This window comes from Delphinus delphis, chromosome 3 (assembly GCF_949987515.2).
Source record: "Delphinus delphis chromosome 3, mDelDel1.2, whole genome shotgun sequence".
Classification (NCBI taxonomy): domain Eukaryota; kingdom Metazoa; phylum Chordata; class Mammalia; order Artiodactyla; family Delphinidae; genus Delphinus; species Delphinus delphis.
This window is the reverse complement of record NC_082685.1, coordinates 161753226-161897404: the sequence shown is the minus strand read 5'-3', so window position 1 is coordinate 161897404 and position 144179 is coordinate 161753226.

Below are 144179 nucleotides of genomic sequence, written 5' to 3'. Positions count from 1 at the left end.
AGATTTTTGTTAAATAGAATTTTTGTTTCAATACACAACTTCTGTTGCACAATATCTAATTTTGTGCTGCTTAGATCATAAGTGACCAGTAAGACCATCAGGAAACATAGGTACAATAGAGTCGTTTATGTCCATATAATAGTTACAAGTGTGTATATGTGTGTGTAAAATATATTATTGAAATATTTTTTTAAAACTTCACAACTTATGTTCCTTTATGGGTAAGCTAAGTCTTTGACACCAGGCCTGTCTTTTGCCAAAGGCAGACTTCAGCCCCAGAATCTAAAAGAGTACAGGAATCCCATCAATTCTCCTTTAAATACCAGCAAAAATCTAGAAAACTCTCTGAGGACTCAAAGACCTAACTCCCTCTAAATGCCACAAGGTTCCTTAGGTTACCTCCTTTCTCCAAAATCCTGGATACCATTTTAGGAACAAAAAAAGCAAAGAAAATAATCTTAAAGAGTGAGGCACTAAATCTATAAAAACTAATGATTTACTTAACTGGTCTGATTAAAATACTCTTTGAAGCATCTAAATTTATTGGAATGGACTATGTTTACTTATTTTCCCTCTATTACTTATCAGGTAGGTGACTGACAAAACAGATAGACACAGTTTCTTTACACATTCAAGTTGTAGTGCTATCAATTGTGTGATCATAATGCATTTATAAGATAAATAAAACAAGAAGCCAGAGATGAAAAGAAGGAAAAGGACAAAGAATAATGAATTGCGTGGGTTTGGAGGTCTCTCACAATTCCCTTAGCTGACTCCCATCTCATCTCCTACAAATGTCTCTCTGCTTCTGTCCCACAGTTTGTGTTCTAGTGCTTATGTTCATCTTCTTGTTACCTTGAAAGCCATCCTCTACTGACCTCAGATTTCTCATTACTTTGTCACCATTGGGTCTCAACACATTCTAGAAGTTCTCCCCATTATGGTGTTCTTTTTGGCTTCCTTTCAGCAGCTCGGCTCTTCCCAAGTTCTGTCTCCAGTGTTGGTGGTCATTGATCAGGAAGCCTGTGTGGTGACTTCAAGTTGATTATGTTCCCGAGAAAACAAGTAGCAAGCTTTCTTGAAAGTAATTATGGCAACTTATGAGTCTGAGATCAAAATATGCATATAAAATATGAATTAATATAAATTAATTTTGAGTTACTTTTGATAATGCTTTTTCTCCAAGTGCATTTGACTAGGGAATAGACACTATAGGAAAAGGAACAAAATGCCTTAATTGTCCATGTCCAATGTGCAGTTAGGTAATTCCAAAATCCAGAAGTTGAGAGACCACCATGAGTTTCTTTATTTCTTTTTGAAAGTTCTTTTCAATAATTGGCTAGCAACTTATATAAGAAAACTTTGCACTCTTCAGTGGCCTTTGACACTACCCTTCACCCAAGACAGAAAATGGCAGATGATCGGCAAAGAGGAGCGTGGAGTAAACCTGGAGAGATGAAAACGGCCAGGCTATTATTTTAGTTGTGGGACTTTATTATAGACAAAAAGGGGATAGTGAAAGTATTTTAAGGGAGAGAAAGATATGATGATTTCACTTAAAAAAGAACACTTGAGAACCAATGAGGAGGAGAAATTGGAGGAATTACCTTTTATAGGTGGGAGACTAGGAGATTATTTTTAAATTACCTAAAATCATTTAATTTAACAGAAGGTTAAGATCTGAGCCAAGGCAGAAAAAGTGAGGATGAAGAGAAGGCTATCACCATGAAAGATGTCAATGTCTTCTATTTGCATTTAAAGGATTGGACTCAATTTTGTTAGTACTATCCTACATTTCTGCCTGTGCTTCTTTCTGATCATACTGATCATCATAGAAAATACAGGAGGAGAAACGTACTTATCAAAATAATCATGTGGGGTCAGTTCTATAAAATTTGAAATGGACATGGACATATTCTGTATGCAATTAGTCATGTTTGTATAAAACTTGGCTACAAAATTCAATTTATAAAATGTCATGTTTGAAAAGTCATGGGGATGTAATGTACAGCGACTAGAGGTAATAATACTGTATTGTGTACTTGAAAGTTGCTAAAAGAGTGGATCTTACAAATTCTCATCACAAGAAAAAAATTTCTATGTATGGTTATGGATGTCAATTAGACTTGTGTTCATTATTTTGCAATATATACAGATACTGAATCATTATGTTGTACATCCAAACCATTATAATGTTACATAGCAATTATAATTCAATACAAATTTTATTTTAAAGACAAACAAACAAACTTGACAGAATGATTTGTGAGCCACCAGAATGGAGTTCACAGTTGAAGTGGTTGGAGTTGAGAATATATGAGCAAAGGGTCCAGAAAAAAAGAACCATTTAAAAATCTGAATAACACTGAATTACACTAGTGCTAAGTAGTGATTTGCAAATTACAGTGCATTTTTGATGTGCTAGACACTGGGAGTAACATTAGCCAACACTTAGGGACAAATATCTATGTTTCAGACACTCTTCTAAATACTTTACATATAGTTTTTCATTTAATCATCATGACATCATGCTTAATTCATAAGTATTATCATTTTCCCTTTTTTACTTATAAGGAAATTTTAAAATGTTTTAATTATTTTTTTCTTCCAGTTTTATTGAGTTATAATTTACATATCACACTGCATATGGTTAAGGTGTACAACATAATGACTTGACACACATATATGTTGCAATACAATTACCACAATAAGTTTAGATAATGTCCATCACCTCAAATAGTTACAAATTTTTTCCTTGTGTTGAGAATTTTCAGTATCTATTCTTTTAGCAACTTTAAAATATATCATACAGAATTGTTAACTATTGTTAACATTGTTGACTAGTCATCATGTTTGTATATTATAACCCCAGTCCTTATTTATCTTACAATTAGAAGTTTGACCATCTTTACCTAGTTCCTCCTTCCGCCACATCCTGTCTCTAGCAACCATAAATCTGGTCTTTGTTTCTGAGTTTTTTGTTTTGTTTTTTAAAATTCCACATATAAGTGAGACCATACAGTATTTTTCTTTCTCTGTCTGATTTATTTCATTCAGCATAATACCCTCAAGGTCAATCATGCCATTGTTGGAAATGCCATTGTTGGAAACTTCCTTCAATTTTATGGCTGAATAGTATTCCATTGTGTGTGTGTGTGTTTGTGAGTGTATCACACTTTATTTACCCATTTATCTGTGAATGGACATTTAGAAAATCGAGGGAGAGAGAATTTAGTAAATTATATGAAATGTGATGATGCTAAGAAGTGGTAAAGCAAGCTTTAGACCCAGGCAGTCTAGCATAAGAATCCATGCTTTCTGCTTGTATGATTCTTGGCCAAGGATTAGTCTCTCAGTGCTGATAAGATAAGCAGAAGATCCAGAAATAGAGCAATAAAGACATTTTGAGGAGGATGTAGCCAACTGTGTCATGTACACAGTAAAATGGTAAAAAAAAAAAAAAAAATTGGTAGGATTTGGCAATTAGAACGCTTTTGGTGACCCAGGAGCAGAAAATAGCCATTGGGAGAACTTCTGCTGATAAATGTATCGGGGAGGACTGTGCATAAACCACTGCTCTACTTAGGATGCAAGCCTACAGAAAGTCATGCACTTACATCACTACACGCGTCAAAGGCTGAGGGAGATATGTTATGCTTAGGTGTAAATTGTAGTTTTCCTAGGATTTTCAGTAATATTCTGTGCTGGTTGCTTTGGAATTTGAGCTTTATCTGGTTTCCTAATGCAACATGATGCTGACTTTCATAATAGTAAGATTTCAGTTTTGAAATATAAATCAGCATGATTGCATAATGTGTATGCATGTGGGCACACATGTTGTGCATGTGTGCACATTTGTGGAGTGTTTGTATATATGTTCATGTGTGTGTAGTGTGTATTTGTGTATGTATATATGGTGTGTGTGTGTGTGTGTGTGTGTGTGTGTGTGTGTGTGGGAAGGGAATGGTAGACCATCTATCTGGAAATCTACCTATGAAATCTTCAATGAAGAGATTTCACTAGGTTTCTAGGTAGGGAATCAAACTAGTAAATATGTGACTTGACTCAAAGATAGCCAAGCTTTCTGTGTTGAGCATGTTTCTTGTTAAAATTTGACACATGCTTTGTGCTTTCTACAGTACACTAACCATTACCTTCAGCCTGCGTGGAGAAGACAAGGGAAGGTTACCTTATTCTGTCCATGCAATTCTGCACTTTAGTCTGGCCAAATTGGTTCTCAGCAGAAACCATTCAACAACACAGCCAAACAGAGGCTCTCTCAAAACTCAAGGCTTGACTTCAAGTACATTAGTGAGCATGTGATTTCTTTGGTACAATTTCTCTTTATACTATGTTTGATAGTTAATGCTGTGATCCACATTCATGAGCTCTTAACCTTATGCTCCAACAGCAATAGCCTTCTCTTGTTACAGGCATGTGTACAAACTTTCCTAGAAAATAGTTGAACCCACAAGAAGAAGAAGAAAGAATGTTATGGATCTTTCTGCTGAGAGATGGTACAGAGAAGTCTCTTCTACAGTTCCTTTTGGGAAGAGACTATTAATGCTTCCAGGTGAAAAAAAAAAGAAAAAGTAGTTGATAAAGAATTCTTCAACCCAAATAATGTGTTCTAAAATATTACACATTACAATGACAATAAGAAATGTCTAGTTCTGAAGTTTGGACTTGGGGAAATATAAATGCTCCCAGAATGACAATTTTAAAACATGATCCAAAAATGAATGTAATTCACAACTTAGAGACAGTGGTGAGTATTGAGTGGTAAGGGAAGGGAGAGTGAAGTGCAGGTAGAATATCCTTTCACACCCACATTAAAATTACTTTTCACTTTTCTTCTAATCAACACAAAAGAAAGAATAAAAATAAAACATTTTCTTCAAGTAGTTTTTGGCATAAATGAAGCCTGTTCTTATGGAAACATCACCTCTGTTCTGAATGTTCATATTAGTATCAGAAACTCTGCTTTCAACTTGAGATTTATGCTTAATTTTCTGCATTGAGAACTCGACATGTTTCTGAACAAAGTTTGATAAAGACCAAGTAAGTTCTTGTGAACTTTGTTTGCAATGCATCATCACATATAAGTTGCTTGCAAATAAGAATTCTGGATTCCTATGTCCCCATTTTCTTCTTTATTTGAACCCTTGATTTCTCAGTGCATTTGCTCCCAAGGTCTCCAAATACTACTGACCATACTAGGTCTTACCCAAATACTGCCTAGTGCCCATATACTTCATTCAACTATTCCAATGGGAAAAAATAATGTTTACTTCTTCCTTTATAAGTGGTAACTCAACATTGACCTGTGACAATATTCACCATCATCTGCCTTTTGTAAACCACTTGCATCCATCAGTAAATCTCTTTGGGATGAATCCTTACTGAACTAGAATATCACAAATACCTAAAATTCTATGTCTACTATGTTTGTCACACATTTCTCATCCCAGGCTTTACAGTTTACATTTATTCATGATTACTGTATTTCTATTAGTACTAATAGAAAAAATATACCATTTCTTAGTGGTTCACTAGAGAAAACCATAAAATGTAGAATGTGAAATGTTGTCATATTCAAATTCTGTCCAAATACAAATCCCCAATGGTTCGCAGGTCCTGTGATGATTTTACTTGGTGACCCTAACTTAGAGACATTTTGTCTTTTCTCCAAGTGCAGTTTGCATTTATGGCTCCCAGAATAAACTTAATTACATATATTTAAATTCCATAGCTGCTCTCTGTGTAAATTATTTCCCCAGCAGTGCTTAATCTCCTTGTCAGTAGGACCTATATTATTTTTCCTCTGTATCCCATGAAGTGTCTAGAATACTACTCAGTAGTTCCTTGAAAATGTGAATAGATTTGATTTAGTAATGTCAAAAAAGGGAAATTATAAAGAATATTTAATCTCCTCAACTGTTAGTTTTCTAGACTTGAGTTCTAACTTGTAAATGTAAATTCCTGGAAATCAGAGAATCCATCCTGTTGCCACATCCCCCCTCAGCATCCATCTTAGTGCCCTCGAAGTTAGAATGTAAGCTGCATAAATCCAGGGATGCTGACTCTTTCAGTCACCTCTACAGCCTGAGGCACAGAATGGACCCTAGATAAATGCTTGTTGAATGAAGAAAGTGAGTTGTATAAGATAATTTCTGGAATGTCTTTCTAGTCCAAATTCCTTTTTTCTGTGAATCCTTCCTCCCTAACCAAAGGTGAGTCCCATAGGCAGTAATGCCCCTTCCATTTTTTGCCATAACCGATTGGACCTATACACACTTTGTACACAACTTGCCATCCAGATTCCCCTGTATTCTTGCTGAAATGTTCGTTGGACATTACAACGGCAAAGCTTGTGGGTGTAGTGAATTGCAGGGCTGAGACAGCCACATGCTGCCATGGTTACAGATGGAATAACTCAAGCATAATGGCTCTGGGGAGCAAAGAAATCAGTCTGTGGAGAGAGACAAATGCCAAGAGGAGGAGAGTTAAGAGGCAAGGATGGAGAAGATTTGCCCCAGGGCCCTTTTCTGGCTCTGCTTCTGATCCCTTGAGAAGTTGGCTCATTTCCTACCCTGTTTCCATGAGTCTTTCCTAGGAATTAATAAGTTAGCCCACAGGGTTTCCTATTATTATGTCACCAAAAATAATTTACCAATTTAAAATATTCAACAAAAACTGTGCAATAGAGGTTGAATTGAGAAGACATTGAGGGTATTTTAACGGATAGTTAGGGACCTTGGACCCCAGTTGCAGTTCTACCATAGGCTAAGGGTGTCATCTTTGTTTCTCCATTGGTGAGTTAAGGATGCTGGACCAGATGATATCCATCAATGCTCCTATCCCCTAACTTTTGTGATCCTGCCATGACACCTTTCACTTTGATAAAAACTATAATGCTCAATTAACCTAGAATTTTCAAATACCCAGACATTTTATCACATGCAAGGGACCTATCTAGATATTTACAGCATTCTTTAGCTTTCACTTAGATAATTTAAGTTATATTGGTGCAGTCCCCTTTCAAATTCACTTTTTAGCTCTTCACATTCATACAGCACCAGACTTTATTTCTTTCATTCTGAGATCTTTCCAAATAACATTCATGAAATCAAAATTAAGCTTGAATAGGCTTTTCTAATTCCTGTGCATGGAACACCTGTCTTTTTTTATATTTACAGAAGGCTCTCTCTCATTAAAAATTTAGTATCACAATTTTATGTTCTTTTGTTATGAATATATTAAAGTAGCTCTCCCCAACAAATTTACAAAATTTCCTGGGCATATGTAAATATAGAAGACTCGGTACAGGCCTTGTACCAATCAATATAGACCCAAGGGACAGAAAGAGAAAAGATAGCACATTGCAAAGAATCCAGTAAACATTTATCATTACATCTTAAAAACCCTTTCACACTGGCTTCTATGTAGTTGCAAAATCGTTTTTAGATTAAAGTTGTTATAGTTTGAAAAAAAACACGTTTTGAACTCTTAACTCATTCTGTTCTTTTCCTTCTCCCATTGAGCAACTGCAGAATACACCTCCTGACTCAAATCAAATAGTATGCATAAAATCATATTTATGTGACACAGCAACATTAGCTGCCCAAAAATGCTTCAAACAACCTCTCATAGCTTATTCCAAAATACTAATTTTGTGCATGCAGTTATCTATCATATGTTTTTCCAGGAAAACTCATGTTAAAAAGTTGGAAGAATTATCTTCCTGACCCTGAGCTCATCACTAGAACCACAGCATTAGCTCAGTGATCTAATCCATAGCATGCTACCATCCAGCTCTGTGCCTAGACATATACAGTCAGTTAACAAGCCTAGGCAAATCATAAGCCAATTTCTACCTATTGAGAGAACTGGTCTGAGCACCCATACTGATTTTAGTGCAGCAGAATAAGTTGCATGGGTAGCTGACAGGAAGGGTGTGAGAAGAGCCAGCTGACTACCATGTATGAGGAGGAAAACCAAGAGATAATGTTAAAATGAGGATTCAAAGAAATCATAGCAAACATGTACAAAGAACACCAAAATAGTTTAGTTTGACTGAGTTGATACTGCATGAAGTAGGAAATAAATCTGGAAATTCAGATTGGAACCAGATTATAAATGGCATTGATTACCAGGCTAAGGAAACCAAAACTCAAACTATTCATAAGATACCACTAATGATTCTCAAGCAGAGAACTGACTTAGAGCAATAGAAACAGAGTGACAATACTAACTTCAATTAATATGTCATAATCACATGGTACTGCATGGAAAATAAAGACTGAGGCATAGTACCTGCCTTTAAGAGAAAAAAATACACACACATACAAAGTAAAATAATCAATAAAATATACCTATACTCTAAAGCAGAAAAGGTTAACTCCTATAAGTAAGGATCAAAATGCTTTGGTAATCTTATCAGCCCCATACATTCTTTGCCTCTGTATCTTTTTTCTTCTAGTCACTGATTCCATTTGGTTCACTACCAATTCAGAAACAAATATGATTTTAGGTAAAAAATTATCAAATTAACCCAATATTTAACCCAATATTCTGAGACTTAGCAAAAATTAACTTTACTACTCATGTTTAATAATAGCTAACATCTATTGAACATACTGTAGATACCAGGCATATTCCTAATCATTTTACAAGACTTATATCATCTAATCTTTCCAAAAACACTGCATGTTAAATTTTATTTTCAATTTCTGAGGCTGAGAGATATTAAAAAATTTGGCTAAGGCTACATAATTTATGCTTTTAGCTCTTAGCCAAGACATATACTGCATACTATGTAATTTAAAATTTAACCTCAGACCTAAAATCAAGAGCCCTAATATTGTCCATAGTTCCTACCTTTTCACTGAGTTCCCATCTCTCCCTTGGGCTCAGGTTCCTTACACAGGCTCTGTCTTCTCTTTCCTGCTTTAGTCCCTGTAGGATGCTGAATCACTGCTCACCAATCTCCAATACCCCACTTCAAGGCACCACTCCCCAAGGGACCACCACGGTGTAGAACTCAGGCATGGTCACGTGACAAGTTTTGGACAATGATATTTGAATGCAAGTAACAGATACTTATTTGGGGAAGGATCTTGAAGAGCAAGTAACAGTTCTCCATCACCTCTTTTTTTGCAAGATGGCCAATACCTGATAAAGATAGTTCCCACAGCCTGGGTCTCAGAATAAGAATTGATAGAGCAAAAATAATACTGACCTGAAATAGAAACTTCTCCAAGAAGAGCCAGATTCAGATGCCTTCTTCTCCTGTTCTAGATGCACTTCTTGCCCTTTATCAGCCCCTGAGGTTTACACTCCCCTCACAGCACTGATTTCCACTATTAATGTTGCTGTAGGTCATGTTCCACAGGAAAAGGAGCCCAAGACACTGAGATTTGTGTGCTGGAGGTTTGTTGAGAAGTAATCTATGGAAAAGCACCTGTGACAGGTAAAGGAAGCAGGACTGAGCAGTTTGAAGAATTGAATTGTGATGCATTTGCAGTGAAGTCTTCAGGTGATGTATGTGGAGATCTGGATCTGTAAAATCCTTCAGAATTTTCCCAGTTGAAGCAAGATGGCTGCAGTTTCACATGTTCCTCCCACCCCTGTATTGACCAGCCTTAGAATACAGGCTGCACCCTTGAAAAAGGCAGCTTCTTTGGCCTATTTCTGGACAGGGACTTAACCATGAACAGTCAGAATTGACACTCCCCACCTGGGACAATGTTTGCACCATTCTACAGAGGTCTCTTCAGCATACCACAGTACCCACTCTAGCCAGCCACAGTGAGTTCCACCCATCTGAAAATAGCTTCCCCGAGATTCTGATTGGTTTCTTTTTCCTAGGAAAACTTACACAAGGAAGGTCGGTGAGTCAACTACAGCCACTACCACTGCAGCTGGTCTTAAGGCCACAATAGGTACTCATCATCTCTCCCCAACTCCCTATGTCCTACCTCCCACATCCTTCTATAGGGCCTCGAATGGCCTTGGGGACTTATCAAGTGTGGTGAACCAGAGCCTCATCTCCAAGGGCTCTGTGTACCTGTCCACATGTCCTTCTCAGGGTGTAAGCCAGTAACATAGCCCAGGATAAGACCATAAATGTAAACCCTTACCAACCCCATGTAAAGGTAAACTGCTTCTGACTCTCCTTTAGGGAGGTGAAAAGCAAGCATTCACCATATCAATGGTTACATAGCGGGTAACTGCAGCTCTACTAATAGGCTTTATAGTATTGCCATATTTGCCACTGTTAGCACTATGACTTGATTGAATTACATTGGTACATGTTTTCCTCCAGGATCCATCTGGCTTTTTAGTGCCAGCTTGGTAAATTAAATGGAGATATCATGGGAGCCATCATCCCTGCATCTTTTGTGTCTTTAAGACTGACAATACTCTCTGATAGTCCCCCCAAATGCAATATCACTTGTATTTTATCAACTTACCCAAGAGACTGGCAGTTCAGAGACTCTCCTGATATTTTCTAATTGGATAGCTCTTATCAATAGTCCCAGTGATTCTTCATTCCATTCAGACACACAGGAAAGGAGAAATGACCACTGGGTAAGTCTGTGAGCCCAGTGGATCCTCTATAAAACAGAACTAGGTCGGGGTTCTATTTATTATCTCTGTTATGTTCCCTCCCTAAACGGGAATCCATGATGAATCTCAGGGTTCCCAAATAAAAAGTTCAAGATGGACTTTTGCTTAATAGTTCTCAAAATATCTGGGTATTCTCCCTTTCCCTAGTGTAAGGTTATATAAGTAAAATCTGTAGGTCACTTTGAGGAAAGACTGGGAGATTCATTACTACATTTTCCTCATTTTGATCCAGATTTTCTTTCGGCCTAAAAGTTCAATATCTGAGAACTATCTTAGGTCCAGAAATTTTGCAAGGAATCATGGCTTTTCATTGACGTGCCTGCCCTCTGCTTCCTGATCATCTAGCCATTATTTACTTTGGTTATAGACTGAATATTATCTTTGTGATTTGCCCATACATTATACTTTTGTTCCTGAGAATGTTGTTTTCTATTAAGCACATCCAGAGCTCTTTTGGGTCAAGTCTCCCAGATGCCATTCTTACCTAGCTATTCATTATGAATATCATGTCCTTCTTAAAACTGGTGAATAAGCACTGTGATATGGCCTCTATCATTTCAGTATCCTATCACCTCCATCTCTATCAGGGAGCCCAGCATTTGCTATTATCAGAATGTTTAATCTTATTTGACTGCTATTCCTTATGCAACTTTATTGTCTATCCTTCTTGATCCAGCACTTTCACTATCTGAGTCCAAATCCATTCTCTCTTCTCCTGCTGGAGCATATTGCTTAGGCCTTGCAACAATTTGGTATATAGTCCCTTTCTGTCCTTTATAGGTCCAGCTCTTTCCCAGTTGGGTCAGGAAAGAACGTGGAATTAGATCTTGCTGTGATCTTGCAAGGTAGAGGCCTCTGCAATGTCTTGAAGATAGGGAAGAGTGTTAACCTCTCACAGGGAGGAGAGATATTTCTGCAGAAGTTTCAGGGAAATCTAGGGACTCAAACCTATGAAGACATCAATCCAGATGTTCTCATTCCAAATATAATGGTCTCATTCCTCCACAATCAAGGTCCTGACTTTGGCGTACCAGATCTACAAATGTTGAAGATTCAACCAACTCTGGAGTTCCGCCACTCTCATCAATAAGACCTGAGCCATATCCCCATCTTTTTATGCCTTCTGACTGCAGGAGTTAAGAGTAAATGGCTCTCTGTTCTCCATGTTTTGTCTTATGTAGGAGTTATTCACCTTCAGCCTTTGTCTTTCTTTAATGCATTGATGATCTTCAGCAATAGCCACCCTATTTCATACAATTACTACTTCCTCCAAGCCCATCACACACCTGCAACCAGCACATTCTCTTCCACTACTATTCCATCCCAATGAGAGTTGAATGTTCGTACCACAATCACATGCCATGACACGTCAGTGTTCCATCTTCCCCAAGGAATGAGATTTCCACTGCCAGCCAATCATTGGGTAATCCAGCTTGAAAACCCTATTATAAAATTCATCTTCCTATGCCAATAACTGGCACCAACTGCCTTAATAAGGCCCAGGAAACAGATGCTGAGTCTCTAAAGTTTACATGCAAGTGGTTTATAAAGGAGAAAGCAGTTAGGGCGGTAGGACTGGGCAGATAGGTTGAACTGTGAAAAACTTTCAGCAGAGGACTCAACTGGATATTATGGGAAACTGTAGCTGGGAAGGCCCATGCCTTGTTTCAGCTGAGGCAAAGATGCCATGAATTTCTGCTGCTATATCAAGTCGTTGGATACAGGCTGCCTTCAGGAAGTGAGCATAACTTGGGCAATGCAGCCTCCTTCAGCTAAGGGAAGCTCCTGGAGAAGAACTGAGCTCTGAGCAGTCAGTAGACAAGACTACCAGCAGCTATGAGAATGCATTCCTAGTTCCTAAAGAAAACCATGTACTGGGATAACGTCCTCAGCTAACTTCCAGGAAACTTCCTCTAAATTTGGTATTGATTAGTCATTTTGCTAATGGTTAAGCTCATTCAGCCCCTTTAAAACCTCTTATGTATAACTCATATCACTCTTTTGCCCCAAAGCTGTATTGACAGAATTAAATACAAGTTTTTGATCCCCTCCTGCCCTCTCTTAGCAAAACTGGACAAATAGAATGTCAAGAAAATACCAAATTTAGTCCCTATGATAGCTCCAATAAAGGACATTAACTGGTTACAGATTTAAGGGACTTCTATTACTTGAAGTTTTGTGTTTTAAGGACAATCTCATAGTGTTATAAGCCTTGAATTTCAAGTTTATTATTCATATCTGACAAGGAAAACATATTTTGGAGGAAAGAACTTACTTCTCAAAAGCAGAAATTAATGACCGCTCATTTAGAAAGCCAGATCACTGTAAAGTTTCCCAGTTTGAGTCATTAGATATTTACCTATTGGCCACAATGCACAGGATACTACGGGGATACAGATACCACATAACAGGACACTAGGTCTTTGCTTTAACAAACTTCATTACACAGAAACAAACCTCATTATATAGAAGAAAAACAGTAATTTATCCATTCAACCTTTGTTGATAAATGCCTAAATGCCAGTCACTGTCTAGGCAATTTAAGGATACAGAAATAAACAACGTTTGACCCCTGAGTCTAAGTTTGCAACTTAATTGGGATAGCCAGAAAAATATAAAACTAACTACACGAAATGAGAGAAGGAAGTAGGTAGTATAGAAAATGTGCAAGCAAAGTATTGGGCAGAGGTGAGAGAACCAAATTCATTTGAACTTTGAAATCTCTGGGGCATATTTCACAGCTCTTATCAGCACCCTTCAGAGAAATTCCTAGATAATAGTTATTCATATAGAAGCGTACAGAGAACTAGGAATGCAACAGCTAATGAAGCTGATCATACAGACATATGGGTAAGCTGCTCATAAAGGCTGTAATCAATAACAGAAATTGAAGTAAATATGCTTAGAAAAGAATCCATCGAGGAGTAATGGGAAAATAATGCTTCTTCCAAAGAGAAAGGAAGCTATTATCTTTAATATTTGTGCATGTATCTGCTTGTTTTGTTTTTACTGATAAATGTGTGGCAGTTTTCAAATGGGTAAAGATACCAACCATCTGAAATATTGGCCACTGACAGTGGGTGAACCAGAAAATCAATACCCTACATCCAAGGAAGTATTGATTTGTTTAACAAAAAGGGGAAAATACAATGCACCCAAAAGTTTAATAGAAAATAAACCTTAGACTGCACCCCAAAGATGGCAAAATATGAACTCTGAAACCACAAAGAAAACCTAACACCAGAGAAATTTTAGGCATGTCAAAGTCTCAGAAATTCATATCCAGAGACTGATAATGAGTGAATTATGTTGGAATTCATTTGCTTATTGGCTAATTGTTACATTCCATCTTCACAAATATTTATTAGTGCGAGAGAGCATAGATTACTCTGCTGACTATAGTATTGTTACAAATAATGAAGTGTGAATTTTAAAGGATAAAATAGATATATCTGTGAAAAATATGCATATTCTTAACATCTTTAAAATGGTGCTTTCATGGCTAGACGTCCTTCAAATGACAAATATAGATGTGTGTTCTTATCTGTTGACGTAATAGTATTAATTTTGCCTAGAAAGTCAGTCAACATTTCTTTTTTTTTGTTTGTTTTCTGAGCCTTTATTTAGTTTCCTTTTACTTAAAAGCTTCAGTCTTGTCTGGCCTGAATAATCAAGACCTCCTTCAAACACTGGGAATATTTTAGTTCTTGGTATAGATGGAGGGCTCATGAGTATCCAACATGTTGCTAATCTAAAACCAGGATTTCATATATGTATTTCCCTTCTGAATCAAAAATATTGGAAAATACAATAAAAAAGGAATAATTTTAAAAGAAACAGTCATGAAACAAATTGAGTCTGCTTCTGTTTCTTTTGGTCTTCTAACCAAATTTACCCATATCCAAATGTTCCTGGTCACATGTTTCTCTCCTAACTTATTAAAACATCCAGAGATTCCATTTTGGTGCAAAACTTGAAAGACAATACCTGAGCGGGCAGCCCAGCTGGAAAATACAACAGAGTACAAACTGTACGTCTCACTGAGAGTACCTCAATTACTCAGAAAACTTTTAAACATATGTATAAGAGTGTTTATTCAAGGTTAAATGCCAAGGAAGAAGAGAAGTTAGCATGGAAATCACTCATCTCACATTTGACATTTCTCTAGTAAAGGAGGATTATCCTTGACTTTATTTATTTATTTATTTATTTTTTAACATCTTTACTGGAGTATAATTGCTTTACAATGGTGTGTTACTTTCTGCTTTATAACAAAGTGAATCAGCTATACATATATCCCCAGATATCTTTGACTTTAGATTTTGTATCTTGATTATAACTTTCATAATGTGACTGTTTAAAAAGTTCTCCAAATTAGCAAGTCTTCTCAAACTAATCCAAAACTTGAGTACTGTACTGACTTCATTTGAATGTTCTGATTATAGTCAGTGAATCTCAAATTGGGACCTCACTTCCAATTTGAAGGTAACATAAGTTTTACAATAATTGTAACTGTAATACAAGAGCTGAGTTAAAAAGACAAACAAAATGTAGATCTCATTAAGTTTTAATTGAATTTTTTGTTTATCCTTCCCTATACCCACTCACACTTGCTGAGTTCTGAGGAATGCATTCACTCCAATATAGTCTAATGGGGAACCGAATTTCACGTACACAGTTTTGCTTTAAATATGTATTTTAGAAATCTAAATGTTATGGTAGTTGATTTTCACTGTTCTTTTTCATCAAAAAGAAATAACTCCATTCCAAAGCTGATCTAGACTCTCTGGGAGAAGGGTCTGCTCTACAAAGCCACCTTTTTATGAACAATGCATAAATGTGGTTGTTATTATTAAAGAGTGATAAAAAAATAAAAGGAATCTAAAATAGTCAAACAAATAGAGAGTAGAATGGTAGTTGCCAGGGGCTGGGAAGAGGGGGAAACTGAGAGCTGTTCAACATGTATAAAGTTTCAGTTATGCAAAACTGAACAAGTTCTAGAGGTCTGCCATAAACCTAATGCCTATAATTAACAACCCAGTATTTTGCACTTAAGAATTTGTTAAGAGGGTAGATCTCATGTTAAGCATTCTTACCACAAGAAGAAAGGACAGCAATATATATATATATATATATATATATATATATATATATATATATATATATATATGTAATTAATCTTATCATCATATTAAATAATATAATGTATGTATTTTTAAAAAGAGAATGAAAATTATAAAATCCACCAGAGAAAAAAAGACTTATTTCCTGCTGATTATTGGCAGACTTTTTGTTAGCAACAAAGAAAAATATGTAATATTGTCTTCAAAATTCTGAGGGAAATAGTCTCTTAACCTAGAATTTTGTATGAAAACAAACTGTGATTTAATAGTGAGGGCATAGGGCTTCCCTGGTGATGCAGTAGTTGAGAATCTGCCTGCTAATTCAGGGGACACAGATTCGAGCCCTGGTCGGGGAAGATCCCACATGCCGTGGAGCAACTAAGTCCGTGAGCCACAGCTACTGAGCCTGCGCATCTGGAGCCTATGCTCCGCAACAAGAGAGGCCGCGACAGTGAGAGGTCCGCGCATCGCAATGAAGAGTGGCCCCCACTCGCTGCAACTAGAGAAAGCCCTCTCACAGAAACGAGGACACAACGCAGCCAAAAATAAAATAAATAAATAAATTTATTTAAAAAAAATATGTTAAGTACATAGACTCTGCATTTCTTTAAAAAGTCCAGGCCAAGAGTTTTACCTATTTTAACAGAAAAAAATGTTTCCCAAAATCTTCTCTATACATCATTGTTGTTTGATAGAGAGAAGAAAAATTTAAAACATATGTAAAGAAAGAAACAGATATAAAAGACTACACAGAACAAGATATCAACAGAAAGAAATCCTGGTCACTGATGGTTTTCAGGTTCTCCGAACCAGCCTGTCATGTGGTCTGGCTTCACTCTCTGCCCCTGTGCTCTAGGGAGATACTCATGTAGCCAGTTTCATGGGTAAATAGAGATAATTCATTGGAGAAAAATTGCTCTGGGTATAGTCAAGCAATGGCACAGTAACTGAAGGAATAAATGAAGATCAAGAGACTTTTGTCAAAGTTAGAAACAAGGTGTTTATGATATGAAAGATCCTGTAGAAAAGGAGAGGCTGACCGTGCAAAAAAAATGCTAATAGCCAAAGGAGCAAAGTCCTTGAAAAAGCCAGAAGGCAAGAGACTTGGTCTTTCAGGGAAGGACTTGCTTCCATAAGAGAAGACACCCAGGCTGAAAAGAGAAGATGGGTGAGAAGGTAGGACATACAGATATATTTTGATCTGACCAAGGGAAGAGGAGAGACCTATTTCCTGGTAGCATCTATATTCAACAAAACATCATATAAGTAATTGGCTGCAATATGGCAGCAGTAGGTGAGATGAATGGGATGTTAGGGGAGACAGAAATAGATATAACCATCATGTTACAAGGTGAATTAGTAAGTTTACTATAAAAACATAGACGGCTTCTGTCCTATCTAAGGTAAGGTATTATAAAGACATAGTAATAAAAATCAATACACTTACTATCATTTTCTCTGGAAATTCTTAACTACAGTTTTAAGTATGAAGCAGACAATCAACTGTATTGATCTAGTTTTGTGCAGTGGTAAGGGAAAAACGGGCGAGAAATTGAGGAACATATTCAAAAGCATAACTCTGATGAGGGACTATGGAATCTGAGCTGAATAAGAAGAGGCAGGAAGATTAAAACTCAGACACCTATGGATCAATAGAGTGATGAGCCCAATGAGATGAAGCGGTTTGCATGGGGTTGTTAGAAAAAGGAAGGAGAAACAATATTATTGGTGTGGACAGAAAGCAGAGCTACAAGTACATATCTAGGGGCTTCATCTGTCCCTCCTGACTATAAGCTCACTTTGAACTTGCTCTCAGTGCTTTGGACTGTGGTCCAGAATTTGATTCCCAACTTTTCTTTTCAACTTTCCAAATATTTTATTTTTTTTACTGAAGTATAGTTGATTTATAATGTGTTAATTACTGTGTACAGCAAAGTGATTCAGTTATACATATATATACATTCTTTTTTCGTATTCTTTTCCATTACAATTTATCATAGGCTAATTTTTTAACATCTTTATTGTAGTGTAGCTGCTTTACAATATTGTGTTAGTTTCTGCTGTATAACAAAGTGAATCAGCTATATGCATATCTATATCTCCTTATCCCCTCCCTCTTGCGTCTCCCTCCCACCGTCCCTATCCCACTCCTCTAGGTGATCACAAGGGTGATCTCCCAGAGCAGTGCTATGCAGCTGCTTCCCTATCATAAGATATTGAATATAGTTCTCTGTGCTATACAGTAAGACCTTGTGGTTTATCTATTCTATATATAAAATCTTACATCTGCTAAACCCGATCTCCCACTCCATCCCTTTCCAAACCCCTCCCCCTTGGCAACCACCAGTCTGTTCTCTATGTCTGTGATTCTGTTTCTGTTTCATGGATAGATGCATTTGTGTCATATTTTAGATTCTGTATATAAGCGATATCATACAAGATTTGTCTTTCTCTGTCTGACTTACTTCACTTAGTATGATAATCTCTAGTTGCATCCATGTTGCTGCAAATGGCATTATTTCATTCTTTTTTACTGGCTGAGTAATATTCCCTTGTATATATGTACCACATCTTCTTTATCCAATCCTCTGTTGATGGATGTTTAGGTTGTTTCCACGTTTTGGCTATTGTGAATAGTGTTGCTATGAACATAAGGGTGCATGTATCTTTTCGAATTATAGTTTTGTCTGAATATATGCCCAGGAGTGGGATTGCTGGATCATATGGTAATTCTATTTTTAGTTCTCTGAGGACCTTTCACACTGCTTTGATTCCCAACTTTTAATTAGTTTTTTATTTGGGAGTGCTAAGCCTTCCCTATACACATGCATACAGAACTCACTCAAATTAGTTCTGAAAGGAATAGATTTAATAAGAGATACTGAGAACGCACAGAGCTGATGGATGGCTGAGAAAAATGTTCTGGGCAGACAAACATATTGCCATGCTACAAAACCCAAAATAATGCCACCGCCAGTCAGCTGCCACCACCACCCCGAACACCTGGTCCAGCACATTGGATGTATCCCACACTACTTCCTGTTTCCTCAGGTAATCACACTTGATTTGTGGAAAATAAGTTGCCTGTTTGCCCTCTACAGACCTGGAAAGCTAAAAAGTGTACTACTTTGTGATTCCATGTTGGGATTGACAATGCATGGGGAAACTACCAAAATGCGAGAAGGATGTGCTAGTCTTTGGATGGACTCAAGAGGGACCAATGGGAACGACCTGGGTTACCTCCCCTAATACTAAAATTTCTTATTTTCTATGTTGTTTAAAGAATTTGATCTATAAATAATTGTATAATTATATATACAGTACAGAAGAGTGTTTAATAGAAGTTTTTGGTGGTGAAGTTACAAGAGAGAAAGGAGAGACTAATATATGTTATTTTGAACTTCCATCCACTCTGACTAGGTATACAGATTATTATTATTATTTTTTTTTTGTCTGTGTTGGGTCTTCGTTTCTGTGCAAGGGCTTACTCTAGTTGGGGCAAGCGGGGGCCACTCTTCATCACAGTGCGCGGGCCTCTCACTATGGAGGCCTCTCTTGTTGCGGAGCACAGGCTCCAGACGTGCAGGCTCAGTAGTTATGGCTCACGGGCCTAGTTGCTCCACGGCATGTGGGATCTTCCCGGACCGGGGCACGAACCCGTGTCCCCTGCATTAGCAGGCAGATTCTCAACCACTGCACCACCAGGGAAGCCCTATACAGATTATTTTTTAAAACTCATTACTTTGCCAGAAAACTTCTAGAAACTAGTTTCCTACTGTCGATTGCCTAGTTATTTCATAATTTCAGTAGTTTAAAATATTTCAGTTTGAAATTTGTGGAAGTGTCATGGCATGCTCACTATGACGGTCACTAGACTTCAGAAAGAATGATATCAATTCCTCATACTAACCTGGAAAAAACAATTTCATATTCTAAAGCCAGGCCACCAAGTGAAAAAGGGATCTGAAGTCTTTAAATTTTACACATTTCTTTTTCCATACTTAACCAAATACCTGAGGGGAATGTGTATTTTTAGCCTAAATTTACACCATCATTATTTCAATTCTGTATCACAGCATCACTGTATAACTGTTAATATACTACCAAAGAGAAGTTGGAAAAACATTTCTTTACAGAAGATGGAGAAACCCTATAATTTTCAGTGAGATGATTACATAAAGTCCTACCTATAATTTTAGTTAATTGCAATTTTTTACTTCATTTTCTCAGCCAGAATTCCCTTTCATTTATTTCACCCTTGTCTTAAAAGGAAGACATTGAAACTATCTTCAGCAAAATGTTCATGGATATTTACATAGTAACTATTCTCTATTTGTGTCAGATTACAGTATTTTCAAACTATTAGCAAAGAAGTTAAAACTCATTCTAGCAACTATTTTCCATAGTTACAGGTATAGACAGGACCTCTTTTTTAAACATAGACCATAAAAGTATGTCATGGGCTACATATAAGTAAAATTAATAAGGAGAATATATAATAATAAAAATAATATGCTATATGGCAACAAATATAACCTTACATTATCACATACAGTTGGCAATAATAATGGACTTATGCATTAAAATTCCACTAGGAAACTTTTTATTGCTGTTGCTACATAGATGGTGTGTGAGAGTTAAGAACGTGGATTCTGGAGCAATATTTCCTGAGTTCAGATCCAGCTCTGCCAATACTATGTGAATATCCCCAAGGTCTATACTTTCTCGAACCTCTGCCTCCTCTTGTGTAAAGGATAACACTAGTACTACCTGATAGGACCGGTCAGGTGCTTAAATTAAAAAGTACAGATTAAGGGTATAAATCAGTGGTTGGCTATTGTAGTGAGCTGTGAGTTCCCTCTAAGGTTAGCTTTTTAAATTAAAAGCCTATATTATAGAAATATTATTGATTGTCTAGATGAAATGAATCAGTGATTCACAGACTTTTCCAATTATGTCTTCTAGTCCAAATAAAGATGAAACGATATCTTCAATCTATATTCAGTTAAAAACCTGAATATTCTATTCATACTACTCAAAAAGTCTGAGATTTTGCTGAAGTTTAATTAATCATCTGGTTCAGGAGTGGTGCACTTTTTCTGCAGCCAGCCAACTAGGTAATACTTCAGTCTTTGTAGGCGGTATACTTTCTATCCCAACTCCTGAACTCTGTTATTGTAGCATGAAAGCACCCAAGGACAACACAAACAAATAGGCATAGCTGTAATCACATGAAATTTTATTAACAAAAACACACAGAGAGCCAGATTTGTCCCAAGGGTGTAGTTTGCTGACCCCTGCTCTAGATATTTGATAAAATGAACACAGAGTTCTCAAATAGTTTAACACTACTTAAACTTTCCTGAGGGAAATAAACTTGATTGAGCTACTTGAGTATCATGGTTCCACCATCTGTGAGTATATGTATCCAAACCCTGAATTCTCTTTCAAATAAAAAGAACATAAACAGCAGAGTCAGAAAGTCCAATGTTTCTTGTTAGCAAGTACAAAGAGGAGATATGACAGTTGACAAGACTTAAGAACTATGCTGCACTCACCAGTCGAATAAGGTTCAAGTAATTAGAGGAGTAATGTGCATGTATTAATTCTTCTGCTTACCACGTGTAGATGAAACACCATATATGTGATAAAAGTACTATTCATGTACAGTTGATCCTTGAACAACAAGGATTTGAACTGCCCAGGTCCACTTGTTCGAGGATTTTTTTTTTTTTTTTTTTTTGTGGTACGCGGGCCTCTCACTGCTGTGGCCTCTCCCGTTGCGGAGCACAGGCTCCGGACGTGCAGGCTCAGCAGCCATGGCTCACAGGCCCAGCCGCTCCGCGACATGTGGGATCTTCCCGGACCGGAGCACGAACCCGTGTCCCCTGCATCGGCAGGCGGACTCTCAACCACTGCGCCACCAGGGAAGCCCTATTCGGGGATTTTTGAATCTGTGGATGTGGAGCCTTGTAATAGGAAGAGCCAATGTAAGAAGAACGGACTATAAATTATACTGGGATCTTCCACTGCTGGGAGGGTGGGTGACCAGAACCCCCGTGTTGTGCAAGGCTCACCTGCATTATTAACTTGAGAAGATTCTAAATTCTAAGATAAAGGTATGATAAAAACTCTTAATAATCAAGTATAATATTTTCTAAAATAAAAAGTAGGTGAATCTATCCAATCAGAGTCTGAGTGAGAACCCATGATCAGTGGAATTGTGAGCTCACCCAAGAGTGCACTGCCTTAATCGTGTCCCTCAAGCAGTATGATTACAACTTAGTACCATCTTTAAAACTAAAAACTAAAAAGGAAATTGATGACATTCTAGAGAAATCAGAATATTGGCAACAGAAGCTGAAATAGGGTCTTTATCAAATGTTCTAAGTTTGTATGTTTTGTTTTAGGTTACCTAGATCGGGGCAATCTAGGTAATTGCCCCAATTTTCCCTGCTTCATTTCACAGAGTGGGTCACGGTCTAAGCGTGTGAGGAAAATAAATAACTGGAAGGCTGGCTGTGGGTTTGTCTTGGTTTTCACTTTTTGAGGCACAGCACCTTTCCTGATTTTCCACGTGTAGAAGACGCCAACTTTGTGTGATGGTGGCATGGGGTGTAGAATAGACAGTACATCCTCAAGCAGCTTCACTCTGCTACCCTCCATAGGCTGGTTCTGCACAGTGGAGCCCAAAGCCCTGAAAACAGCGGTGATGTAGCCTCAAAGGACTCAGTCCTCTGGTGTGTCCATCAGCAAATACCCAGGCCTGTCAATATTTGAGGAAGAGAGCAGATTCCTAAGCCTCTTCTGTCCACACCAGAAAGGCTGATTATTATGCCACGTGAGGACAGATAGCCACGGGTCTGGATGGACAGGTCCACTAGCTTCACCCACAGAGGACTGACATTAGTATCCATCAGGGATTCTCTTCTCCCAAGGTAAACACATTCTCTCGCATATTTCTTTCTGTTTATCCAGTATTCCAAGCCCCAACACGTCTATGCATTCAGGACTAGTGCTTACCTCCCCCTGCTCTCTACATTCCAGTGACGGTTCCAGAGGATAATACCTTCTGATTGTTGAAGGCCAGCTATTGGACCCCTGCCTAAGTCTTCCACTTTGATAGGATAGAACCAATAGCCGGTTACAGCTCCTTGCTCCCAGCAACTCTGTGTCTTTCACCTCATCCGTGACCTTTAGTGGCTTCTCTGCACTCTTCTAGTTTTCCCTCAATCTGAGCCGGGTCTAGAGCTAGAAGCACCTGGTATTTCTGCCTCCTGTCCAAGTGACAGAACACTAAGTCCCAGATATAATATATGTGTGTGTATATACAGAGGGAAAGACAGAGGAGAGAGACACAGGCATTTATGAAACACAGTACAAGACTGAAAACAAAAAGAGGAAGATAATTAATTACTCAATTTCAGACACTATTAGTGAAAATCCAAGGAAATTTGTCTACAATTCCACATCAAGTTGAATGAACGGTGGTTTTCCCCTCACTCATTCTCTAGTCATTATCCAGGAACATATTTAATGAGGACATATTATACTGACACCTAGAGATATTCGAGCCTACATTGTTGTATATTTTCCAGTTGACTATTGCTTCTTTTTGTCTTAAAGCAAGTAGTGTCTAACCCTTTTCTCTCACCTCCACTGCTCAGAATTAACTGCTGGTTCTGGATCCCTCACTCTGCTTTCTGTTTATCTACAATATTTGCAGCAAAGACACATGTAAAAGAATGCTTTGTCATTTGCATTTAAAAATTGGGGCCTTGTGGTTTACATTTCTCTGGTTCTTGGATTTCTCACCTGTAAATGCAACAAGACACTACTTTGTGGTCATTTACAATATTTTAATGCCAAATGCCAATTGACCTATGTGAAACGAAATCTAAAAAAAAAAAGAAAAAAAGAAAACCTTTCCACTTAAGAAATCAAAATATAACTCAAGTCCCTACCACCATTACACACACATAAAATTATTACATTTTAAGGAATGTCTTCCTTATTATTACATATTCATAGTTGAGCAAAATAGACATATAAAGCTAATTAAATTACGACTCACTTTATGGATAAAATGTGGCCCATGGACCATGGCTGGTCCACAAATTGTTACGGATTTCCAATGAGTTAAGTATAAAAATTGAAAATTTGGAAACATTTATAGTAATTTGGAGATTAATTTTATCTCTGTTGAGTCTATTGAGAAAAATATGGGCTTGTATATATATGCTATTTTAAATTTTATTTCTCATGTGCAATAGATTGGGAAAAAAAAAAAACTTATCTTGCACCAGAGAAAGTATGAGGAGCACCATTGCACAGCAATAGTCATTGTATCCTCACATATATACTACCTTTCACTCTTTTAAAACCTCTGTTGTACTCATAAAACAGTTGATTATGAGATATTTATTAAGTGTGTACTATATGTTGGGCACCATGGAAAAGCACAAAATGTGATAAGGCAAGCCTAAAATCTGGTTGGAAAAGTCGAACAAAGATCAAGGATGTAGTTAGAAAAATCAGATAGTTTGTAATGAAGCCCGAATCGTGGGCTGTGGCTGAACCAGAATCACCAGAAGCTGTTAAAAGTTTTCCCAACATCTTGCTTTAACTACCTCTAGCCAACAAAGGGCCCAGAAAATTCATTGCTTTGATGTTCATTTGCCATGCCCTTTACTTAATCTAAGAAACTGTTCAAGCAGACATCAAGACTGGACATTTTATGAAAATCCTTAATACTTGTGAATCCTGCTTTTTCTTCCCTCTTTACCAACAGATCTCTTACTGCAGCAGTCACAGAAAAGCTGAGCTGAGGAGAACCAAATCATTTGCAATGTTCAGATCAAAAAAATGCACTTTTGGAACCTTTTATGACACCTCATAATAGACTTCACTTCACCTCATCAAATAATGAAAACAGAAAATGAAACCCTCTCCTTGACAACAACTTGGACTCAGTGAGAATGTATTAAATCAACTGCCCTAGGACAAAAAGATATTTGTCATCCCTCAATAGATGGGAACTGACAGATCTTAGAGGATTAAGTAGAGCCCTTTTATTGTTTATGCTTCATACCTCACATCTTTGTCCTGAGGCCAAAGCCACCTGGAGTCCTTTGCTGTACACACACAAGACTGACATTTGTTTTAATCTATGGAAAAGCATAGACACCATAGTGGCAATGAAGTCCCAATGGTCCTTTAGCTACTTTGAGGCTTTTCTGACATTACCAGATAGTAGCAGATATATAGAGATGTTCAAAGTCAATTTCACATTTTGAAACATTCCCATCTGTCAGCATTCTTCATGTTACAGTGATAATCACAGAACCACATGTAAGCAACATAAGATTTGAGAGTCTTTTTTAAATATGTGTGAAATTATTTTAATCATTTTACCGGCACTCTTTCACTAAAGTATCTTCCCAGTAAATTTTGAAGGGTGCTTTTCAGCAACAGAGGAAAAGGTATAATTGTACATCATTTGTGCCATTTATCATGGATTTGGGTCTATACAACTGATTTTCCAGTACCCGTTGTTCTTCACTGAGTTATTTATTTTCAACAGTAGAGTTGGGAATTTAAAATTGAAATGACCTAAGTATTAACTCATAAGTTCTGTATAGACTTTGGCATTCATCCAAATGCTATAACCCTAAATGTGGTGAAATAAATTGGAATGTCACAGAAGAGGGGCGGGAGATCAAGGATGAAGAAATAATAATGTGATGAGTGTTTTTGACATGGATCATGGTGAAGACAGTATAACTGGAAGCATGGATTTATGTAAAATTTGCAAGAAATGCCAATGTTATTCCTGAAAATTTTTAAAGCTAAGTTATTCCTATCACACTAATTCCAGAATTTCATTATCACAGCACCTTAATCATTAATTGGAGAATAGTATACTCTAGCATAAGATCCATAACTGATTTAACTTGACATCATATGTTTACAAAGTAGTATGCCAGGATCTTCCTTTGACACTTAGGTATCTTTCAGAACAAGAAGAATCAAATACATAAAAGGAATTGACTAACAAAGTAATTTGACCATTTATATAAATAGTATCCTAGTCAGAGAAAATCTTCCTAAGCCATCCTTGATCCCCCGCCCCTATTCTGTGACATTCCAATCATGAGCCTAGCTGTCATCATCAGTAGGCTGTAAAAGTCCCTATTTATTTCTCTGTGTGTTCCTAATACTGTGTACAAAGCCTCACTGGTATACAGTAGACATTTCATAAGTGTTTGAATGAGTGAATAAACTCAAGTTTTCTGTTTTAAATTGAATAGAAAAAAATAAAACTTTCTAACTGGCAAAGAAATAAGAAAACACAACCCACTGTACTTTGGGGATTTAGCTGAGATCAGTAAAATAATTTTTTTTTTTTTTTTTTTTTTTGCAGTACGCGGGCGTCTTACTGTTGTGGCATCTCCCGTTGCGGAGCACAGGCTCCGGACGTGCAGGCTCAGCGGCCATGGCTCACAGGCCCAGCCGCTCCACGGCATGGGGGATCTTCCCGGACGAGGGCACGAGCCCTCATCCCTTGCATCGGCAGGCAGACTCTCAACCACTGCGCCACCAGGGAAGCCCAATTTGGTTTTTTTTAACTGATTTTTATTGGAGTATAGTAGCTTTACAATGTTGTGTTAGTTTCTACTGTACAGCAAAGTGAATCAGCTATACGTATAGATATATCCGTTTGTTTTTGGATTTCCTTCCCGTTTAGGTCATCACAGAGCACTGAGTAGAGTTCCCTGAGCTATACAGTAGGTTCTCATTAGTTATCTATTTTATACATAGTATCAATAATGTATATATGTCAATCTCAATCTCCCAATTCATCCCACCTCCCCTTCCCCGCTTGATGTCCATACATTTGTTCTCTGCGTCTGTGTCTCTATTTCTGCTTTGCAAATAAGCTCATCTATACCATTTTTCTAGATTCCACATTGAGTTAATATATGATATTCGTTTTTCTCTTTCCAACTTACTTCACTCTGTATGACAGTCTCTATGTCCATCCACATTTCAATCCACATACAAATGACCCAATTTTCTTCCTTTTTATGGCTGAGTAATATTCCATTGTCTATATGTACCACATCTTCTTTATCCATTCCTCTGTTGATGGACATTTAGTTTGCATCCATGTCCTGGCTATTGTAAATAGTGCTGCAATGAACATTATGGTACATGACTCTTTTTGAATTATGGTATTCTCTGGGTAGATGCTCTGTAGTGGGATTGCTGGGTCATATGGTGGTTCTATTTTTAGTTTTTTAAGGAACCTCCATACTGTTCTATGTCAATTTACATTCCCACCAAGAGTGCAAGAGGGTTCCCTTTTCTCCACACTCTCTCCACATCTATTGCTTGTAGATTTTTTAATGATGGCCATTCTGACAGGTGTGAGGTGATACCTCATTGTAGTTTTGATTTGCATTTCTCTAATAATTAGTGATGTTGAACAAAATTTGGGACTAAAGACTTAGAGACAAAACTAAGGATGCAAGTACTGGCAAGAATAGATAGAGACAAAACTAGAGAAATTTTATTAGAAAGACAACCAGTCTAGAAATATAACTGTTTCCAAATATCTCAGTTACAAATCAATGCGAGCTATTTTCTAGTAAATCTATTAACACTTACAGAGGCAAAGCGTTAGAGGCACTCTATAATGACCTACTTTAAGGAAGAGTTTGTGAACTGTCATTTAAAGGGCAGGAATTTGCCAGGATTTTATCCCTAATGAGCGCAACCTGCCGCCTGGTGGTGACTTCCCTGAATTGCAGATGTTTGACCTGGGCTGTCTTTAAGGAACTGTGCCGCAAATCCCACCAATATATAGCAGTGGAGGTGATAGTGGTCCATAGGAACACACCACTACCACCACCATCATCACAAAACCACACAAAAAAAGAAAAGATTAAAAACCAAGCAAACAAACAAACAAACCAAACCTGTTTTCATTATCCATCCCCAAAAAGAAGTCTAGGCTAAAATGAACTTTTGGAACAAATGTAGATTGAGTTCGGCACGTGGCCCATTCTCGTCCTGTGCCACTTTTCTACATCTACCAGTAAAATCATTGCCCTTGTCCAGCCCAATAGCCCTTCTGACACCAGCTAACCTGAGCACATCCCCTGTGTGCTTGAAATCTTTCCTTCTACTCTAGCATAGCTACCACTAGTTGGAAAACTCACATGTCCAGAATTCCAGAAAAGTGATACAAGGTGCGTCGTTTGTCAAAGTGCCAAGGCCTAGATAAGGCCTATCTCAATGAAAGTGTACACAATAAGTGAATTAGTTACTGTAAACTATTTTGCCTCTTTGTGTACGATGCTAAGCATTTTAGTAAAGGAGTCTCATTTTTCACAAATGTGTTTCAAAATACTAATTGATGATGTGATGATTATGATGAGTTATGTTTAGTAAATATTATATGGAATATAAGCAGAAATACATTCATTACTATAAGCAGAAATACTTTCCTTACTATTTGTGATTTATGCCCTAGAAATATTTAAAAGAAAAAGACATTTATAAACTACCAGAATATAAGCACTATTCTCCATATTCAAGGGTCCATAACCCAGGAAATTAAGCAATTGTTCAGTAGATGTGAAAAACGTGGTTCAAGAGAAAAAGAATGACACTTTTTATTAAAGAAAAGGAGTCTTTCAGAAATAAGTCTATATCCATCTACTGTCTCTGAGTTATAGTTTAGTCTCTGAATGTCTTTTAGTGGGAGATGTTAGGTTCTGGGCACTTGATCACTTTGAGGCATCCCAGACCTTCCATGGAAATAGTATGTGCTCTCCTAAGATCATTGCCATTAGAAGAGATACCACTTTGCATTCTCTAATTTTAGTCTAGCTATTACTCTCAAGAATTATAATGACGTGAATTATAGCCATAATTTATTTACACTACTTAAACAATTATGATTTGTGACAAATCCAGGTTCTGCAGCATTTGATGGAATCATCAAGTGTCTTTATCTATATGGAATTAGAATTGGGCAACCCTTAGAATAGATTCAAGGTAATTTGACAGTTAAAAATTCTGGAAAAGAACAGAGAGAGATGATCATTATGCCCAATTAATAAAATCACTCAGCTGGAAGAGATCTAAAATAATAATAATAAGTCTAATTTACCAAGAAGTCAATCAAGTATCTATGGCATTTAGTTCTTATAAACAGTCCCTACACATCTTGCCTCAACTGGGCAAGAACAACTTAATTGCTTTGCCATTTCTCAGTGCAAAGCCAAAGTCAGCATTTTAAGGTCAAACTCTAGGACTTTTATTCAGTTACCAAGATTGAGAGTTCCTTGAGGAGTCCAGAGGTATGTCTCAAAATGAGATTGAGATTTTGAACAAGTCTTTGCCCTCACTTTCTATAGCATATTCAATCAAAAGTTTAGTGTCATCGTATTTGTTATAAAATTAAATAAGGTATATCATGCCTGGATACCTAAAGATAAGAAAAAACATTGCATGTATCAGAGAATGGAAAAAATGGAGAAATAGAAAGAGAGAGATCAAGGGAGAGAGAGATACAATTTTATAGATTAAATCACTACAATGTTTAGGATTTTAAGCTGTATAAAATTAATGTGGGTAGACTTTTTAAATTCCTTTACAGTAAAAAGAAGCAAAAGCACTTATCTTAAATTCAACATCAAATTCCTCTTTTTAGCTTTCAATACCATACTGACACATCAGAAGAAATGAAGCTCTGTGTCAAAACTCCAAAGGAACAAAGAGGAAGTAGCCTCTTTCAAACCAAAACATGTCTTTCTCTGAAGAAAAATGGGAAAATTGAGTTAATATGCCATGACAGTCATCAGGGCTGATCACATAATATTCTTACTCTCCTTCCAGGTATATGGAAAGATTATAGTTTCAAAATAACATGAAGTTCAGTGAGATCATAGACTTATGTGGGCCAATGAAATGTGACAAGTAACACAGCTACGACATTTGCACTTTCTGGATGGAAATTTAAGAGCCAGTGTGTGAGCTTTAACTCTGTGTGTGTTTTTTCCTTCTATATCAGTAACAAGTGATAGCACATAGAAAATAAGAGAGAACAGCTGGGTCCTGGAGTGAGGAAACAGTGGAGAAGATCTCCCTAGCCAACCCAGACTGATATGTAGCATGAATAATAAATAAATATTACTATTTTAAGCCATTAAAGTTCTGGGCTTATTTGTTACAAAGCCTAGTCTATCTATCCTGCCCAATACATACAAATAGAATGTCAGGTTCAAGGCTGACAAAGGCACAGAATGCAATGGCCATAGAAAAGAGTTAGTTCCAGGTAATTGAAGATTTATTAGAAGACAGTATGTTGTAAATGATACAGACTTTGCTCTTCTACTTCCTGCCTTTAAGATCTTGGATAGTTTATTCTCCCTAACATAGTTTTTCTGATGATCTGATGATCTCTTTAGTAAACATCAGGCATAAAATAGACAGTCAACATATTTTAATATTTTTTCTTTCCTTTCATATAATCATACAAGTCACCAAGGACTTAGACCTAAAATGAATAATTATTAATTATAATATTAAAACCCCATGCTATCTGCAGTGTGGATGAAGTATAACCTATCTTTGGGAGAGCAATAAGACTGAGATTTCTGAACTACTATATTCCAAGTATAGATTTCCTAATATGGCTGCTACACAAACCAACAAGAGCAATAAAACAGATAATTATTCACAGTGAAATTGAGGGCCCAATAGTTTAAATACTAGCCAAGTTGCCAGAAATAACTTCCTGAAAATAGAAACTCTTTAAGTTTGTGGATAGTTCAGGTTTGTTTTGTTTTTTTTTTTTTGCTTTTGTTTTAATTCATTCCTGCTGGTTATACGTGCTATTAGACTAGTGTGGAAAACTCACACTAGTGACTTGGACACTTAATAGGTTCTCCTCCATGTGCTGTAGCCACTCTATGTGTATATTAGTCACAATAGATTAGGCTATGCCTTGGTCAAAAAAACAACCTCTAAATCTTAGTGGCATAAAACAAAGATTCTTTGTGACAAATGTGCTACCACAGGCAACATACAGTGGGTCTATATATTAGTGATATGGCAATATTAAAGATGCTAATATTATATAACATTTAACATCATATTTAGGATATTTGATATTATATGGACAGTAAAGCTTCATAACAACATAGCATGAAAGACTATAGAAATTTGAGTCTTTTCAATCACACTGTTGTTATATAGATTATCTTCAATTTCTGCCAGTTCTGCTAACATGCGTAAACTAATGTATATAAACACATCCTAAACTAGAGTTCTAATTGGAATGATCTCATGATTCTTACATTAGTTTCTTCACATTAAATCTGCAACAAACATGTTCTAGGCTATAACACACTGAGTATTGGAATAAAATCAAAGACTAGGCTCACTAGAGTCATCAGATGAGCTCTTCGGACTAAATTTGTCAGTCATTTGGTCAAATATTTGGCTTGGTGGATAATTAGGTTGATAAACCTTTTCATTGAGTAGTGGTTAAATGAACTAAATTTACCAGCTACTTTGACAACATGATGTGGAAAATATTCCAAACTCATTATTCATTTGAACTCTTTCCAGACCAAATGTAAAGTGTAGCACATTATTATGGCTTCCTTGAACTGATAATGTCTTTTGAGACGTTTATTTTCTAGGAAGACTTTGAGAAATACATTATTAAGTTTGGCCCTATCTATTAAAAATAAGCACTGTTCTTAGATCAAAGTGAGCAAGGTGGATTTAAAGTATGATTTAAGTGCAGTGCATAGTTTATTCTCTCAGCTGTTGCCAGGTACCTGAACAGATATCCGCGCAGAATGCTGAGGAATGTATTTTCGTATAAATGATACCACAGTCTTAAAAGGAACCCAAGCAGATCCGTACACATCATCACATCTTCCTTACCCTTTCCTCACTCAAGCAGGACCACATGCAGCCTGGATCCAACAATATGGTGAACATTAAGGTTGCCATATTTAGGACACGTGTATCAATATGTTAAAAAAGCACTTGTTTGTTATTTATCTGAAATTTAAATTTAACAAGCTGGTTTGTATTTTATCTGGAAATCCTGGTGACAGCACAGTTCCTTGAGATACAGTAGTGGTCAGGTTAAATAATTGTTAATATTTCTTCTGTTTTCTCTGCATTGGGATGAATTATTCATCTGTGTTGAGTAGTGTGCAAATGATAATAAAGCCAAATCCACATTTTTGTAACACTCCTGACAAACTGCTGCAATATTAAAGAATTAAATTACAAGTCCTGTATTGCTTACCTGCATGGCCCTCATCCCTATTTTTAAGGCATTTCAATCAACGTTGCAATATTCACCAAGTTGCAAGATATTAAACATATATTTTATCTGTCCTGAAGTAGCATTGATTTTGAAACTGTAAGATCTTCTGGTTTTTGTTTTTGTTTTTGTTTTTGTTTCCAGATTATTGGTGGTCAAACTGACCATTTGGGTTTTAAATTAGGTTTTCCATGGCTAACATACTTCACTTCGGCACTTACTATACAAGCAACAATTATGTCATCACAAGGCTCTGGTACAACATGAAGAGAGTGTAAATGTCAGGATTGATGACTATGGCTCAGAGCCAACTCATTAAAAGCAATGGTGTGAATAGTACAACTGTATTGCCTTTGAAAGAACCGAGTATGTATTATCCACCTATCAGTGCACCAAAGCAGCATCATAAACATAGCTCTCTAACTGCAGCCCATTTAAATGAGGAAAGGGTGGATATTAATCTATGAAATTGATTTTACCCAGGGGGAAAAATTGTTCTCTGTATTTATGAAAGTTAAAGCATTCAGTGCACAGAGAAGCACTTATCAAATGAGCATCCATGGTATGTAGATGCATTTTACTAATGATTCCTGCTAAGATAAATAGGCAATGCTCATAAAAGATGCTACTATAATTTGCTAGAAATAAAAGAACTAAAATAGAGCAACATGTATACAGCTTTTTGGAAAGCATAGAGAGGAAATTTTCTAAATTACTGAGCCTCTATATTTGATATATTTAATTTGAAATTCATTAATAAAACATGACAGTAATTTTATACACACACACACACACACACACACACACACACACACACACACAAATAACTCAGTATTTTTTATATTTAATATTCCCTACAGGTAAGTTAATAAATTGTTTGGTGATAATTGTATGCTTCAGATCCTCCTTTATTTTCAGAATTATAGGATCCCAATAAAAATTTTTAGATTGGAAAAATTATTTAAATGTTGAATATTCCCTATTCTCTACATTTGCAAAAAGATCAGGAAATTTCAACTTACACGCATAACTTCAAAACTAAGCAAGATAGCTCAGCAGGACTTTTTTCCACGATGCTTACCGTTCGGATATCTTTGAAGCCATATCATCTCGTCTTTAAACAGCATTAGCTAAGCCCGAAGGTACAATATTTTTTTCCCAGTAGCCTCTTAGCAGATGTATCTGGACACATCTTCTACATGCTAATACCCAATTTACAGATTCCAGGGAAAACTGAAATTTCACATAGTATGAGGAAGTGAAGTAAGAAATACCTACTTAAATTTCTGGGGAATGGGGAGCAGATGGTTTTAAGTATTCTCATGCACACATTGAGTCTCTGAATCCACACATGACCTTGCAAGATTAACGTACTTATCCTCATTTTTCAGACTGAGACACTGAAAAATGCAAAAGATAAAGGTCCCAACACTAACAAATGGAAAATATTTGAACCTCGGACTTCCCATTTTTAGGTCAGTACTTTTCCACAGGACCCCTGCTGCCCCTTGGAGTGGGAGGAGGGCAATGTGGAGGAGGCTGCTTGACTTGTGGCTAAGCCTGACCTTTTGTCACATTATCTTCTTCCTAAAAATATATATATATATATATATGTATATATACATATATATACATATATATATATACACATATATATATATACAATATCTCCTTGTTCCCCAACTTTGTTGGTTGAAATCATCCATGTAACACTTGGTATGAAATCCAGATGTCAGCTTTAATTCCAACCCCTCTCCACCAGGTAATCAGCAAATTCTGTCAATTCACCTTCAGATGCAGTTCTTTGTCTCTGCCTTCAAGTGCCACTGCTTCTGTTCAGGTCTTCATTGTTAGCCCACCTGGACTGCTACTCTACCACCTTCAGTAGTCTTCCTAGTAACAATTTTTTCTTCTGTCACTTCCGATCCAGTCTCCACCTTTAACTCTTGCTAAAATTCAAATAGAATCATGCACGCCATTCCCCTGCTTTACTTATTTCCATGTCACCCAAACTGTCCACGAATTAGATTCAGACAACTTTGCATGGCATAACTAAGTCTGTTGAAGATCCAGCCATCCTCTTCTCTTTTAGCTTTATTTCCCACTCCTGACCCAAATGAACTGTTTTGAAGTATCACCAGTTTTGTGATCACCTATCTATCCTTTTAATTTTTTAACTCTTGTCCTCTATAACGCTGTCCCCTTTCCCTAGAACAAGCTTGATCTCTAGTTCTAGCAAATAAAATTTTGTTCACTGCTACAGTCTGAATGTTTGTGCCCCCATCCTCAATTCGTTGGTTGAAACTTAATGCCTAACGGGATGGTATTAGAAGGTGGGGTCTTTGAGAGGTGCTTAGATCATGAAGGTGAAGCCCTCGTGAATGGCGTTAGTGCTGTTATAAAAGAGTCCTCACGGAGCTCCCTTGTTCCTACTATCATAAGGACACAGTGAGAAATTGGCAGTCTATGAGTCAGGAAGTGGACTCTCACCAGAACTCAACCAGGCTGGACTCCAGCGTCCAGAACTGTGAGAAGTAAGTGTCTGTTGTTTATAAGCTAACAAGTCTAGGGCATTTTGTTACAGCAGCTGAAATGAACTAAGACACTCATTTTCAAATGGGTTCATATAACATTTCCTCAAAGAACTGCAGCCTTCAGTGAGAACCATTCTCCCTTCCTCTCTCTATCTGTCTCTCTCTCTCTTTCTCTCTCTGTGTGTGTGTGTGTGTGTGTGTGTGTGTGTGTGTGTGTATTTTCCCAAAGCATTTTGAGTAGTGGCACCGTAGAAGATTTCCAAAAATAAAAAAAAAATTGTGCCTTTGTTTAAAACTCTTTACTAGTTACTTATTTGCTTGAGGTTAAACATGCTAACTTTTTAGAATAGCATGCAAGGCCTGACTATTGTTTTTCTAGTCAGGGTAATTCCTCATTAATTATTTCCTTTCATTTAGATTTCACCAAAACCCATCTTTTTCTCCAAATATATCACCATTATCAGTACCTCCTTGGATTTTCTCAAGCTGTTTTTTTTTCATTTATAATTATATTAAAGAATTTTTAATAATACAGGTATTTGCAATAATGTGCTATGCAATTAAAAATCAGGCCACAAAACAGTTTGCATGACATGGATTCTGTTTTAAACAGATACTCAATTTAGTTTGGTGGATAAAATCATATTCCAAAATGAGCATCAGCAGTAGGAAAAATTACTATAGTTGTGATGGAAAATTTAGTAAGATGTGAAGCTGACAGTCTGAAAGGAAGAGAAGTTGAACAAGAAAGTTGAAGATGGGATTAATGACAAAGTCAGGCAGTTTTCATGCAAACTGCCAATGTCTATACCAATTATAGATATAATAAAAATTAATTTATTTGTCACCATTGAGGGGGAGGGTTTTTTTAACATCTTTATTAGAGTATAATTGCTTTACAATGGTGTGTTAGTTTCTGCTTTATAACAAAGTGAATCAGTTATACATATACATATATCTCCATATCTCTTCCCTCTTGCGTCTCCCTCCCTCCCACCCTCCCTATCCCACCCCTCTAGGTGGTCACAAAGCACTGAGCTGATCTCCCTGTGCTATGCAGCTGCTTCCCACTAGCTATCTACTTTACATATGGTAGTGTATATATGTCCATGCCTCTCTCTCGCTTTGTCACAGCTTACCCTTCCCCCTCCTCGTATCCTCAAGTCCATTCTCTAGTAGGTCTGCGTCTTTATGGGGAGGGAGGTTCTGAAGAAGGTCTCAGAATACCCAAGATTTACCTTCTTTTAGTATCATCATAAAAAATAATCATTTTTGGAGGAATATTTTCAAAACATATTCAGCAATTCCATATTTTCTTTAAGAAGGATACAAAAATGCATTTGTCCTGATGAATCAACATTACTATGATTAGTTTCCATTTATATACCAAATACTGACTTGCTTATTTTTTTTAAATCTGTTCATTATAATATTTTGTTGTTTATTTTCCTCTTATGAAATACACTCTCCATAAATGTTTTAATTGCTACTTGTTATCAGCTGTAACTGATAAAAAATAAAATTTTGATTGTAAAATTTCTATACATATTGAGTCAACAGGCAGGGAATAAAAGTCATACATACGAAGTGAAATTCAAGCACTATAGCATACAGCCTTTGTAATTGTTTTCTGCTGATCAGTGTTTTCCTTCATTTTCCTCACATTTTTTCCTTTTGTCAGTTAAGCTTGCCAAAAAAATTAGGACAAGTTGTATGCTGAAGTAGATGTACAGGTAAATGAAACAAAATATACTTTTCAGAAAATCTAGAACATTGTTTATTGTAAGATATACCATTATTTTATCACCTTCTAAAAAAGAAAAATACTTTTTTAAGAAAAATACTTTTAATTAAACTTTTCTTATCATATAAAATTGTTTCATTATAAATTCAATAGATGATCACTTAAAGACTTATTTACAAATTTTTTTTTTTACCTTCACAGTAAAAAAAAAGGAAGAAAATATACATGGAACAAGTTGATTATGATACTACTCAAACTTCTTGAGCAACTTCATTTTTGTGTGAATCTATTTCCTATCATTCTGGCCTTCACCATGGGATATAATTTTCCTCAACTTGATTATGTAGTTACAACATTTTCCCTCCCATAATTTTCATCAGTCATTTTATCAGTTTTCACTATTAACCAACTGAAACTCACCTATAAAATCTGAAAAGGTGTAGTACCATGCTTATTTTTCTGGTTTAATTGGGAGAAAATAAGACTTCTGTGTGACCAGACTTTCACTGTGATTTCTCTCTAAAAACTTACAAATTTTCTTCTGATATATACCTCCTGTTTCCTTTATAGCATCATAAAACACAACACACACACACACTTCTAAACAGAAGCTCTTTTTCCCTGGAATCTGAAGTTAAATGTTATAATATATCAATGTAGTTTAAAACTCATAGTAGAGGGTATTTTTAAAATTTTATTATTAATGCTGTTGAGTACATTCCCATATGCCTGGGCCTCTGTGATCTGCCAGAGCCATTTTGCCTCAGTTGATTTACTAGATTTGCTATTTGCTTTCATGAACAAAAATACTTCCTTCTAGTACAAAAGAATATCCAGTTACTACATTTCCTGGGAAACTCATCTTATACCAAGATGGTAGACAGGACATCAGTCTTCTGGGTTCTCAAAAATCCCTTCCAGCTTACTTTCATCTTCACTCTAGTATGACCTCAGGTGTCCTCCACAATAACCATTGTGTGTTCAGCTAACACCTGTCTGTTTCAATTATAAAAATGCTTAGAGCAATTAACCTTGAAAGAAACAGTTTCAAGGATCCATCCCTCAGATTGACCCATCTTGAACACAGTTTATTCCTGTCATTCCTTTGTTAATGTCACTTAATGTGTCTCTAAAACACAATTTTATCTATTTTCATTAGGTGAAAGAGGTTCAATTAATCTCAGAATATGGTGCCTTGCAAACATTGTGGTCGGAAATTCACCTGCCTCATTAACAAGGATAAACTCAGCAACCAAAAGGAAAAACAAAACGCAAATTCAAGTGCTCCAGTCCATGAGCATTCCCAAGACCCACCATAGCTCGTGTTTTGAGTAAGACTCCAGCTGTGCATCTAACAGCCCTTGGAATTGACAGCACTGGTGGTTTTACGCCAAGCCAGGGCAGATGGGACACTCTTTTTTTAGCTACAGTGGGCATAATGTTGGCAAAGAACTTCAGTAACAATCCTGCCTGTCAATAGGTCTGCCCTCTCTCAGAAAAGAACTAAGGCACAGGCATGAACTAAAGATGGTGGATAATGTGATAGTGTCTGTGGGGAAAAGAAACTCTCTGTTTAATAGACAGTATTATAAATATTATAATAGAGTTATTAGTGAGAGCAGACTGAAAACCAGCTGCATCGTAGCAGTCAAAAATGCTATAGCCTCAGGTTTGAATATGAGAGAGCACAGCTGAAGAAATTTTGCATCAAATGTTCCATTCTGTAGAATCGATGAAGCTGGAGAAAAAGAACAGTGTATTCTGCTAATGACTCCAGGAAGAAGGGCATATCATTATTCAGAAGGCCTTATCCACTATTTGCTTCTGATGAACAGTAGTGATGAAGTCTGAGTGACTCTTTTGACAAGTGCATCTCTAGTTGAAATATTAGGAACTGCAGGGCACGTCTCTCAAGGGGAAAAGGGAACCTGAGAAATCTTAACAGTGCTTTCTGGGATAGAAAAATTCCCCAGGTCTCTCAGGACATAGTCGTGAGAGGATGAGTGAGAGACAATGTGGCATGATTTTGCATGTATGTTAGACTCACCAGCTTATATACACACACATGTCATCATTGAGGAGTACTATCATGGAGAGGTCAACTGGTCTTGTTCACCTGAAGAAAGTTCTGCAGGAAAACTGTAGAAACTAAGTGCTATTCAAAACCATACTTACACTACAGGTTACTCAGCAACTTCAGACAAATTTTCTACCTTAATCCCTCTTAAGTTTTTTAGGGGTAATGGACATCCACATTAACTCCAGACCTTGAAAACGAGTGGGACAGATAAGTCAACTGGGGCCTTCAGGGTTGAGAAGAAGCCATTATAATGAATAGACAGAGCCATGGAAAATATTTTCTGCTAATGAATAGCCCTTAATCTGTGACCTACATATAATAGTACACTGTCACTCTGGTTGCTATAACACATACATAGTAGGGAAGGATATAAAGGCTGATGAATTATGATACAAAATCTTTTCTTCTGTAATAGCAGTGTTTGAATTAAAGTGAAAGTATTGGTCTATTAAATATAACCATTTAGGCCATAGTGCTAAGGCTGAGGAAAAAAAATATAATTTTGAAAGCAAAATTTTAGGAAAGGCCACAGGAAAAGAAGCCTGTTGTTCCTTGGGAAGCAGTCTTAGAAACAACTGATACTGAAGCCATTCTTTTCCACTCAAAATGATATCCCCAATCACAGTGACCTTCTCAGGAAGCTAAACTGATGACATCTGAGTTACAGCAGATTTAAGAATTGAATAATGAGGGCTTCCCTGGTGGCGCAGTGGTTGAGAGTCTGCCTGCCGATGCAGGGGACACGGGTTCGTGCCCCTGTCCGGGAAGATCCCACGTGCCGCGGAGTGGCTGGGCCCGTGAGTCACGGCCGCTAAGCCTGCGCGTCTGGAGCCCGTTGCAGAAAGAATTGAATAATGAGAGGGAGGAAACTGATCAGTGAGGTTCCTGGTCAGTGGACTAAAGTGGCTAAAAAGATCAGAAATATTTGAGCAGCAGTCATGTGTTTAAGTAGGAGTTCCTGGGACTTCCCTGGTGGTCCAGTGGTTAAGACTTCATGCTCCCACTGCCGGGGTGCAGGTTCGATGTGGCAACATGCCGCATAAAGGAGCTCCCTGACACAGCCTTCTGCAACAGATGAATTTCATAGCTTTGCCCAGCCAGTGGCAGCCTGGGCAAGGAGAAAGTACAACCATGAAATACAGATTTAAAGAGCAGCTCAGGAAGACACCACAAGTTAGTTTTGCAAACTGGTTAATATTGAATGAAACACTAAAAACAGATTTCTTTTTTAATTCTAGAAGGATAGTCCACTGACCCATGAACTCTCTTCTCACCAGTCTGGATCTAGAGGCAGAGTTAAGAGTAATGTGCTAGATAACTGTAGCTGATGCTGACAGTCACCAGGTCTCACCTCCGGGGCCCCCTCAGTACCCGTTCCCACTGAGCTCTCCACAGTGGCAGAGGCCATCTCAACTTCGCTGCAGGACAAGCCAGAGCACTTCAGAGCGAAGAGATCTGAGGCCGCTCACAACCAATAACAAACAGGAAGTGGTGGGCAAGCAAAATTATCTCTCACTCCTCTAGAGGGACAATTCTGAGGCTTGTGCTACCCAGAGCCCCGATTTCCAACAACAATAACAGACTCATAAATGCAACACATGCTGGGCTATATGGGAACAAACAGAAGTTGTACTGGATAAAAATACATGGTGAAACAAACGAACTGGAAAACAGAAATGCAGAGATAAGAGGGGAGCTATGTCTTAGGTCCAGGATGGGTAGCGGTGTTTGCTATGTTCAGGGAGAGGCTGAGTGCCCACCCTCGCCTTTCTGCCCCTCCCGTCCCCTCAGAAACCCTTTGTGGCTGAGCCATAACTCTGTGATGTGCATCTACGTCCAGAGGTCACTTTCTCACGGGCCACCTACCTGAGGCAGCAAGGCTCTTCAAATGATGGAGAAGTATCTCTCCTTTTGAACTTCCATTTTTATGTTTTGTGTGGTGTGTGGTTCCTCATTGTACTTTTCTACCTTCTAAGGAATAATCCATCTTCACCAATACTTTGGAAAATTAGAGACAGTGATCAGGTGAAGAAATGCGTGGCCCAGACCACAGAGCAGCTGTACTCTGGTTTCTCCTGTTCTTCTCCTCACCACACTACATCAGCTACATTGGCAAAGAGAGAAGTATGAGATCTCAGGACCAATTAGAATACCATCCTTTCAGGAAACAAGACAAATCTTTGTGCGTGTTGGATGGCTCCATGGTATAACTTCAAACACAGTGATTCAGTGACCCTGGGTTTGGTTATAAGGAGAGTTCCAGATACCTGCAGGAGAACCTTGAACATTGTACCCCAATCCTTGAACATCAGTCCCCTCCCCTTACCAGGTGAGGCAGACAAGTCTTTGTGATCAGTGTTCGGGAGAGCAGAAGGGAGTCCCTGAGAGCCTCTGATCAGGGGCAAGAGCCTTAGCTCTACCCTGTAGGATTGCAATGCTGTGTCCTTCTTAATCGGAGGAATACTGACTAAAACATCAATCGAGGATCATGTAGAGAAGGAAACTCTGCGAGTTTTCCAAGGAAGAAATATAAGAAAATATTGTGCTCTTATAAAAGAACAGGTAAGTAACACAGAGCTCCATTTATCCAATGTAGAAAGTCATGAGTATTGAGTGCCTGCACCTTTACAAGGGAGGAGAGAGTTGGGTCTTAACTTTTTCTTTTTAGTGTCTTATTCTTGTCTTTCAGAATCAAGGCAGAGACAGGACAGGTGGGGGGAAAGGGGGCAGCATTACAAGGTTGGTTTTGACTCATTTATTCCTGAGCTCTCCACAGGTTACTTACAATCTCCTCTTCCATGGGTTCCTATGTCCACAATCTCAGAGGACTTTGGTTGGTAATATTGAATACAAGTCTTTCAATAAACAAAATGAAGCCCACAGCAAGGAGGATTCATAGGAAGAGAATCAGAGCCTGAGATACATCTCAGATTCTCTGCTCTGCCTGCCCATGGGAATGAATGATGAACTCGGGAAATGGGTGTTGCCCAAAAGGTGAATGTGTAAGATGTAATGGAAGGACTGTCAGCTGGTTTTGGAGGCAGACTTCTGGGTAATGTCTTTGGACAAGTTGCATCATCCTCCCAGGTCTCACATTCCTCTGTGCGACAACACCTGGGGGGTGTAACCAGCTCAGTAATTGTGAGACTCACAGGGGATAGACTTTGGAATCCAATGAGTCAATTACAAATTACTACACACACTTGAGCTCTACTGTTATTCTCATTGATCATTTTGCCTCGTACTGTAATTTCTGGGGCTATCTCAGAGTCTAAAGTAGGCAGGGATCTGCAGAAGACACTACAGTTCCTGCCAAGAGGGTACAGCTTATCTCAAAAGCCAATTTACAACTAGGGTCCAGAGTTGGTTTCACTGACTTTTGCCCTAGAAGAAAGGCAAAGGTCCAGAAGGTCTCCTTCCACATGTCACTTCAGGGTCAATCTCTAAGCACGGTCCAGGTTCAGGTGAAAGCAGGGATGTCTCTATGGGCAGAAGAGATGCCAAATTTGAGAGAACAAGAAACCCACTGGGCTGATGATAGACAGAGAAGAAAGTGGAACTTATCCACTAACATCAAGCTTAGTCTGCCAATCAGCAGAGCCCAAGTGAAGGCAGATCGTTTAGATTGCTGCAGCTTCAAAAGGTGTGAATTTTCAAGACAGGAATTTCAGACACGAAGACAGACAACCCAGAAACCTTCTGAAATCCCAGGACCAATAACTATGGCCAGGGCATCCTCCTTCTATGTCCCCCAGGAAGCCTGTGTCCACAGCCAACACCACCAGTTTGCACCAAGGGTCCCAGGAATCTCAGTCCACTGTCACTATCTCTAGGGATATGTGCTTCATTGACAAACACAAAATGCTCCTCCAACCCTTCTTTTCTTTTAAATTTTTAAAAATTTTTGTTCATTTGTTTTTTTAATTTTTATTGGCGTATAGTTGATTTACAATGTTGTGTTAGTTTCAGGTGTACAGCAAAGTGGATCAGTTATACATATACATATATCCAGTCTTTTTTAGATTCTTTTCCCATATAGGCCATTACAGAGTACTGAGTAGTGTTCCCTGTGCTATACTGTAGGTCCTTATTAGTTATCTATTTTATATATAATAGTGTGTATATGTCAATTCCAATCTCCCAATTTATCCCTCCCTCCCTTACCCCCTGGTAACCATAAGTTTATTTTCTACACCCGTAACTCTATTTAAGTTTTGTAGATAAGTTCATTTGTATATCTTTTTTATATTCCACACATAAGCGATAGCATATGATATTTGTCTTTCTCTGGCTGATGTACTTCACTCAGTATGACAATCTCTAGGTCCATCAATGTTGCTGTAAATGGCATTCTTTTATTCTTTTGTATGGCTGAATAATATTCCATTGTATATATGTACCACATTTTCTTTATCCATTCCTCTGTTGATGGACATTTAGGTTGCTTCCATGTCCTAGCTATTGTAAATAGTGCTGCAATGAACATTAGGGTGCATGTATCTTTTCAAATTATGGTTTTCTCCAGACATATGCCCAAGAGTGCAATTGCTGAATCATGGTAGCTCTATTTTTAGTTTTTTGAGGGACCTCCATACTGTTCTCCATAGTGGCTGTACCAATTTACATTCCCACCAACAGTGTAGGAGGGTTCCCTTTTCTCCACACCCTCTCCAGCATTTATTCTTTGTAGATTTTTTGATGATGGCCATTCTGACTGGTGTGAGGTGACACCTCAACCCTCTTGAGAAGAAAATTTTACTAAAAATGACTGTCTCTGTCCAGTCAGTAACTTCATTAATTCTCATGGGGACATATGCTCTGATAGGAGAGTGGTGCCCTCGGTCTGTGCTATGATTTGTGTTGAGATTTGAGGCATCCCAGCAGCTTGAGTTGTGAGAAGGAAGGTGTCAACTTCAGCTTTAACTGAGTACATTTTTAGGCTTTTAAAGGGTGGACAGGTGCCTGGGGGAAAGTTGAAAGGGGTTTTCCATATCTACCACCACTCAGAGTACATTCAATCTGCTTATATAACATAATTTTGAAATATATAATTATCCAGTATAACAGTCATTAGGAAAATAAAAAGGAAAATTAGTATAAAAACAGGGCTTTTGAAAATGAGAAAAACCAAGTAAAGACCCAGCCCTAGGACCTGGTTTAGCCAGTTCTTCCATTTCGTTAATGACCTACCTTCTTTCCATCTCAACAACAGTGAGCCTGCAAACAGCTCTGAGTGAGTAATACAGGTGTGTTAGTACATGTGTAGTAACTTTGGCTATTTCCTGGTGGGTGTTGTAGACCCAGGTGAGGTTAGGGGGTAAAGTAGTCTGGTAAAGTAGTCTCCTTGCTCTCACTTTCCCAGCAGAAAGAAGCCAAAGGGTAAGGAGAGCAGAGGAAAGAACTTGGCTGAGCTGGGAGAAGAAGGAAGGTATTCCATTTTTTAGTTTGGACAAGAAATCTTTATTTATTTCCAAGTAGAACTCAGGTCACACTCCAGACTCTGGATGACTATAGGATTCAAAGCCAGGGACAAGTTAAAATTGCCTCCTGACCTGATCCAGCTTGTCCAACCTTCCACCATGACAACCATGACAACAATGGCTCTGAAGGGGCTCAAGGGTGAGAACTTTTCCCTGAAAACAGTTCGTGTTTTGTAGAAAATATAGGAAATACAGCCAATGTGATTGACTGACTTCACATAGTATGATAATCTCTAGGTCCATCCATGTTGCTGCAAATGGCAATATTTCATTCTTTTTTATGGCTGAATAACAGTCCATTGCATGTGTGTGTGTGTATGTGTGTGTGTGTATATCACATCTTCTTTATCCATTCATCTGTCAATGTCTTGGCTTCCATGTCTTGGCTATTGTGAATAGTGCTGCTGTGAACATTGGGGTGCACATATCTTTTTGAATTAGAGTTTTCTCCAGATATATGCCCAGGACTGGGATTGCTGCATCATATAGTAACTCTATTTTTAGTTTTTTAAGGACCCTCCATACTGTGGAAAACATTTTGAATGGTAGTGCTCACAATCAGAGCTCACAATTAGGGGCCATCATTCATCTTATACAGAGCTTTGCTTCAGGGGGTGCTGCTGATACTGAATGCAATGGGCAGTGGGGCTCCCCGAAGTTATGCAACACTAAGCCCTACAACTCACACCTAATATCAGGATAACCGAAATGCATGAATGTTTAGACATCTGTTACATATTCTCTCCAGGATCTCACATGGAAGGAAATTTAGCCAGTTATTCCTGAGATGAAGCTGACAGGGGCTAAGATGAATGCTGGATTGAAAGAGGAAGAATTGTCCAAGGTTAGCAAGGACCCTGGGTACTTAAGGTAAAGAATGTGGAGATGGTTCAATCAGTGCCATTTTCCAGTGTGGATGTGCCCACGGATGCAGCTGCACTTATTGAAGTGTATACCATGATAGACAAGAAATGTTGCCCCCAATATTGACTGGTATTGGGTGTCATCTCACCCTAGTTAAGAGGAATATCAAACCTGATACAACTTAATGTTGAAAAATTAACTCACAGGATGCTTCTTTCACCTGAGCATTGTGAAGCATATTCATCCTTTTCTATTTATTATATCGTTCAATATTCACAACTCTTTGAATCAGTAAATACTATTTGTCTTGTTTTAACAGAAGAGGAATTAAAGGCACAGAGAAGTAAATGCATACTTAGCATAATGTAGACTAGCATCAAAGAAGGAGCCAGGGATGGGGAACTCTCTTTTATTGTGAGAAATCTCTTTTGACATAAAGTGGCAGAGAATATAAGGTAACTGTCTTAAGCAACACAAGGGACTGACTCAGGAAATTGACAAGTCTAAGATTAGAGCTGCATTCAGACACCAGGGTGGTTGCAAGATCTTAACTGATGTCCTCAGGATTCAGGGTCCCTCTATTTCTTGGTTTTATTCTTTTGTGCTTCTTCATTTTCAGGCTTTATGTGGTGGAAACATGCTTGCCAGCAAGTTCAAACTGAAACCCTCCCTGGTTCAAATACAGCAGGAAAGGTGGTGTGTCACCCATAAGTGTTCCTACCAGAGTTTCACTGTTTCTTGTAGGCTCTGTTGGGTCACCTATTCACTCCTGAACCAATCACTTGGGATAGGATGCTTTTTTCAGCTGGGTCTATGTCACATGCCCACCCTTGGACTAGGGGTGAGGGTGGAAGACAACCCCACCTACATGTGGACATAAACTGAAGAACAGAGGTAGTTCTCATGCATGAATGTTGGTACTTGTTCTCATGTATCAAACAAGTGTAAAACAAGGAGAGATTTTTTTCACTGTATCACAATGAGCTGTATTCCTTTAGAGTGATCACAAAATTCTAATTGAATTAAGTTCAAAATAGACATAATGACAAATGACTGACAATCCAGATTCTCTGTATCCTCTCATCCAACCAAAAATAAATCTCTGTAATTCATTAATCCTTTTATAGAGATCACCAAATATTCAGACTATAAAACCAATTTCTAATCATTGCTGTCACCAATTGAGAATAACTTTCCCTCTATAAACAAGCCAATAATAGAAACACAATCCAAAATTAGTAGAGGGGGGAAAATCTAGAGTAATAATTTGAGCAAAATTAAAGGTCTGCCATTCATGTTCACATCTGCAAGCCAAAGGAAGATGTGTCTGGACTCAGGTTGCCTATGAAGTACAGATTTTTGGCAATGCAGCTAAACTGGTTCTGTCAGGAGAATTTGTGCATCTCAGGAAATGACCTCCAAAACTGATAAGATTGTGAACAAGGTCATAATCATGACTCTCAAACAGATACAAAATGAACATTGTCAAAGTTTTATTTAACTCATTAATTAATGTGGTAACCAGTAAATGTTTCAAGTGATTCAAAGGAGACTTCAAAGCACAACACATATATAGGCAAACAAGAAATATTGAAATAAATGTATAGATACATGTAAAATAAGTCTATCCATAGGGTAATAACCCTATTAACTGGATACAACTAATTTACATATCTATGGACAAGAATCATTTGCATTACCGGTTTTATACAACTTACAGAGGTTGTAAAATAGCTCAAAGCTATAAAAGGCAGAGATAACATAAAAGGGATCTTCTAATCCAGAGTGAGTACTGTTTTGGTTTTGTTTTGTTTTGATTTCGTTTTTTTAAATTTTTTTAAAATTTTTTGTTTGTTTGTCTATTTGTTTTTGTGATTTCAGACTCTTTCACAATATCCCATGACACAATATGTCCCAACAGGCATTCCAAGAGACATGTAATTCTATTACATTGAGAACCAAAGAAGGGATTTCTCTCAACCTCCAAGCCTTACGCATTTCTTAGTGAGATGGCTTTCCTAGTTTTTGTTGAATCTCCCCTCCCTAGAACTGAACTACAAGTCCATGTAGATTAGACCAAAATAATGTGTCTACTGTAATATACTCAAAGCCCTTTCTCCTCACTACAATGTAAGTATCTAAATTACATACATCTTTAATTATATTCTGCTTAATAGTTTCTTGTGTTGCAGAATTTATTTATAAAAGTCCTTTCAGTTACACTTTATATTCCATTTACATTGTACAGTGGCCACATGCAACTTATTCCATTCTTTTGCCCATTGAACATTTTTAAATTAATTTTTATTGGAGTATAGTTGATTTGCAATGTTGTGTTAGTTTCTGCTGTACAGCAAAGTGAATCCATTATATATATATATATATATATATATATATATATATATATATATATACATACATATATCCACTCATTTTAGAGTCTTTTCCCATATAGGTCATTACAGAGTATTGAGTAGAGTTCCTTGTGCTATACAGTAAGTTATTAGTTATTTACTTTATACATAGTATTGTGTATGTATCAGTCCCGATCTTCCAATTTATCGCTCCCCCTTCCCTTTCCCCCTTGGTAACTGTAAGTTTGTTTTCTACACCTGTGACTCTATTTCTGTTTTGTAAATAATTTCATTTGTACCATTGTTTTAGATTCCACATATAAGCGATATCATATGATATTTGTCTTTTTCTGTCTGACTTGCTTCACTCAGTATGACAATCTCTAGGTCCATCCATGTTGCTGTAAATGACATTATTTCATTCTTTCTTATGGCTGAGTAATATTCCATTGTCTATATGTACCATATCTTCTTTATCGATTCCTCTGTTGATGGACATTTAGGTCGCTTCCATGTCCTGGCTATTGTAAATAGTGCTGCAATGAACATTGGGGTACATGTATCTTTCTGAATTACGGTTTTCTTACCATTGAAATTTCACTAATGAAAAACACACTCACTCAATATTAACATTATGAGCTGGTACACTGAACTTGTATAGGCATAAAGTTAACAACTCAGAGTATCTTCTCAAGTTTGATCTGTTGAAACACGTAATTCCATCTTTCATGACATAACTTGCTTTTTTATTTTTTAAAACTGCATTGAATCTCTTGACCAACGATTTTAAAAAATGCTATCCATTGACAACAAAACAAACAAACAAACAAGCATTAGTATCAATTTTTTAATCCCTTTTTCCTCAGTGCTACACATGAGGATACCACTGGTCCCCATGCTGGTAGAGTGTTTAGTAACATCAATATAAAAGAATTAGATTCTTCAGGACTTCCCTGGTGATGCAGTTGTTAAGAATCCGCCTGCCAATGCAGGGGACTCGGGTTCGATCCCTGGTCCAGGAAGATCTTACATGCTGCGGAGCAACTAAGTCCGTGTGCCACAACTACTGAGCCTGCTCTCTGGAGCCCGCGAGCCACAACTACTGAGCCCGCATGCTGCAACCACTGAAGCCCACGTACCTAGAGCCTGTGCTCCACAACAAGAGAAGCCACCACGATGAGAAGCCTCTGCACCACAATGAAGAGTAGCTCTCACTAGCTGCAACTAGAAAGAAAAACACGTGAGCAGCAAAGACCCAACACAGCCAAAAATTTTAATTAATTAATTAATTAATTTTAAAAAAAGAATTAGATTCTTCAAGGAATGAAATCTATTTCAAATTATGGTCATGACAGTTGTCTTCAACTCAGAATGTCTTGTTCATTATAATGTACATTTTAAGAACAGCCTTGACACTGAAAGGGATAAAGTTTTGTCATTTTTCTCTTTAACACATTCAACAATTTCCCTGAAGCAATGAAGTTCAATATAACACTGTTTGCATTTCTTTCAATTTGCATAATTCTGTAGCTAACGAGATGCTGAACATTATGAGCAAGAGATAAATAGGTTTCCCTTAAATTATTTAAAAAGTCAACAAAATTTTTGCTATCTTTTGTTCTGAATTAAAATATGATTTCAAAGCTTCGAATAAACTGAGAATTTTCAGCTCCATTTGTTAAAGACACCAATGTTTTTTGAATGTGAAATAATTGGAAAATGTTGAACTTCAATTATTTTATAGTTGTTTTACCAAATTTTAAAGAAAAAGCTAATCTTATGCAAGTTGTCTCATAAAACTTGCTACCCAGCTCATGTCATAGGCTAAAATAACAATTTCAAAACTAAATAAAGGCAATACCAAAAAATCATTTATAAACATAGACGCAAGTATGCAAATAAAATATTAGGTAAGACAATCAAGAAATGAATTTTGAAACCAATGTTCTATTATTAGAGTATATGTCAGGAATGCAAGAATGGTTCCATAAGCAAGACTTGAAAATACACATTCCAAGAGATTATTGTTGCATATGTAATTAAATCTTCCATGGCTATTTTCATAAAATGACATATGACTACTCTCAAAAAACATCAGAATTCTGCAAGACATTTTGAATTAAACTCCGCTGTGAGAACATGTGACATCATCATTTGGTTGGCTAAATGACCACTGGGAACAGTGCTGCAAAAGTTGGCCAGTTGGAAACTGCAAGACTGAGCTCATATGAAGTAACTGAGAGTTGGTAATAGTTATAAGCATAAGTGATATTTTGTGATATCTACAACAGGTATAATATATAGAAAAATATACATGATTTCTGTTGATACCAGTACTACAGGTAATGTTTAATAGTATTGAGTTTTTGCCTATATTTTCAGTGAAAGAAAATGCTAAATTTCTCATAAGAAAATTAGCCTTGCAGATTAGTGAAAATAAAGTCTGGCTATTTTTCCTTACAATTTACAAATATCCTAAATTTTGCCCTTAACCCCTTCGCAGACCATGGACCAAGGTTAAGAATCACTGTGTCTTGACCCAGATAATATTGTACCCCAGGGTTTTAATAGAACTTACACATGTAATAATACTACTAACCACAACAGTAATAGAAAACATTTGAGTATATTACATTTGTTTATTAATCCACTAGCATTATGAGATACATATAGGCGTTACTTTCATTTCACATTGAAGAAAGTGAAATTTACGTGGAACAACTTAGCTTAAATTACACATAAATTTAGTGGAAGTCAGAGCCAAAACTGAACCTTACATTTAATATCAATGTCAGTATCAATACTTTGCATGATGATGAAAATGTGAAAGACTATACAAACATACAGATGTTAGGCGTCTGTGTGTGTGGCGTGTATTTGTGTGTCTTGCAATAGAACCTCACACTCAGGCTATACTGGATGATTAGATAAACTGTAGAAAAGTTTAGCTGGAGACCTCAGAGTAAGGAATCAGATATTATATGAAGACACAGGAGAATTAAGCAATTGAACAAAAGAGGGAGAAAGTTGGTTCTTGAGTCAGGAGTATAGATAAGCGTTGTGGGATAAGGACAACAACTAAATACCAGTTGACCCTAAAAGTGGGTAAGAGAAGTACCCAGATGCTCTAACAGCAAGGCTAACATTTTCCACACTTAACTGTGGGTCACTCCTTTCCTAGATGAAGAACATAGGTTCAATCATTATGAAAATAAGAGACTGCATTTCCCTGTCACATGGTAGCACAGTGCTAATGAGCTGCCCTGAAAACTTCAGATCAACGTCGCAAGCTTCGGATGAAAGCTTTTTTGTGTTCAGTTTCACATAATGGTATTTATCAAAATAAGATAAATATGTAAGACCCTTCCTAGGTTTTTCCTACCTGTCTATTATTTATGTGTTTAATGATATTTATTACCAAGGTGCTAGATAGTTAGGTATGTGCTAGAGGTCTTTCACATTTCACCACCTGCAAAAGATGTTCAATAAATTAAACTTTGGTGGTGTCACTTGGCAGGTTTCCTAATTGAGCAGTAATCTAAAAAATAATTTCTTTGTAACCATCACTTAAGCTGTAAATGTAAGGCAATATTATTTGTTAGGGAAAAGCAAGAATAATTTAACTATAATTATTGTGAAAACAGACAGTACACCAATCTTAACAGCATACAAATGATATACCTCTCTAGTTAAAACACCTGAGCTTGTTTACAGCTCTCTCATTATTGAATCTCCAAAGACCAAACAAAAATAGTGATGTTTTTAATTATCCTGACTGCAACTCACATTAAATTAAAATGTGCCCCAGAAGGGTATGCAGAATTTGTGATTTTTGAAACCATGTAGAATATCCATTTTATATTCAGAGACCTGTAGCTTTTCTAGGAAAAAAAAACAGAATCAAAAATATGTAAACTTTATATATCCTGTAAAATACTGACTTTTGTTTCTTTTGTATTATTAATCTATTATCTGTATATAAAACAATGCAAGTTAAAATACAAAGGAAAGGGTATATATTTTATATATGATTTGTTATAATTTTCTGTGTACAACTATATTTAATAAATTTGAGGCATATTAGAAATAAAAATATTAGGCCTGCATTTTTCACAGCTAATTTCTAGACCTAAAAATTTCTGCAAATAAAAGTTTAATGCTTAAAAAATTCCAGATAGTTAAGAGACTAGAAAATGGAATTATCTAGCACAATTATCCTCCACAGAAGATGAGTTGATAAGTTTCTGGATAAACATATTATTTAGTGATGTGGACATAATCAGCAAAATAATTAAAATTTAAAAAATTTTAAATTTAAACGTTTCAGTCTGGGAATAGGATGAGTGTGGAAAAATGAAACTGAAAGGACATTTTTTTTTAATTCATTTATTTTTATTTATTTATTTTTGGCTGCATTGTGTCTTCATTACTGCACGCGGCTTTCTCTGGTTGCAGTGAGCGGGGGCTACTCTCCATTGCGGTGCATGGGTTTCTCATTGCAATGGCTTCTCTTTTGCACAGCACAGGCTCTAGGCACTCAGGCTTCAGTAGTTGCAGCACGCAGGCTCCGTAGTTGTGGTCCGTGGGCTCTAGAGTCCAGGCTCAGTAGTTGTGGCCCACGGGCTTAGTTGCTCCGCAGAATGCGGGATCCTCCCGGAGCAGGGCTCGAACCCGTGTCCCCTGTGTTGGCAGGCAGATTCCCAACCACTGCACCACCAAGGAAGCCCTGAAAGGACATTTAAACCCATTTGAACACTTAAAAATGTATAGCCATGTGCATTTATTACTTCCAATATTATAAATTAAAAAATAATTATAAATGTACTAAGTTACTCTTCTTAAGATTTCTGTCCCAAGATTTCTGGCTTTTCTGGTGATATGCACTGATTAATAGTGTTAGCACAAATTATTATTTTCTTATGCATAAATACCGATAGCTACAGTTAAGGAATATAAGATTTCTTTAATTGTCAAAGGCATAAGTTTTGACATCTTATACCAGGATAGTGGCAGTGGGGTAGTGGTTAGTAAATGTATTATGAATATATTTTGAAGGTATAGCTGACAGGATTTTCTGAGATGGACTATGGCAATGGGAATAGTGAAGGATGCCTCCAATATTTTTGACCATGATGACTGGAAGAATGATTTCCTGTGGAAGAAAAGACTATAGAAGGAGAAGACTTATAGGATAGGAAATCACAGCAAATTAAAGGCAACCCAAAATTCTTTAGCACTTATACCATTGAGAGGCAGGTCCATGCCTTTGCCCTTAAAACTGAGTGGGCTCTGTGACTGTTTTAACTCATGAATTATTGTGCATGTGACACTGTGCCAGTTTCTGAGCCCATGCCCAAGAGATTGGCAACTTTACTTTGTTTCTTGGAACACTTTCTCTTGGAATCTGAAGCTCCATGTAAGAAGTATGACTACTCTGGTCTACTACTGCACTGTAAGAAAACCCAAGCCATGTGGAGGGATCATGAAGGATGAAGCCATATGAACTGTAATGGAGATAGAGAGAGAGAGGTGACACAGAGAGACACAGAAAGAAAACCATGTATGAAAGAGCAGAAGCCATCTTGGGAATAGATCATTCAACCCAGACACCCCAGTTGATGGTACTTGCCTCTCTCTGACTTTTTTCTCCTGTTCATCCTTTCTCCATTCCTATTTTTCCCTTTTTTATCATCTTTTCAGTTCCTTTTCCCTTATTTCTCTCCCTGTTTTTTTACTTCCAAGATACTAAGAGTAGAAGTAAGTAACAGGGCTTGAGGGAAGGAGTTGAGAGGGAAAGAAAAGTACACAGGTATTTTTTTTTCACTTCCCCTTTGGAGGTGTTTGGTGAGGAATATGGCGCATTTTTCTCTTTCTGGGGATTGGAGCATCTCTCCACCCTCAGCCCCTCCGATTTTCTCAGCAATGATGTCTAAAACAGGGATTCTTAACCTTGAAAAACAGTTTCTATTTTTATTGGTTTCTTTATGATTTTGTAGGTGAGAGAAAACCTTGCCATCCCTACAAAGTCAGTTCACTGTGTGATATTTTTCCATTAGAATGTTTAAGATAATCACTTTTGAGAACCATCTATCTGATCCCTTCCCAAATTCCTAAACCACAAGATCCTGAGCAAGATAAAATGGCTGTTTTAAGACATTAAGTTTAGGAGTAGTTCACTACACAGCAATAGATTATCAAATCAGGATCGAGTTGTTTTATACATGCTAATTTTGAGATGCCCATAAATAGTCATAGTTTCAACATATTCCAGCTTTGGGATATTCGATGAAATTTTTTCTGAGGATTAAATGAAATAATATCTGCAGAGAGGTCTAGTTTAGTTCTTTCCTGTTATAAATTACTCAACAAGTGTTAAATGGTTTTCAATTTTTAAAGTCACCTGATAGTTAAAAAACAGAGGAAATTAAATATGTTATGAATCAGAATGCTGTACAAGTTTTATGGCAACTAAATCACACAGATAGGTAGAGGGAACAAGAAGAAATGAAATCAAGGATACATACATTAGTATCATCCTATTTTATAGTGGATATTCAATAGATATTCTTTAAATGTAATATTTAATTTTTTTAAGTTTATATAATTTAAGGCTTAAAAGTTAACAACTAGAATAACCTGAAAAAATGTTTCTAGAATAAGGAGGGAAAAGCAGACCAAATTGGTGCTCTATTAAAAGCATGATAATTTGTTCTTTTTAAGCAGAAAATCATATGTTTGTAGCAGTTTTCTACAAAGTGTGTGTGTTGGAAGGGGTGTGTGTATAATGGAAAACAATATGGATTATATAATTCACTTATAGAGATAATATTGAATATATATTTCATATGCCAGAAATAACTTTTTAAAGATATGCAATAAATTCTGGATTGTAGGAGAAGGAAAAACTTCTCATTTTTTACTTTCATAATTTTGCAATTTCAAATGAAGACTACAAAATACAATGAAAGTAAATTTCCAATTATTACTCAACACATTTTTAAAGCATATGACACTTCTCATCTAACAAATAAAAATGAAAATGCCCACATTTTACTTAAAACTTGAAGTATCTATATAGTCATTAATGTGCTTTTTAAAGTAATCCCCTCTGTGATAACTAGAAGCTTTTATTCTTCTGTCCTCTAAGTCTTTCTGATTCCAGTTTATCCAGTTATTTTAAGTCAGCATAAGATGAATTCTTCTCAATTAAAAAATAAAGAATATATTATGCTATACTTCAGAATTCTGAGTAGACTGGACTCAGAATGTCCAGTAGACTGGACACCTCAAATCTGTCAGGACTAGAGATTCAGAGAGCTGTGGTTACTGTCTTCATTTTCTCCTTTCCCTTCCAATTCAACTCAAAAATTTAGCCATGAGCAACACATCATCAATCATACTTTTAAAAAGAGAAAGCTTTCTACAGGCTGTATTACTTTACCAAAACCAAGTCTCTACTAGTATGATGAAAGAGAGAACTACTTTGATCATTCAAATCATGTGGGTCCCAAAGCACAATACTTTTCACTAAAATATTTAAATAACTGTGTCAAAAGTGATATTTTTCTTTAAAATGCCTGAAAATGGCACACATTCTCTGATTCTCCTGCTAATAGAAGCTGTTCTGTCTTACCCCACATCTTAGTTCTATATAAGAATTAACCTCATGTCATAGTCTTCATTTTGCCTATGCAAACCTCTATTTCATAATATCATTATTCATTTATTTTTGTTATAACTATTATTACTGATTATTTGGCTTATGTTTTCTAAACAGAAAGGACTAGAAACAAACAAACAGGCAAGTAGATGAATCTGTAGTCTTTATGGTGAAATACCCTGAGAGAAGAATCATTCAATAGTCCTTTTGTGGCACTGTCAGAATTATTTTTCAAAGAACTGAACCATAGAGAATTCTGTCACTAGCTCATAGTTTAAATATATTTTATGAAAAAAAATAGATTTAAGCAAAAGAAGGCTAAGGAATTATATTGTGCTTAAAAATAAAAGTTTAGTTTAAGAAACTAATGCAACACCATAAATATTTTATTAAAATTCCTTCAAGTCCCCATTTTCTTTTTCTGCTTTGCCTTCTTTATCTTTGCAGCATATGCATTATAACCTACTGTGTATAAAATGTACTCCACCTGTCAGAGGCCTTGGGAAGCTTTCACAGTCTAATGTTTGAGACATTCTAATTTATCACCATGCAAGAAACTATGACACATTTAGTGCATCATTTCCCTGGGGACTGTATTGTGAGTTGGCAATGGGGTAGAGAGAGTGACTTGAAAGGTCATTTCTATGTCTTGCTTTTATGTTAAAACATTGAGAATGGGTTGTGTTTGCTTTCTCAGGATTATCAGGCATTTTAAAAGGTAGACATGCAGCCATTTGGGTATAAAAAGAGGTGATAACCGACAACTCAATATATAGAGTAAAATATGAAAGCAGTATGAGATTCCGATAATAGATATCATCCACTTCAAGAATATTTGAGCATGACAGAGGTTCCATGACTTGAACCCTCAAGTTCAATTGTTGTACAAGTTAGGAAGACTAAGTACTAGGAAGGAAAAATAACCAGAGAGTTTGAATGGCTTTCATAATTCCTGCCATTTCAAAACAAACCAAAGAACAATCGCCACAAATTTACTAGTTTGAGCATTCTGATGGGAGCTCTAAAGGGAAATTCTGACAAGGAAGAAGAATCACACGTAGAATCATAGAGCAATTGCAGGCATGACTAACTTGAAATAGAAAAATTGAGCCCAGCTGCTTTGTACAGACCACTGGGGAAAGATCTGGGTTTCTGTTGTCTACTGCAATTCTTGGCAAACCTCATCACAATCTAGTACATGTTTCTATGCCTAGTAATTAAAAACCAAAACGTTCCAAGCAGTTGCACAGAGGCTGAGGTCAAAAGACCATGTTAGGACAGCTGAACTAGCTCAGCTGCCTTTCTAGAGGAAAATTGCTTTGCATAATTAAACTTTCAAGGGTGTAATTAGAAGAGGAACCACTCCCACCTCCTAAGGCCCATTCTGATACAGTCAAAATTTCTTCTAATGGTATGTTCTTGGAATGGAGACAGAGTATCAGCGTATGACCTGGAAGCCATATTGGAAAGGAAGTTACATTGGAAAATCTTTTGTTGATTTCTCTTTTACATATCTTCCTTCCTCTCTCTCCTCTCATTTACTGCCAATCTTTATCTTGTAAGTAAAATTTAGGACAAGCATTCGTTACCACCCTTATTTCCACCAAGCACCCACATCTCTTTTGTTACCTAATGTAGTAAATCAATCAACAGCTACACTTCTGTTGTATTCACCACATGTCACACACTAGTAATACAAATGGTAAGAAGGGCATGATCCTTACAGATAGAACTGAGTACTCCCAGTGAGAGAGACAGAGAAGTCAGCAAAAAATTACAATATCATACATTTGGTACAGATGTGTCATGGTGCATACAGGGATAAGGGCTCACACATTTTGAAGGTCAGAAACGGTTGTCAGGGAGAAATACAACCAACTCTGAGATCAGAAAGAAATTAGTTGGAATTATCTGGGTGAAGCAAAGGTGGATCTTTTCTCAAGCATTTGGAACAGCGTGGGCAAAATGCCGAAGGTGAGCAAGAATTGTCATGTTCCAGGACTTCCCACGGTAAAGCTTTTACCCAGATAACTCTGTCTATTCTCTCTATCTTCACTCCTTTTAAAACACACCACTTCCCCAAGCTTCATCCATTGATATTGTCTGTATCCTTTATCTTCTAGCTTTTTCAAGGATTTCTCTCTTGCAGTTAGCCCTTCTCCTTCTGTTTTCTTCTGTCCCTCTCATGGGTATCATTTAACCCTTTACACGTACATGTATTAACAATCAAAAAAATGAGGAAAAAACATTTCTTGACCCCCATGCTAAGGATTTTGGTGTTTTATCTGAAGCTACTGGACAACCAGTGAAGGGTATTAAGAGGAAATATCATAAAGGTTGACCCCTGGCTTTTTTGTAGTATCTATTGGAGGGGGCAAGGCAGGAAATAAGAAGACCTATCAGGAGGCTTGCTAGTGCCTCATCTAGACAGTGACAGTGGGGAGAGACATTAGATGGATACAGAGAGAGTGACGAGAAGCACAAGAGAAGGTGTGGCTGGATCAGATGATTGGCTCAACCTGTTGAATTTGGGGGTCTGATGAACTTTCAGGTACAATTATTAGACATAGTTATCCAAGAAATAAACTGGTAGGAAGTTTGAAATCTTTGGTCTATGAGGTCTGAAATCAATTTTTCTCAATTCTTATTCTGACTTGTTGCTAACTACTTCCTACCACTGGCTTCCCTGCAATACAATATCCTTGAGTATAAAATAATCGGATTTCAATACAGAATTATAAGATCTCTATCACTTTCCAGCTCTAAAATTCTAAGTGTCTGATTCTTAGACCAATTTTTAATCCTGGAGAAAAAATCCTGTATTTAATTCAAGTAATGTCTGAGCTCCTCAACATGAATCATCTGGCAATCCTTTGATTTAAAATTCCAGGCAAAACTGGGCCTTTCTTCTTAGGCAGAGAAGAGATTGAATTCACCTTCATGGATCTTTTTTTTTTTTTTTTTTGCGGTATGCGGGCCTCTCACTGTTGTGGCCTCTCCCGTGCGGAGCACAGGCTCTGGACGCGCAGGCTCAGCGGCCATGGCTCACGGGCCCAGCTGCTCCGCGGCATGTGGGATCTTCCCGGACTGGGGCACGAATCCGCGTCACCTGCATCGGCAAGCGGACTCTCAACCACTGTGCCACCAGGGAAGCGCCCATGGATCTTTTTAAATTCACCCAAAAGCAGTACCTGAGACAAAGTTTTGACCACATGTCAGCTTTTTGAAAAGTAAGAAAAACGCCAGTGTGGGGAGAAGCAAATCAGAGAAGCAAGGAAAGAGCCAATAAAGGGTATGTTTTAAAGCCAGCTCCCACAGTGGGTTACTGGAACTTAATCCCACTGAGAAAACTTGGGGCAGGGTGAGAGTGCCGAGGGAGTTACACTACCTTCTGTCAGTCACTGCTCCTGGGCTGTGACTATGGCACATCCAGCCAGATGCATGCAAGCCAAAGGGCTCTTCTACAGCCATAGTCACTATTCAGACAGAAAGAGCAGGTGCTGGAAGTCAGGCGGCAGCAGACTATAGGGTGAGGGGATACAATTAAGGCCCGGTTGTTGTCTGCTCTACTCCCTCAGCAGAAAAAGTCTAAAACAAAATCTTCACTAGCCCAGAACCTCAAGAACCCCATGCCCTGAATAAACTGCAGGTTGGTTCCTGTAAATTGAAGACACTAGGACTGGCTAAGATGTTCCCAAGACTTTTCAGAGCCATTGCATAGTCTTGTGAGTTACATATCTTTCCGGGCATTTACCTTTATCTCATATAAATAGGAATGTAGAGATCTGAATAATCATTGAGGTAAGAAAGAGTTATTATGACCAATATCTAAAAAAGAAAATAAGACTTTTTTGAATGACTCAAAAATTTTATGGATATTTCATCAGCTATGCGTTTTATTTCCTGGGAACTTATTGATATAAATACATTTATTTCAAATTTACCTAATTTATAAACCTAGTTTTAGAAGAGAAACCTGACACAATAATTAGAAATGTCACTTTTACTTCCCAAAATAGTGACGTTAATTTAGTCATTAAGAGTTTTTAAAGAAAATTCTTGCTGGTCTATCAAAAAGAAAAAGGTAACAAGTCCAAGTTCTTTAGTAATTTTACTGTAATTAGTAAAAACTTTTCCTTGTATATTCAAGATAGAGTAAAAATTTTCTAATTTATTTCCTCTGATCTCTTAGAGTCTTCTCAGGATAAATTATACTTGGTCATTTTTCAGAAATAGGAAATAAATGATAGGCATATTTCATTTTGAACTTTCCTGCTATATTTTTTTTCTTTTTTAAAAAAATATAGGTACATGACAGGGCATCTCTCTAAGAATTCTTTCAAATATGTAAGGAAGGGATAAATTCTCACTTTTATCTATGTCCTAGGTGCTTAGCCTAGTGCTTTCTGAATGACACTCAAAAGGTTTATTAAAATAACATTATTAATACTCTCAATTTCTTTCTCAGTTTGGACTTTTAAAGGCTTATGTCTGTATAGTGTCTTATACAAACATATGATAGGCAGTGACAATTCAGCTCTGGGAGGTCAATAATCATTTGTCCAAGTATAATTGAGGATGGGCAAATTTGCTATATAAGTCTTATTTAAGACAAGGACTGGCAAGCTAACACATCTGTCCAGTGTATGAGATGACTGTAATTGATGACATGTCCTATAGATGACCAATGTCCTTGAAACATTGTTTAAAAGACCTTAGTTCTGTAACTACAGTGGATTAAATGGTGCCACCCCCACCTCCCCAAAAAGATTTGTCCACTCAAAATCTGTGAATGTGACCTTATTGGGGACAAGGTTCTTTGTGGATATAATTAAATTAAGGATCTCCAGATGAGATCATTCAGGATTATCTGGGTAGGTCCTTATTCCAATACGTGCTCTTCTACGAGACAGAAGAGAGAAGAGATACACACTGAGGAGGGGCCATGTGAAGATAGAGGTAGAGTTACGCAGCCACAAGCCAAGGAACGCTGGAGCTCCCAGAGCTACGAGGGACGAGGAAAGATTCTCCCCCAAAGTGTTTGGAAGAAATATGACCCTCCAATTGCTGGATTTCAGACATCTGGCCTCCAGAACTCTGAGAGAATAAATGCCTGTTGTGTTGAGCCACCGAGTTTATGGTTATTTGTTACAGCAGTCCCAAGAAACTAATACCATACAGGCATTATCTTTTCAACAAAAGCTATTTTCAGTCTTACAAGTGACCTTTTGACAGTAGTTTCCATTTTCATACCACCTGAAAACTACAAAAGGTTGTTATTGTGATCCTAGCTTCGACATTTTCAGTTTGAGCAAATATGGCAACATGACCCGTGTTCCCTGTATATCTGTTTTCCTTGAATTCTCAGCACATGGAATGTGTCCACTTTTGGCAAGGCATGACTATTTGGCTAGTTCTACTCAAAGAAATACAAAACAGAAAGGAAGTACCAATATATGATTCCTCGTGCTCTTTTTCACCACTCCAATGACCAAGAGTCTTAGCTGGCTTGACTAAAAGAGAATATCACAGACTGGGTGGCTTAAACAAATATTTACTGCTCGCAGTTCTGGAAGCTGTGAGTCCAAGATCAGGGAACTATCATGGTCACATTCTTGGTTAGGGTGCTCTTCCTAGCTTGAAGATGGTCACCTTCTTCCTGTGTCTTCACATGGCAGAGTGAAGGAGCTCTGCTCTCTCTCCCTCTTGCTATAAGGGCACAAACCCCATTACGGGACCCCACCCTCATGACCTCATCTAAACCTAATTACCTCCCAAAGGCTTTACCTCCAAATACTATCACATTGCGGGGTAGGGCTTCCACATGAATCGGGGTGGACACACACATTCAGCCTATAACATCAAGGAAGCAAATATTGGAATGGAGGTGCCTCTAGATCAACACAGCAGATAGATGTCCTAGAGAATTTCCAGACCATAATGGACTTGACAAAAACAAGGAATAAATTTCTACTGTGTTAAACTATACAGAGTACCGTGATGTTTATTACCATGGTATAAACTAGATTACTCTAAGAACATTTATAAAGCTAGAATTAAGAAAGTATTATATTTTAGTAAGAATTCTGCTTATCATCCAAGGGATAATGCTGTCAGATAAATTTCCTGGGTTACAACTGTGTGATTTCATAGATTAAAATTCCATTGGGTGTAAAGCAACTGAGTGAATGTGCATTATCATAGGATTTGGCCCATTATACACACAAATTTCCAAAAAACCTCATATTACTAATTAATGCATAATGTGTAACATGTAGAAACATAAAATACGGAAACATTTAAATAATAGCAAATAATTGGATACTATCTGGACCCTGGAAATTTTCTATTTCTTAAAAATATTTTTATTATCTGATTTAGTTTTTGGTTAACATATAATGTTTTAGAGAAAACATGAGTATTTCAACATTCTAATCCCTGGAACCTGTGAATATGTTACTTTATGTGGAAAAAGGGACTTTGCAGATGTGATTAAGAATCCTGAGATGAGGAGATTATCCTGGATTATCTGGCTGGGCCCAATGTAATCTCAACAATGCTCATGAGGGGGGTACAGGAGGTCCAAGAGGAGAGAAGATGCTACCTATGGTGCTGGCTCTGAAGATGGATGAAGGGGCCAAGGAATGGCTATGGTTTCTAGAAGTTGGAAAAGGCAAGAAAATGTCTTTCTTTACTAGAGCTTCTGGGAAGTCTACCAACGTCTTGATTTTAGTTCAGTGAAACTCATTTTGGATTTCTGACCTCCAAAACCGAAGATAATAAAAGTGTATTGTTTTAAGCCTCTAAATTTGTGGGCATTTTTGAGAGTAGCAATAAGGGAACCAATACGACTTTTATCTAATTTTTTTTTTAGCTACATCGATTTCTGTCTTAGGAAGTTCTAAATTGTTGCCTACCCTCACCTTCTCAGAAATCTGGCATTTCAGTTTGCTCCGTGGGCTTAAAATGTTTTAGGAATTTTCATTTTAAAATCCTTCAACTGACAACGCATTGTGTAATATGCAAACATTAGTTTTAGGGTAATCTAAATTCCACATACATTACGATAGGAAGAAGAACTGGATCTCTGCTAATATCACCCTGTCCTACATACATAGAGTTCATAATTTTCCCATTCAAAGCAGAAAACAAGGGGTTGGTGGAGAAATACGAGGTTATACTTTCAAGGGGGATTAAGATAATTTGATATAGCAAAAGATATTCCACTCACAACCATCCTTTATTTTATACCACGTTCTCCATCTTTATAAGAAAAGCATAAACTAAAAAGGAATGAGCTCTTCTTGTGAGTTTTGATATTTGATTATCATTTTTAAGCACTGCTGTTTTTTTAAAAATGGCCCCTGACAGAGACAAATTTCAATTCCTGCAAGGAGTGATGCATTGGACCACTTTTTTAAAATGTTTGAATACAATGTCTTCTTTGGGGTGGGATAGGGAGGGTGGGAGGGAGATGCAAGAGGGAGGGGATATGGGGATATATGTATATGTATAGCTGATTCACTTTGTTATACAGCAGAATCTAACACAACGTTGTAAAGCAATTATACTCCAATAAAGATGTTAAAAAAAAAAGTTGTATTTTTCAGGCTGGGAAGCTACAGCCACTACTGTTGCCACCTTTGCCACTAGAGGCACCACTGGCGACCCTGCAGGTCACAATGTGGGGGCACTGCTTCTGACAATGCTAATGGCACCGCCAGAAGCAAGATCAAATGTCCTCCTGCTTCCTCTCTTTCCTTTGTTTCGCTTTCCATTGGCAGACACTCTCAGGAAGCCAACTTGCAAGGCAGTCACTTTTTTCCCCAGAATTGAGAAGAAGTAAGGCATAACAAGTATCCTGCTACTGCACTTGAAGAAGAGCATAAAGTGTTTGGGTTATGAAAGCTAATTTATTTATATATATAGTTTGATTTACTGAGACACCAGGATAATCCGATTGTTTAAACCTAAGTATAGAAATCACAAATAAAAGCACAAATCAGTTCAATAACTGCCAAATCATTCATTATTTTTTCTTTTCCAATACAAGTAATACTCATAAAAAGGAATAAAATAGTGTAATTTGCAGAGATGTGGATGGACCTAGAGATTATCATACAGAGTGAAGTAAGTCAGAAAGAGAAAAACAAATATCGTATGATATCATTTATATGTGGAACCTAGAAAAATGGTAGAGATGAACTTATTTGAAAAGCAGAAATAGAGTCACAGATGTAGAGAAAAAACTTATCGTTACCAAGGGGGAAAGAGCGGGTAGGGTGAATTGGGAGATTGGGACTGACATATATACACTACTAAGTGTAAAATAGATAACTAATGAGGACCTACTGTATAGCACAGGGACAGGGAACTCTACTCAAAGCTCTATGGTGACCTAAATGGGAAGGAAATCTAAAAAAGAGTGGATATATGTATACCTATGACTGATTCACTTTGCTGTACAACAAGAACCTAATACAACATTGTAAAGCAACTATACTCCAATAAAAAATTAAGAAAACAAATAATAAATAAGTAAACACCTAATCTCTGTTCAGTCATAATAAAAATTGCCTCTATCTCATACATCTTCTTTGTTCCCTCCTTAACAAAATCATATTCTGGATCCTAAATTTAATACAAAGTGCCTAATGTACCTCACCTGCCATTCAGCATGAAACAACTAGGTAGCATTAGCCTGAGAGACTTTTCTCTGGGAAATATTATTCAGTGATACTGAGGAGAAAGGGGCATAGACTTTACACTGCAGGCTCACCCAATTATGCCCTCTAGTAAAAGGGGGCTTTTCTTATGAAGGCATTTTAAAATACCCTTCTTATTTCCACAGTCCACAGAAAACACTAATTCAGTGGAAGGAACACAGCTGCCAAAGAGAATGAAAACATAGCTCACCAATATCACTGAAACAAAGAGTGACTGGGTCTGGAAGTTGTTCTGGAGTTAACCAGAAAGTAAAACAATCTGTGATTAGTAAAGAGAGTCCTGTGGCTAGAATCTGGCATCCTATTACAGAAATCTTGAGGCAAAATAATGTAGGACACCCGAGAGTATTTTAGAGACTAGAAAACCAACTTTTATTTCAGACAAGAACGCTTTGCCTAGCTAGTTAAAGAGAAGAACAGGAGAATGATTTTTAAAAACCTGAACATTATATCTAGGATTGTTTCTCAACACTTTCATCTACCTTCTTTGTGATAAATTAAACATCTCAGCTCCCCTCTAACAATGCCTTGATATTCTGACAATTATAATGAAGATGCCAGTTACAAATTATTGCTTTGTGTCTCCCAACCAGACAAGAATGTCTATCAAGCTTTACTTTCTGTTATTTGTATTAGGAAAACAATTTAAGTTTTCCATACACAAAATTATAATATTAAAATGCTTTTAGAAATTTCAAATATCCCTCTTTACCACGGCTCAATAAAGGTTGCATTTCCTAGATACAATTTCTTACCCAAACTTTTATCCTCAGCATATAGTGTTATAATACCTGGTCCTCAAAAAAGTTTGATCAGAGAAAAAAAGCACAAAGAATAGAAAGAACAGGTCAGAATACACGTGTTTTACTCCCAGCTTTGCTATTCATTATCTGCATGAAATTGTCCTGTTTACCCTTTGAAAAATACACGGATTGTACCATGTGCAATCTTACAGAAATCTGTAAGACCTCTTTGACCACTAACAGTCTATGAGCTTGTGATCATTATTTATGTTTTTGATTCTGTGTAATGCATGCCTCTTTAGAGATGGGAAAATGTATACCTTGATAAATGTATAGAAGAAAATCTATAAAAATTAAAGAAAAATTTCTAGTTAAACACAGCAGATAGTGGACACACGTATCTTCTGACTCTAAAAACTTCTAAAATGATAGTTTAAAAACTACAATATATAAGTCCTCAAAAGTGAAAAGAATGGAGCAAAAACATCAGTGAACAAAATATGTTGGCAAATATTTGAAAGGCAGAAAGCTGATAAAATGGTGAACTTTTCAGAGATAACTTACTTAAAGTACATTTGAGGCCAGTACTAGAGGCCTTTGGAAGCGGTCAGTTCCAAGGAATGTGTAGATGAGCTATGCACCTAAAAATAGAGGAAGTGATAGAAAATTCTCATATAGATATATTGGACTGCCCAGTCCCTTCTGGAAATTGCTGCCTTGAAAGTTGAGAAAATAATAAAGACTTAACAATTCAAAAATGCAAACTATTTACTTTCCATGCATGTCATATTACAAATCAATTGAAGAGAAGCAGAAAAGGAAATGGAAGATTGATAATCTAGCAACAAAAGATTTAACAAAGCAAAGTGGCAAAAAAGAGATCTAGGATAACAACTTGACAGCATTCCTCAAGAGAAACCAGTCTAGATGTAATTAGGAGACTAGAGTGTTCCAGGAGAAGTTCTCCAAGGGGGAAAAGGATTTAAAATTTTATCTGCTATGTTTGACTATCTGGAGGAAAAAGTATAAACTGGAACATGACAGATTTTATATAAGATAGATATAAGATAGATATAAGATAGATATATAAGATAGATAAGAATAGGTACATAAAAAATGATGTAAGTTAGAAAAAGAAATTTTATGTCAAAAAAAGAAAATATTGAAAAAGAAAGTAAATAAAATCATAGCATACCCTTCCGTCTACATTGAACACTGACATGATCCCAAAATAAATACTAATTAGTTATTTGATTAAAAATTCTACAAAATATTTTGAAAGACATAAGTTATTACGAACAGAACCTCCTTCTAGAGAGAGATAATGGAGTAGAGTTTGGAAAGGATCCTTTTAAAACATTTGCATGTTTTCCATGTGCATGTCAGAGTCCCAAACAGGATGCCTCAGTTTTCTGTGACCCTATTAACAATTTTAGGGCATGATGTATATCCTAGTTTTTCCTTGCTTCAAGGAAAAATACTAACGCTTCTCATATTTCAATTTATAATAAATTAAATACTTGAATAGTAATAAATAGATTGTATGGTTTGGAAGCACGAAAAAAACAACTTCCCTGAAAGTTGCCTTAAAAGAATGCTACACATTTAAGCTTGGTGCCAGGACAGGGGGAGGATGACAAATTCTCGCTAGGCTGGCATCTATTTCCTTTATACTGTAAGGAAGGAAGAAAAGAAAGAAAGAAGGGAAGGAAGGAGGTATAATGAATTCTGTACCAGTGAATCAGTCCCTTTGTAAGCCTTGTATAGTGGTGCAGGTAGAGGCCTTACAGGCAGAAAAAGCAAACTGGTAGCTGGAAATGTGTTATTTCCGGCAAAGATCAATGGCTGCTGCTTCCAAGATAGAAGAAGCACAGCAACACGGTGTAATCAATTTACCAGCAAGCAGCTGGTAGTGCAATGTCACGTTTCAGCATTGGCCTCTGTTGCTAGTAGGTTACCTAGGTTAGGAAGCAGTAGTTGGGCCTGGGATTCTTAGGGAGATAAGAAATGTTTTGACAACAAAAGGCATACTATGAATTTAACATATAATGTTAATTATCTTACATCTAGGCAGTAATGATTCAGAACCTAGTAAGTCAATGTACTGAAGATGGGTATCCAGGGTTTCCAGAAATCCTGCTTTGCTATGCAGAAAAGAGGTTTATTGATAAAGCCCGTGAGGCATATGTGCTGTGATGCTCGTAGTAGCCCCTCCAGATTAACTTGCATCCTTCTCCACCTTGGTTTCTGAAGCTTGCCTCTATCAAATGCCTTAACGGACTTCTTTGGCCACATTGGCTTTGGCTAATAGAGATTCCTGGAAGAAGACTGGAGAAGGGGAGTGAGCTTGGGATTTTTATCCTCACAGATCCCTACCCGCAAGCTTTGTGTCCTTTCAGTTTTCAGGAAGAACTATCTCACTCCTTCAGCTTAGAGGAGCAAGGTATTTCTAGCATTAAGTTCTGTACATTACCAAACCTATGTAGCGGGTCCGTTTATTAAACCCTCTCCAAAGTATACTAACTTGTGTGTGTCATCTTTTTCCTGTTGGGACTCTGATGCAGTGTGTGAAAAAAATGGGGGTAGGGAACTTTAATGAAAGTGAAAAAATGGAAACCAAGAGATTCTTTTCAATTAACAAGAAAACGGATAAATGGTTTCTGGTAAAAGTGTTTTATTGGTACTGAAGTGAGAACCTGGGCAAAGGGTAAATCCCAACAGAAGTAATTAAGTGATAATATGCAATTTCTTGTAAGAAAGACTTTAAGATTTGAAACTCCAGGAACACTAAGTTAAAGTTAGATGGAATCTATTTTCCCTGATGTTGTTACTAAACTAGCTAATTGTGTATATTTATACCAGAGGAGTGATACAATTAATTTTTAAGTATAAATCCATACTTTCCTCTACTCGACCTCAAATAGGCAAATATTTTCACTGTTGTCCTATTGTAATCCCCATCCATCTTATGGTTTATTTGTTATGTATTACTACAATAGTAATAGATAACCAACAATACAAAACATCACTAGTTTAAACAGTAACTGTTCATTGCTCATATGTATGGAGTCAGCTGTGACTAGCCCAAGTAGCTCTGCTGATCTTGGCTGGGTTTGCACACGTGATGGCTGGCTGGCTCTTGGGTGACTTAGCTCTGCCCCACATGGTCTCTCCTCCAGTAAGCCAGTCATGGCAACTTCTCATGGCAGTGGAAGAACTGCAAGGGCAAAATTGGAAATACAAGAGGACTCTTGAGACTCTGATGTGGAATCTTACAATCCCTTCAATCATATTCTACTTAGCACAACAATGTATAGGACCAGCCCAGATTCAAGAGATGGGGAAATGGTCTTCACCCCTGTAGTGAGAGAAAGAGCAAGATCACCTGGTAAATGAACTGAATGTGGAGAGGGAAAAGTATTGGGGACCTTAATTCACTTGATCTACCCTGTATGCCTTTTTTCACACCTAACCCTGACTATGAGGACCAGCTGCGCAGCTCTTTCCATTATCCAGTACTCATGTCTTCAAACTAGTCATTCCCATTTTAGACAATTGAGACTATAGTTTCTTTGGATTGCAAGGAACAGAGATGTAAGGAATGGAAGTTTACACTAACCAGGGAGTGGGAAAAAATGAGTAATTAGCCTCAGGAAAAGCAGGGCCCGTATACCAGGCACTGATGGCAGGCAGACATTAGGACTATGAGCTTTGGATTCAGGGAGCTGATTGCCTGATCAATCTCCATCTCTTTGCTTCCTGCTCAGATCCATGATTAACCTGCTCCTCTTTGCAGTCAATTAAATATGCTTCCCACGGGTCCAACAAGTCCCCACCTCCCTGCACTACTCAGTAGACTTGATGGAGCAGAGACCAGCTGGGAGGAGCTCTCCTGAGCAGGGTGGAAAGAGTGGGCCCCTGTGAGACTGCCAGCAGTCAGGTCTGGCAGGAGTCCTAAAACAATCTCCGGTTATAGAACAGGTGCTTTCCCCATTACTACTATCATTATCATAAAGACTGCTTTTCCCTTTTTATGACTCAAAAACTGTGCATGAAATGAGCCAAAGAGGAAATATAAATTCCTGATGCATCTGTACACATGAGGAAATGTCCTCCCTTTACTAAATTGTTACTTACAATAACAATAGCAGCTGTTATGATAACAATTTCATTTCCTCAGTGATTTACAATTTTTTAGAACATTGCCCCATATTTGTCTTATTTTTCATCACTGTTTCTAGCCATAGCCCTCTATTGCCCGTCTGTGTAAACCTGGGCAACTTTCTGCCCTTCTCTGGGCCCAGCTCCCAGCCATGGGCCACATACCGGTCAGAGCAACTCCAGTCTGGAGGGCTCCAGTGGCAATCAGGCCTATGTCCTCCATCTCAAAAGGAGAGAGCCCCAGGGTAGATTTAGGGAGGCTTGAGGCTGAGGCAGAGAATATTTTATTTTTGTATTCATTATGAACCTCAAATGTTATTGTTTATTAAAATGAGTAGGGTATTTGTTAAAAATTAATATTTCAGCACCTCCTCTCAAGTCTGAGTGTGAAGGCCAGGAAATCTGAAATTTAGACAGTTTCCCAGGTGATTCTGATGACTATTCCTATTCTATTTGACTCAGTGATTAGATCTGTGTACAGCAAATAAAGGCAAAGTTTTTTTCCAGACCACTACATACTTGATGGTGTAACTAGCCACAAAGTATATTCACTACTAATATAGGTCTTAGTAAGTACATCAAATTAGGGGTTTGGGATTAAAATATATACACTACTACATATAAAATAGATAACCAACAAAGATCCACTGTAAAGCAAAGGGAACTATACTCAGTATCTTGTAATAGCATATAATGGAAGAGAATGTAAAAAAAAGAACATGTATATTTACATATATATGTATAACTGAATCACTTTGCTGTATACCTGAAACTAACACAACATTGTAAATCAACTATATTTCAATTTAAAAAATTTTAATGCAAAAAAAAACTTCTGAAACAAAAATTGACCTCTGTTACTTGTTTCTCAAAGCACACTAAATTTTGTTTTACAAATGAAACAAGATAATCTAGTAAAATATAAATCATTATCTCACATTTAACTATAAAGTTTAATACACCTTTTTTTCAGCTTATTATTTCTCTTCAGAAACTTTGGGGGTGGAATCTACAAACTCGAATTTAGTAGAAATGCTTACCTCATGAAGTTCTTCAGAAAGGAAAGGAACTGAACATCCACTTGACATCTAGTCTATGGGAGGTACTTTGACAAACATCATCTCACTTATAAAAACGGCCTGAATGTAGTGGTTGGGGAGTTGGGCTTGGTGGTCCTTTACCTGGGTTCATGTCTTACCTCTGCCACTTTGGGCATGTTAATTTCTCTGCTTCTGTCTTCTTATCTATAAAGGAGGGCAATAATGTGACCAACCTCATAGGATACCTATATAGATGAAGGGAATTCAGATAAGCAAAACCTATAGAGCTAACATACAGTAAATGCAAAGGAAATACAAGCTATTATTGTCATTGTATAATTACAATCTCTATTCATTATTACTCAACAGGATATTTTAAGGTTTCTTAAAATTAAATTTACCTATTACTTGGCTTAATTAAGGTTGGCAAAAAAAATACAGTACTAGTATATGGTAAATTGGCTTAAGACCGTATTTTTATTGTTATTGCCTTTTTTTCATCTATCTTTTACCTGAGTGGAAAGTATGATACTTCCATCATGCTACCATCGCCAGACCCTCCTTCATGCTATAGACTCCTCAAAGACCAAGTCATAAATCCTGAAAAAAATTAATTCTGCTACTCTCTATTATAAAGAGGAAAATCAAGGATTCTCTCTTACCTTCTGATGAAAGATTTTTAAGATTAACCTCTTCATGACTTGGTTTCAATCTCTTTACCATGGAATACCTCCGGGGTAATAGCTATTTTGCATTTTAACTAGCAGCCTCCTTAACCTTCTGTCTGGCATTTGAAGATCTCTGGCTGTGACTCTAATAAAGGGCAAACACTAGGGGAAGTGAAGGGCAGTCCTTCCTTTGTCTGTATTTGTTACAGCCTTTTAGGAGAAGAACAGGGAAAAGGTTTTGCTTAATTGTGTACCTTCAAGTTTCAGCAATCCCATGACATATTGGAGTGCTTTTCTTTTATGATTTCAGCTTTGCTCTTGCATTTCCTTTACACATTCCTCCAATGGAAAGCGATTTTGTATGCTTTTATAGACTGATCCAGCTCAGAGTCAAAGCAAAGTTGACAATCAAAGGCTAGGATGGCATTTGAAAAGAAGATCATACCTATGGGGTTCACAGTAGGAGTTCTCTGAAGCCCTTGAAGGTCTCTTTTGAAACCAGCCTTCTCTGCATATCATTTGTTACTAAAATGCTAATACTGTACTGTTAGTGCTCAAATTGTATTCCAATTCTCCGTGGGCTTTATGTACCCTGTCCTTTGCATTGTTCCCAGACCTAATATTCAGATTGTTGGACAAAGTACTGAGCCTTTGTTCTGATCTGATAGCCACTCAATCTCCTTTAGGGCCATTTTACTGACTGATGTGTATTATGCAGCCAGAATGGGATTACCCATAATGCCTCTTCTTGCTTAAACATATTGGCAGTGAGATTAGATATTATAACGCATGCATTCTGCTTTCTCTGTGGAGATGAGGCTGCTAATTCCTTACCTCTAGGGCTTTTAGATATACGGGAAAGTTTTGGTTTCTTTGAATTTTTATTCACCTATCTCGTCTCCTCTCTGACTTATTCCCTTTGCCTTTAGAGGCATGTGAGTATGAAGCCATAGTATTCAACATTCCTTTTATTAGCTCCATGTGCTACAAGTTCTAAACAGTTGCAAGCCTCTTTTTTGGAGGGGTCAGGAGGTGGGGGGCATAGGAAGAGGATATAAGACAAAAGTTGGAAGGTGCTTATAGGAGGGCAAAATTTTCTTTCTCTTTCACTCCTTATACAGAAAGCGTGTTTGATGATGACAGAGTAAAAAAGAGAGTGTCTTTGGTAGCTTAAAAGTATATCAGCTTTATGCTCCTGGAGTGGATATCACTGCCATTGCCTATGCTCCACAGTGAAAAAATATGAATGACTAAAAGCTTTAAGGAGATAAAGAGCTTCTAGTCCCAGCCTCCCCAGTGGAATCAGGGAGAGGACAGGCTTGCATGCTTTCTCACAAAAATTAAGCCTAAACAGGTTGCTGAAGGTAAGGTAAAGAAGAAGAAAAATATCTAGCAAATCTAATATGAGGAGATAAAACACCCACCTAAAAAAAAAAAAGAAAATCAGGATAGAAAATGACTCTGATTGAGACAAATACAGAAATATTTGGTACCATTGTGGGAATTTTAGTGTATGTAAGATTAACTAATAAAGACTTTCTTTTATTATAACGGATTGTATCCACATGGCCAAAATACACTATGGACCTAATAAAGGTGATGTTTAGAAACTAGGAAGCAAAGTATAGTTGGACAGACACTGGCCTCTACGTTAGGAGACTGAGATGTCTTGTTTGTTTGTTTGTTTTTGTTTTCCTTTCCACTTATAAATTCTGTGAGTTTGCACAACCCATATATGAAATGCTGAGAATAATCTCTTTCCTGTGTTCTGGGAAAATAAAACAAGTAATAACTTATTCAAAATGTTTTTTTTAATCTAACAGACCTCTACCAACTTACAGTAATATCAATATCATTAGGAAATTAATCCTAGCCTTCAGCAGACTGACTCATGCTACAAGCTGCCCTCCATCTAATTGCCATCAATAATTTATCTTCATTTCATCTGTAGCTCAGTATATTTCAAACTGGGAACCATGTAACTTTAGCTCTAATTCTTTCAGCCTATGGAGGTTGAGCACTAGAGAATAAATTTTGCTTGTCACCATTTTGCTGATAGTCTCCCTGGGAATAATTCTCTTTCCTATCCCAGACCTTAACATACCAGGACTGAGAATGACCTCTCACTAAATTCCCTAGAACAGTCCCTTTATCGAACCAGGACTTAGGCAAACATAATTGCTGCACATTCTTTTGAAAAGCAGAAAACCAGAGTCAGTCAGATCCCTGCGTCTAGTTGATCGAGGCTGGCTTCTCAGCTTTTGCTAGGTGTAATCCAAGTTACATTTGAGAATTTGAGACTGGACTAAAGGAATTGTGCTTGGTGCTCTGAGTTTGTTCTGTAAACCCTGACATTTAAATAGAATGACCTCGGAAACTTCACAGCTGGGGCATGCAATCAGGCAGAACTTAAGGGGAAAGAATATTTACGATTATTTAATTTTGTCAATATGGAGGTTGAGTATTTAGACACTGTAATTGAAACATAAATAAAAAATAGTAATTATGTGACATGATGGAGGTGTTGGCTAAACCTATGGTGGTAGTAATTTTGCAATATATAAGTGTATCAAATCAACACATTTTACACCTTAAACTTACACAATGTCATATGTTAATTATATCTTGATAAAGTTGGAAAAAACATAAATAAAAAACAAATCTGATTTTCATTGTTACCTGACCTCTGTACCAATTAAAATGGATTATGAGACCTGAGAAATAGAAAGCAATGTAAAGAAACAAGATCTACAAATTTATGCTAATACTAATTTAAAATCTGGCTTTTAAAAAAGTTACAATGATATTTACTGCAAAACACACACACACACACACACACACACACACACACACACACCATAACTTCATGAAAATAAAGACTCAGACCATCATTTGGTAGCTTGCAGGATCACTCACAATAAAGCTTTTACTCTATTCTCTCCACTCTTTTAAAGACATGATTTGGAATTATAGCTATAGTCATTCCTTTCAAATGCATATACAATTTCTTAAGAGAAAACTTTTATTTTCATTGATGAATTATCAGTTGTTTATGCTTAACACTGTTAAATCTTTTGGATTTTGACAAGGTTTTAAGACAACATTACCAATCAACCACTAACAGTTACATTGTGTTTGGACTCTGAATATAAATACTAAATGCATAGGTATTTTCTTTATGTTTTTATTTAAAAGGTGTCTTTTGGGCCAAATAATTTTTTAAATTTTCTTAAAAATTTGAAGTGGGGAAGACCTCTGACATTCCTACAGCTCTGCAATTCAAATCAATTTTTTCCATGTAAAAAAGCACCATTGTTGGTTTGAAGCCTTGAGAGTTTCCTGGGTGAAATCTGAAACAGGGAGGGCAAGGAAAGAACAAAGAAAGAGGTAGACCACCCTAAGTTGATAGGTGGCAGATTTAACAAGGAAACTTACAAATGAGGATTGTCTTGGGCATCACAAGAGTAGATCTCTGCATCCACGACCAGAATCTTAAAAGTTTTGTATGTATAGAGACCTTAGACTGGGTTCAGTTACATATATCATTCAGATGGTCTCAGCAGCACTTTACTCTCTCAAGGCTACATCCTTGGAACAGCTTTGGCTGTGGGTACGATGGGCTGAGTGTACATTCCAAGGACCAGGGAAGGGGTGAGGAACCTCCAGTGCCCAGATCCAATTCACAGGTCAACCAGCATTCACATCCTCTTGATGACCTCATCCAACAATCATTTAGCATTTTTTTCCTTTATTTAAAAAATTTATTGAAGTATAGTTGATTTACAATATTGCATTCACTTCAGGTGTACAGCATAGTGACTCAAAGACACTACAAAAAAACTACAGGCCAATGTCTTTGATGAATGTTGATGCAAAAATTCTCAACAAAATATTAGCAAACTGAATCCAAAAAACTGAATCATTTAGCATTTTTTAACAGTGCATCCATGTAAGCTATTGCAAATCCTCTTTGAAGAAGAAGTGGGATCGGAATAAAATTAAAAAGATTAAGTTAATCTGCTATATCACTAGAGAGAAAGTATATCAGTAAGATGCTGTTTTGAAGTAAATATGAGATATTTACTAGTCGGAATAGGCTAGGTATGTGCAGTAATAAACAACCCCAAATTTCAGCAGCTTAAGCACAACCGTGGTTCCTTTCTGCTTCATGTTTCATGGCTGTCAGGTTAATTAGAGAATCTACTCATCTTAGTGCCTCAGGATCCAGGCTAATGAGGCAGCCACTATCCTGAACTCTGGGGGTCATTCTGCAGAGGCAAAGAAGTTGGTCTTGAGAGCCTTGGCTCAAAATTAAAATGCAGAGCCCAAAAATGATTCACAGCATTCCCACTCTCAACTCATTGCTCAGAAATGTACTTATAGCTCTGTCAACCAAAAGAAGTCAGAGAATGAACCAACCTTGTGGCCAAAAACTGGAGAAGAAAAAGATGTGCATAGTAAGTAAACCTAAAGACCAGTACAGTCTACCCTTCTGTTCAACAGAATCTTCGTTCCAATCTTCGTTTCACGAGCAAAATATACTTACAGCCTCCCTGAGTAAGAAAACCTAAAAGCTGTCCAGCCAGTCATGGCATGAAGACCCAAGGCTTGGATCTGAGAGATGGACAGTAAGATCTGTATCAGGGGATGTGCCCATTATTAAACTACAATCTCTCACCTTGAATTCCACCTTTCTATATTCCCCTGGATGATACGGAGATTCTGCAGACCATATTTTCTCTTTTACCAGCTGACTCCTGGTTAGGCTTTGCAGTCAGAGTTCTGGAAGAAGAATGGAAAACTAGAGGAAGGAAAAAAAAAAAAAACCATGATGCTTGCTTTATGATTCTGTAAAATCACTCCAGTAATATTGCTTAAGTGACAGTTATTCCAGTCACAGCAGCTGATAATAGCTTGTAATTTTTCAACACTCGCAAAGAGCCTCCCTTTGCCCCATTGGAGACAGCAGAACCAGCTAACTGGAGGTAAGTGCCACTCCATCGAGGTCTGCATGCCATCTCTAGAGAGCTCCCCCTCCAAGTTCACCAGTCACAGGGCTGAATCCCAGCTCAGAACCCAGCTCTATAATAGTTCTAACTTTTCCTTTCAATTTCCAACCCCTGGGAGTACTAGTTGCTTCCATTAGACACTCTCCATGTGATATTTTTAGTGTTCCCTTCCTGCCTTTTCAAGTAAGAATATTTTGTATTGAATTCTCTGTTAAAATAGCTGGTGTGGTTTTTATCCCCTGACTGATGTAGTGTCTGTTTCAGGTTGGAACCAGCTCCGCTTAATCCAGAGAACTGTATACTCAAAAGACAAGGTATTTATCAGCACCCTACTCTATAAAAAAATTGGGGGTCAGGGACAGGTATCTGCAATAAACACTCCTACTTAGAAAGTGGAAAGAATATGGGATACTAAGATTCAATTTTCTGAGGCTGGGTAGAAATTTCTAAGGGAAGGGAAATATTCATGATTCTGTCCTGGTTTTGCTCCCTCGTCATGGGAAGGGGGTCCTCAGTCCATTGTTTTCTTTGGCCTTTTGTTTCCAAGGGCCAAAGTGAAGTCCTTCATTTTCCATTATCCTCTTAGGCCACCTCTAAAGAAGGTATTTGAGAACATGACTTCAGTGACAGTCTGAGTCCTGTGAGAAGCAGATGCCAAGAAAATATTAAATATGCAAGAAATTTATTAGGAGACATATCTGTGGGAGAAGGTGCCAGGGAGGCTGGAGAAACTTCCGTTCATAATGCAAGGAGAGGAGAAAAGGAAGGAAGTGAGGAAAGACAAAAGGAAGGGCTGACTGCGCATGTTAAAATGCAGGGCAAGTCTAAGGAAATTTTGGCAAGGGCGTTAGTGAGTCCTTGAGCCAAAGTCACTCATCAGAGGGGTCCTGCATCTCCCAGGAACGAGCCTGCCCATGTTCGCTCATTATCTGGCAGCAGCCTGCGGGAAGTGTAGCCCCAGCACACATGTGGGGAGGGTTTCAGAGGAGTCACTGGAGCCATTGGTCATGATCTCTGCTGTTGATGATCTGAGTAACACATCCTCACAGCCACCACGCTCTCTTTTGGAATTGAACATCTTAAATTTTTTTCCTCCCATATAAATGTGAGAGTTTAAGGTTATTCAGTGTTCAAAACAGTGCAACTTAAACCAGAGTCTTGTTTTATTTTGTTTTGTTCATTGTTTTGCCAGGATAGCTTTCTCAATAACTTTGTCTTATTCTAGTATGTGGCATGTCTCAAGAGCGACACCTATAGTTTTTCCCAATATTTTATTCCCTCTCTGGATATAATTCCTGCTTCCTGGAGCCTATCAAGTTCCCAGGAGAAAGCCACACTCCTGTCTCTTTCCCCTAAGTCAATTGTCCAACTAAAAGGCCTAATGGGCTGTACCTAAGCCATTCAAAGTTTGAACAATGGACTTGAAAGCAGTACCCGTAATTTGATTCTTGCATTTAGACAGCGTTTAATCTGATTTTGTTGCTCAAAGGATTTCTCTTGTTGTATTTTACTGTTTGGGGTTGAAAAGCTTTTATTTTTTCCAAACTTACAAGTAGCTGAGTATCTACACTCTCTATTTTCTATATTCCTGCTTGCCAACCAGTTCTCTTTCTTTTACTGCCTTTTCAAGAGGAGTGGCAAACATACCTAATATCAATCTGCATTCCAGACTCTTTCATTAATGCTTCGTGTTCATTAGGTACATCATGTGCTTTCCAAGTTTATTCAGGCAACAGTTTCACCAAATAATTTGCCACTACATAACAATGATGATTTTTTTTCTGAATAATCATGCATTGGCAATTAGATACTTGTCCTAGAAGGACACATCATAGATCAGAACTATTTACATGTCTCCAACAAACCACAAGGAGTCAGAAAGTTCATTCCCGATAGGTACCTGAGGAAAAGAATAAGAATAAGGACTTTCATAATGGTTTATAAAAAATATAGATGCATCAGTACCAGGTGCACAAAATTTTGCTCTTTTTATCCACTCAAATTTCTTTTGCCATTAATATAAATGGAACTAATGACCTGAGGATGATTAAACCAGATTTCCAAGATACGATAGTATCACTACTAGTGACTCTGAAGAGTCTGAAGAGTCTGTGCAAAGACAGCACAGGGTATGATCTTCTGGGTGTCTGTGGTTTAGGAGTGTGGCCAGTGACAGAAAACTGAGAAAATACCAATCAAGAAAGAAACGTTTCCATTAATGAGTCCGTCATCCTATTTGGGATAATGTAAACTTTTGGACATGTAAGGAAGAATAACATTTAAGGTACACTTTAAATATAGGTTTTGCCAGTCAGCTGTTTACTAACCCATTCTCTGACTATATGTCTTTATATGTTGGGGAAGATTTTTGCTCCACTTCTCCAAAATTCCTCCTTAAACTACAGAGAAGGAAACTTCTGCTGATAGTGTCATCCAGTGTGGGAATATTGAGAGGGCAGTTTCTGTCCCTTTCTCCCCTTTATGTGCACCTACAGAGAAGTGGTAAAGTGACTAACTAGACGAGAGGGATTGACTTTATTAAGGTATAAGCAACACAGTTTAATCGAGAGCATCATGGTTTTAACCTGTATCCTGACATTAGTTATTAATAGCATATCCTTTCACTGATAAAAGTGTCCCAGCATTGACAGAAAATTGTGTGGTTAAAAATTCCCCATGATACATGGTATGTTTTTCACCTCTTGCTTCCTCTTGAATGTCTGCCTATGATCTCAGGCAGCAGATTTGGAGCTTCCTCTCTCTATGCAGTAATTTCTTTTGAGTGAGCCCTCTTTGTTTGCAGAAGGACTGTGTCATGGTTAAATTTTTGTGTCAACTTGGTTGGGCTATGGGCCCAGGTGTTTGGTCAGACACTAGTCTAGATGTTGCTATGAAGGTATTTTGTAGACATGATTAACATCTACAGTCAATTGCCTTTAAGTAAAAGAGATTGCCCTGGATAATGTGGGTGGGGCTCTTTCAATCAGTGAAAGGCATTAAGAGCAAAAACCGAGGTTCGCTGGAAAGGAATTCTGCTTCTAGATTGTAATACAGAAATCCTGCATGTGTTTCCTGCCGGCCGACCTGCCCTACAAATTTTGTGCTTGCCAGCCCTCACAATCACGTGAACCAATTCCTTAAAATCTCTGTCTGTATGTAAATGTGTATATATACACATACACACACATAAAAAATCAGATTATATATATGTATATATATACACACATATATACACAAATACACATGATATATATATATATAATTTATATATGTGTGTATATATATGTGTGTGTGTGTGTGTATATATACATATATATATATATATATATATATATATATATATATATATATATATATATATATATATATATATATATATATAAATTATATTGGTTCTGTTTCTCTGGAAAATACTGACTGATACAGCCTGCTGTTCTGCAACTTTTCTACCTGACCTTGGATCTAGCTCTAAGACAAGGTCAGATTCTTTTGATAAATACCAATTGTCTTCAGCAATTACAGTTAAATGAAGGCTTTAAGCCTCATCTTCTACTACCTGGTTATCAGGTTAGCAAGTGATTTGCTACAATGCAAATATGTTTTAGACAAAATAAACAATTATTTTTTAGCAAGAAGGCACAGAAAACTGTGTTACAATCTATTCTTTAAAAATTACCAAAGACTGCACTGTTCATCTCAGACACTCCAACAACTTCCAGGATTGAAATGTTCATTCTAAGATGGATGAAACAATATTTTGAAGGCAGAATCATTCAGGCTTCCTGGGAGGTCAGGTGACAGTGTCCTCAGGAAGCCAGAGGCTATAGACCTAAAGTAATGCTACTCATTGGTTCCTGCCAGATCCTATCAGTTTACTCATAAAAGGGTGAGGTACACACCCCATCTCTCTAGCCACCCTCACCAGTTGAACATCACTCAACTCTCTAGCTAGAAAGTATTTTCAATAATCCATATTGCTAGATTTTACTAATAATCCTGATTTTTTGAACCCTTAATGCTAATTCCTGAGCTGTATCTTCAAGATTAAGGTGTTTGAAACGATAGCCACCCCTAGGGTACAAGTTATACTTATCTAGACATGAATTCAACTGATTATAATAAATTATAGTTAAAATAATTGATCACACAGAAATTTAACAATCACAGCGTCATTGAGTCTAGGTTATCACTTATCCTAATACAAAGTCAATAATAGACTAGAATGCAAGGCATTGGCTCTAGAGAGAGATATAAAATCTTACTGTATTAATTAAACAGGTGGAAAATAAGTATATTAGATAAAGTAAAATTACAGAAATACAAGTAATAAAGGAACAGCTTACGTAGTTGAAATACCATTTCTTTACGTTGTTGGTTTAAGCAGAGCTATCTCATAAGGTAGTCCCATTTTAACAATGTCAAACAAATTTTTGAGTGCCTACTGTTCAAGGTACTAGAAGTCCAGCAAAAAAATAAATTTATAAAGTCCCTGGACATTCTATATTCAATATAAATATAACTATATATTTCATATTATATGAATTAATAAATATTTATATTTTATATTTATATTTATAAATATAGAAATGCCCTGCTTGGCATTCTATTGGGAAAAGTAGGTGAAAATGAAAACAAACAAAACAAATAGTATAGTATAATATGCTAATATAATAAATATATTCTAATATATTACAGTGATAAATGTTGTAAAGAAATATAAATCAATGTGACAGTAGAGAAATGGGCAAGGCTTCTGTTTTAGAAAGAGTAATAATTTCAAGGGTTTGTGAATGACAGACTGTCTTGGTCTTTTCGATTCTGAAATGCCTGGTGTGCCCTTCTGTTGAATGCTAGTTTAACTGGTATAAATGTCTAATATCTTTTGAATACTTTGGAGATATTATGCTACCACCTGTTAACATCCTTTTTGTTGATGAAAATTTTGTCCTCAGTGTAATTAGGAAATAATCTTTTTTCCTAAGGTAAATCTTCACTTGGATGTTTTGAAATTTTAATATAATTTGTCCAGGGCAGATTTCTTTTTATAACCATGTGATATTTGAAATTCATTCCTAGCTAACCTCTCATTTCTTTTAAAATTATAAACAATTGTTAAATTTGAACAATTATTGATTCTATGCCATTTCTCCTCTTCTTTAGGAATTTGAATTATGTAAATATTGAAATGTTTCTATTTCTGTTTTCTCTGTTGCTTAATATTAGCTTTTCTAATGTATGCATGTACTTGTGTGTGTGTATTTATGTGTATGATGTGTATTGTGTGTTTTTCTTACTATATGCTTAATTAATTCCTAAATATGATTTTATTCATTTATTCTATCATTGGTTTTATCCTGCTTGGAGTTTATCAACCTGTTAAATTTTATTTGAATGAATATATTTTCCCATTCTAGTATTTCATGTTAATCTTTTTATTTTGACCTACTGTCTTGTTTGCCTCTGCTGTATTTTGCCTTATATTTTACAGATTTTTTTTTGTAGATTTAAGATTCATGTTGAATGAGAGGAGATCTCTCTCTCTCTCAGTCTCCTCTCTCTCTCTCTCTTTCTCTCCCTTCCTTTTTTCTCCACTTCCCATGACCCTGGTTCAGAATTAAATCTATTTTGGATAGCTGAGGACTCTTGTACTCTGGTGATACTGAACATATAGGCATCAAGCCACTAAGCCAGAGAGTAGCTTTACTCAAAGCTTTGCTATTTGGTTAATTCCCTTCTCCCTCATGTCATAGATTATATAACCTCAGTATTGAGAAAGCCCGTACTCCAGCTACTGGTTCCAAGCAATGAGACTTGATCAAATGGAGCTCTTATTCTCATTTACCCAACAGGACCAAATTTTCAGCTGCTCAATTGTTGTTGTAATTCTAATCCCAGTAGCCTCAGAGCATTAGCTTTGCACAAAGTTTTCCATTTATTTTTTAAATTATGTTACACAAAGATGTTTGTATTAATTTTATAGTATACATATGTTTTCTTTAATGTTCTCTTTTAAATTTCAACCATCATCATTATGCATTGGGAGTAGGAAGATATCCGAAATGTGTAGCATCATTGCCATTTTGGCTTGAATGCAGTAGCACATTCTTAGCAGTTTATGGCTCAGGGCATTTTCAGTGTTGTTGTGGCTTTCTTTTTACTTTTATGTATTTCCATACTTTTCTTCAATCATCATATTTCTTTGGCAAGAGAAAAGAAAAAATGGATTTAAGACCTGGAAAGGGAAGGTAGTTTGTAAATGTTTAATCTATACATATCCTGGTGATTTTTCTAATAAATATTCGTTGGACTACTTCAGTCTAGAAACAAGAGAAAATTCTCAAGTATATTAGGACATAAAGCCAGCAGGGGAAAAAAAGGATATTAAGATAAAGAAGCCAACTACATTTTCTTACTTCATTAGGTTGAAATATTTCCATATAATTAGCAATTTTTACTTCCGAAAAATTTTCCCTTTCACTTTCTTGAGGTTGCAAATGCTTTCTCTCTGTGCTTAAACCATCTGTGCTTGCTAACTGGCACCCACGGAAGTTAAGTTCCTGTCCTCCCTCCCCGCCCCCCCCAAAAAAAACCTGGGGAATAGAGCACTATATTCCTTGATGATGACATTTAAAAAGGATGGTTCCCAGGTTTCTGAGGAACTATAAATCTAGGATATAAAACTGGCTAGAAGCTTTTTAAAAGATTTACATCTCAAAGGGACACAGAAAGAATTTACAATTATAAGTTTTCCAAAGTAAATGCTTTAAGAAAAGGGAGGTCAAGCCTGTCTGAACTGCAGTCAAGCTGAGAGCAACTCTAAGTCCCTCCTGGTCAGTTCTCTCAGCAGTGTTTGGCACAGTTGATCATCCCCTCCTCCAAATACTGTTTTCACTTGGCTTAAGGGACACCACCATGGCCAGTTTTCCCTCTACCTCATCGGAGGTTGTTTCTGTGTCACTCGTCTGGGACGGAGGACTCTCTTAATTTACTAGTTTGCTAGGGTTGCCATAACAAAATACCACATACTGGTTGACTTAAACAACAGAAATGCATCTCTCATAGTCATAGAGATTGGAAGTGCAAGTTCAAGGTGTTGCCAGATTTGGTTTCCCCTGAGCCCTCTCTTCCTGGCTTGTAGATGGCTGCCTTCTTCACTGTGTCCTTATATGGACTTTTCTCTGCGTATGCATGCCTGGAGCCTTTTCCTTTTCTCATTTGGACACCAATCCTATTCGATTAGAGCCCCACCCTTATTTTAAGGTAACACTTCTCGAGTTTTCTCTATCTCAGGAAATAACTCCACTGTTCAGTTGCTCAAGGTAAAAAGTCTTCGTGTCATTTTTCACCTTCCTCATTCTTTCATATTCCCAAACCAATTCTTCTGCCAATTCTTTCAACTCCACTTTCAAAATATACCTTAAATCTTACCTGAATCCAAAGGAGAAGGGGTTTGGCTCTGGTTCTGTGTTTACTAATTGTGTGAATTTGGGTAATTGCATTAACCATTATGCCTCAATTTCATCTTATCTAAAATAGATTTTTAAAATATCTACCTCACAGATATTTGTTGTGTTAGCACAAAGAGTGCTCAGCATGTAGTAATTGCTTAATCAATAAATGGCAAGCGTAATCACACTGTGTACTTTAAGAAGTTTCTTCCAGTTGGGACAGAGTCTCAATTTTACCAATAATACAATAGCTTCATCTCTTTCTTTTTTTCCTCCCTATTTCCCACAGGAAATCTTGGTCAGCAGTTAAGTATAATCAGAACTTAAAATGCTTGAGCATAAATTGCGTTTATCGTAGGACATTCCAACAATTCCTACTCTTACCACTGCCTTCCTGAAGTTGACAGATTATTCATTTTGACTGAGACAAGGCAACTGCCAAATTTAAATACATATGCAGCAGTAGACTTCACAAATGACCACAACCATAGAACTTATCTTCTGCCAAACTAAAAGTTATAATCTCTACTGCATCTAATATTTTGCTCAACTGTCTCCTTCTGGAACTTCCTTGTATAGAATACATATACAACGTATGAGTAAATGCAGGTTGTGAAAAAGCACAGATCATCTATATCAGCAATTCCTCAAGGGATATCATGCTCAATTATCATCCTTCTCTCTTTTTTTTTTTTCCTACCTGCCAAACTTTTCAGGATTCTGATCTCAGGGACAACTTCTTATTTAGGGATTTTAGTTGATAAGTGTTTTTGTAAAAGAGAAAGTGTGTGAAGTTAATAACATAAACCCAAAGACATCAATTTCTAACTGTGGAATTGTGTAGATAGAGGTATTAAAAAATAAAACTCTTTGGAAAATACTTTATAAACTATAAATCCTGATGAAATGTCAGATACCACTATTTTTAATGGAGTCAGCCTATTGCTTTGAGGTTCATGACATTGACTTATTCCAGAGCAGGTTAACTCCTAAGGTCTTTGGTGTCACTCTGGTAAGCTTGATGCTCTTGGGGCCTCATTCATTCATTAAAGGGAATGTGACATTTCACCAAGTCACTGAACTGAGATGAAGGAGTGAATGTGTCCTGAACTCCTCTCAAACACTCATCTTCTAACTGAGAATGAGGTAGGTACACTAATAATAGTGTTAACTAGTGAAAATGGTCCTGCTGTTTGTGGATACAAAACGTGGTATCACTGGAGGTTAGCTAGTTAGAGATGGATGGTTTCTCTCCTCTTAGTTGTCCCTCAGAGACTTTGAAATTGAACATTAATTTACTCTTAATTGGGGAGAGTTGGAGTCACCATGGCCTTGTCAGTGGCAGCTCCTTCAACGTAAGAGAATCTCACAGTCTCTTCTCTCTCTGAAGCCTTAATAGATGTCTTCATACTCCTCTCTCTTTTCCTAATGTTCCCAAGCCAAGCTTAAGTTTCTCATCCTCCTTGATGCTTCCTGCATCTTTCTAGTCCACGAGGATCCCAAAGCCTTTAATACAATCTTACACCTTAATCTATTTCTATACACTTCTGTGTCATGTTGGTTAATTTTTCACATGTGAATACCTCACCATCCATATTTCTTAACAATTTAAGGTAGAATATGATAGCAACTCATTGGAGATTACTTACATTTATATAAATAAAGATAATTATAAGAAAATAGGAGAAACTGTTTTCTTAAAAGCAATATTCAGATAAACCACATGATCGAAGAAAGTTTTGCAGGAACCACATCGTAGGAACTGAAATGGGGAGTCACTGCCAACAAATGCCTGTATGAATAATCTGACACCCAGTCATCTTGGATGGTAGCCTTGAAAGATCTTCTCATGTCACAGTTTTATGTCATTCCTTGTATGCCTTCAAATGGACAGAAATCTCCTGAAGCATATCCTTTTATTAAAGTTCTTGCTAATGATGATAAATACTACCTAAGCACTCCAACACCCTGGGTAATTTTAAGGCAAATCCAGTAAAGCTTCAACTTTGGAGATTATATTTTCTGAGTTGCAAGATTTGAGTAACTGTTTAACTTTCCTAACATTTTGCAAAGATAGCCAATAACCCCCACCGCATAGAGATTCTCCATGGCAGCAATATTTAAAGAGCTTTGCATTAGTGTATTACACTTATAACACATCACTTCCAGTTCCAGTGTTTAAATTCGTTAAGACTATTTTATTTTTAGGTATAAGAACCTATATAGCTTAAGTTAAAAGATTAGTTCACACCTTTGAGATGAATACTTGAGGAACTAAAGTAAACATGGCTTCAGGAACTGGAAGTAGAATTCAACACCATTGGGACTCGCTCTCTCTTCTTCTGTTTCTTAGCTCTTCTAAAATTACTTCTGAATGTACACTATCTTCAGGGAGTAATAGAGATGCTTCAGAGGCTCTCATTCACATTCTCTCATCTTAGCAGTCTCAGATGAAGGAGAGATAGAATATCTCCTTATTTTCTTATCAAAGAATGACTTAGATTCACATTACCTGAGTCATGTGCCTACTCTTTCATTGATTACTGTTCTCAGAAGTTTGGGGGCTTCTGACTAACAAGGTTGGAATCATATTCCCTTTCTTGTGAACTAGATGAGGGGTATCCAGCTATGATGTCAAGACCCTAGATGTTTAGAGCCATATAAAAGAAAGGAAAGCAATAGTTTCTAAAAGAAGAGATATTAACTCTTATTCTTTACTTGAATTTTCACATATTAAAGTAAATAATAAAAGAGTACACTTATAGAGTCCTTCCTATGTACAGTTACAATACAGATTATGAGTTAACTTATACAAACAATAACTCTGTAAGGTAGGAGCTATAATTATTACCACTTTTCAGATGATGAATCTTTGTCTTTGTAAAATAGAGTAAATTGTCTAAGGCTTCAAGTCTAAGAAATAGCAGGAGTTGCATGAAACTCAGATTTCTCTGACCCTTCAGCATCATGATTAACCAAACCAGGTGGTATGGCTTAGGGACTGAGATTTCATGCTTGGACATCAAGTGGGCCAGAATTTGTTTTATACAAGTTACTGGCTGCATGATTTTTGGAGTAGCCCACCACACTGCACAGAATAACCACAGAAATGTTTATTTAATAAAGGAATGATTTTGTATATTATGATTTGCTATGTTGACACATGCTTAGAAATTGAATTATAGCTTCCAAAATCCAAATAAGAGTGAACATAAAAGAGTTAGGTGTCTATCTCTAAAGGTGATAAGTAAAATGGAATCTTAAAATAGCTAGCAAATTTCAAAACTCTCTGATTATCTTTTCAGAGTGAATATACCACTTATAATCTGTTTATTTTTTTATTTCAAATTGCTTCTCCAATTATATCTTTTGGCAAGACAAATATGCTCTTTCTTTTTTGTCATTGTTCTATTAAATGAGAGAGAAGGAAGATATTTGTTTACAAATTAGGAGGAGGATGATTCTGGCATGTCGAGAATTTGGCCTGGAAGCAGAAAGCATGGGGAAAAAAACCAATTGGAACTAGTGCTATAATTTTGCTTCTCTTTACGTGGGTTAAAAATGGTCATAAAAAATGGGATGAACTTGAATAAGAATTAACACACCTGAACTCGTCTTCTTATACCTCTTTATTTCCCATACACATCTTACAGACCTGCTATCAAATTGCAGTCTTCCACCTTATTTCTGCCAAAATGTAATCTTGTTGAAATGTAGACATAGCCTTGTAGTGACTTTACTTCAGTATCCAAATCACTGAGGAGTGTGTAATTATCACTCTCAACCTATCTCTGGCCAAATTACTGACAAGACAAACAGGTATTACAATGTACACATGTATCTAGTACCCATGTGTCTATTATTCTCCTTCTCTATTTACCTGCTTTACTAAAAGAAAAAGAAAACTATGAAAAGCAGAAAGTCTTACCAAACTACTGTTCTTACTCATTTTTTTTTTTTTTGTTTCTCTCAATATGTATCAATATAACTGATGTTTCCTCTGAATTGACAAATTTTTGGAACAATGTAAAGGATAACTGTTATCTTCTTAGCAATCATCAATATATAAATAGGTGAAATTTCATGAATTATCTGTATATAATATTTTCATTCTAAGAGTTCATCCTTAATCCAAATTGAACCAGCATCATTGGTTGACTTCTTTGTTTTATCATTTCAAACAGGGAATATTTTTACTTTTTCCTGTCTTTTATAGGTATCTAAAATGCTTTCACTTTTCTTGAGAGAGCATATTCTAGCAATAGTTTTTAAAAGACATAATACATTAAATAAGAAATAACTTATCCTTAATTTCTCTTTCTGATCATTCATTGTTAGTGTATAAGAATGCAAGAGATTTCTGTGCATTAATTTTGTATCCTGTAACTTTACCAAATTCGTTGACTAACTAGTAGTTTTCAGGTGGCATCTTTAGGATTTTCTGTGTGTAGTATCAGTATCATGTCATCTGCAAACAGTGACAGTTTTTCTTCTTTTACAAATTGGATTCATTTTATCTCTTTTTCTTCTCTGATTGCTGTGGCTAGGACTTCCAAAACTATGTTGAATAATAATGGTGAGAGTGGACATCCTTGTCTCGTTCCTGATCTCAGAGGAAATGCTTTCAGGTTTTTACCATTGAGAATGATGTTTGCTGTGGATTTGTCATATATGGCCTTTATTGTGTTGAGGTAGTTTCCCTCTATGCCCACTTTATGGAGAGTTTTTATCATAAATGGATGTTGAATTTTATGATTGCTGCAAAAAAATAAAAAAAATTACCTAGGAATAAACCTACCTAAGGAGGCAAAAGACCTATACTAAGAAAACTATAAGATACTGATGAAAGAAATCAAAGACAACACAAACAGATGCAGAGATATACCATGTTCTTGGACTGGAAGAATCAATATTGTGAAAATGCCTATACTACCCAAAGTAATCTACAGATTCAATGCAATCCCTGTCAAATTACCAATGGCATTTTTCACAGAACTAGAACAAAAAATATCACAATTTGCATGGAAACACAAAAGACCCCAAATAGACAAAACAATCTTGAAAAGAAAAACGGAGCTGCAGGAATCAGGCTCCCTGACTTCAGACTATACTACAAAGCTACAGTAATCAAGACAGTATGGTACTGGCACAAAAACAGAAATATAGATCAATGGTACAGGATACAAAGCCCAAGATAAACCCACGAATCTATGGTCACCTAATCTATGACAAAGGACACAAGAATATGCAGTGGAGAAAAGATAGCCTCTCCAATAAGTGGTGCTGGGAAAACTGGACAGCTACATGTAAAAGAAAGAAATTAGAAGACTTCCTAACATCATACACAAAAATAAACTCAAAATGGATTAAAGACCTAAATATAAGGCCAGACACTATAAAACTCTTAGAGAAAATATAGGCAGAACACCCTTTGACATAAATTGCAGCAATATCTTTCTTGATCAGCCTCCTAGAGTAATGATAATAAAAACAAAAATGAACAAATGGGACCTAATGAAACTTAAAAGTTTTTGCACTGCAAAGGAAACCATAAACAAGATGAAAAGACAACCCTCAGAATGGCAGAAAATACTTGCAAACTAATCAAATGACAAAGGATTAATCTCCAAAATATGTAAACAGCTCATGCAGCTCAATATCAAAAAACAGAAAACCCAATCAAAAAATGGGCAGAAGACTTAAATAGACATTTTCCAAAGAAGACATACAGATGGCCAAGAGGCACATGAAAAGATGCTCAGCATCACTAATTATTAGAGAAATGCAAATCAAAATTACAATAAAATATCACCTCACACCGGTCAGAATGGTCATGATTAAAAAATTTACAAACAATAAATGCTGAAGAGGATATGGAGAAAAGGGAACCCTCTTGTACTGTTGGTGGGAATGTAAGTTGATACAGCCACTATAGAGAACAATATGGAGGTTCTTTAGAAACTAAAAATAGAACTACTGTATGACCAGCAATCCCACTGGGCCTATACCCTGAGAAAACCATAATTCAAAAGGACTCATACACCCCAATGTTCATTGCAGCACTATTTACAATAGCCAGGACATGGAAGCAACCTAAATGTCCATCAGTGGATGAATGGATAAAGAAGATGTGGTGCATGTACACAATGGACTATTACTCAACCATAAAAAGGAACAAAATTGGGTCATTTGTAGAGACATGGGTGGACCTAGAGACTGTCATAAAGAGTGAAGTAAGTCAGAAAGAGGAAAACAAATATTGTATATTAACGCATATATGTGGAATCTAGAAAAATGGTACAGATGAACCTATTTGCAAAGCAGAAATAGAGACGCAGACATAAAGAACAAACATACAGATGCCAAAGGGGGAATGGGGATGGTGGGATGAATTGAAAGATTGGGACTGACGTGTATAGACTGCTATGTATGGAATAGATAACTAGTGAGAGCCTGTTGTATAGCACGGGGAACTCTACTTCATGCTCTGTGGTGACCTAGATGGAAGGGAAATCCAGAAGCAGGGAGATACATGTATGCATATGGCTGATTCACTTCTCTGTACAGAAGAAACTAGCACAACATTGTGAAGCAACTATACTCCAATAAATTTTTTTAAAAAAGAAATACATCAAACCCAGTAACACAGGTAAAAATCAGATACTGCTAGCCCGTAAACTTCAATGAGGAAATTTAAATTAGATTGAAGGGGAAATTTTCACCTACAGATATCAATTAGAGTTAGCGTGGCATAAAATGAACTAGTGCCCTACCTCATAGAATTTCACTATCTTGGATGAAGGAAAAGTTAATAAATTTAACAAGTAGTTTTGTTAAAAAAAAAGAAAGAAAGAATGTATCATGTTATGGACTATGTTACAAGAGGGCTGATTCATTCAAAAGTGTTCTGTAGACTAGCACTGTCCAATAGAACTTAGTGTGATGATGAAAATTTCTATATCTGTCATGTCCAATATGATAGACATTAGCCACATAAGACTATGAGAGTTTGAAGTTGTCTAGTGTGACTGTGGAGTAGAATTTAAAATTAAATTAAATTAAATTAAATTAAAATTTTAAAACGCCTTGTGCAGTCAGTAGCTACCATATTTAACACAATTTTAGACAAAGACATTTTCTGTATTTCACTATGTCTTTCCTCTTCAAAACATGTCTTGAGTGTTGTATGAATTGTTCTCAATTTCTATGTCCACCACCTTAATCTGTCTCCTACATAATCATTAGAATATTCTTCATTTGTTCAGCATTCAACAAATTTTAATTGAGAGGCTATTATGTAACAGGTCTCACGATATACAATAGGCATAGATCTATAAGCAAAAGTAGCGTAGTCCCTGTACTCATTCAACTAAAACCCCACTGGTTAAGGAATGCACAAAGCGCTGTGAGCTGTTTTAATCAAAAGACTCCCTTCTCCAGAATGACCTGTGATTCTCAATCCCATGAAAACCAGATCTGAACACAGAACTCAACTTTAATATGGTTCTTTTCTATTTTTATACTTCTCAGCCAGACTGAATAATAAGTAATTTCATAAATTTTCCCACCTTCTTCACTACTGAGACATTTTCTAATATTTGACCCTTGAAATAGTCTTCATATTCTACCTTTCACAGTTCTTATAAAAAGTTACCTTTTTCAGGGACAAATGTCTTATTTACTTAATAATAAGTTAGGATTAGCCTCTGTAGTGCTTATACATCATATAGATGTAGATTTTCATTCTCAACTTGGATCCATGATAGTCCTGAACTAGTTTTGTCCTAATTTGGAATTGATATAGAAAATTCAGAACATAATTCTAAGAGCAAGTCATTTTTAAAATCAAACTGACAGAGATGAACAAAAAAAAAAATGATGGTCAGTTGTTTAAGTTGTGTAGTTTCACAACAGAGAGCTGTGATTTTTTTTAAAAAACGACCAATTTACTAAGTTGATCTATATGTCATATATGTTAAAGTAGGAAAGTGAAAACTAATGGATAATAAACTTGATTCTCCAACACAGTCTTTCTACTTCCCATTCAGAAAGTAAGTCCTGACAAAGTGGAGAGTCTAGGAGAAATGACAACATGCCTTTTCTCCCTACATAGTCAGAAAATAAGACATTTTGTTGATTGGGTATAATTTCTGATATCTTATACTCATAAGTGACATTTCTATTTTACGTCAAAAGTAAATACGGCTAATTGATCCTTGTCCAATTACCCAATTTGAGCTTTTTCATTAATTCCTAGAGAATTGTACAGTTGTTACAAGCTAATTTTTGCATAGTGTTTTAGTATTAACATACTTCCATAAATCACATCTTACATGAGTCCCACAACTCAGGTACATTTTACAGAGAAGAAAATGTGACTTAAAAATGTGTTGTGGGGCTTTGGTGGCGCAGTGGTTGAGAGTCCGCCTGCCGATGCAGGGGACACGGGTCCGTGCCCCGGTCCGGGAGGATCCCACATGCCGCGAAGCGGCTGCGCCCGTGAGCCATGGCCACTGAGCCTGCGCGTCCGGAACCTGTGCTCCGCAACGGGAGAGGCCACAACAGTGAGAGGCCTGCGTACCGAAAAAAAAAAAAAAAATGTGTTGTGCAAGGTCAAAAAGCATACTAATGAGGAATTACATGTCATTATATTCACTATTTCAGTCTATTGTTTAGTCTGTTCCTCTCATCCACGCTCTTTTTCTCTTCTCCTCCTCTCTTACTCTCTTTCTATATATAAATAACTAGATAGAGACAGACAGAGATAGAGATGAAGAATCGATATATGCACGTGTTCTTTGCTAGGGTAATTTTTCAATTACAATAGATAAGTAAAGTTGCTGTTTTAAGGAAAGAATATATGAATTTTTTTTTTAGTATTAGATGAATTTTTAAAAGGAAAATTTTTGTATAGTGTCATACAGATAAAATCCCACTTTCATACTCTACTTTTGAATTTGGACACATAAGCATGATGGTTTTTCTGTAAAATATATAGTAATTATTGTAGGAGATAACTTTAACAAAATTCTAAACCCCTACTGTAGCAATAATCGTGACTCCTATTTAAAATTTTTTAAATTAATAACTTTTTGGCAGTGAAGTTCAAGCCATGCAGTTTTGCTCTCTCATGAAAAAGGAAAATGACATTCCAAAATCTAATTCTTTTTTCAGATACCTGGCACATCACTCCACTATGGGTACATATATATACATATACATATACATTTGCTGTCTACAGAATTCTTCGGTATTATAATTTCATTTCAATGCTTCTCAAATTCATCCATTTTCCTCTGTATACTTGTTACCTTCTCATTCTGCACAGTAAACTTTTTTTCCTTTTCCAAAAGTTTTCAGCATGGGAATAGAATTTTAAAGCTACAACTCTGGGAATGTAATTTTGTAAAGAAGTTTAATCAAAGAATATTTTCCTGACCTGGTTGAAACCTTTTCCAGGTTTCAAGATGATTCAGTGGCCCTAGATCTTAGAAGGCAGTAACAGTGAGTAAAATACTATGGTCGTCATTAGTATTGCAAATATTTCATCTCTCTCCTTTCAGGCACATGGGGGCATTTCAATTCCTGGTTCCTCTCTTGTTCGTTGACCAGAGCCATGTGACCAATTTTGTTCAAGAAGTCGTGAGGGAAAACACATATAACTTTTGAGTCAAGCATTTTGTTGCATTATGCTCAGGCCTGACTTTCCTTGTGCTGCAGAATCTGGTCGTGGTCTGGACGGTGAAGGGTCCATCACCTTGATCCTGAAGTGAGAACGTGGATGATGCAGAACATCATAGTGGACATGTAAAACAAGAGGAACACAACGTGGTTCTTTCAGGTCACTGATATTTTGAGGTTGTATGTTACAACACAATGTAGCCCAGCCATACTAATACAGATGCTGTGACTGATAAAAATTCTGTATGGGTATCTCCTTTAAAGCAGAACTATGAGACACATGTATTCTCTCATCATTACAAAAGTACACCTACAAAATGGGTTAGATAGGATCTAATACCTGTCCTCACTTTCTGCTTCCTTTATGTTAATACCCAGGATATACTCCTACTTACCCCAGTTTTCCCCATATCCTCCAACCTAAAACATTATCTCTTTTTCTGTCAAATATATTCCATATAGAAACACATCACAGCCTATATTTAGTACAGAGGCAAACTGAATTAGTTTTGAAAATATCTGTCAAACCCAATAGACTTTGTAAAGCAGTTCATGAGATAACTGTGTTTGATCTTTGCATAACTGTAGTTTTGCTTAGTAATACTAAGTCATCCAGAAAGAAAACCAAACAGCTAATAAAATCTACTGGCTCATTCTAAAACTATAGCGTAATTTGTTTATTTAAAATACTTTATAATATTTTCCATTTCTCAGTTACAAAAAAAAGAGTATCATGGTGAGAAAACAATATTTAATATTAGTTGTGAATCCCAATGAAAACACTGAAAATGCCTAATTTATTAGTTCATGTATTTGAGCAATATTGTACAATTATTTCTAGTTACTTGAGTTCAGAAGTACACATTCTACATATATAAATTATATAAATATATATTATATTAATTATATAGCTACATATATTGGTATTTATCCATTACACAGAATATGCATCATTGTTGCCATTATAATTATCAAGAAATTATGTATAAAATACACAACTAATGAGAACATACTCTGTAGCACAGGGGACTCTACTTAATGCACTGTGGTGACCTAAATGGGAAGGAAATCCAAAAAAGAGGGGATATATGTATATGTATAGCTGACTCATTTTGCTGTACAGTAGAAACTAACACAACATTGTAAAACAACTATACTCCAATAAAAATTACTTTAAAAAAATAAATTAAAAAGTATAATTCATTCCAGAAACCACTTAGGTTCATGTGAATAGCTGTCAGTAAACTAAGAGTCCACTTTTACTTTCTGCATTTAAACTCCTCTTCCTTTGTATGGAAGAATCCATGAATTTCTTATAAAATTGCTTACAAGAAAAATATCCTGTGGTGCCTGCATGCTTTTCCTTAGAAGCAGGAAGAGAATTTATCACCTAGCTCAGACAGCAGATGTGAGTGAGTGTCTTGCAGACAACAGGGTCTGTGCTGGGGCAAAACACAAAACTTGGCTTTGATGTGTGCCCACTGCCTGGTTTGGTTTCCTACCTCTATGAAGCATCCCTTTTCCCCTCCCCGCATTTACTTTCAGGCTGCATGCTGTCCAACCAAGTCATAGCCCACTTGTCCTGTGATATATTTGCTGTGATGCTCCAGACTGGCAGATCACTCACGGCACTGCAGGAGTGGACATATTTTTTTAAAATACTGAATCACAGAGTTCTGCACTTTCAAACACTCCACAAGCAAATCTTATGTAAGAATAGACAGATTTGGAATAAAACCTTCAAGAGTAGCAGCAACAATGAGAAGAAGAAGAAGAAGAAGGGGGGTGGGAAGGAGAGGGGGAGAAGAAGAAGAAGGAGAAGAAGAAGGAGAAAATAACTCTCAAGTGTGGAGATTTTACTACTCTGCTGGCCAGAGAAGAAGATATTTTGGTATGTTTAAATATATTTAAATATATTTTGAAAATATTTTGTGGTCTTTTAAATATCACCTAGAAGGTGCTCACCTAGCCCTCTGTGAGACTGCACCAACCATACACAAGTGTTATATGAGTATCAGTATTTGTACTAGTGTTAGTGATATTTATTCCAGAGACAAGGAGAGTCTGCCTCACCCACTCAACCACATTCTCACATTCCATACAAAAGTGGTTCTTAAACTTATCTTCATAAGTATTACTTGGGAATCTTGTTCAACATGCAGAGTCAAGCCCAAAGGTACAAAAACTTGGATTCAGAGGGCTGGTGTGCAGACAAGAAATTTGGTGATTATCCCTTTTCTTTGAGGAAGAATGGATCTGGGAGTTATAGGACGTCATATTTCTCTCTGTTGTTATTTTGGCATCCTGGAGGATCTATAATATGTGAAATAGGATAAATAGCCTCGATGCATTGGGAGAATGAAAACCATATAATTGGGCGTCAAAGAGATCTGAATGTAAAACCCAGCTCAGCCACATTCTTAAGGTGGGAATTTAGGCGATTTTATTTCACCTTCTGAGACAGTTTCCTCATTTATAAAATAAGTTTTTTAAAAAGCCAAACAAAACAAAACTATCTTGTAGATTTGTTGTGATAATTAAAGAAAAGAGTCAGAGAGACAATAACAGTGCCAGCCCATGGTAGGCATTTTTAAAGTTTATTTAAATGCCTGCCCATTTCTCTTGTTACTTTAAGGCTTTCCATTTTAAACCTACAGTGTTGGCTTAATTCTGATAAAACTTGCTTTCCACTTAATTCTCTTCTGAAGCAGTTCTGGAAAGATTAAAATTGGCATTTTTCCTTGCTGCATGCAATGTTGACTGTCCAGTCAATTAGCAGCCAGACTCAATAGTGCATAAATTGCTCACAGTTATGTGTTGAGTTTTCTAACCCCAAAGGTTGACTATAACTCTTCTTTTAAAATGCAACAAGAATTCTTTATGTGATGAGGTATCGGTGCTCTGTTTTTTTTCCAATGAGTGGAACTGTGATTTCCCTTCATGGATGAAACATTTTACAGAGTTATATTCTGCTTTCAGGGTGTTGTTGGAAAATAAACTATTTAAATTTTCTTTGGAGTCAGGCCCCTGACGGGTGAAGGAAGGCTAATAATCGTGGTTATATAGGATAGTGTTTGGCTCAAGGGGATAATTGGTGTGCGAAAAGCAAGCCTTTCAGCTCCAGCTCACGAATTCTAACATACACAAGGTCAGCGGTGATCAAAGATGTGAGAGACTTTATACATTCTTTTCTGGTTTCTGCTAGATGGAGGGTTTATGTCAGAAAAGCATCTCCAGAAATGACAGCCTCAGCACAGAAGACACAATTTAATTGACATGGAAGAACAGCCATCACTTCATCATTATAGGCTGCCAGCCACAATCAGGGGGAAGACAATTCCATACAAATCTCTCTGCCTTCCCAAGGACACATACCATGGAATGACCAGAGTGGCACTTGATAAAAGGGAGCAAGTGTGTGTGATCCAGCAAGTGGACAGTGAAGACTGTCTACTTAACGAAGACATCGCTTAGATAATTAACACTTAATGTTAAATCATCCAACCGTGGGTCAACAGCTGTCCAGGATTTGAAGATACTTAGGTACAATTTCTTCTTCCCTCCATGCCCACCACTGTTAGGCACTTTTCTAGTCTTTGCTACCTAATTTTCTAAGAAAAGAAAATTGCTATCTAATTTCTCTTATAATGTTCTCCCCACAAATTTGGAGGACTTGTGTAATTTTGGCATTCCTGTGATTATTTTTTTTTAACATCTTTATAGGGGTATAATTGCTTTACAATGGTGTGTTAGTTTCTGCTTTATAACAAAGTGAATCAGTCATACATAAACATATGTTCCCATATGTCTTCCCTCTTGCGTCTCCCTCCCTCCCACCCTCCCTATCCCACCCCTCCAGGCTGTCACAAAGCACCGAGCCAATATCCCTGTGCCATGCGGCTGCTTCCCACTAGCTATCTACCTTACTACGTTTGTTAGTGTGTATATGCCCATGACTCTCTCTCGCCCTGTCACAGCTCACCCTTCCCCCTCCCCATAACCTCAAGTCCGTTCTCTAGGAGGTCTGCGTCTTTATTCCTGCCTTACCCCTAGGTTCTTCATGACATTTTTTTTTCTGAAATTCCATATATATGTGTTAGCATACGGTATTTGTCTTTTTCTTTCTGACTTACTTCACTCTGTATGACAGACTCTAGGTCTATCCACCTCATTACAAATAGCTCAATTTCGTTTCTTTTTATGGCTGAGTAATATTCCATTGTATATATGTGCCACATCTTCTTTATCCATTCATCCGATGATGGGCACTTAGGTTGTTTCCATCTCCGGGCTATTGTAAATAGAGCTGCAATGAACATTTTGGTACATGACTCTTTTTGAATTTTGGTTTTCTCAGGGTATATGCCCAGTAGTGGGATTGCTGGGTCATATGGTAGTTCTATTTGTAGTTTTTTAAGGAACCTCCATACTGTTCTCCATAGTGGCTGAACCAATTCACATTCCCACCAGCAGTGCAAGAGTGTTCCCTTTTCTCCACACCCTCTCCAGCACTTATTGTTTCTAGATTTTTTGATGATGGCCATTCTGACTGGTGTGAGATGATATCTCATTGTAGTTTTGATTTGCATTTCTCTAATGATTAATGATGTTGAGCACTCTTTCATGTGTTTGTTGGCAGTCTGTATATCTTCTTTGGAGAAATGTCTATTTAGGTCTTCTGCCCATTTTTGGATTGGGTTGTTTGTTTTTTTGTTATTGAGCTGCATGTGCTGCTTGTAAATTTTGGAGATTAATCCTTTGTCGGTTGCTTCATTTGTAAATATTTTCTCCCATTCTGAGGGTTGTCTTTTGGTCTTGTTTATGGTTTCCTTTGCTGTGCAAAAGCTTTGAAGTTTCATTAGGTCCCATTTGTTTATTTTTGTTTTTATTTCCATTACTCTAGGGGGTGGGTCAGAAAGAATCTTGCTGTGATTTATGTCATAGAGTGTTCTGCCTATGTTTTCCTCTAAGAGTTTCATAGTTTCTGGCCTTACATTTAGGTCTTTAATCCATTTTGAGCTTATTTTTGTGTATGGTGTTAGGGAGTGATCTAATCTCATATTTTTACATGTACCTGTCCAGTTTTCCCAGCACCACTTATTGAAGAGGCTGTCCTTTCTCCACTGTACATTACTGCCACCTTTATCAAAGATAAGGTGTCCATATGTGCATGGGTTTATCTCTGGGCTTTCTATCCTGTTCCATTGATCTATCTTTCTGTTTTTGTGCCAGTACCATACCATCTTGATAACTGTAGCTTTGTAGTATAGCCTGAAGTCAGGGAGCCTGATTCTTCCAGTTCCTTCTTTTGTTCTCAAGATTGCTTTGGCTATTCGGGGTCTTTTGTGTTTCCATACAAATTGCAAAATTTTTTGTTCTAGTTCTGTGAAAAATACCAGTGGTAGTTTGATAGGGATTGCATTGAATCTATAGATTGCTTTGGGTAGTAGAGTCATTTTCACACATTGATTCTTCCAATCCAAGAACATGGTATATCTCTCCATCTATTTGTATCATCTTTAATTTCTTTCATCAGTGTCTTATAATTTTCTGCATACAGGTCTTTTGTCTCCTTAGGTAGGTTTATTCCTAGATATTTTATTCTTTTTGTTGCAATGGTAAATGGGAGTGTTTTCTTGATTTTACTTTCAGATTTTTCATCATTAGTTTATAGGAATGCAAGAGATTTCTGTGCATTAATTTTGTATCCTGCCACTTTACCAAATTCATTGATTAGCTCTAGTAGTTTCCTGGTAGCATCTTTAGGATTCTCTATGTATAGGATCATGTCATCTGCAAACAGTGACAGCTTTACTTCTTCTTTTCCGATTTGGATTCCTTTTATTTCCTTTTCTTCTCTGATTGCTGTGGCTAAAACTTCCAAAACTATGTTGAATAAGAGTGGTGAGAGTGGGCAACCTTGTCTTGTTCCTGATCTTAGTGAAAATGCTTTCAGTTTTTCACCATTGAGGATGATGTTTGCTGTGGGCTTGTCATATATGGCCTTTATTATGTTGAGGAAAGTTCCCTCTATGCCTACTTTCTGCAGGGTTTTTATCATAAATGGGTGTTGAATTTTGTCAAAAGCTTTCTCTGAATCTATTGAGATGATCATATGGTTTTTCTCCTTCAATTTTTTAGTATGGTTTATCACATTGATAGATTTGCATATATTGAAGAATCCTTGCATTCCTGGAATAAACCCCACTTAATCATGGTGTAGGATTCTTTTAATGTGCTGTTGGATTCTGTTTGCTAGTATTTTGTTGAGGATTTTTGCATCTATGTTCATCAGTTCCTGTGATTATTGATCTTAGACAACAATACCCTTGATGACAATATATCAGATAGAGCTCTTCTCCAATTGGAAATATTTTAATATTAAATATTTTAGTGTTAATATTTTAGTGTTATTTTAGTGTTAATAAGTGGTTATTATTTCATGGAAAAGACATTACAGACCCACAGGCCTGGATTTGAATCTCTACTCAATATTGTGTCTAATATATGTAGAAACTTATGCAAACTACTCAACTTTTCCATACCTGTACTTTCTTCACTTGTCAAATGGTCATAATCCTACAGGGCCATTGTAAGAATTTGTAGTATCTTAAAAGACATATTTCATAAAAGATACCCAGTAAATGTCAGTTTCTTTTCTTCCATTAGTATTGATAAATGTAGAATTACAAAAATATTTTTGCAGCTTTATCATGTAGGGATTCATTTAAATGTGTAAGACATTGCACCAGTGACTCTGAGGTTTCCTTCTTTGTAGGGATTGCAAGCCTGTCCCAAAAGAGCAGTTTCTATCAGGTGAAGGAAACTGTCTTGTCGTTGGAGAACCACAGAATACAGAGTTTGAATGAAGCACGGTTAGAAAACATGGGAAAGCAGTTTGCTGGGTTAGTCAAGACTGACATTTTGTGAATGATAGGCAAAATTATAATAAGCTCTTATATTTCACAGTATATACATGTGCCATATTGGTCATTTTCTCAATAATCAAGTACATAAAAGGAACAAATTCAAATAATGATCAGTTAATTCTCTAGACAGAGTCAGGAATAAATACCTCAGGGTTGTGGGTATCTTGTAGATACCATGCTGGTACATGGTACCATGGTACCCTGTCGCGTGGCCTTAGTGAACCATTTAAATTATCTGTGACTAACACGTTAGATTAAATAAAGAATATTCTAAATCCTTTCTAGCTATAAATCTATCTGAATATTTGCTATTATTGATGGGAAATATACAATTAATTACAATTTTGTAACTTGCTCTATCATATTTCTTTTGCTGTGGTTGACTTAAAATTAATTTATTTCATACTCTAAGCAGAAATTTACTCAATCAGAGGTATTATAGTCAAATTGTCTTATGCTGCATTATTTACCTTGCTACTAACATTGTCTAATGATTTTCAATTTCAAAAATGCATACTATCAATAATGACAGTAGTAGAAGAACACAGCATGGTGTACCGATGCCAGGTTGATTTTAGAGCACAGTCAATAAGATTAGTGATCAACTGACAAGTAAGCCCAATAAATTTTGACAAGAAACTTATTAAGAATAAATATATTCCCCCATATTTATTCTATTCTGACTATAAGTATGTTTTTAAAGAATATAGAACATTTTCCTTGACAACATCCTTGACATTTTAGCTACTAGTTTATAAATCATATAGGAATTTGACAGTTACAATACTGAAGTGTCTGTGTAGCACATAGAAATGGACCATCCAAACCAAACTTGAAACTAAAGAAAGGTAATAGTTATATGAAATAGCATTATTTTTACTTATTGGAACTTTTTTCCAGTGTATAGGAAACTTCCAGAATCAATCAGGAGAGAAACAGAACATGTTCTCTCTCAGTGACTTAGATATATTTTTCCCTTCCTTTGTGTTACATTGTTTAGGCATTTCAATTAATTGAACACAACTTATTAATTTTAGAAACAGGATGCTATTGGCTAACATATATTCATTCTTTAAATCAACCTGTATTAAGCCTCTATATGTAAAAGAGTCTATACTAAGCTCTAAGTATATTCTAATATAAATTAGACACAATTCCTTGACCTGAAGGAATTTTGTATCCTTATTGATGAACACATACACTGTTAATGGATTTTTAGGTTTACATTATATGGCAGATTCACCATCCATTGCCCACGCGTTGCCCATACTCATGTACACAAATACTTCTTAAAAAATATCTCTCTAGAGTGGGGTAGAAGAGAGAGTGCTACCCCAAGACCAAGAGATTCTATGATTGTGATAAACTAGTTGTATAATCTCATTCTTGTTTGCCATTCGTTTGTCTAAGTTAACCGCTGCTTCTGTTCTAATAAACTATAAGAGAATATTTGCTGAGGAAACATGTTCCTGTTAAGTCAGAAACTATGGAGAGTCTGAGATTTTGCCTACTTTCAAGCTAAAAACTTATCTTGCCCCATTTTGATATACATTTTCTGACAGAAAAATGCAAGACCTCTGGGTCAGAGAAATAATTCATTTAATACTCATGTCAAAATGAAGCAGCCAGAAAAATACCTTGCACCAGTTCCCCACATCCCAGGTCCCACAGGGCAATACCATGAGGACCAGATGTTTACATGTATATGTGGCTGGTTGCACCACAAGAGAGGAACTCTACAATTTGAAACTTGAAATTTACATAAGGTAGGCAATGTGCCCATGATCCAATCAGGAAATAGAGAGAGAGAAGCCTTATCTTTACTCTGGAATGTGAACAGATTCTGTCTGGGAAGATAGGGGAAGGTCTCTAGGTTAATATCTTGGAATACAAACAAATGTGTCCAGATGAGAGGGAGAAGGAAGATGGCTTCCATGAGTCTCTAGTGTTCAAGGCCTTTGCTAGTCAAACATGCCCTTTGTTTAGAAGGTCCAGACATTGCAAACATGAAATATTTATGGAGATTTATCTCTCAACACCATCCCATCTTGCATAAAAAAACAAAGCCTTCCAAAATGAAGGTCTCTTCTTTCTATCTTTTTTCTGTGTAGCAATTGCACATAATCCCTGGATATTCAAACACCATTTGGTGACCATGAAGCGACAAGCATGTTGGCAAAAGTCAACACACTAGGAATGACAGAAGAGAAATATAAAAACAGTTTGAACACTTCACTGCATTGCTAAGCAGTTGAATTAATGTGAGGTACCGTCTGCCTCTGCATTTAATGTTACATGAGTAAAACAAACTCTTATTTGTTTAAGGTATATGTTATTGATAATTTGAGTTTCCTGTTACTTGCAGCTGCATGCACTTCTAAATAATGTGCAGCTTGTGAAGAGATTCATGAATGAACAACCACCTCCTTTACCCTGAGTAAACCTATAGTAAAGCATAAGGAAATTCTGACTATAGTACATTTATGGAACACTTGTGATTCACATGAATTCTGTCATTCAATCCTTATAACCCTTGGAGGTATATAATTTCCCTGGTTTCACAACTGAGGCAATTTCAACTTAGCAAGAGTAGGTAAGGGGACTTGGAGGAAGAGAAAACATGTAAAGATGTGAAGTCCGTGTTTTTACCCACTCTACTATATGCAAGCATCTCCTGCCTCTGTCATAATTTACAAAAGATGTGAGTGCATCCTTCTCAAGCAGCAACCCATTCTCCAGGCTTTGTCATAACACCCCTCACTCTTAAAAAATACCTTTCTCTTTGGTATTGCCTCTACACTCACTTCTTCTCTTCTGAGTAGCATTTTAGTTACTTTGATTCACTTAGACCTTTTGAATATTTATCACCTCCAGATAATATGTACAAAAAATATGGTCATCTTGAGGCAATGCCATAACCCAGAGGAGTTTACCATTGGTTGGAATATCAAGCTGTGGTGGATAGATGCTTTGGGTGCATCTAAATTCACAGGACACAGGCGGTCATTCTTTGACTTTGCACAGAGAAATCTATTGGTTCTTATGCACTGAGTGGAGCATTGAATAACCAAAAGGGTCAACTTGTCTCTAAATAATTTGATTTCCTACAGGAAAAAAATCTTATTACAATAAGCACCTAATCTTTATATTGTATGAAAACTTTCCAAATCCCACTGGGCCAATGGCTCATAGATTTCAAATATTTCTCAACATAACAGAATGTCAGTGAAACAAGAGAATTAATCCCCCCAAGTTATACATTGGTTAAACCAATAGAGCAGAAGATGAAGTGGATGCTGGGAATATCTTAGTTTGCTGAAATATATGATGATTGAGGGGACACAAATGAGTAACAGAGTCAGATACCAGTGATGTTACCTGATGGCTGTCCTGGTTATCCAGCCAAATGCCATGAATCAGTTGTGTCTGGCACATTCAACTAGAACAGTGTTTGTTTTAAGGACCCTTGATACTTGTCTGTTTTGTTTTGTTTTTAATTTCCATTAAGAACCAATGGTTTTATAAAATGCAATAAATATGATGTACTAACAAATTAAAATTTTAAAAAATAAGACTGTACATCCCAAATTTTTAATACTAGTGTTAGTAGACAAATAATAAATGTAGAACAAATATACAATAGAGAAAAAAAATAATTTAAATACCATTAGCCTTGTTTATTTAAAGTGTGCATAAAGAAAATTAATAGATAAAAAATGCTGTTACACATAACTTTTTTTTGTTCTACAACCATAATTAATCAGAAGTCATGAATGAAGTACTAATTTCCCTCAATTAAATACACACACACATATATATATATACATATACACTTTGAATGAACACTATATATATCAATATTTCATGTGACAAATAAACTTGCTTATTGCCTTTAGCCTAAATATTCTAAGTTAGATTGACAACAAAACTATTTTTGTGATAATGTTTATAAGCTCCAATTTTTGTTTCAATTTAAAAAAAAACACTCATTCTAGAGAATTCAGTCTCACAGCAGCATATTGATGGGAGCTAGGAAAAGATTTTTAAAGCAATTTCAGTAAGCTCAAGATATTCATATTTAACTCTCATAGAACATAAAGCAAGTGATTCTGTGTTTTAAAAACTTGTTTTTATTTCTGTATCAGCAGCCATTTCCAGTAATTTATTCTGTAAAGTTTGGGTTAAACTTAAATTATCTTTTAATGAAAAAAAATGGATTCTGGTTTTCATATACTTGTTAGCTATAGTTGATAAACTCATCTGAAAATATCACACACAGTAATGAGCTCCTACTGTATGCAACCACTACAGAGTTTGTGCTCTAAGCATCCTACAAGGAAAGAGCTACAACACCTGCAATTGTCTATGTTTGTTCAAGGAACGAATCCACTGATCATATGTTAGTTAGTAATATCAAATTCCTATAAAAGTTTCTAAACTCTTTTGTTAAGGCTTCTATTTATATTTTCAGGAGACCACTGCCAGCTCCACATCCACACTGAGAAGCACTGATCTAGAGAGATGCAATGGTCTAGCCAGAACTGACATTTCACAGAAGTGCATAATATTTAGGCTATTACATACAGCAACAATAGTCTGTATTTTCTGCAATCAGCACCTCATTTTTCCATGAGAAATGTCTCTCCTTTCTTCTTACTTCAGTTCCACCTTATCTCTGTCTTACCCCAATTTAAACCATCTATTTTATTTGTACTAGTATCTTAAAATCTAAACTTTTAATAAGGGACCATGCATTTCAGCAGGAGAATGGGAGATTAGATCTAAAGAAGTAGCTCTTATTTACAGACCATGAGGTGGCAGCAGACAAGATAGGCATGATGAAGACCAGCCATTCTTTCCAACTGTGTAAAGCCATCTTCGCTTTGATGGTTGCTGCCGGGGAATGGTCCCTTTACAGTCACCCTGTAGAAGATTTAGTTTTCTAGGTGTAAGATAAGGAAACTACTTTTTCATTGTTGTTTCTTTTTCTTGGTCTATTATTCTCCCTTCCATTAACGTTGTCCTTCTAAATGCTCTAGGTGAGATGTGAGACAACTACCTATTGCAGAATTTGAGACCTTTACATCCATGACCTTTAATACAAGCTGGCTAATTGAATTCGCTGAAAGCTCCACTAAACTGGCTGCGCAAAATGAGTAGGTTCTTTTTTTATTTCTTTACCTTCACAGTAATGGAATAAAATGGCCCACATCACCACAAGGTTTATAACACCCATGTCTTGCTCTTTTAACTACTAACAGTAACTCTGAGCTACTCATAGCTTAACTCAAGGCAAATAGATGTACAACTCCTTGATTTTGATACAAGTTTTATTTTGTTGTATATTTAACTCTTTGAAATAAATATTCAACCATTGTAGTGCTGGAGTACAATGTTGAGGGTCCTGGCAAATTGAAAAAGCCATATTGTCATGTACAACATTGAGACAAAGCCAAATACTCTGGCAATGATTTGGTGTCTCCATGACCTCACACTGACAAACACAGAGTTTAACCCTTTGTAATCTTTTGTCTGACTATTGTTTTATGTCAAGTGGTATGGGCTGAAGATGATATAATTAATCCTAATTAACCTTGGCTTCAGAAATTAATCCCATTGGAAAGGAAGGTAGGCCAGGTTTATAGTCTCTCATAATTATTCCTTTCAGATTCCTTACATTCTGCAGCAGCTCTGTAAGCCCAACCTTTTTCTTCCCTCATTTTCTGTGTTGCAAAAGTGTTCTCATAGTGTTTAAAAGTTAGTCTCATTATTTGACAGAACAAACATTGCTAAAGCTAGCAAATTCTATGGCTCATGAGGAACCAGAGTGTTTTATTTCTTTTGTTCCAAGGTTAAAAATGCACTGTGAAGTAGATATTTGCATTTATTTTCAAAAACACAATCCTGGAATAAATAACTGCATATCTGTGAAGTACAGATGGGACTCCTGGCTTCAAATGTTTCTTAGAATCCTTCTCTGGAAGCAAACAAATTGTACTTATTTTACATATTATTATTTCACACAGAGCATTGAATGAAAATACAAAGGTATTATAGTTTAATCTTTCTATATTTATTGTGTATATAATTTTAATCTTCATAAGAACAGTTGATAACTATATCAAGTAAATACTAATTTCTGCATATTATTTATATTATTTTGTTTTAATCATAACAGGTTTACTTCATGAAAGGCTATCAGTGTCAGATATTAGAGGGCAAGTATATAGCTACTAAATTATAAAAGTAAATGAAGCATTCAAAGGACAAGTATTTCTCTTTTATGTATCAGCAAACCTACTAATCCAATGCTCATATTAAGTTCTCCATTTATCCAGAATTTCCCACCTCTAAAATACTGAGCCATATAGAAAGTAAAGCCACCTTCCTAGTATAAGAAAATGAGTGTTAAAATGAAAGAATGGCTCTCATTAGAGTAGGTCAAAAGAAGTAAACAGGAAAATTCATGGATGTTCAATATTAAATCCCCCCGAGCTACAAATATATACTTTGGGACTTCAATTAAAATTATTTTATCACTATGATTCTTTAACTTTCTTCAGTCAATCCCTAGTAACCATTAGCCCTAGGGAAGTTTAATCAATGTTAATGGGAGGAAAAAATGGGAACTTTAAAATAGAAATTTTATCCTTCTTCCCTCATAATTATGAAGCCAAAAATGTACTGTGGCCAAGGTGAGTAAGGGAATCCTGCATGTAGAAACATGTACAAAACTTGGTAAGATGTAATAACATGTGATAAAGGGAAATTCATCAGAAGAGGATTCCAGTAAGCTTATGTACCAGACATCAACTCCTCCATGAAATAAAACAAGTAGAATTAACAGTTATAACAGATATGTGCAAAGGAATGAAACTGTACTACTTTCTTACAGGATATACAAAAATAAACTCAAAATGGATTAAAGGCTTAAATGTAACACTTGAAATCATAGAACTCCTGGAAGAAAACATAGGCATTACACTCTGAAATCAGACTTAGTATTTTATTTTATTTTATTTTTGGATCTGACTCAAAGCAAAGGCAACAAAAGCAAAAATAAATAAATGGGACTACACCAAAATAAAAGTTTTTGCATGGTAAAGAAAACCAACAACAAAATGAAAAGGCAAGCTACTGAATGGGAGAATATAGTTGCAAATGATATATTTGATAGGGGGTTAATATCCACAATATATAAAGCACTCACACAACTCAATATCAAAAAAAAATACAGTCTAATTAAAAAATGGGCAGAAGACCTGAATAGTCATTTTTCCAAAGAAGACATACAGATGACCAAAAGACACATGAAAAGTTGCTCAACATCACTAATCATCAGGGAAATGGCAATCAAAACCACAATATCAACTCACACCTGTTAGAAAGGTTATTAGGAAAAAGATAAAAAAACAAGAGTTGGAAAGGATGTGGAGAAAAGGGAGCTCTTACATATTTTTGTTGGGAAGGTAAACTGGCACAGCCACTATGGAAAACAGTATGGCGTTTCCTCAAAAAATTAAAAATAGAACTACCTTATGATCCAGTGATTTCACTTCCAGGTATTTACCCAAAGCAAACAAAAACACTAATTGAAAAAGATGCATGCACCCTTATGTTCATAGCAACATTATTTACAATAGTCATGATAAGGAAACAACCTTAGTGTCTACCAATAGATGATTAATAGATAAAGAAGATGTGAGATATATATACAATGGAATATTACTCCACCATAAAAAAAGAATGAAATCCTGCCATTTGTGACAACATGGATGGATCTCGAAGATATTACTGTAACTGAAATAAGTCAGAGAAAGAAAAATATCTAATGATTTCATTTATATGTGGAATATAAAAAACAAAACAAATAAACCAACAAAACAAAACAGAGACAGACTCAGATACAGAGAACAAACTGGTGGTCACCAAAGAGGAGAGAACTTGGGCAAAAATAAGTGAAGGGGATTAAGAGGTATAAACTTCCATTTGTAAAATAAATAAATCACAGGGATGTAATGTACAGCATAAAGAATATAGTCAATAATATTACAATAACTTTGCATGCTGACACATGGTTACTAGATTTATTGTGGTGATCAATGCATAATATATATAAATGTTGAATCATTATATTTTACACCTGAAACTAATATAATATTATATGCCAATTATAGTTCAATAAAAATTATATATTTTTAAATAAATTATATATATTATAAATAATAAGAAATTTTATCCACTGACTCATTATTTTACAAATATCTTTTTAAATTACACCAAATGGTCCAGTAAAACAATTAATAACAGGGTAATTCACTAGTTAACTAAAAATGAAAAATGCAGGTCAAGTTAAACGTATGCTTTTATTTTGCAAATAACTTGGTGAAAGACAAAAGATATTCAGGTTGGATGATAACTTTGTGAATATTAATTTGAGCACTGTCATACAGATAAGGATATTCAGGAGGTATGATAGCTAAATTTCTATGTAAGAGCTGAGGCAGACCTAGATCACAGATCTATAACTAACTCTTCTAGTCCTATTTTTTTTTCTGTCTTGCCTTCTCTTTAAATCTCTGTTCTCCAATAAATTTGAAACAATGACTAACTTATGAGCTTCCCTTTCAATCACCTCTGCTGCCTCTCAACCATGATTTAGATGCAAAAGTGAAGGAGAAAAGGAGTCAGTAAGCACTTACTGCATGCAGATATTGCACTACATTCATTCACATACTTTACATCATAAAATAATTACACCATCCTGTAAGTTATGTATATTCCAATTTTGTTTATTACTAGGGAAAATTAGACTATGTTAAATTAACATTGCCCAAAATTATAAGGGTAGTAAGTATCGCACCTAGGATTCAATTTAAGGTCTGATTGACTACAAAATGAATCAGCTTTCCACCAAAAAAAAAAAAAAAAGAAAGAAAGAAAAAAAATAGAAAAAGGAGCTCATACATGGATCAGGCTTTGTAAATTGATCTGGAATCTGAAAAACAATTTCATGGTACTTCCAAAGACAAATGTTGTCAGTTATAAAGTAGAATTAGAGTATACTGCAATCTGACTTTATCCCATACCCCCTGTTCATAAGACCAAAAACGTCTCAGGTTGGAGGAAAGGTAGAAATTATTTGGTAAAAATTCCTAACCCAACATATATTAAAAATCATGCAAACAATTACATTTATGTCCTGTGTCTGTCTAAACTGAGTCTATGATGACTCTGTATCAATAGGAGACCCCTGGTATTTTTGCCACTTGGACACCATCATTACCCCCATCAGATTAAATCATTATATAAAAGTAATTGTCATCATATGTTTAAAACAGTGAAAAGCATAATAGCATTTGAGGCAACTGGAAAGTCATGCATGGGTGTTTCCTCTCATTGTCTCTAAGTCAAACTAGAGCAGACCACAGAGGAACTATGCTGAGATCACCAACTCTAATCTACCACAGTTTGATTCTCTTTTGGAAGTAATTTTTGAGTCTTAAAAGTTATTCAGTGATTTCAAGTGCCAGTAGGTAACAATGTAAAAATTATATCTCCAGGGCATAGAAATATCCTTCAGGTGGGTCAGATGGCTGAAGTGTGTGGTTTAAGTGCTCTTATTTTCAAAGTACATAGCAGAGAAAAATAATAAATTGACTATAAATAATAAATGGAAAAGTAATTGGCTACAATCATTTCCTAGGATTTCTACATTAAAAGTTCTAAGATTGTTAGTGTTCTGTTTATATTTTTTAGTAAGATGTTTCATCCAATAAATTTGAAGACTGAGAAGGATACAATTAAAGACTAAAAACTGTGCAGAACATGGAAGAAGTGAAGAAGAAGCAAGTACCCCCAGTGCTTAACAAATGCAGTGGAAGATCAAGACAAAAGTTCTATTTTATTTATAAAATCACTGACACTTTTAAAATTTATTGTGTCTTATGGAGGTATGGGCTGAATGTAAAGACAGGATCTAGTAATGTTGAAGTAAATTTATGCTTTATAGATAAATATTATTTTAAACAGAAAAAAAAAGTGAGCTCCAGAGTTATGGTCTTAAATTTTGATACAAACAAGGCCATATTTTGTCAAACTGTGATCTTCATATTTCTACCAAAGGTAAAATTTGGGAATAAGTGGAAAATGAATTTGACCTAGGATAGTATTTTAATGCATCTATTAAAATACATTTTTCATTAGAATGATAAAAGATATACCTCAAATGTAATTTAATTAGCTGACATATGTTTAAAGCAATATCTCAGACTTGTTATTGCAGTTTTTGTTCTAACAGAAAGATTTCTGTTTTAATGGCATCTGCAGTAATAAGACTTGGATGCTAAAGATAATCTCTTAGCTTTCAAATCTTTATCTTAGCTATTTATTTTACAATTGTTACCATATTCAGTTCACAAAGTTGGTAGAGATATGCACTTTGTGTCACAAATGATTCATAAATGTTGGAGCATCTGTTACAAGAGAATGTCATTAAAATAGCCAGGAGGATAGCCCATTTTATGGGAAATGCTCTAATTTTTCAAAATTACCACTACAAGTTGTAAGGACAATATTAATTTTCATAAGGACATTGTAGGACTACTAAATTGAAGTCAAAATGTGTTGACTTTGTAGTTTTGAAGAGCATCTAAAATAAGGCTGGAAAGAGACATACTCTTTATCTGAGCGATTTTCTGCAAACATAGGCAAAATCTATTACTCGTCCTTCCATGAAATAGTAATGGCACCCCAAAACAAGGCTGACTCATCATTAGGAGTCTGAGTTTGTATACACAGATGTGAATCTCATCTTTTGTGCCCCAAAGTTATGAGTACATACCCATTCCCTGTAAGCAACCATATACTAGTTTTAAGATTTAGTTAGTGCTTATGGTTTTTGTTGTTTTTGTTTTGTTTTGTTTTTTAGTGGATAAATAGAAATGGGAGCAGAGAAAGTTTAAAAGACTGTGTTTCAAAATTATTCACAATTAAACCAAACTAATCATAATACATTCTAAACTTTTACTTTCTTCAGTTCAATTCAATCAATTCAAATCAAACTTATAATAATTGACTAGTGAGATATTGTACTAGGTCCTTTATTTCAGAAGAATAAACTAACTTTATATTCAGTCAAGAGGAATAATTCTCCCAAGAAAGAAAGAAAAATAAATAAATAAATAAAAATCTTCCTTAAAAAACCACACTATACCAATTTTTATGCTTTTTATATTGTGATAAAAACAGCATAAAATTTGCCATCTTAATCATTTTCAAGTGTTCAGCACAATTTTGTTAACTGTAGTGCAACAGATCTCTAGAACTTTTTCATCATGCAAAACTGAAACTTTATACCCATTAAATGACTCCCTATTCCTTTTTCCCTCAGTCCCAGGTAACCACAATTCTGCTTTTGTTTCTGAGAGTTTGACTATTTTAGAAACCTTATGTAAGTAGAGTCATGCAATATCTGTCTTGTCTTCATTACTTTATAATGTCCTCAAGGTTCATCCATGTTGTAGCATATGAAAGGATTTCCTTCTTTTTTAAGACTGAATAATATTTCATTATATATATATATATATATATAATTTGCCTTATCCATTAATCTGTTGAGGATTATTTAGGTTTCTTCCATCTCTTGGCTATTGTGAATAAAGTAGCAATGAACACGAATGTGCAAATACCTCTTCAATATCCTGTTTTCATTCTTTTTGATATATACCCAGAAGTGGGATTACTGGATCAGAGTTCTATTTTTAGTTTTTTGGTGAACTCCCATACTGGTTTCCATAGTGGTTGCACCATTTTACATTTCCCGAAAAGAATATGATTCATCTTTTCCAAAACTTGTTATTTTCTCCTTTTTTGAGAGTGGCTATCCTAACGGTATGAGGTGATATCTCATTGTGGCTTTAATTTTCATTTCCCTGAAAATTAGTGATGTTGTACATCTTTTTTCATGCTTGTTGATCATTTGCATATCTCCTTTGGAGAAATGCAGAGTCATTTTCCCATTTTTTTAATTAATTGTTTTTTGTTAATAATTTGTAGGAATTCTTTTTATACTCTGGATATTAACTTTTTATCAGATATATGGATTGAAATATTTTCTTCCATTCCTTCGGTTGCCTTTTCACCTTGCTGAGTGTTTCATTTGCTACACAGAAATAGTTAAGTTTGATGCAGTCTCAGTTGTTTCTTTTTGTTTTTATTGCTTGTGCTTTTGGTTTCATATTCAAGAAATAATTGCCAAATACAATGTCATAAAGTTTTCCCCTATGGTTTCTTCTGGAAGTTTTATACTTTCAAGTCTTACATTTACAGCTTTAATCCATTCTGAGTTAATTTTTGTATAGGATGTAAAGTATGAGTCCAACTTTATTCTTTTGCGTTTGGATGTCAAGTTTTCCAGTACCATTTGTTGAAGAGACTATTCTTTCTCCATTGTGTAGTCTTGACACCTTAGTTGAAAATCAGTTGACCATATATGTGTGGGTTAATATTCTGTTCCACTAGTCAACATACATCTTTATGCCATTAATATTGTATTTTGATTACCATAGCATTGTAATATTGGTACTATACTTTAATGTTGATTACTATAGCTTTGTAACATTAATCAGGATAACTTTGTGATATTTAATTACTACAGCTTTGAAATCAAGATGTGTAAGGTAAAAAAAAAATGCCATTGAGATTTTGATAAGGATTACATTCAATCTTTAGATCACTCGGGATGGAATGGATATTTTAACAATATGATCTTCCAATTCATGACCACAGGATGTCTTTCCATTTACTTCTGCCTTCTTTAGCTTTTATCAGCAGTATTTTTAAAATTTTCAGTGTAAACTTTTGTCTCTTTGGTTAGCTTTTTTGTCTTTTTTGCTGCATTCCATAAGATTTGGTACACACTATATTAGCTTCATTCACCTCAACATATTTTCTAATTTCCCTATGTGTTCTTCTTTCACCCATTGCTTGTTCAAGAGTGTGTTGTTCAATTTCCACATACTTGCAAATTTTCCAGTTTTCCTTTTACAATACCAATTAATTTCTAGTTTCATTCCATTGTGATCAGGAGAGATATTTGATATGACTTTAATCTTCATAAATAGGTTGAGACTTGTTGTGTAGTCTAATATCTAATCTATTTTGTGCCCTTGAGAAAAATGCTTATTCTGCTACAGTAGAGTGGCATGTTCTGTAAATATCTTTTAGGTCCAGTGGGTCTATGGTGTTGTTCAAGTTCTCTGTTTCCTTACTGATCTTCTGTTATGATCTGAATGTTTGTGTTCATCACCTCCCCCAAAAAATTCATATATTGAAACCCAATGCCCAGTGTGATAGTATTTGAGAGTGAGGTCTTTGGGAGGTGATTAGGTAATGAGGGTAGAGCCCTCATGAATGGAACTAGTGCTCTTATAAAAAAGACCCCATAGGGATCCTTAGTCCTTTCCACCATGTGAGGACACAGTGAGAAATTGGCAGTCTGCAACCTGGAAGAGGGCCTTCACCAGAACTCGACCATAGTGGTATCTTGATCTTGGAGTCCCAGCCCTCCAGAACTCTAAGAAATAAATTTCTGTTTCTTACAAACTTACCTGGTTTGTGGTATTTTTAAATAGCAGTTGAAATGGACTAAGATAGAAATTTGACACTGAGAAACAAGAATGCTGTTCTAGCATGTACAAAAAAAATGTGGAAGTGGCTTTGGAATTGGGTAACGCATAGAAGCTGGAAAGGTTTTGAGGTGCATGTTAGAAAAAGCCTACATTGCCATGAACAGACCAGTAATAGTAATTCTAGTGAGGGTTCAGAAGGAGAAAAGGAGAGTTGTAGTGAAACCCTTTACAGAAGTAGATTCTCTAGGTAGTCATGAGTAGAAAATTGGTAGAGATATGAACAATAAAGGCCATTCTGATGAGGTCTCAGGTGGAAGTGAGAAACATATTATTGGAAACTGAAGAAAAGGTGATTCTTGTAAAGTGGCAAAGAATTTGGCTGAATTGTGTTTCTGTCCTAGTGTTTTTGGAAGGTAATAATTACAAGCAATGTATATTTGGACACTTTGCTTAGGAAATTTCTAGGCAAAGTATAGAAAAAGCTGCCTGATTACTCTTGAATGTATATACTAAAACATAGGGGAAAATAAATGAAGAGTAAGACGTGGAGATCACCTACTTCCCCACAAATATATCAGAAATACATCTACATGTGGAACAACTCCAACAGAACACCTACTGAATGCTGGCAGAAAACCTCAGACTTCCCAAAAGGCAAAAAACTCCCCATATACCTGGGTAGGGCAAAAGGAAAAAGAGACAAAAGAATAGGGACAGGACCAGCACCTCGGGGAAGGAGTTGTGAAGGAGGAAAAGTTTCCACAAACTAGGAAGCCCCTCCACTTGTGGAGACTGTGGGGGTGGCAAGGGGGAAGGATCGGAGCCACGGAGGACAGTGCAGCAATAGGACTGCAGAGAGCAAAGCAGAGAGATCCCCACACAGAGGATGGGTGCCGACCAACACTCATCAGCCCAAGAGGCTTGTCTGTTCACCCGCTGACCGGGATGGTTGGGGGCTGTGAGCTGAGGCTCAAGCTTTGAAGTTCAGATGCCAGGGAGAGGACTGGGGTTGGCTGCATGAACACTTCCTGAAGGGTCTAGTGTGCCATAGCTAGACGGGAGGGAGTCCAGGAAAAAGTCTGGAACTGCCTAAGAACCAAGAGACCATTGTTTTGGGGTGAGTGAGGAGAGTGAATTCAGAAAACCACCTAAACGAGCTCCAGAGACAGGCACGAACCGCGCCTCTCAGCACAGGCACCACAGGCGGGCATGAGACAATAAGGCTACTGCTGCTGTCACCAAGAAGCCTGTGTGCAAGCACAGGTCACTATTCACACTTCCCTTCCCAGGAGCCTATGAAGCCTGCCACTGCCAGGATTCTGTGATCCAGGGGCAACTTCCCCAGGAGAACACACAGCATGCCTCAGGCTGGTGTAACATCATTCTGGCCTCTGCCGCTGCAGGCTCGCCCTGCATCCATACCCTTCCACCCCCCAGCCTGAGTGAGCCAGGGCCCCCGAATCAGCTGCTCCTTTAACCCCGTCCTGTCTGAGCGAAGAACAGACGCCCTCAGGCGACCTACAAGGAGGTGGGGCCAAATCCAAAGATGAACGCCAGGAGCTGTGCAAACAAAGAAGAGAAAGGGAAATCTCTCCCAGCAGCCTCGGGAGCAGCGGATTAAATCTCCACAATCAACTTGATGTACCCTGCATCTGTGGAATACCTGAATAGACAATGAATCATTCCAAAATTAAGATGGTGGACTTTGTAAGCAACTGTAGACTTGGGGTTTGCTTTCTGCATCTAATTGGTTTCTGGTTTGATGTTTATCTTAACTTAATATTTAGAGCTTAATATCATTGGTAGATTTGTTTATTGACTTAGTTGCTCTCTTCCTTTTCTTTTTAATATATATATATTTTTTTCCTTTCTCTCTGTTTGTGAATGTGTATGTGTATGCTTCTTTGTGTGATTTTGTCTGTACAGCTTTGCATTTGTCATTTGTCCTAGGGTTCTGTCCATTTCTTTTAGTTATTATTTTTGGGGTTTTTTTTAGTATAGTTTTTAGCACTTGTTATCATTGGTGGATTTGTTTTTTGGTTTGGATGCTCTCTTCTTTCTTTCTTTCTTTTTTCTTTATTACTTTTGAATTTTTTTATATTTAATAATTCTTTAATTTTTCATTTTAATAACTATATTTATTTTTTTTCCTTCTTTCTTTCTTGTTTTCCTCCCTTTTCTTCTGAGCCATGTATCTGACAGGGTCTGGTTGCTCTGGCCCTGTGTCAGTCCTGAGCATCTGAGGTGGGAGAGCCAAGTTCAGGACATTGGTCCACTAGAGATCTCCCGGCTCCATGTATTATCAAATGGTGAAAGCTTTCTCAGAGATGTCCATCTCAATGCCAAGATCCAGCTCCACTCAATGACCAGTAAGCTACAGTGCTCATCACCCTATGAAAAACAACTAGCAAGACAGGAACACAACCCCATCCATTAGCAGAGAGGCTGCCTAAAATCATAATAAGCTCACAGACACCACAAAACACACAACTGGAGGTGATCCTGCCTGTCAGAGAGACAAGATCCAGTCTCATCCACCAGAACACAGGCACCAGTCACCTCCACCAGGAAGCCTACACAACACACTGAACCAACATTACCCAATGGGGACAGACACCAAAAACAACAGGAATTATGAACCTGCAACCAGCAAAATGGAGACCCCAAACACAGTAAGATAAGCAAAATGGGAAGAAAGAGAAACATGCAGCAGATGAAGGAGCAAGGTAAAAACCCACCAGACCAAACACACGAACAGGAAATAGGCAGTCTCTCTGAAAAGGAATTCAGAGTAATGATAGTAAAGATGATCCGAACTCTAGGAAATAGAATGGATAAAATAAAATAAAATGTTTAACAAGGACCTAAAAGAACTAAAGAGCAAACAAACAATGATGAACAATCCAATAAATGAAATTTAAAAATCTGTAGAAAGAAGCAATAGCAGAATAACTGAAGCAGAAGAACAGTTAAGTGACCTGGAAGATAAAAGAGTGGATATAACTACTGCAGAGCAGAATAAAGAAAAAAGAAAGAAAAGAATTGAGGAGAGTCTCAGAGACCTCTGGGACAACATTGAACACACCAACATTCAAATTATAGGGGTCCCAGAGGAAAAAGAGAAAAAGAAAGGGACTGAGAAAATATTTGAAGAGATTATAGTTGAAAACTTCCCTAATATGAGAAAGGAAAGAGTTAATCAAGTCCAGAAAGCTCAGGAAGTCCCATACAGAATAAATCCAAGGAGAAACACTCCAAGACACATAGTAATCAAACTATCAAAAATTAAATACAAAGAAAAAATTATAAAGAAGCAAGGGAAAACCAATAAATAACATACAAGGGAGTCCCCATAAGGTTAAGAGCTGATCTTTCAGCAGAACTCTGCAATCCAGAAGGGGATGGCAGGACATATATAAAGTGATGAAAGGGAAAAACCTACAACCAAGATTATTCTACCCAACAAGGATCTCACTCAGATTTGATGGAGAAATTAAAAACTTTACAGACAAGCAAAAGCTAAGAGAATTCAGCCCCACCAAATGAGCTTTACAACAAATGATAAAGGAACTTCTCTAGGCAGGAAACACAAGAGAAGGAAAAGACCTACAATAACAAACCAAAAACAATTAAGAAAATGGTAATAGGAACATACATATCAATAACTACCTAAAATGTAAATGTAAATGCTCCAACCAAAAGACATAGACTGGATGAATATACACAAAAGCAAGACCCATATACATGCTGTCTACAAGAGACCCACTTCAGACCTAGGGACACATACAGACTGAAAGTGAGAGGATGGAAAAAGATATTCCATGCAAACGGAAATCAAAAGAAAGCTGGAGTAGCAATTCTCGTATGAGACAAAATAGGCTTTAAAATCAAGACTATACAAGAGATAAAGAAGGTCACTACATAATGATCAAGGGATAAATCCAAGAAGAAGATATAACAATTGTAAATATTTATGCACCCAGCATAGGAGCACCTTAATACATAAGGCAAATGGTAACAGCCATAAAATGGGAAATTGACAATAACACAATCATAGTAGGGCACTTTAACACTCCACTTTCACCAATGGACAGAACATCCAAAATGAAAATAAATAAGGAAACACAAGCTTTAAATGATACATTAAACAAGATGGACTTAATTGATATTTATAGGACATTCCATGCAAAAACAACAGAATACACTTTTTTCTAAAGTGCTCATGGAACATTCTCCAGGACAGAGCATATCTTGGGTCACAAATCAAGCCTTCATAAATTTAAGAAAATTGAAATCGTATCAAGTATCTTTTCCCACCACAATGCTAAGAGAATATATATCAATTACAGGAAAAAAATCTGTAAAGAAAAACCAAACACATGGAGGCTAAATGATACACTAGTAAATCACCAAGAGATCACTGAAGAAATCAAAGAGGAAATTTAAAAAATACCTAGAACCAAATGACAATGAAAACACAACAACCCAAAACCTATGGGATGCAGCAAAAGCAGTTCTAAGAGGAAAGTTTATAGCAATACAATCCTACCTCAAGAAACAAGAAACATCTCAAGTAAACAATCTAACCTTACACCTAAAGCAATTAGAGAAAGAAGAACAAAAAAACCCCAAAATTCACAGAAAGAAAGAAATCATAAAGATCAGATTAGAAATAAATGAAAAAGAAATGAAGGAAATGATAGCAAAGATCAATAAAACTAAAAGCTGGTTCTTTGAGAAGATAAACAAAATTGGTAAACCTTTAGCCAGACTCATCAAAAGAAGAAGAGAGAAGACTCAGATCAATAAAATTAGAAATGAAAGATGAGAAGTAACAACTGACACTGCAGAAACACAAAGGATCATGGGAGATTACTACTAGCAACTATATGTCAATAACATGGACAACCTGGAAGAAATGGGCAAATTCTTAGAAAAGCACAACCTTCCCAGACTTAATCAGGAAGAAATAGAAAATATAAAGAGATCAATCACAAGCACTGGAATTGGAACTGTGATTAAAAATCTTCCAACAAACAAAAGCCCAGGACCAGATGGCTTCACAGGCGAATTCTATCAAACATTTAGAGAAGAGCTAACACCTATCCTTCTCAAACTCTTCCAAAATATAGCAGAAGGAAGAACACCCCCAAGCTCATTGTACAAGGTAACCATAACTCTGATAACAAAACCAGACAAAGATGTCACAAAATCCTCAATAAAATACTAGCAAACAGAATCCAGCAGCACATTAAAAGGATCATACACTGTGATCAAGTGGGGTTTGTCCCAGGAATGTAAGGATTCTTTAGTATACACTAATCAATCAATGTGATATACCATATTAACAAAATTGAAGGAGAAAAACAATATAATCATTTCAAAAGATGCAGAAAAAACTTTGAAAAAATTCAATGCCCATTTATGATAAAAACCCTCTAGAAAACTGGCCTAGAGGGAACTTACTTCAACATAATAAAGGCAACATATGACAAACCCATAGCCTAACCATTGTTCACAATGGTAAAAAACTGAAACCGTTTCCACTAAGATCAGGAACAAGACAAGGTTGTCCACTCTTACCACAGTTATTCAACATAGTTTTAGAAGTTTTACCCACAGCAATCAGAGAAGAAAAAGAAATAAAAGGAATACAAATCAGAAAAGAAGTAAAGTTGTCACTGTTTGCAGATGACATGATACTATACATAGAGAATCCTAACGATGCTACCAGAAAACTGCTAGAGCTAATCAATGAATTTGGTAAAGTAGCAATATACAAAATTAATGCACAAGAATCTCTTACATTCCTATAAACTAATGATGAAAAATCTGAAAGAGAAATTAAGGAAACACTCCCCTTCACCACTGCAAAACAAAGAATAAAATACCTAAGTACAAACCTACCTAAGGAGACAAAAGAACTGTATGCAGAAAACTATAAGACACTGATGAAAGAAATTAAAGATGATAAAAACAGATGGAGAGATATACAATGTTCTTGGAATGGAAGAATCAACATTGTGAAAACGACTATACTACCCAAAGCAATCTACAGATTCAATACAATCCCTATCAAATTACCAATGGCATTTTTCACAAGACTAGAACAAAGAATTTTACAATTTGTGTAGAAACACAAAAGACCCCAAATAGCAAAAGCAACCTTGAGAAAGAAAAATGGAGCTGGAGGAATCAGACTCCCTGACTTCAGACTATACTACAAACCTATAACAATCAAGAAAGTGTGGTACTGGCACAAAAATAGAAATATAGATCAATGGAACCAAAAAGAAATTCCAGAGATAAACCCATACACATATGGTCACCTTATCTTTGATATGGGAGGCAAGAATATACAATGGAGAAAATACAACCTCTTCAATAAGTGGTGCTGGGAAAACTGGACAGTTACATGTAAAAGAATGAAATTAGAACACTCCCTAACACCATACACAAAAATAAGCTCAAAATGGATTAAAGACCTAAATGTAAGGGCAGACACTATAAAACTCTTAGAGGAAAACATAGGTTGAACACTCTGACATACATCACAGCAAGATGCTTTTTGACCCACCTCCCAGAGAAATGGTAATAAAAACAAAAGTAAACAATAGGACCTAATGAAACTTAAAAGCTTTTGCACAGCAATGGAAACCATAAACAAGTTGAAAAGACAGCCCTCAAAATGGGAGATAATATTTGTAAACGAAGCAACTTACAATGGATTAATCTCCAATATTTACCAGCAGCCCATGCAGCTCAATATCAAAAAAACAAACAACCCAATCCAAAAATGGGAAGAAGACCTAAATAGAGATTTCTCCAAAGATATACAGATTGCCAACAAGCACATGAAAGGATGCTCAACATCACTATTCATTAGAGAAATGCAAGTCAAAACCACAATGAGGTATCACCTCACACTGGTCAGAATGGCCATCATCAAAAAATCTACAAACAGTAAATGTTGGAGAAGGTGTGGAGAAAAGTGAACCCTCTTGCACTGTTGGTGGGAATGTAAATTGCTACCACCACTATGGACAACTGTATGGAGGTTCCTTAAAAATCTAAAATAGAACTACCATATGACCCAGCAATCCCACTACTGGGCATATACCCTGAGAAAACTATAATTCAGAAAACCTCAATGTTCATTGCAGCTCTATTTACAATAACCAGGACATGGAAGCAACCTAAGTGTCCATCAACAGATGAATGGATAAAGAAGATGTGGCACATATATACAATGGAATATTACTCAGCCATAAAAAGAAACCAAATTGAGTTATTTGTAGTGAGGTGGGTGGACATAGAGACTGTCATACAGAGTGAAGTAAGTCAGAAAGAAAAAAACAAATACTGTATGCTAACACATATATATGGAATCTTAAAAAAAAAATGGTTCTGAAGAACCTAGGAGAAGGACAGGAATGAAGAGGCAGATGTAGAGAATGGACTTAAGGACATGAGGAGGGGGAAGGTTAAGCTGAGACAAAGTAAGAGAGTGGCACGGACATATATACACTACCAAATGTAAAACAGATAGCTAGTGGGAAGCAGCTGCATAGCACAGGGAGATCAGCTCGGTGCTCTGTGTCCTCCTAGAGGGCTGGGATAGGGAGGGTGAGAGGGAGACACAAGAGGGAGGGCATATAGAAATATTTGTATATGTATAGCTGATTCATTTTGTTATAAAGCAGAAAATAAAACACCATTGTAAAGCAATTATACAGGCCAATAAAGATGTTAAAAAAAATTATTAAGTTGAGTGGATGAGTCAGCTAAAATTTTAACAAAAAAATCAATAGCTTTCTTATGTAGCAACAATAATAGTTTAGAAAATATAAAAGAGGAAATAATTTAGTACAGTAGCAAAAAAATGTTAAAGTAGCTGGAAAAATAAATGCTTAAATTTAAAGCAATTTTCATGAAAATTCCAGAGGTTTTTGAAATTGGAAAATTTTATAAAGTTATCTGGAAGAATAAATATTCAAATAGAGATTAAAAATTCTGAGAAAGTAAGACTAACAAAAAAGGACTTGTCCTATGACATATTAAAATATATTATAAAATTGCATAAAAATGTAGTGATTTTGCTTCCAGAATGATTAGACTGATCAATGAAATAGAAGCAAAAGATCAGAAATGGATCCAACTTTATATAAGAATTTAATATATGATATACATGTTGGGAAACCAGTGTGGCAAGTATGAATTGTTCAATAAATTGTATTGTGGCAGGTAACTTTTTGAAAACATTATAATCCTATGTCACATTTTAGGCTAGAATAAATTCCATTTGGAGCTAAATGAAATAATCACTTGTATTGTTAAGAACTCTTAGTAAATTATAAATACAAGTAATTAAAGAAGTTCTAAAACTTATAGTTAAATATTAGTATTATTTAGGCTAATCAACCCATTTTAGGCTTAACATCAAAGGCAGAAATCATGAAGAAAATTTTGATAGATTGTCCATTTAAAAATTATAGCAAAACAAGAAATCGTTACCCCTCTCTTCCCCCAATAACTGATCAACTGTGGGAAAAATTGGAAAATATATGAGACAAAGGTATGTTTTCTTTATAATGAAAAGAGTTCATAAATCAAGAAGGAAAAAGACAGATATTTTCCCTGACAAACATTTTCTCTCACCTCAGGGAAAAATGGTCTAAGGAGATAAAAAGACTATTCACATTAGAAATCAGTTAGTCATCTGAAAAACATTCAACCTTCTAATAATCAAAGACATGCACATTTACAAAAAAAGGATGCCACTTTTAATTTTTGGATAGGCAGATTCTAAAAAGAACAAATCCACTCCCATGAGTGCATAGGAACTACATACTGTGAACACCACTAGGGAGAGATACTTTCCCATAGGTAATAAGCGTCTATGTATAAAAATTATAGCCAGAAATTCTACTTCAAATACTTTATCCTAAGCAAATCATAGGATAAGTGAACAAAGATGTTTGCACAATATTATTGCGTGGTTTATAATAGTGAAAAATCCAATACAACTTAAGTGCTATCAGTGAGTAACTGGTTGAATAAAAGTTGGAAAGTTCATGAAATGGAATTGTAGGCAGTCATCAAAAATAAGCATGTGGACCTATATTTAGCTGTATGAAAGATGTCCACAAAATATTCATACCAAAAGAGTAGAGTTCAAAGAAATAAAATAAACAATATGTTGTTTTATGTCTGTACATAGAAAAACTCTATTATACACCAAAATTTTAATAACAGTTATTTTCAGGTAGATTATGGGTAATATTCTTCTACTTATTTTTACAGTTCTGCATTATCTGAATCTTTTGCAATGATCATTATAACCGGAAAAAAGAAAAAACAACTGTGAAGAAGGAGAGAATGAGAAGAATGAGGAGAAGAAAAGGGAGGAATTGTGAAAGGGAGGGAAAGCCATTTTCTGGGAGTTTTACCCTTGCTTCAGTTGCTTTTTTTGTCTTCTGAGACTATGTTGTAAAAGCATTCTTCTCCTTCAGTTTTCTACTTTCCTCGTAATCCAACTGGAGAGGCTGTTAAACCATGTATATTTAAACCAAAATCTTGTGATTTAAGGGAAAAATGATAAATCAACTCATGATATTGATTTTGCCTAAAGAGAAAATGCAGTTCGATGGGATTACCAGCCACACAAAACACCTGTAAATCAAAATATGCCAGAATATTTATTATCTCAACTGTTTGATGTTCTACTTTAGCAAAACCTTTCCTAATGGGAAGGTTAAGATGGACATAGAGGCCACTTACTTCTTCTTCTAGATACCATATGTAATGCTTTTTTGTGCCCCTTGAAGAATTGTTTTCATTTGGTTGAGATTTAGTGTAATGCCTTCAGCTAAAAGTTGGAGACCTTTTTCATTCATTCATTCAACAAATATTTATTGAAACCTCTCCTGTGCCAGGCACTGTTCTGGAAAATTGGGACCTATCAGTGTCCAGCTTTCCTGGAACTTGCTTTCTATCCTTCTAAGAAACAGCCATATAAACATAGCTATTGGTGAGGCTATCTGCTACTTTATTCAGTATCCCATAGAGAAGTTTCTTTAAGACATGAGAACTGGAAAAGTAGTTGAGGAATTCATATATACTTTACTCATAAGCAAATAAAGTTTGTTTATTTGTTTGGGTTACCAGGAAGCTTAGTTTAGTCTATTGTTAGCTCAACTTGAGGAATTGCGTAAGAGTTTACGTCCATCCTATTCTAATTGAAACTTTTCCTCCTTTTAGAACTCCTTATCTTCCTATTTCATCTGTATTTTCACTGGCCTTGCTTTATAAAAATTTGAGTTGTTTCACTGTATTCTAATGTATTTGTGAACTGCTTCAAATCTGAAATACCTTGTGGAACTAGAGGAACAAGATAACACCATGAGGAAACAGACAAATCCAAAATGTGGTACATTTTTCAAAACAACTGACTGTCTATTCAAAAAGCCAACATTAAGAAAAACTAAAACGTGGAAGGGACTATTCTAGTTTGACAAATGAGGGAAAAAACATAATAATCAAATGCAATAAGTGAGCCTTGATTGGATCCTGGCTCAAAAGAACGTATCTGCTATAAAAGATGATTTTTGAGGAAAGCTGAGCAAATTTGAATATGGTATGGGTAATAGATATTAGCAAGATTGTTAATTCTCTCAACCTGATAATAGTATTATGATTATGAAAGAGAATGTTCTTATTTTTAGAGGTGCATACTGCAACATGTTTGGGTGGTGTGTCTTGTCTACAACTTTGGGATGATTCTGTCAAAAAAAAGTGTTTTACAAACATATATATACAGATAAAGCATATATGGCAAAATGTGAATTGTTGAATTAGAGTGAATACTGTAATATTCTTTCACATATTCTGTATATTTGGAAATTTTTATAATAAAAACTTGGAAAATTTTTTAAAAATTAAAAAATAAATTAATACACTATTATAATAGTTGTATTCATTCTAACCACTTTGATGTCAGTTGACAAACAAAATCTTTGGAAAAAAATCAGTACATTGAAGTGTATTATTATTAAAGATAATAAATTTGCATTTGAGCTATTTTTCAGTAATTCCATAAATCCTATAATTTACATGTTTTAATTCACATTAACATAATATACAATCTTCAAATAAATAGTGCCATCAATTTGAAATTTCCCATTGTGTCTTGGATACTGACAACCCAGGAGGCTTACATATAGTAGATATTATTTGGCCAGTAGTAATGAGTTTACACTTCATGTCCTACATATCTTAAGCCAGTAAATATTCCAGAGTGTACAATAACATTTTGGTAGATTCTTTTTTATTTATTTTCACTTTCTTTTACATCAAAACATATTTTTTAAAAAGTATCCACAACTTGTAAAGAAAAGGTAGCCACCATGAAGTATTTTAAGATTCACCCAAGGATAATTGACTTGCTAAGGGACTATTTCTTTGTGTGACTTGTTATCTACTAGTGATTAATAAAGTCCTATATATATGAAGTTAGTTATTAACTTGTAGATTTTTTCATTAAAAATGAATGTTATCTCTGAACAAAAAAGAAAACTACTAAGGTTATGTTTTTATTGTCTTTGGGGATGTTAACCTATAAATTGTAGGAATGTCCTATAGAATAACAACATTAACACTCCTTTTCCTTTTTAAATGCCTGTGCATACACAGCTCCTCAAGTATTCTTTGAACCAGCTTTGAACATTCCTGTTAACTCTCTTATTTATGAATAAAATAATTTTGGACACATTCATTTTCTACTTCTATAAGAGTCACGTTCACTTTTTAACTTTCGAAAATTAAACTTTGACTCATCATTTGAAAAACAAAAAATAATTTTAGAGAAAAAAAACTAATTCCTTAGCCACCAGCCAGAGAAGGTGATTTGAAACTAGCTTTTTCAAAGAGAGAGTGTTTAATATTCCAAGGTGGTCATAAAATCTCAAAAGGCCATCCACAATTTCTAGAATTTAAATGTAATAGTCCATGGCTGGGTATTATCTAATGTAAGGGGCTAAGTTCCATCATTTCTATAACCATAAAAATATATTTTTCGATGAATTCATGGTATTTGACAAATAATTTCATTTAGCTGCCTGTGCTAGAGAGATTTAACTTTCAGATCATAATGCCAGTATTTTATAATAGAGACCTCTTATGCTTCTTTTCCTTTAGCAAATTTTCTGAAAGAATTTTAGCCTCACAAATAGATCCCATATATCAATCTAGGCCATGGCAGAATCAGACAGGTAATAGTGGTAGGTAATAAACTAAAGAAGATAATAATCTGAGATAGGTAATACCATGGAGCTGGTGGACATTGTGTCACACATAAGTCACCTCTGCTATGTATATTATTAGATCTTCCCTTTGATGGGACCAGCCACACACATACTCGGGCTCTCAGTCAATCTACGCCAAAACAACTTTTGTAAAAACAAACAGGGCCTCATCTGAGTATCATATTGATTTAAATCAGTATTTTGTTAGTTCTCCGGACCATTTTTAAAACTTGCTTAATGTGTTGAAATGAAATGTTTGTTTTTCTCATTAAATGCAGTTGGGAGTAAATAAATCATCTGTGAAAGTTTCAGAAGTTCAGGTATTTACAAAGTTGATAATCACACACTCTGCCTATGTACCCTATTTCTCATCTTTTATCCCATTCCAACCTGCTTTTCCCTAGAAGGTGATTTTGAGATTTAAGTTGAGGTCTGTACCTAATTCCATATTTATAAAAATTTAATTATGGTCCTTCATGCTTGACTGCTAATAAACTTTTTTTGTACTGAGGCTGCCAAATAATCATTTCCTTATCAATTTTATTCTAAAATAAATCACATGTATTATTACAAGGTTATTGGGATATCTTAAATCCATATGAGATGGGGTGGATTTGGGAATCGAGACTTTTCATGACTTTCTGCTTCCCACTTGCCTACAATGATTTTTAAACTAATTCTTAGGGCTCTCTCTATTTACAGCATTCAATAGCCACCATTTCATTAAACCATTCATTGGATACATGAGGATGGGCATTAAATAGATGTCTTGTTTTTCTATTTTTCATGTACTTTTTCTGTGAGAAATTCTTCCAATTAAAAAATGTTAAGGAAGGGAAAATATTCTGGGATGTAAAATTATAAAGGATCGATTGATGTATAAAAAAACAAAAGCAATAATCAGTGACTCTGAGATTGTTGGACAAAACATTATCATCTTCATCTGCCTAATAGTGAATTTCGGGCTTTATTCAACTTCACACAATTTGGGAGTAATGTCACTCCACTTCATTTTAGGAATCAGGAATCCAGATGTGTGAGTATGTAAGATTCTTCGGTTAATGTTTTTCAAATTGCCTCTCTCAGGGAATTATTGTCAAATAAAAGGCATTACAGACACAGTAGCCTGGGTTAGTGTGTTGTAACTTCCTTATTTAATTCAATAAGATAAAAAGAACACAAAATAACTGCAGTTTTATTTAATAGCTGTACAGACTCTAAACTTTAGATGTTAGAGAATACTACTTATTCATGAAAAATTCAGTGTACAAAATGATAGCGTTATTATTGAATTTTTTTAAAAAAGAAAGAATTTCATATGTTTTATTTAGAATAAAAAATTTCCTTTGTGCATTTGAAATATGCTTAGTTTTGCAGTGACCTTGCTCAAATAAAGAGAGATTTATTCTTTGGCAGCATCTTTTCTAGAGGTCCTTTAGCCCATAAAAAAATGTTGTAATATTGTACTGGTTTCATTTCCTTAATGAATGACAAATTCCTCCATCTACCCAATTAGAAAGGATATTTTCTTTTCCTGGAAAGAACTCAAAAAATGAAATGGCTTTTTCATTGGCTTCTCCCATAGTGTGACATCCCAAATATCCCAGAGAGAAATGCTAGCTATTTAAGCAATCCTGTCATGTTTGAAAAATGAGCCTTTGCCTTAGTAACTCAAAGAAAGGGAAGGATTTGTTACCTACCGATGCTCTTTTATCTTGGTGTTTCTGTGTCATTTATCTTCTTGCTTGTCAACAGCTTTTTTTAATAGAATCCTTTTAATTACCAAATGACAATTATGGTTTGAGTGTGGAGATGTTGAAATTCTGTTACTACAAATGAGGTGAACTTTTCCTGAAAGATCCATATTAGTTCTATTTTGTACAGGCAGAAGTATGCATGTGAATTTTGCACATTAAGTGTGGTCAGAAGCAAGTTACCTAAATAAAGGATAGTAATTTTTCTACTTACCTATTCCAAATCAAGCATGTATTGAGAGTTATGCTAATGAAAAGACTAATGATCAACAAAGAACTAAACTATTAAATTGACTTTGGTCAACAAACAATATCTTTCAGTAAATGACTAATTTAGGCCATTGAGACACCTGAAGCCTTGGAAAAATAAAAGCCCTGTGCAAAGCCCAGCTCCACCAGCTGTTGGTTATATGGTTTTGGGCATGTTGCATACTTGAGCAATAATTTTCTGTCCCTTGTACCGAATGCCACGTGGGACTCTTTGGCTAGTTATCACCACATAATAATCACATGACTGTATGTGAGACCGTGGTCTCCAAGAAGGGGTGCCTAATGGTCTCTTCTGGGGAAAATGTAGAATTTGAGAGCTCAAAGGCCCTTACAAGTGAAGTGAAGGTCTCTATGACTGATTCTTCTCACTTGATTCTCTGTCCTCCACCATCCATTTCCTCACGCATGTGCCTAGAGCCTCCATCCTCACAGTACCCTGAATCATTTATTCCTGGTACTTACTAAAACTTCAAAAAATTTATGTGTGATGATTATTTGATTTGTTGATTATTTGAAATATTTGTTCAAATTATTATTATTATTTGATGATTATTTGAAATATTTGTTCTCCTTGTCTGCAGGGTTAAAAGCCATTTAAGAACATAGATCACATCTTTTTGTTTATTAGCATATCTTAAATACCTACCAGAGGGCTGGACACATAATAAGAATTCAATAGTACTTTTTGAGTGAGAAAGCAACTGAATGAATTACTGAATAAAAGTCAATGGCCTTTACTCAGACTTTATGATATGAAGATACTTAATGCTCATCAATATTTAATGTTCTCATAAATCACAATTCAAACCCATTTCTCATCCTACATCTCGACATTTCTTGTTTGCTTACTTTTTCTATCTGAAAGTAGATATTTGCCGAAGATCTGCCTTACCCTTTATTTTACTGTCTGTCTACCCAGTTCCTTTCTGTGATATCATTCATGTCTAGAGCTTCAACTATCTCCTTTTGCTGATGATTAATATTTATCTGCAGTTGAACCTCCTAGCCTAAACTGAGTTTTGGTTTATTTATTTGTACTGTGATGCATTTGGACTGGATTAGGTCCATGATGTCTTTCTCCTCTAAAACCATATCTCAAATTCAACATATCTAACATGGATTCCTTCTTAAAATGACTGTCACTTAATTTCCATTTGCTCTCACTAGGAATGCTGTTCTCCATTTCCTACCACAACTAAATCTGAGGCTGTCCTTTGACCTGATTTCTATTACTGCAGCAGCCTCCTAATTTTTCTTCTTACTTCCAGTATGCACACTCTCAACTTTCAATGACAGCCTGTTTAACCTTTAAAAAAAATAAAAGAAGAAAAAACTTGTGAATATATGCTCAAAACATTTTACCTGCTTCAAATTTCTTGCCAACTTTACCAACACCACAGCATGGTATTCCAAATCAGCCAAAATGTGGTTTCAATCTATCTTTCTGGTCTTATCTTTTTCCTCTTATATGTATGTATCATATATTTTAGCTAATTTGTTCAGAATCATTTGTTGAACACAAGCTCTCTTCTCCACTATGATGGTTTTGTCATAATCATACCTCTTTCTAGAAAGCCATTCTCTATCCACTTGTTCATGTAGCTCTATGGTTTAAGGACGTGCTTTAATTTGACCTCTTTGAAACTTTCCTTGGTAAATCCTTTCAATCAATCAAAAATTCATCTCTACCTCCTCTAGAAAATTTTGTTTAACTCTCGAATACCTATTTCATGTATGTATAATATATCCTTGTTAATACCTAACATTTGACACTAAATTCTGTGCTCTCATGAGCAAGAACTGCATGTCTGAATATTTTTGAAACCCCTGGCTGAGAAATCACACAGTAGATCAATCACATAGTAGACAGTCAATAGGCAGTGACTGATAAAATACATGAATGATAAATAAATGTGACTATGTGTAAGAAGAGAAGGTTCTAATTCTTATTAAAAAATTTTTGGACTAAGCAACCCCAAATTTTCTTTTGAATTAGTTAAGTAATCTTGGAGAAGTCAAAGTAAATTAAATCAATTAAATAATCTTTAAAATCCAGTTCATAGTGAAATTTCTTTGAACACCTGTCAACCACGTTCAATAAGTACTAATGACTCACAACCATTAACAGAGACAAAGTTATCAGTAAGTTCTAAAGATACTGACCTCAGTTGTCTTTGATTAATGAGTCAAATAAGTAAAATATCCAAATCATTTCTTCTCTGTTGGATAATTTTTATATTCTCCTAGACCAAGGGATTTTCTAAGTGAGTATATATCTTCACCTCACACATCAGAGAAGACTCAGCTCTAGAAAATCATACTGTAAATACCTGCAAGAATGATTTGTTCAAGATTTACTAAGTTTGCTTGGCTCTCTTCAAGGTAAATGCTTGACCTTGTAAAAAACTATAATCTTAGAGCTGTTGGCCAAATCTCCTTTTCCTTGGTTTGGTCTCTTCTGATAGTCCCTGATGAATCAGTGCTACACAGCTGCCCTGATATACAGATTACAATGCTCTGTTTCTCATGGTTTACCAGTCTCCCAAAGTATGGGTAAGTGCCAAACCCAATTTATTATGATTTTACAACATCAAACCACAACCATAGTAAACTCAGTGTAAAATTACCTAGCAAAATATAACCCATAATTGTATGTACATATATTTTAATGTAATATATCTTTTTCAAACTCTAAAAGTTCTTGACTATAACACTAACACATGGACTTGCCTGAATTTCAACATCTTTCCCCAAGCTTACAAGCTGAAGGAATATCTAGAAACAGATACCTATGGTGGAAGTATAACATCTTTTCTTTACCTACGTTGCTTTCAACCTAGGCGTTATATCTTTCTAGTGGGACTCCCAGAATTTGGTCTATTTTCAGACAGATAGAACTTTCTTGAACTTTACCATCTCTGACATTGAAATTCAGCAAAATATCCCAGAATCCTAAAACTACTCAAATTGCAAAGTACAAAATTGAACTAAATGTTAAGCGGTTATCTATAACTCCACATATTGCTAATATAAAATAAATAAGTCCAAAATTATAGAATGTGCCAATCTTTTTTAAAGATTATCTTAAAGACCCTATAGATAATCTTACATATTCATTCATGACTATACTACAAAAACTCAGGGTTTGGTGGTTCTCTGGAGAATGTGGTTATACTTCCAGAAAATTTTGAAAGGGAAAAAAAGAGGCTTATAATTTATTAAAAAAAACCCATAATTGTTAATAAAATATTATCTGAAACTTTAAAATATGGCTAAAATTGATGTTTCTTCAATATTATACTGATACCTTGTCGAAAAGGCCCATGTACTATCTAATTATCTAGTGTAACACTGGTTGACTTACTGACTACCATCAATCAGGTCAAGACTACATAAAGTTAGACTTGTAGAAGATTAATAAGTTATAAATGGTTTTGGCTGCTAGAGATGCAAATTATTGCCATCTGATAGAAAAGATAACAATAAAGGTTATAATTGTGTCGCTCTTCAGGGCATTAACAGTTTCAGATCTTATCTAGCAATCTTATTCCAGCATTATTTATTCTAGTGACTATACAGAATCTGTCTATCAAATTTTCCTCTAAATTGACTTTCCCATCCTGCTGGTTTCTTCATTAATAAATTAAATAACAGTCTAACACATGTTTTCTACATATTGGTATGTAAATTATATTGATAGTTTTTGAAATTTATACTTTAATACAGTTACTACAAAAAGTTCTCTAAAATTTAGACAATTCCAATGAGGCAAGCAAGTCACATTGGAGCACTGAGTCCACCTGATCACATACTCCTTGTACACACTTCTGCCGTTATTAGCCTAAAATGAAAATAATTATAGGACTCTAAAGAGATTCACATCAACTAGGCATGCTTTTGTAGGAACAGATTGTATTATCTTTGTAGCTAAGTTGTTTCTTCTCCTAAATAAATATAAGAATCAGTGAATTTTATATGAAATGAGTAGAAAGTGTGAATATTCCATCCAACAGACACACTGTTATCAGGTGATAGGAAGGAGAACCATGGTAGTTTATGAGATGATCCAGGCAGTACCTGGGATCTTCTAAGATATGTATTTAAGCTCTGGAGAGACAAATGAGAGATTCTGCACTGGTTTTAAAGTTATAATCTGTTAAAGTGACATTTTAACTCTATAAAGATATGCATAGTTTTTGTTAACTAGTTAAGATATTAGAACTACATTAGTGATGGCACTAATCACAACCCACACTTAATGGATAAATGAAAACTGATGATTGGAAAAGTTTGTAAATTTGAGTGAACATAGTTTTTTATGATAAGTCTTTTTGTCTTTGTTTTGTGATTATTTCCTTTGTTTCTTTTCCTCTTCCACTTTCTTTTCTTTTCCATTTTAACTGACATAAAATTAACATATAAAATTGTAAGATATTTTCAGTGTACCTCATGATCATTTACATCTACATTGTGAAAAGATTCCCGCCATCTAATTAATTAACATATCCATCAGCTCACATATTTATCTTTTTGTGTGGGGTAGGGAACATTTAAGTTCTACTCTCTTTGAAAGTTTCAGTTATATATAACACGGTGTCATCAACTATAGTCACCATGTTTTACATTAGATCCTCAACCTTTTTCATCTTATAGCTGAAAGTTTGTAGGCTTTTACCAACCTCTCTCTATTTCTCCCACCCCAAAGACCCTGGTAGTCACTTTTCTACACCCTGTTTCTATGACTTTGACTTTTTTTCCCTTTGGTTCCACATATAAGTGATATTGTGCAGTATTTGTCTTTCTCCATCTGGTTTATTTAACTTAGTATAATACCCTCAAGTTCCATTTGTGTGGTCAAAAATGACAGGCTTTCCTTCTTTCTTATGGCTGAATAATACTTCATTGTACATACATACTACATTTTCTTTAACCATTCATCTGTTGATGGACACTTAGATTGCTTCTATATCGTGGCTATTGTAAATAATGCTGCAGTGAACATTGGAGTGCATATATCAATTCAAATTAGTGCTTTTATTTTCTTCGGGTAAATACTCAGAAGTAAGATTGCTGGATCGTATAGTAGTTCTATTTTTAATTTTTTGAGAACCCACCATACTGTTTTCCATAGTGATTATACCAATTTACATTCCCTCCAGCAGTGCACAAAGCCTCCTTTTCTCCACATCCTCACTAACACTTGTCATTTGTTGTCTTTTTTGATGACAGCCATTCTAATAGGTGTGAGGTATCTCATAGTTTTGATTTACATTTCTCTGGCAATTAGTGATGTTAAGCACCTTTCCATGTACTTGTTTTTCATTTGCATGTCTTCTTTGGAAAAATGTCTATTCAGGTCTTCTGCCCACTTTTCAATCTGGTTTTTGTTGTTGTTGTTGGATTTTTTTATTGAGTTGTATGATCTCTTTATATATTTTGAATATGAGCCCCTTATAAGACATACATTTGCAAATATTGGAATAGAGAGCCCAGAAATAAACCCACACACATATGACCAATTAATCTACGACAAAAGAGACAAAACTATACAAGGAAAAGACAATCTCCTCATAAGTGGTCCTTGGGAAACTGGGCAACTACATGTAAGAGAATGAAATTAGAACTATCATGTCCTCTGCCCATTTTTTTTAAATGAGATTGTTTGAGTTTCTTTGCTTTTGAGATGTATGAGTTATTCATATATTTGGGATAGTAGTCCCTTATCAGATATATGACTTGCAAATATTTTCCCCCCTTTTCCTGTAGGTTTCCTTTCCATTTTGTTGTTGTTTTACTTTGCTGTGCAGAGGCTTTTTAGTTTAATGTAGTCCCACTTGGTTATTTTTTCATTTGTTGCCTTACCTTTTGGTGTCAAATCGAAAAAGTCTTTACCGAGATCTATGACAAGGAGCTTACCCGCTACGTTTTCTTCTCAGAGTTTTATGGTTTCAGGTTTATGGTTCAACTCTTTAATTAATTTTGAGTTGATTTTTGTATATGGTATAAGATAGGGGTCTAGTTTCATTCTTTTGCATGTGGCTGTCCAGTTTTCCCAACACTATTTATTTCAGTTCTATATTCTTGGCTCCAATAAACCTTTTTAAAATGTAGGGGGTTTTTAATAACAAATGTATTTTAGCCTCAAGTTTAATAATTTTTATTATTAATTATTATTATAATAATAATCTTTGTAATAATTAAAACAGATCTTTTGCTACTATAAAGAAACTTCTTTGTCTTGCTTGGTAAACAGTCAGGAAAAGAACTCAAAATTATGATGACAAGATATGCAACAAGTAGATATATACATATAATTTGAATTTTATAAGACATAAAATGTTGGAGAATTACTGAGTCTATTTGATATAATAAAATGACTAATTAACGGCTTTATTTCTCAAAGCAATGTGTCAACAATCTTCTATTTCTTTAAGATTATTTATTAACAAATATTAAGCTAGCTGGAAATGACAGACTCCACTTCAACTAAATTTCTATACAAGCAAAATTAAAAAATGTTGGCAAATAACTTTTTTTGATTCTAAGCTCAAATACATAATATATTTACTATGAATTCTTTTGTTTTTTTTCTTTTCTTGAAGAACATACTTTTTAAAACATTTTTATTTTATACTGGATATAGTTGATTAACAATACTGTGTTAGTTTCAGATGTACAGCAAAGTGATTCAGTTATACATAAACAGAATACCAAGCTTACATATAGGTTTACTTTTTTTACTTGTCTAAATAAAATATCATTTGAAAACAACTTGTGTGAAGAAATCCATACCCTTTCTTGCCTGCACTGGAAATTCCTGGTGTAAAAATCTGAGCTCTGATTCTTCTGTCCCTTTCCTAATGCTGCCTATTTATTTTATGTATAAGGCCTCTACCAACTTCAGAAAACTGTAGATGAATCATTCAGAGAAATAGAGAAGAATGAGAATCAAGTCCAACAGCACTGAAGAATTTACTGGAATAATAAGTCGAACAAGGAAGAGAGAGTTAAAACTTATCATTTCTTAGCATACGGAAATGAGGAAATCTGTATTATTAGGCACTGTGAAATCTCATTTAGAAAAAATTAATTTGTTATTTTATAGTTGAGTAAAGACTGAAGGAAGGTTTACCTTTGCATTATGCTTGGGAAAATCAACTCAGCTAGGAAAAGGATAGAATGAACAAGACTGGAAGACATTCAAGAGAAAAATCTTTTTCAAGCACATCAATAACATTCACCTTTTCCTACAATAAATGCTCTGTACCAATAAGTAAAGCATCATACCAGTGAACAACTTTGCTTACCTGCTGCTTTGATGTATAAATCATGAATCAACCACTATTAATTCATTCATTAAATCAAGACCTCAACAAGGTAACAATTTGTTGCCATATAATCCTGACCTCTTGTCTAAATAGTATGCAACTAACTTTTAAAATGGTGAAACCTAAATATAAACTCTTTTCAGTAGAGGTCCTAATAACATAAAATTTTTTGTAAGACCATGAATACGTTTTTAGTATCACCTAAATAATACATCTAACTGTATAAACATTTTAAAGAATTAAAAATATAACAAGAAGGGTGAAAAAATCTGAAACTACACAACCCTGTGGCTTTAGTTATAATCCAATCATAAATATGTCCTTGCATATAGAAGTGAATAATCTGCAATTCTGAAATAAAAAGAAAAATTAAAAGCAAAATTTTTCTATAAACATTTGTGACAAATCCTGATAAGTCCTGACATAAACTAGTACAGGCTCATCTTTCCTTCCATTATAATATTTATACAATTCACAGCAAAAATATTAACGTGTTTGATTATGGTGGGTTGCCCCAAGCACTTCTTGAAGGGTGAAATAACACGGTATTACCTTTCTAAAATCTAAAACTTACAGAATTTTGAAACACAGCTGTTCCCAGTTATTTCAGATAAGGGATCATGAAGTGATATATGATCAGATATATAATTTTACATAATTGGATATTATTATACCTGATTCTTTTTACATTTTTATTCCTCTGGGATATTAATGCTAGTCTGAGCAATTCATGGAAAGTCTTATCTAATATAGAAAAATTTTTTTAATTTAAATGTTATTAAAATATTTGTCCCTCTAGGATATATTTAAATCTAGTCATTGGAATTATTTTTGTCATTAATATATAACGGACAAAGAAAATAATAACTATGAGACATTTCCTCGATTAGAAATAAATGTGTACCCTAAGCAAATTGTAAAGATCTTGTAGCCATTCTTCAAATGAAAATCCAAGATCTCATAAAATACTTGATTATCTTTTCTTTAGAAGAAGTGGCTCAGGATAAAAATGGACAGGGTCCACAATAACGATGACATAAAGAGGTCTGGCAATTCAACCATCAGGTAATAATTATAAAACTTGAACCATATTCAAAGAGGTAGTTTGAAATCAATGAAAAAATGACCACAGTGAGAAGAAACTTGAAAAGAGTTTATACCTAAAAGACACCAATTTCATTAAGAATTGTGGATTTATGGCTTTTTAGCCTGGAAGCACTCCCCATTTTGCCCAGCTGTGACAGCAGAAAACTGCAGTCTTATACTTTGAAGTGGTAGATGATAAAACTCAGGGCACCAGAGCAGAATATGAAAGGAATATTTTCTATAAGCCAGGAAACCTTAGAAAAGCTGAGGTCAAAAATTTGAATGCAACAGCCCCGAACCCCAGCTCCCTGACCCTCCCCACCCACCAGACCCCTGACTTCTCCCTGAATGTTAAATGACTACAGATTTGCACAGGAAGCTCAGAATGCCCAGCAATAAAGCAGACGGAAAGCAAACAACAGTCAATCCTTTAAAGACAGACCTGCTCCTGGTTATATTTACAAGTTTTTTCCAGTACCCAGCACAGTGCCTGGCACAATAGTCTCCCGGTGAATATCTAATGAATGAGACCATTACCAATGTATCTAGAGAACGTGAATTCTCCTGTAAACACACAAAGGAACTTGTACCAACAAAGCTATAAATAACAAGAGAAAAAAATATATGTATATATACATATATATCTGAATCACTGTGCTATATACCTGAAACTAACACACTATTGTAAATCAAGAATACGTTAATTAAAAAATGTAAAAAAAAAAAGTAAATGAGAATGATAATAACTATGTAAGAAACAAATAACATGTACTTGAAAAAATAACATAACAACCAAACCCAGTATATAAAATTTGTTTGGGTCCACAATATTAAGACAAAGCAGTTCCCCCTCCCGGTCTTTTTTATGCACTCCACTGACTAGTTAAAGGAACAGGGACACTTGTTCTTAGAATATTTCATATTGTGAATTTGTCTGTTTCCTTATGGTATGTTTTTTACTTGTTCTTCAGTTCTAGTATTTCCTATAAATGGGAAGTGAGTTCTGAAAGATTGATTAGGTTCTGGTGTTACCATTTTTTAGCATAGGAGTTGCTATATACTTCATATTACATAATATCAAGAGAATTATGTTAAGTTAGCCTACTAAAATTAAGATAAATCAGTAGCTTCATGTGAGCAAAGCCTTACCCCTTCATTATAAAATTCCCATTCACATTTCACAAGTGATTTATCCATCCGTGATCAAGGCCAAAGTCAAAATGATTTTCCAATTTGAACATTTCTTTCACATTTATTAGATGAAATTGTTCTGTAAAGAAGTACTTTTCCTAATCAGTTAGACTATTTAGCCACTCTTACACGCAATTCTAATAGAAAAGCTAAGGCAAATGCTTAAGTCTTTCTCTGAAACTTTAATTGCCAAATTTCTAAGTAAAGAGTTGTTCTCCTTGCCTCTCAATTAATTTATTTGTTGTTCCATTTTTTTTCTTTGCCTATAACTCCTATACTAATCTGACATACTTATCCCATCTTTTAGTTCTACAATTAGATACTTTCAGTGATTACCTAGAGAATTTATCCAAAAGTTTCTGCAGTTATTTTGTGATTGGTTGAAACTCATTCCTAGTAGAACCCTTGGGATGGTGTCACATGAAACTCCCTGAGTTCTTAATTGCATGTTTTCCTGTGATCCTTCTAATCAAACTTAAAATTGTAACTAGATATAAAATCTTTGGTTCACATTTTCTTCCTTTGCATATCTTCTAAAAATGTTGCTCCATTAGGCTCCAGCAGAATATTTTGCTTTTGATATATTTTTTATGTTACTTGATATTTTTTTTTGCCAAAAGACCTGAAGATTTTTTAAATCTATAATGTTCAATATTTCTCAGTGTTGACCTATCTGGGACAATATAATAAATTCCTAGCTGTATCTTGTGAATATGTACTTGTTTTATGCCACTAAATTTTGGTCTGGGCTGTTGAATAGGAATAGATATTTAAAACATGAGTTTGTACCTGAATGGGGTGCTCTTAGTATGAGAATTGAAGTAAAAGACAAACTTTTCACTTTTTAATCAGCATTTGGGGGAAGTGGAAAAGCTCTAAGACAGTCTTTCATTCCATCAAAATATTCTCAAAGAAATAAATGGGCTTAGACTAGTGTTTCTCTACCTCAGTCCTACTGACATCTTGGGATGGATAATTATTTGTTGATGGGAACTGGGTGCATTGCAGGATGTTTGGCAGAATCTTTCATTTCTACCTATTAGATGCTAGTAGCACATCCCCATTTGTGAAAACCAAAAATTCCTCCAGACAATGCCAAATGTCCTCCTCTTCTCCTCAGTTGAGGACAACTGGCCTCAGGGAAACAGGGGTGTGCCTGCAAGACACTTCGTTAAGATCTCAAAAAAATGTAAAGCAATGCCTCACATACAACCTCAGTAAAACAAAAAAGCATCTAATAATCCTAAGGATATGTCTCTTTGTCCTTCTGGTATAGGCAATACTCTTCCAAGACTTAAGTTTATTGTCTTATAGCATCTTCACAGAGAACTCAAGATCTAGAAGGACTTATAGCACACATTCATTGATATGGTTTTTGTCTAATGGAGTGGATTATAAATAGATATATTTCAGAAATATAGTGTTTTAAAGTAATTGTACCAACTTGGATTGAAAGTGATTAAAATGTAATGAAATGTAAAGTAAAGGAAATGAAAACAAGCTTTTGGATCTGCAAATTTCTTCTTGTAGCAAACAGACCAAGGAAACTGTTTCAAACATGAAAATGGAAGGAATAGGTAAACAAAGTCACAGAATTACAGGGCAGAACCAAGAGTCCAGAGGACAGAGTTAAGAACCACAGAAATCTTTACCAGGGAGCAGGACTAAATCCCAATCAAATAACTGATAACATGTCCAGCTGGATTTCAGAATTGTTACAGAACAGTGACTTCTATGTGTCCTGGTTCTGCCCCCCTTTTCTCAGGAGTTTCTATAGCAGTTACATTCTGTCTATTCTATCATTGTATACTAGGTATATATGTGTGGCCAGAGGAAGATAGGGTCAGATAACTTATCTCCTTAGTTCATGGTTTTCAGATTGAGAGGAACTGACTCTGATGAACCTCATCTGCACCTGAACTTAATCTGTATGGCGAGAACATTGACATCAAGTTTGAGCTAATGCCATAATGGGATATAACTTGAGAAGTGGGGGGATATTAACAAAGAGTATTTGTATTTTGCATTTGGAAGAATTTAAATAATTTGTGGCTACAATTTGATTGTGATGACTTTAAAACATGGCTGAAAATTTATTGCAATAGTTCCCATGCAAGAGTAGGGTCTAGGTTCCCTCCCCTTTAATACTGGAGAGTTTGTGACTACTTCAACCAACAGATTATGGCAGAGTAATACTATATGACATCTGAGGCTAACTTGTAAAAGACCAGGAAGTGTCTGTATTATTCGCTGAAACACTCTCTCTAGGAAACCTGAACTACCAGGTAAGGTGTTTGACTCAGAGTCCTGAGGGCTCCATGCTGGAGAGACAATGTGTAAGTGTTCCATCAAAAGTGCCAGCCAAGCCAAATTTTAAGCCATCCTTGGCAAGAATGAAGCCATGATGGTCCCTCCTGACGAGCCCATGGACTAACTGAACACTGCATAGTAGACTTTGCTGATGCCACCTGGTATCAAAAAATTAGTACGACTCAAAATTTGTGGCTCACAAAATCATGACATATAATCAAGTGGTCATATCTTATGGCCTAAGATTTGGCGGTAGTTTGTTTAGCAGCTATAAATAATCAAAACACCATAGATTCTGTCACCTATTTGTATAGAAGAGGTTCTTTGTAGGATTTTTAACTTTGGTATATATCCCCTGGTTGGTCTGCTTGGTTTTCAGGAGGAGTTTTAAGAAAATACACAATTTATGCTACTGTCATTTTCTTGCTCTAACCTAAGTTCTCCATTTTCCTTAAAAATTATTAATGATTTTGATAAAGATGGCATACTGTACAAATTTGTTGATGACCCAAAACTCCATAAAAAGATCTAATGTACCATAGAACCTATATACAGAAAGAACCAGATGGAATAAAATGGTGCAATTAATCTTATGCAAAGAAACCTAAAAGAAAGAAGGAATATTAGGAAGTCATTGGTAACTTCGAGGACATCATTTTAAGAGGTGTTAGAATGGTGTTCCAGAAGCTACATGTCCATGGGAATCAAATGTAAGTTTCCTGCAAACTTTGATTCTTTGATTTTAGTTATAAGCAGTCATTCATTTATTTAGCAAATACACTGAATGCTTTATAATAACAGAAAATAGATGCCAGGCAACATATTAAGTGGTTTTTGTGTGGTGTTTCATACATACAAAAACTCCTTGAGGAGTAGGCATTAGTAGCCCTATTTAAAATAAAGGTAATAGAGATAAGCTCAGGAAACTAAAGGAACTTGCTTATACATCTGGGAAATATCTGAGCAGGGACTAAAGTAAAGTTCCATTGGACTACAAAGTTCATACTCTTCCTCTTATCCTATTCTGGCAACTAAGATAAGGTCCATGCTCTCTACAAAGTTATAGTGTTTTCTAAGGACAGATAATAAAACCAATAATTACAGTGCAGTGTAACGAATGCTAAGGCAGACTATGAAGCTTAAGTTGTGGGAGTGGAAATGATCACACCAAACTCTGTTTCTCTCAGAAAATAGTCTCAAAGGAAGTGGAGGTGATACTTGGCCAAAGAAAACTAGGTACAGGGCAGGTGGGGAGAGAGGAATGCAGAGCACAGGAGTTCAGGCAATGAACTGCAATGTGCAAAGCCACCAAGCCTGAAAAGTTTTCATTTAGGACAGTTTTAGTAAAAAGAGCTTCCAAAACAGTTAGAGAGAAAGAGAGAGAGGGAGAGTGTGTGTGCGTGTGTGTGTGTGTGTGTGTGTGTAGTGTGTGACAGGGTTGGAGAGGAGAAGGCAATAAATAAATCTAGAGAATGAAGTCAGAATTGGCTTACAAACGGCCTTGTATACTGAAGTAAAGTGTTTGAACTTTCTCCAAAAAGCTAGGGAGAGCCAAAAAGGAATTTAACAAGTGGTCAGAGATGATGAGATGAGTATCTGGGTGCCAATATTCCCAGAAAAAAATCATCTTCGTCTCAAGCCAACTCCTGAACTAATCACTGTGACCAAGGCAATGGGCTTGGTGAGTGTGTTTTCCTGGAGCTAGGGCTTCAGGCAGACCTTTTGGAGCTGTACCGCCCACCAGCGGAAATGGGCTGTTGGGATTGGTCAAGACGGACTTGTTGTTGGGAAGACAAACAATCACAACATTCAAACACATTTTCACATGGCTGGATTCTGGGTTTGCATTTTAAACCTTTAAATGCCTTCAGGTGAACAAGAAAATTAACAGTCTTTTGTTGTTAAAATTATCAAAACATTGTTTCGCTCTATCATAAAAAAATGGAATATTACAATTTCCCAGAAAGACATAATTCTACTAATAAGGACTCTGAAAAGACTATCAAAACAAGATGATATATTTGCTATTTTAATTTGTAAGAAACTATAAAAACCTGTAGTTATACACATATATACTTATTTATGTGCATATATAGCTTAGTATATGTGGAAAAATCATTAAATTAAAAAAATTAATAAATGTATTCAGTGTGTTTCAAGGAAATTAAAAACATTGAAGCTAAGGATACACAGCAGTGTGCACTAAATGACTAATATATATATATATAATTAACCTACAATTATATTAAGTAATAAGTTAATTGAATTAGAATGTCATTTATTAAGCTTGTTTGGAATAAAAGTCTACTTGACAACTGAGTAAAAACATTAAGGACTTGCCAGAGGAAATAAACAAAAAAACCCAATACTTCTCATAGGGTTTACTGTTAGCTACAGGACACAGCAATTACGTAGGTGGACTACAAATCCTTAGCTGGGGAACCAAGGTGAATGTGATGAGTTCTTTTTATATAATATGACAAAAGAGAAGGAAGCCTCAGGAACAGTGTTAATCGAGGATAATCTGACATAAGAGACGAAGAAGAGAAAAAATGTTTAAGAAGTTAAGGGGTAAAAGAAACTTCAGCAAAAGAACTGGATGAGGGCTTCCCTGGTGGCGCAATGGTTGAGAGTCCGCCTGCCGATGCAGGGGACATGGGTTCGTGTCCCGGTCCAGGAGAATCCCACATGCCGCGGAGCGGCTGGGCCCGTGAGCCATGGCCATTGAGCCTGCGCGTCTGGAGCCTGTGCTCCACAACAGGAGAGGCCACAGCAGTGAGGCCCGCGTACCGCTAAAAAAAAGAACTGGATGAGTCTACAGCATTCTGACAAGAAAATCTTTCCCCTGAAGCAGCTCTCCTCAAAAGATTAAAAAATTGCTTGGAGCACACTCAAATATGCAAATACTATCAACTCTTTTGAGAATCAAAACATGACTCCTACACCTCTTCACAAGAAAAGAAATTCACCTTTCCAATTGAATAGTGGCCAAATCCAATTGCTTCTTAATATTTAAAGAAGTAATTAGTCAAACATGGATAAAGTTTTGGATAAAAGTGACAAAATTCCAAAAACAGCATGAGGACTCACTCAACTCAAGCTGCATTTATAAGAAAGCTACCAATCAGATACGTCTACATTGAAATAGGTCTTAGGGAAATGCAGCACGCAACGCGGGACGAAAAAGAAAAAGGATACATTTCAAATCCAAATGCGCCAGAGTAAATGTCCCAGATCTGCCTCACAGTAGTTTTGTGATCTTGGTTGCGTTACATAATTTCTCTAACTCAGACTTCTCATCTATACATGGAGAGAGAAGCCCTTGCATTATACAGTTGTCATGAGTATTTAATGAGCTAATATCTTGCAGGATCTCTAATATGAGTTTAGTGAGGAATCTTATTAGTTGTGGTATACATATGTATGGATTTTATATTTCCTCCCAGCTGTATTCTATTACCTTCTACCTTCTTGCCTTTGGAAAAAGCAAGCTCCATTAATGTAATTTCAAGGTTTTTTTTAACTTTATCAAAAACATTTGCTATTAAAGCAGTAGTCACATCAGCATCTTCAGTGATGCTAAATTCCTCTCTTTTCATCAAATCCCCACCCTCCCACCCATCTGTGCCCCAGTGGGTGAGATTCTAATATCTCAGAGAAGTGGTCTATTTCTCTCATATATACCCCAGCCTCCTGGGGATGGTATTTGACTCCAAAGCAGAAGGGAACTTGTTGTCTATGGTGAATCCACTTTGTCATACCTGCTGACCCAGCTATATGTCAGGGAGGAATTTAGTGTGAAAGATCTGTTCCACTGGCTCCAGTAGACTCTCTCTCTGATAGACTCATCCAAACTGATCATCTAGACATTGTTCAACCCATGTAAGATTTGCTCATACTCTCTAGCCAATATCCCCAGGTGAGTTCACCACTTTACATTTCTTTGCTGCACTTTCCACTTTGCTCCAAGCTGTGTTGCTGCCATTAAACTAAAAGGCTTAATCCCATGTGTGATGGTTAATTTTATGTGTCAACTTGGCCAAGCTATGGTTCCCAGTTGTCTTGTCAAACACTTGCTGTGAAAGTACTTTTTAGATGTGATTCACATTTAAATCAGTAGACTTTGAGCAAAACAGATGTCTCTTTATAATGTTGTTGGACCCCATCCAATCAATTGAAGGTATTAAGAGAAAAAAACAAAACAAAACTGAGGCTTCCCCCCAAAAAGAAGAAATTATTCCTCAAGACTGCAATATTAAAACCCTGATGAATTTTCCAGCATTCTGCTATGAGGAATTTGGACTAAAAACTGAAACATCAATGCTTACCCAAGTCTCCAGCCTGCTGGCCTGCTGTACAGATTTCATACTTGTCAGCCCCAAATCATGTGAGCCAATTCCTTAAACTCTCTTTCTTTCTGTTTCTTGCTTTGTGTGTGTGTGTGTATAATATATATTTTATATATACATATATAGGTAAATATATATATACAGATATACTGGTATATTTATATATGTATATAAGATTTATATATATACACACACACATTTATATATACATTTTCCTCTCAGGAACTGAAAATTCAAGAGTATAAGGGTGGTACTGCCCATCTCTGCCTGGTAGTGTTCCACCATGATCTACCATACATTTTTTCTGAAACATCCCTGACACAATCTGTCTTGTAGAAGAGGCCAAGTCAATCTGTCATTGATATCAAAAACCAGGCTTGGGAATAGCATGCTTCTTCCCTCTTTTCATAATTACCAGAAAATATTACAAATCATTCTCTTGGTGCCTTCCTTCCCTTGGAAAGTGGAAGGGAGGAGAGAGTTATCTTCTCAAGCAATCAGAGCTGTGCTTGGGGCATAGTAGGTGCTCAGTGAATATAAGCTATAATTATTCACAGGCACTACACTCCTCCAAAAAATGAGAGGTGGAGCAAGGGAGAAGAGGAAAAGTGTGTGAAGATGGGATGATGGTGGTACAGCTGTCTCTCTCTGAAGTGACACGTTTGTAAGCTTCCTGGGAAAGATGCTGGCACAATCACTTGCAGTTCTCAGAACTCAGTATG